This window comes from Cygnus olor, chromosome Z (genome assembly GCF_009769625.2).
Source record: "Cygnus olor isolate bCygOlo1 chromosome Z, bCygOlo1.pri.v2, whole genome shotgun sequence".
NCBI lineage: Eukaryota > Metazoa > Chordata > Aves > Anseriformes > Anatidae > Cygnus > Cygnus olor.
In genome coordinates this window covers 23,527,999-23,638,022 of record NC_049198.1, presented here as the reverse complement: position 1 = coordinate 23,638,022, position 110,024 = coordinate 23,527,999, and the positions used below count along the sequence as shown (strand labels likewise).

The 110,024-nt window shown below is 43.9% G+C and overlaps 1 long non-coding RNA gene across 1 annotated transcript; it reads left to right on the top strand.

Annotated features, from left to right (window-relative positions):
• The first annotated feature begins 9,650 nt into the window (after window positions 1–9,650).
• LOC121062174 lies at window positions 9,651–71,376 on the top strand. Its single transcript, XR_005815450.1, has 4 exons — window positions 9,651–9,683; window positions 27,063–27,096; window positions 49,152–49,518; window positions 70,714–71,376. It is a non-coding gene; the product is annotated as an uncharacterized LOC121062174 (long non-coding RNA).
• The last annotated feature ends 38,648 nt before the right edge of the window (window positions 71,377–110,024 follow it).

The following is a 110,024-nucleotide window of genomic DNA, read 5'->3' as shown; positions in this document are numbered from 1 at the left end:
CTTAAACCAACACCAGGCTGATGTGGCCACGTGCTTCCCAAGACAGGATGGCTCATATTGCACCTGGAAGGCAAAGCAGGCCTGTTCCTCCTTCTGACCAACCACATAGACGTCTAGTGTGCCTGTGGTGACGCCGGTGCAAAACCGTTTTCAGCCTGGTTCCCTGGTGCAGGCGAGGACCCCAGAGGTGCCCAGGCCCACCCCCACTGAGGAGAGGCCCACCCTCAGAGGTCCTACTCTCACCGAGGAGACACCCTGACCCTATACCCTCTGGAGATGCAGCCACCAAGAGAAAACTGCATCTCCAGAGGGGTCAGAGCACTGTCACCAGAGCTGCCAGGAGGGAGGTTTCAGCGCTGATGGCAATCGCATTGCATGGGAGGGTTTCCATAACTGGAGTTTATGTGGGAAAGCAGTGGGTTTAATTTGGTCAATTAACATCTCTTAGGGCTTGATACCCTCTGCAGAACCAAGAAAGTGACATGCGTTCACCTGTTGGTGTTCCTGTCAGGAAGTTTAGCATCAGTACCATAACAGCTAAGACCTATCCTTTTTGCCCCTTTTTCTCCCAAAAGAGAGTGCTGTTTTAGCCATGTGGTGTGCGTCTCTGTCTTTATGTCTGCATGTCTCACCTGAACCTTTGGGCTGATTTGAGCCAAAGATGCAGAAACATTGATTTCAAGTAATTTTTATGAAAATTATGTACAGAGGATAGAGGAGAAATACGATGAAGGACTCCTTTGAAGGAAAGGCAGCTGTCTGCTTTCACTCTTTATTAAACCTCATAGAAAATCGTCATTGGGAAGTGATATTTTGGAACTTCCTCATAAAAGAAAGCTTCACTAGAGGTTGTGCCCTCTTAGAAAGCCCAGGCTTGAGAGACAAAGCAGCAGGAAGCCAGACTTCAAGAAGTGCAGTGACTCCTGGTGCTGTTTCTCCAGCCTTCCCTCCCTCCCTCATTCTCTCCCTCTCTTTTCCATGGGATTGCAGACCTCTGAGCCACCACTCTGAGGCAGGCAGTGCCTTCATGAGCCAGGCTGTGCCACCGTGGACTTGGCCACTACCAAAATCTGCTGAAACCAACAGCATCCTACTCCCATAAAATGTAGCTCACTGAAGGGCATTGTCCCATTTCTCTAAATGTTTTGACACTGTTAGTTATTATCAAGCTTTATTGGTGCTCTTCGGTGTTTCATTGGTTCACAGAGACCAAGCCTTCAGGGCATATGACAGGGGATATGAGCTAGAAAAACAAGCAGCCCCATACTGCTACAAGTCACGTTTCTTTACTGTAAACATGTGGAAATTCTTTGCTAAAAACACAGTATGGGAAAAGCAAACTGATAAAACTAGATCAAGAGATGACTGAGCTAATACAGTTCATATGAAAATCAAAAATAATACTCAAACTGAAGACAGCCAGGAACTCTCTTGGCTGTCTTGCAATGACTGGGAACATTTTAATTGTCATTGCAATTATGGTTTGTGATTTTCTCGAGGTTTGCAAAATTCTAGCTAGCCGTTTTGTTCTCTTTCCTTCCCTCCCCCCCCCCCCCCCCCCCCCCGCCCACCTCTTTATACTTCTTGGTTTTAGACATTAGCAACAGAAGAACTCAAGTGTTATAAGAAAGATTGACAGTATTATATTTCTGGCCAGACTGGAATGAGGAACTTTCAGAATCTTTCCTGGAAGAAAAGGCATGTGATGTTGTCATTTTTCTAAATCAGGTAGTTTTGGACACTTTAAAATTATGCCTCAGGCTACTGGTTGCTCTGCAAATAAAAATGCAGTTGGAATATTGAGTTACCTGTTTTGCTGAACCCTACATTGCACAAGTAACTAACAAGAACTGAATCCCAGACTCAGCTTCCCATCTATGTTATGGTCTTTTTACCATTTTGATAGTTAAAATGGCTACATATGCTGACACACACTCAGCTGCACCCACAGCTACATACGAATGTATACAGGCTTTCATTCCTAAAATACATATATGTTATGTCTATATCTATTTATTTTTTATTTTTTACAAGTGAATCCAGGCAGCAGGAAAGAAAATATTGTTTTACACATGGTGATAGTGGTGATCTCCTCTTGACAACAGTAGATCGGTCATGCAAAGAGTCAAGGGTCAGCCTTTTTGTAGTAGCTGTACTGTTAATACAAACACCCTAGTCTAAATACTGATCATATGGACATCAGTGGCAGTTCTGTTACTGACTTCAGAGCAGCAAGAAGTTGGCCCTAAATTTCAATTTGCACTCCATCCTTGATAGTTTTGTCTCTGCATATATTTAAATTGTTGGAAACTATAAGATAAACATTGGGGGTAAAAGACATAATAAAATGGTTTAATTTATTTCTGGGTCTATCAAACATTTGTGCTGATAGTATTTTTATGTTCTTAGTTTTTCTTTTAAAATAAACAATAACCCTGTGATGGGAGATCTCTAATTTCCTGTTAATAGAGTTTAAATTGAAAAGCATTTTTCAATGGGCATGCTGCCCATTTAAATTATGGATGGCAATTTTGTTCCATTTTTAAGCTCTACTCTTCTGGCTGGAGATCCTTGAGTCATAAGGCATTTATAGCTTCTTTAACAGTACATAACAACAACAGAACTGACACTTCCATATACATCTATAAAGATATTAAAAGTGTATTATGGTTTTAACAGAAAAGGAAAAATCAACAAGTTATGAGAGAAAGTCTGATTCACCCTCATCCCCTCCCCAGCCCTGAAACCCATTTCTGTCTCTTCCCCACGAGTGGTGATGGACTTGTGTCAGTCCATGACTGGATAAATGTTGGGATAAACGTTGAAACGAGATCCCTTGGAGACCTCTGCCCCTCAATGATGGGTCATCCCCATGGCTCTCCCCATGGCCCTGAGCGAGTATCAGACCTCAGGAACTGCAGTCCAAATCCCACCTGCTTTAGAGCAGAGGGGAGGTGAAGCTTCTGGATGAGGAGAATACACCTCTCCAGTCTCCTGTTGCTTTGAAGTGGCCTGGGCTGTGCAGCTGGGTCTCTGGGCAGCCCTGGGGCTGGTGCCATGGCCTAAAACACCTGGGACAGCTGCATGAGCAGACACAGCTGTGGAATCCATACATATTCCAAGTCTCTGGTTTAGGTGAACGTACCTTCCCGCTTCGGAATCAGAGATACGTATGTGTACATCAGTACCCATATCCGTATCGGTGTCTGTTTCCCTGTCCATACACACATACATACACGAGCCATGTGCTCAGTGAAAGGCAGGAATTCATTACAGCTGATGGGGCTTTAGGGATATCTGGTCGGTAGAGGTTTGGCACACGGCGGCCAGCAGTGCAGGGCCGAAGGGGCATCACAGGGCTATGCCAAGCTACAGGCACAGTACACTCAGAGTGTGCGGTCTTGGTCCTGCTGAAGTAAATGGAAAATCTCACACTGGCTCTAGAGCCAACATTTCACCCAGTATGAGCAAGATATTAAAGAGGAACTGATTAGAAAGGAGAAGCCCTGGTAACCAGTGACCATGGAAAGGAAAACAGGAAGAGTACATGACATCTTAATGAGGCTTTAGTTTAGCAACACGTTTTATTCTCTTAGGGACTGATGTAGTGTAAGAGTGATTCCTCAACTCTGAATTTATCTGCTTTATTGGTTTTGTGTCACTGCTGTAATTTTATTGATTTTTTTTTTTTTAAAGTAGTGATACCGTAAGAGGCCTCTAAAGGTAGAAACATACAGCAAGTAAACTCTTCTGCATTTATTTTACTTTGCAAGTCAGGCTCCGAGGCTTAAATCTGGTGTTTCAAGGTGCGCTTGGAGGCTTGTTGTGGCTTTATAAATGGTCATTAAGTGGGAATGGGAATGGGAGAATTTTGTCCTCAAGGCTCATTTTTGATGTCCCTCTGATCTGAGATTATTACCACAGTATGTTGCATCAGTCATGTTGGATATGCAGTAAATGACCTCGACTGTTAGGAAACCATTAATCAACAAATCATCAACAAGATAAAACTCAGTGTCTTTTCTTGTACTTTTGGACATGAAGGACAGTGCCTGGTTATTCCAGAGACACTATAATCGGAAGAAAAATGCTGCCGACTTCCTGGTGAGTTAGTGCTGTTTTGTTTTCGTGGTGCCACATTTTCCTGGTGAAGATGTGAAATCCTGTGAGCTGATATGAGAGAATGTTTTCCTGGCTGCTCACCAGTTGCCAAGGAAATTCAGGGGCTGGAATTTCTTGATTTTATGGATGTGAACAAGTTGTTTGGGAGAGCTTGCCTGGGGCCTCAAATTGAAGGGAAATGCAAGAGCAGCTTTGCTTGGAAAAGTGATTTTTAACTGTGAAAAATTGTCAAGAAACAGTGTAGTATGTGCTTCTGCTGAAGCAGTCAGGGGTTATTGTCTCTCCCATTCTCAAGAAGTGCAAGTGGACAAGGGAAGCATATTTTATCGTCCTGGAATGGGAGAAGGTTAGTATTTGTAGTCCATGCTTACAGTTTTTTGGTACTGCTTGTCTAGAGCAGTGGGTTAAGGTCAGGGGGTGTTTCCGTGTTTCCCTTCTTTATGGCTCCAAGCTCAGTTCAATTTTCCTGTCACATATATTTGTATTCTACCTTTAGTAGAGTTTGATCTCAAATTGCTTATTGGCTTTTGAAATGTTTCTGCTGTTTACAGGAATGCCTTAGCAGATCCGTCTTGTAGGAAAGGTAAAGTATCAGGAAAGCATGATGCGAATAGCCTTGAAATGTAGTGCTCAAGCCTGTAACATGACCCAGTGAGATGTACTCAACCGTGATATATTTTTAAAACACTTAAGAACCAGACTTTCAGCCGATGCAGCTTTTTGAATATCTTTCTTATGTCTGCTGTTCATGTTGTCCATAAAAGTCTGCTCATCCATGCCAAACTGTAGAGAGATCCCTCTAGTTCCTCCTGATATCTTTGGATTTCATTCAATATTGTACATTGCAGAACGGAGACTCAGGACCAGCTTGCCTGTTCTTGGGCGAGCTGGAACTGGCTGACTGATAATCTCTGTGATGAAGGGGGTGCAGGGAACCTGTCCTCTGTTTTCAGCAGGAATATATCGAGGAACTCACCAGATTTTGTTTTCTAAGGACCTATATCTCACTTTCTTTATGTAGTTAAATGATTTGCAGTGAATGATGGGCATATTCTATTTTATTTGCTCTTCTATGATGCCTTGCAAATGAGTTAGCAATTTTTAGGGCAGGGCCTGTTGAATTGTTAGGTGTGCACATAACTGTGTAACAGGATGCTGCATGGTTTCTAAGAGGAAAACACATGTATACGACAGCAGGTATACATCTACACCTGGTAAAGCTGGATCTCAGACTGTAGTATTTCCTAAAGAGATGCAACAGCACATCCATACTGCTGTGCTGGAGACCTGAGAAACAAAAAACACAGCACCACTAGAAGAAACACACCCCCTTTAAGGGCACTACTAAACATGCTGTTTTGCATTATGCACATTTAAAACATGACTTATAGTACCGCTGTTAGACATAAACCCACCCATGTTTATGGATGGTGATGATGAAGAGAGGGACAATGAAGGTTTCTGGTGGTAATAGTGGAGATCAGCTGGTAGTTTGGCTAAGTTACAATTTCTCTAACATGCTCTGTGACTGGTGAGATACAGCTGTAAATCAGTGAATTGCATGTGTCTGTGAGTACACACATTAAAACAATAAAGCTTGAGGCAGTATTATTGAGTTGCCCTACAGGGTGATAAACCTACCTAACTCCGCTGACTGGCACAGGAGCTCAAGGAGATCAGTAGTAGGCAGTAGGCTCTGTTGGTGTTAATGGCACATCTCAAGGGCTTTCTCTAAGTTGATTTTTAAAAGCTTGCAGAACTGTAGGCTAATAGCATCCCAGTATTGGACCATAGGAGAAGAACGAAAAAATGTATCACAAAATGTGCTCTATTAATTCAACAAATGTATTTAAGTTTTAATTATTTATAATATTTCAGAGTATATTAGTAAATGTTCTGTAGTGTATTGATAATTGTAATGATATCTGAGTAATTCAAGACCTAATGACATCACCTTGCTATTTAGTCTTGTTTGAAGTGGAAGAGAAAGCACCAATATGATTTCAAATAACAAAACATGATTCAGCATAAAAATGCTGGTTGGAATGGATTCCCAAAACTGTGTCCTTCAAGGTAAGGTTCTGAGTCTGTTGGTGTATCAGCGTGGCTTGGTTTTCAGGAATATTGAGTATGTCTGCTTGTCTAAATTGACAGGGCTATTTAGGATAGCTTGGACTATTGGTTTAATCACAGTGTATGTAGTGAGAGAAGCATATTGTCCTACAATTTGTATCAGAAGGTATTTAAAGCAATGTGTCAAAGCAGGAGGCTTTTTCAACTTTCGCTGGGTGTAGAAACACACAGGAAAATCTACAGGAACTGATGAGGTCGTGGTCTTACTATTCAAATAGTGATAAAAAGGAGGTTCCATGTTATAAGCATGAGAACCACAGTATGATATAATGCATTTTTATGAAGCTGTTGTTTCATCCTCAGTGTTTCCTCTAAGGTCTGTGTGTACCACTGAGGACTGTAAGCTTGCCCTGCCCAGCCCCATGAGTTACTGTGGCTGACCAGGAGGAGACACCCTTGTTGGAGACCCCACGGTGTCTGGTGGATGCTCCCTGTCTCTGTATTTATGGGAGATGTGTCATGGTCTTGCATGGAGGCTGGCACAGCTGAACAGAGCACTGTGAACTGCCACGGCAGGTGTAGCAGCCAGTGCTGGCACCAGCTGGGATTTGGCAGGGAATGCCGCTGTTTGGGGGGTCTGAAGTCTTTCCCACCAAGCCAGCTGGGGCAGTGAAAGTGGCCACCATGGCTCTGGGTGCTGACAGGCAGGTGCACACAGGACATCTTTCCGTGGTTGTCTTGTGTCACCTGCTTTGCGGTGCTGCCCCTTGCTTCCACCTTAGCACTCTCATGGAGAGATCACCAACACGTACCAATTATATAAGGATCGATATACCATAAAGGATGATCATTAGAAAGATAAGACCTCCCTAGCTCATTGGCAATTATTTTATGATATTTCTGATTAATGATTCCATTTTAGCCATTTCAGTGCTCAGCAGTCTTCATTTGTTAGTGTTGATTATGGGAGCCCATGCCTTGCCTGAATCTGAGTAATTTTGACCAACAAATGTGAATTAAAATCAATAGAAATGTCATTAGCAGCCCAGTGCCATGAAAGATAATACGACCATTTCTCATGCATTCAGTTTATTAAAATTTGCTAAAGTGTGAAATATGTATGACAAGTAATGATGTTTTAATCTTTCGCCAAGGTAACAATTGAAAGCTGATTGATTCCATTCAGTAATTATAAAATCAAAATGATGGAAGATTGTAATCAAGAAGGATTCTGTCTCATACTTTGTCACGCCTCCATGCAAGATAAAATTCTCATTTGTAACATCTCTTTTATCTGAAAAGAAATCAAACTCCTATTTGCCCCAGTTTAAATCTCATGGCTAGTTAGATAATAACCTTTTTTTTTTTTTTTTGGAATTCTGATGAGAAAAGAAAAGCAGCCTGCACCCGCTGAGGGGTTGTATCCTTGTGTATGCCACGCTTCCTTAAAAGCTCTTTATTCATCTCTGCGTATCCTCACACAGAACCAGGTTGAGAAGATGGCTGTGTTGCATGCATATTCGCTTTTTGCACCATGTCCCTCCTCCCCAACTCAGGTGTCACCCCATGGACCTTGCCCAGCTCAGCCTCCACCTGCACCACTGGACACGAGAAGGGATGAGTCCCATTTGGTCCATCTTCACCGTCCTCAGGGGCTGGTGAGCGGGGCTGCAGGCTCCCCATTCCCCTGCCAGAAACGTGCCCTCTGACCAGCTGAGGGATGTCTCACCCGCTGCTGAGGCACCAGCTGCTGAGCTCCTGGAGATGCACGCTGGTCAAGAGGCCAAACCTCCAAAACTACCCCTCAGTATTTTGAGTGAAGTTACTCTGAGGAGATGAAGCTCTGCTCTCAGGTGGCATTTAACCATAATAGCAAGGGCCTTGGGAGACCTGATTTTGTTCCTGGCCCTGCCATTTATCTTCTGCACAGCCTTGGGCAAGTCCTTTCCCTTCTCCATGCCTGCCCTTCCCCAAACATCCCTCTTCTGAGTTAATGGTGGTAGAGATGACTTATGGCAATGATGGGGTTGGTTGGGTCTACATTTTGTGAGTACATAAACAGCAACTGCAGAAGGGCTTGACTTTTGTTTTAAAGATTCTGCTTGGCCAGATCTAGTGTTAACTAGAGATGGAAATGTGTGCTATGTTGAGGTTTCTCCACTTCTACTCTCTCCTTACCTTTGCTGGAAAATTGAGTCTCATCAGCTGGGGAACAGAAACAAGAGGACATGGCAAGTCCCAACCTGCCAATGCAACTAGAGCATTAGTTAAAAATGTTCGGAAACCCATGCAGAGAGTCAAAATAAACTCCAGCTTATCTCTCTGCTTGCTTTAGACAGTAAGAATATGTTGTGGACCAGACATCTACTCAGAGATGTCCTGGAGCAGAGAGCAATGCTTCCTTTCTGGACAGCTGGACAGCTTACTTCTGACATCCACATTTGGGAAACACTCAGCTATATGTAAGTGCAGAAGCATGTCTCTGCGAAACATTGACATTTTCGGGTAGGCTGAGTACTCTGCAATGAAATCCAAGATACCGTGCAGTCAGTGGGTGGCCTCTGACAAATTTTAATGGGCTTTGGATTAGGGCCCAAGCATATCACAAAGAACGGGAGAAGGAGGCTTTGGTTTAGCCAAATCTCTGAGCATGTGCTTAACCATTGAAATTAATGAGAATTAAGCATATAATTGAGTCTTCTGCTGACCGTTTCCTTAACCACTAAGTAAAAAATACTGTCCTGCAGACACTCTGCTTAAAAGGGGGATATGCCTTTTATATGCCAAAGGGGGACATGCCATTTAAAACAGCAGATTCATTTGATTTTCTAGTGACATAGAAAAAGCAGAATTTGGCACCACGTCCTTTGGAACAAGGAAACTTCAAATTATTAGTAGATGCCTCTTCTCACTGCATCATTTTGCATGATGCAGGTTAATGGCTGCCTGCTAGGAAAGATACCTTCCCTGCTTCAGTCATCTAACAGGATTCTTGGCATTCAGCTCATCAGAGGGGTTATTTTCTTTAACCATATTTCTGTAGGAATGCATCTTTTAAGTATCCTGCTGCATTATTTTGATGCAACCTTCATATCTTTTCAGCTTACTGTTTCTGCAATTCCTTTTCTCTGTATATCAAGCGATGTTGCTGGGTGTGCTTTTTCTAACAAATCTTCAAGGAAGATTAGGAAAAAAAAAAAGCTAATATATCTTATGGCTTGAAAATTTCAGGGTCAAAACAGATTTTAAGTGTTGATCTTCTTGCACTCGCTGATGAATCTTTTTGACCAAGCAGCTGGTGTATCAGATCTAGCTGGCAGCACACAGAGCACATTAGGAAAACAAAGAGAATGTGAGATTAAGCTGAAAAGAGGCAAGAGAGGCATTTTCTCACTGTTCTGCATGAAGGCAGAAGATGCTTCGAGAGGATACAGCCTCGATTTTCTTATTGGAACTATGGCCTCTTCCCCCCATCAGATTATTCAAAGGTAAATTTGCTTTTCACTTTCTCAAACAGACCATTTCCCCCTCACTGGTATACTTATTTATTAGTAACATTATTTGTAAAATGCTAACTTCATTGCCTGCACTGTTATGATGTTATCTCTATGTGCTTCTGTGAGAATGTAACAATGTCATGAAGAAAAATGATGTAAAAATGATGTGGGTACATAAAATGGGATTGACAAAATGTAATAAATCACTGCTGGGCTGAAGAACAGAGCTGCATGTGTAATGAAATACTTTGGCATTACATCATCGTTTATGTAACATCTGGCAGAGCCTTGTATTTCAGTGCTGCTTTGAATCAGGATCATTTTTTCTCTCCGGGAAAAGAGAAAAACAAGCCATTAGGTTTTGCACATAGAAGACTTGAAAAAAAAGGGGAAAAAAAAGGAAACCCATGAAATGTCTGCGTGAGGCTCCCCAGAGAAGTTCTGCCACCTCCAACTCGATGCAAAGAACATAATGTGAACTACAAAACAGTTCACTTTCAACCAGGATTTTCTTCAGTTGTATAAGAGAAACACATCTTTAATGTGAAGGGGATATTTTTGAGGTTGCATAGTTCATTTTTCCATAAGAGAATTTTTCTATTTTTCATCATTATACATACCCTGTGGCCAGGCTTCCAGCAAAAAAGAACAGGTGTGAATTATATGCATTTGAGTGTTTTCCACAGGGATTTTTTTCCAAAAGAGAGTTGAATTACCTTTCTGCCATTGTCAGCTCCCGGTCTGCTCTCAGGCAGCCGTGCAGGTGCTCCTTCAGCATTGACTCCACCACTCCTGACCACCAGCAGAGTCTTCCTCATCCCTGGGGTGAATCATCACGCCCAGGTTCACCTGGTGAGCAGCGTGCCAGGAGGAGCAGGATGAGCTCCTCCAAAAAATGAGAGGTCTTTGCTAAGACTGTGCCCTGACCTGACTGAATTCAGCAGAAGCTTTGCTATTACTTTCAAGGGGACTTGGATTTTGCCTTGCACCTCTAGCTGCTGAGGTCCCCTGGGAGGTACCGGTGTGGTGGCCGTGGTGCTGTGCGTGGTGGCTGTGGGGCTGGAGGGGGCCAGTGAGGCATCCAGCAGCGTGGATGCTCTCCTTCCCCAAACTTTCATCGGGTGGCAGCTGTCTGGGATGCAGGAACAGGTCATTGCCAAGAACTCACTGCTTCTAAAAATAGGCTTTTTGCTTTCTTTTTTAAACATTCCACCATTCAAGGAGGAAATAGGACAGGTTGCCAAACAGAAATCACTGTTTGTTTAGCTCCTTATCTGTTAATCAAATATCATGCAGATAAGCCACTCTTACCGTAATCGCTCTTCTCCCAGGGATTTTCATACAGTATATTTATCCAGCAGTATAGGTCTGGCGGATACATAAATAGAGCTGGTAGTTATAGCTATTATACTCCCCCTCCTACTTTCTCCAGGCTGGTACAGGATGGTAGATTTTGACATTCTCTTGTGTAAAACATGATTTAAGAGTTTGGTTTTTCATAGTGGAAGCAGCACTGGGAAGCAGAGCAGGCTGGATACAACACACTCACTGCCCTAGAAACCCAGCGTGGTGTTGGTGTCTGGAGTGCTTTCGTCCTTCCTGAGTGATTGTCAGAGTTACCGAAAAGTTCATTTGCTTTGGTTTTTAAATCAGTGTTGACTTCTATTGATTTTCGTTTTGGAGGAGAGTGGTGCTGTGGAGCATGAATGTCGCTGCAAGCAGGACAGTATAAAATTGGCAAAGGCAAGAGGGAGGCAGTGGCCATATGATTAAAGTGCAAGATTTGGAGTCAGGATGTTTTGTTCCTATTTTTGGTTTTCCTGCAGGTGACCTTGGGAAAAGAAATTACTACCAGGGCTGAAAGCTGGCCATGTGCAGGGCCACAATGTCTCTTGCCAGCAGTAAAGGCAGCAACAGGACATTTTAGGATGAAAACCCCTCTCTCTAGTAACTGAGGCTTCTGGATGAATGTACTTTTCCCTTTCCTCCAGGAGAATGATGGCAGTGTACAGCTGACCTAGGGATTTCCAAGCAGGAGGAGAAACTTACTTACATCTCAGGGATATGCCCCTGACACTTTTGATCCTGCAGGGACACGAGCTGGACTTTTCAAGGTATAACTTGGCCCATAGAAGTTCCTCTATGGTCAGTGCTTTAAGATTCCTTCTGCTATTGCCTTTTCTCCCCGTTGGCATGTAAACTGCCTTAGTCCCCCCATTAAATGCTGTGAGGTGCACATCCCCCTGTTCTCCAGTGTTCTTGTATGATGACTTCTCAACCAGCTCCATCCCCTGTGATTAAAAATGAATTGCCACGGCCTGAGTGACGGGCCTTTGCAGTGAGGTAGCAGTAGCTGATGTCTCTCCACAGGGATTTCTGCAAGGCACCAAGTGAGACCTCCAGCGCACTTAGCTGCTGCTTTGCATTTACAGTTTGTACCTGTGCTCCTTGTGCCACAGTTTAGGAAGGTTAATAGAAGTCTAAATTATCTCATGCTAATATGGTTCTTCCAGTCCCCTGGAAAGGATCACAAAAATATGAGCTGGCAATGTAAGAATATCTGTGAGCACTAGAGAGAACTGTCTCTCAAGGAGAAAAGAAGACTTTTTACTTAATAAAATATTGCCCTAATGGCACGTGAGATTTCTATAATCTCTGTCTGTTTCACCGCTGTCACGAAAGTGACTGGGAATGTTGCACTAACATGGAGGAAAGCAGACACAAATCTTTGTAGATTTACAAAGTTTTACTAAAGTTCAGTCACGATGATGTGACCCCTCCTCCACTAGGGAAATGAGAGGGAGGGAGAGCCCTCATTAAAAACTGTAGCAGCTTATGTGCAATTCCCATCAAAACACTGTGCAAAGCAGCCCGTTGCTATCAGTGCATGAGCCCTAAGCCCACAATCTCCCCCCTTCCCACGCACACGGGACAGGTGCAGCCCTGGGCTGGCTCCAGCCCTGTTTGTGTCTCCCGCAGACCTTGCTCTCCTCCATGGCCGAAGTTTTCTCAAAACAGGACTTTGGGTGTTTTTGTCACATAATCAGCTTGTTGTCCTCGTCCTTTCTGGGAAAGTGCTCAGGGTGGTGTTTACAGCTCTGGGCACAGACAAAGCTGTGGGTGCAGGCGTCCAGCAGAGCAGCTGGCGCTTCCCTTGCAGAGCAGGGCCGAGTGGCTGGCCCTTTCCTCACACCGCACGTAGCCCTGGCTGTGAGGAAACCTGGTTCTCCTGAGCTGAGAGGCTGTAGTCACACGGAATTTAGAAATGTCCTGGGAAGGGCACACAGCTTTTCCTTCCTGAGCACAAACCCATTCCACTGAAGGTCTGGTGGCCAGGAATGCTGGCCTGTAACTTTGCCTGCGTCATCACAGGACCAGAGCCCTCTCATCAGGGCACACTTCCTTGTCAAAGACTGAGCTGTATGCCAGTTAAAGAGAACGGAAAGAGCCTCCTGGTGGCTTCTCTTTATTCTGCTAAAAAGACGATAGCATTCCCAGAGAGGTGCCGGAGGTCACTTGTAGGGAGGAGACAGCTGGAGGAGGCCGAGGACCTGCGGTTGCTGGGTGAGCAGAGGTGCTGCAGCCATTTTGCGCCCGTGGCCGGCCCAGGGCAAGTCCCCATCCCCGGCCATCACCAAGGGCCTGTGGCTGTGCAGCAAGGGCAAGATGCCCTTGTGATTTCACTCCACACAGGAGGAGATAAAGCACGGGTTTTTCCGTTTCTATCAGCCTGTGTCCATAATAAACTTTGCAACTGTGCCGCCTGTTGGGGTTTACATTACTCACATTTGCTCGCACGATGACTTGGCTTGAAGTAAGGGTGAGCTGAGGCTGAATCCAGGCACCACCAGGCTGGCAACCCTCAGAACAGACACTGCTCCCCAAAACCAGTGCACAGAGCAAGGCATGAGGTCCTCTGGGGACACCTGCACCTGCTCGTGAGCCATCACCATCACCACTGCCATCACCATCATCACCACCTTCAGCACTGCTGGCTGAGCCTGCCTGGACAGGGGGCTGCAGGTCTGTGAGGGGGAAGAGGGACAATACCCAACAGGCCTTGGGCCATTGTTCAGCGATCAAAGCTCTGAATAATGTTAATGAGTTAATTCACCACCTAGGAAATGGTTCCCTGCTGGTGTAGCAGATGAAGGAACAGGGATGGCTACGGGGAAATAATTTTATATGGAGATGTGTAACAGTGTCATTTCAGCTTTGTTCCTTTTTACTTCTTGACAGCTGTTAGCATTACACAGACATATGTATCGATAATTTTCCCCCTCATTTCTACAGCATGGAGCTGCTTATTTCCCAGATCTTCTATTTAATTCAGCAAAAGCACTATTCAATTACCTGTTTAAGCAGAAGGCTGGGGACAAACAAGTCTGGGCTGGAGGAAGAGCCAATTGGTAAAATCACAGCTGGCTCCTAAACTCTCTGTGGAAAGCTTCCTCCAGTGGGCACAGCACCCTGATGCTCTTTCCCCCATTTTGGGTAGCGGAAGGGAGGCAAATCCCTCACCTCCTACCCTGGTCTCCATCTCCCTCAGGGCTGATATTGTGTGGCAGGGCTCTTCTGGCAAAAGAAATATTAAAGCGAATAGCCATCATTTTCAGATGGTAGGCTGGAGATTGCCACAGGTGCACCATGTTAAGTCCGTGCAAAATACTTGAAGAATTTCTGCTGCCTAATGTTTCCCCTGCCTTGCTTCTTGCCCATGCTGGTTGTTCATGGTGAGTCTTGCTGAAGCTGTTGGGTCTGTTCCTGATTTCTCTTCCATTGTGTTTTGTTTGCCCAGAGCTGCTGATGTTCAGCTGACACATGCTAAATTATTCCTGATTTATGCCAGATGAGGTCAGAATCAGAACCATTATTTGAAAACAATAAGCTTGGGATGTATAGTTTGGGTATATTTTTCCTTTGTTCTGCTATTTGATGGTTTGCTTCCAATGTTCCTTCCCACTGACTTCCAACAGAGGTTTCTTGCTGTATAAACAACTGGATTGATTTCCAATATGGACTTTTACTTCCTTGAAAAAAGATCTCCTCAGGGGAAATCGGCGGTTCTCTCTGTATATATTTTCTTATTTGCATTTACTCTGAGGGGTTTGGAACCCAGAGACAAGATTTACGTCAACAAATCCCTCTCCCTCTTATCCAATTTAGTTGTTTTAACATAATACAATCATTTTCTAAATCAAACTGATGGAGCGGTTCCTAAAGGCATTACACCAACTGTATATCTGGAATCATATTCGCCTTCTTTTATTGCATTAGCACCAGGCTTGAACTTTTCAAATTTGCATTGTGCTTTGCAGAAGTTCTCAGGATATTTGAAGCAGTTTATAGCTTGAATCTGGTGTGTCTTAAACCAGAGACCAGAGAGTGAATTATAGAGCAAAGCTCATGTAGAGATGAGCTTACAGTTTCACAGAACGAGCAGAAAGCAGAATAAGAAAGCAGGAGGAATGCTGCATCCGCTGGGTGGCTTTGGGGACACTGCAAAGTGAGTGCTGTGTTACAGCCCTGATTCTGTCTGTCTCACCAGGCTCACTAAGAGGTTTGATTTCTTCTCATTGAAGAGGCTGCTGAGTAAGGGTCTGACATAAAGCAAAGGTGCATGAGTAGGGAGCACCTGGGGAAAGGTGCCTAACATGTGGGGCATGATCCAGTGATGTTCCTGCACTGGGTTTTGGCAAATAGGTTTCCTGTTATTTGAACATCAACTTTCTTTTGCTGGACGGGCTGTCACTATCAGGCTTTTTTCTTAAGATAAGCTTTTAACATCAAAGAGAGAATTATCAAAGACACAAATGAGAATTTTGCTCTTATCTGAGCTTTTGCTTTTATGTCCCTAGTCTTGGAAGTGTCCCTGCCCAGGGCAGGAGCATTGGAATTAGATGATCTTTAAGGTCCCTTCCAGCCCCAACCATTTTGTGATTCTATGATTCTATGAACTTCTTCCTTGCTTTGGTGTGGTTATTTCAATGATAATTCTTGGTCATCCAGAGTAGTGGGGAGTTTGGAACAAACTGACTAAAGCAAGCCAACAAATAATACATTGCACACAGAAGATAAGCCCAAGGATATGCAGTGAAGGTGTGAGAGGAAAAACAAAGCACAGGTGGCATCAGCTGAGGCAAGGCTCTGAGCTCCCTGAGCCGAGGAGGACATGAGGACAGCACCACCACGCTCCTGGTCCCAACAGAGTCTGTGCAAAATTCCTGAGTCCGGCCCACTTGTAAAGCCCTGTGTTCATTTCTAAGCCCTCCATCCTCCCACATGTCACAACCCACCATTGGACAATAGCTTAGCATCTAAAAAACTGATATCAGGATTGTGAATAATGGAGTAAGGCAGCTGACAGCTGGAGAGCATTCTCAGTTTTAAGTGCAAATCATACATTTTTGATAAAATAATAAAGTCCATTTTGAGGTCTGTACCCAATTATTGGAAAAAGATACTGACCTAGTACTAAAAAAATATAATAATAAAATCCGCTACTTGCAAATAGTACTTAGATGAACTTCAGGCTCCCAGTATAGATGTCTGAAAGAAGATCTTGATGTTTTTCCTACAGGGCAGATCCAGCCAGGTGTATCAGGCATTCCCAGGAGATATGAAATAGCCTTGTGCTGACCTGAAGGGTCAAAGAAACCAGTGTGCTGGCCTGTGGCTGGGGCTTTTGGTGGCCAGGGAAAAATTTGTGATGGTTTGGTGACTGTATCACAAATCCACCAGAGGGGAGCATGTGCTCAGCATAGTATGGCACAGAGAGGTACCCAGCCTGGGTCCTGCTGGCAAGAAATGTTTGTACCAGGGGTAGATTGGGCTGCAATGAGGCATTTGCTCCTTTTGACCTGCTCTCTCTCTACAGCGGGGCCCAGCTCTTCTCTTTGGAGTAAAGACTGAGCATCTTGAACACTTTCTGCAACAAGAAGTTATTTCACACTTGTTTAGTTCATACTCTGCTTGGTTCATACCCAGTACACCACATTTTTCCAAAAACTGAGGAGCCTGTGGCGTTGCAGAGGTGCACAGTCTGAGGGAAGTGGTTCCCGCTGACAGCGCGCTAACCCTGACCACTCTGACAGCTGCAACGTGATGCCTGGAGATGTTAATTGTTATTAAAACATCCTTTCAGTGCTCACCATTGACTGCCCACATGAGCAATTTTACTTACAGCCCATTTTTTCCTTTACTATCGATTATATTAGGAAAGAGATGAAAAATATGAAACCAGTGTTGCAGAGAATAGGTCAGTTTATTAAGGCTCCCTCTCCAAATTGGCTGTTTTAAAATTCAATAGATGAACATAAAAAGCGGGTCTTAGTGAGAAAAAAGCATCCAGGCAGTTTGTTCCAAAGGTAGCATCCCTCTGCTTTTTGCTGTCAGGCTTTTCAGAGGAACCACGAAGCCCAAGTACACTCGACCTCTTGCCAAGTGGTTCGCAGTGTATTTTTGCCTCAGATAATCACATTCAAACTGCAGCAAGACATCACTTTATTGTCTGTATATTTCCCGATGTCACGTGTCATCCAATGTAGTGTTTCTCCGTATTTTTATTTATTTACCCTGCACCCTCTTGGTGGCAGGATGGGACAGGTGGGTGGGCAGGGAGATGAGGGCTTTGTGCCAGTCCTTCTGGCCCCCAAGAGCCTGGACCTCATACCAGAGGGTATCTCTGGGATTGTGCCTGATGGTTAGCAGAATGGGTAATGATGGCAAAATCCCAGGGAGGGCTGTGTTAAAGCTATGTAGGTAAAGAAGGATGGCTTTCCAGGCCTGGGATATGATATCTACCTGTTTGCAAAGGGAAACAGCACTGATGGCTTCCCAGCCACTCGCCACTGCCACCCTACACCTACCCCACTATCTGCTCCCCCAAGGCTTATTTCAACCCTAAATGCATTTTAAAAGGTAATAATACCGTACTAACAGAATCAATGCAATCATCTGTCATGGTACGGCTGAAATGCAGAAATTAGGGTTAGCAACGTTCATACCCTCTTGAATGGCAGGGCAGGTTGGTGCCTTGGGTAAGGACTTGATATTCATCACATATGCAGCACACCCAGGTGATCGGTGTGTGCAAACAGGGCATGGGGAGCCTCTCCTCTCTCCTCTTCTCCCAGCCTGGCATCCTGCCGAGTCTTCGTTTCATGCAGTGGGCAGCGTCCTATGCTGGCTTGCGTTGTAGTGTCACCTCTAACGTCAGGGGGATTTAACTCGATAGTTAAATCTGCCCCAGGACATCAGCAGTGAACTGTCCTAACTCAATTTCCCTAACACGGGGACTTTGTTCACCATCGTCTTCCCAGCACATGGATTTTCAGATGTCCTTGTTCCTTTAATGCAGTTATGAAATGATGCTATTTTCTGTAACCTTATAGATCTGCTGACAAGGTAGAAGAGAAACCCAGCACAAGCTAAATTTTGTCATTTCTTCTCCAGTCAGAAATTAATTTACCAGCAGAGGGCTCTCTTACGATTACGTTTTTTTCTTTACTTCTTTTTTTTTTTTTCCTTTGCCAAGGTTACCACGAGGTTTAAAAAAAGGGATACAGAAGGCAGGCAGCTGTTCCCATCCCAGTGCCTGGGGTGGCGGTGGGGTCCGGGGTGGGCTCTGGCTCTCTCAGCATGGTGTGTGGGGTCCACCTGGGGAAGCACAGGGCAGCACCCGGCCCTGGGACCTGTGGTCAACACACCAGGGATGAGGCAGCTCATAGAGAGTTTAAGTAAAATCAAGATCAAAAGTATGCTTTGCATAGATCATAATGTTTATTCTTTTCATATTCATAGTATCGACAGGCTTCTGGTTCTTTCCTCTTTATCCTTTGGGTGTGTGTAAGTCTTTATTCTGAGTAGGCCCAAACTACAGGAATTTAATTTATCAAGTAAATTCATACTTCAGCAAAAAAAAAATCCAGCTTTATAATTTTTATTTACGAAATGTGAGAAGCAATGAAATGCACTGTATTTTTTTTTTAATGACATTATAACTTGCTCTAGTAATCTCAGAGCCTGTCTTATAACCTTGGCTGTATAAGGCCATATAAAAGCTCTGGTGGGATCCAACCAGGCCTGAAAGCTCTGAACTTTTGGGAGTGGAAGTCAGTCCTGGGGACTGGTTGCTGGCTGAATGGGGAGAGTGGGAGCCCTGGAAGCTTCCCTGGTCTTTTCCACTGGTGTAGGTGAGAGCACCACAATCAGTAGGTTATTCCACTCTCCTGACATCCTTGTGAGATATTGGCTCTGTTTTTATAGACAGAGAATGAGTCACCAAACAGACCGAGCAATTTATCTCCAGGAAGTTTGTGGCTGGGCTGAACTCACGTCTCTACTATCCCAAGACAGAGTTTGAGACACCAGGCTGTCCCTAATATCTAAGTGGTGCCAAAAACATGGTAATTAAAAGCCTACAAAACTGTATAGTCACCACTGTTGTTTGAAAACACTGCACTGCCACGGACTATATGACCAAAATAAAGTCCTATTGTCCTAAAGCCTTCCACCACTGCTTGACACATTGGGCACACGCTGCACCAGAAGCAGCTCACTCCCACCATGTCGAGGCACTTCCCTCACATGAGGAAAGGGATCTGCGAGGTGGTGGGTCTCTACAGAAACTTGGACATCACCTTTGCCATGGCACGACCAGGTCTACTTTGTCAGGAAGACCACAACTCATTTAGGGATAATTTTCTGCTGTTGGTGTGTTGAAAAGAAGTGGCCCTGAGCCCTCCTTGAGCAGATGGATGTTGTGGTGCACAGTGCAGTCCAGCTAGGGCAGAAAAACACTGATACCAGCTCTCAGCATGCGTCCTGTGTGTTTGTTTGCTGAATGACAAACTCTGCCTCTTATCGCAACACCAGTCATCGGAAAGCATTTCCTGGTGGTTTGTTTGGGTGGTGGACAGTGGTGTTTCTATACAGAGCCTGTCACCCTGTCTGCTGGGGATGTTTCACACTCTTTGCTCTTCCTACAAAACAGAGATCTGGGTGTTTCCCTCTCCCTTAGTCTAAAACAAGATTTTCTATGAAGAGTTCAGATCTGATTTTCTTCCCTTAGACTGGAAACTGTAATTCAAGAATAAGAAATCATTCATGAGAATGGTCTTTAACAAATATAAATAATAGTTTCCTTTAGCTAACCGATAGCAAGTCCTACATATATTATATATATGTGTGTGTATATGTAATACTTACATGTAGCATACTATTTGAAAAGGATACTCTTCCACTTAATGGGCCTTTGTCAAAGTTTAAATCCTCCCATTCAGGTAACCTGAATTATCCAGAGCTTCTCTGGGCTGTTGGTTCTGGACCTGGTGTCTTTGGCTGCCCTGCCCCATGGTGCCCAGGAGCATGGAGAACACTGTTGTGCCACATGCGTGGGGCCTGCATCACGTGCTGTGATGGCACTGGCTTTTTTGGATAACCTTGGCTTTGGAAAGATGTGAAACATCAAGCAGAGGGAAGATGAGACCTCCCCAGCCCTTCATTACCCTGCAGGGGATGGAGGGCACTCAGAAAATGTCTGTCTTTGCTGGGGTGCCCCTGTTCTGTGGCTCTCCCAGGTGCAGCCCACTGTATGCACCTATCTTTAGAAGCACAAGCTGTGGGGGCAGATGACCATGGGGTGAAATTTGTTCCTGAATGCAGTGGTATATCACTCCCCAGCTGCTGCATGCACACCAGGCAGGCTGCAGAGCAAAGACCACAGGGAGTGAGATAACTTAAAGGGCATGGGAAGTTTAGAGTGAAGTGATTAATTACTGTGGCTTCTTAATGGCTAAATGTTATGGTGATTATTAAATAATGTTTGAAATTGGGCCCTTCTGATTCATCTGCCAGATCCTCAGCTTGCCTGAGCCGGTGTAGTGGTACATAACCTGGGAGGGCATTCTAATTTTATACCAGCCCTGGGTCATCCAGGGAATCAAACAATCAAACGTTGTATGGAAAATAAGGGGAAGAGACATCATGTTTGTGTGGACACACGGTTTAAGGAATGACTGAAAGTTGTCAGGCTGAGAGGCCGATCTTGGAGATGACAATGCCAACACACAATCCCCCAAAACAGAATTTGGGATTAGTGCATATAAGCAGATAGAGTTGGCATCTTTGAATGAATGAAGTGTAGACATCAGCCTAGTGTACCTCAGCCACATCCACTTCATCTTCTGCAGTGGTTTTAAAAATGGCTGTATGCTTTTGTAGGTACTGCTACCACTGAAGGAGAAAGAACAAACCCATCCAAGTGACGCTCACCTTAACCAGTGATAAATGAAGACAAAGTCAAAGTATGCACATCATTTTAAGACAGGTCACTGGGCAGAGGTTGACCCCGGTCAGAATGTCTCCACAGACCTATCCCTGACAGCAGCCCCACTTTGGTGGTCTTGTTGGAGAACAGGACAGGTGCTTTGGATGTTTCATCCAGCTAATATGGATCTTTGTTGTGACATTTACAATGTCTTAAAGGCGAATTCCAATGATTATTCAAAATTCTAACCAGTTATTGAAAGCAGCTTTTAGGAAAAAAAAAAAAAAAGAAATGAAGAAAAAGAATGTTGTATTTATAAGACCTATCATCAATCAGACAGAGAAAGAAAGAACAAAACCCAACCACCCTGGAAAGCAAATGGTGATAAAGATCCCAGATAAAGTCACTCTTCTCAGCGGGCAGCAAGTCTGATGAACTGAAATGGAAAGTCCTTCTCATTGATTTCAGTGGAAAAAGTAATTGACTTTGAACTCTTTGAATAAGTTGCAATCTGTATTTAATTTCTTGTCCAGGGAAGAGAATGTCATTTTGTTTTTCTTGTGGCTCCTATTAGCTTTAATATCTGTTGCACAGCTGATTCCCTTGCATCAAGCTCCAAATTTACCCCTGATGTCAGTGTGCTTAGGACTGAAACAAAAATCAGACTTTTATCTCTCAGTTGCTTAAAGGATCATGCCGTAATACCACATTTATTAATTCAAAATCTCTCTCGTCCATACACGCACAAATGGAGCTGAGTATTCAGAGGAAAGTGTAAAGACTGTAATTTAACTTTTCGACATTAATGCAGCCTATTAACTGGAAATGTTCTTACGGTCCTAGCAAACTTATGCGTTTTTGCCCTTGAACTGCCTGAACAGAGAGATTCAGCACATCAGGCTGTCAAGGTCACAGATCCAAGCTGCTGACTTTCTTGCAGGGCCAAATTACCTTTTGAATAACATGTATACAGTGTTGGATTTGTCATCATCAGTTCAGATGTGGACAGGGGACCCAAAACCAGATGGCCCCTGTGGATGTCCAGAAGAGCCACTGTAGAGTTTTGTCATGGGGATCAATATGGGTGAGATGCCCTTAGTCCCATATAGGAATAATCATCTGAAGACAAAGGAAGGGTGCTTTGATTTGTGCCTGTTGTAGTATGAAGGACGTGGTCTGATCCTGTAGGGCCTCCTGAAGTAAAAGCCTCATAAGTGCACTGCTCTCCACACTGTGTGGGTATGTACAAGCTGTCTACAAACTCTGTCGTCTTCCTCTGTTCTCAGATTGACTTGTTTAGCCAAAGATTGCTAAGAAGAGAAAACAGTTTTGATAATTAAACTCTACTGATTTACACTGTCATTTTGGGGACATTGCATTTTCAATCACAAACAAAAACAAGATCAGAACACTCATCTAGAAAGACATCTTTATGGAGAAATAATGAGTCTTATTGAGCCAGCAATCCTGGTAGCAGTGTATGCTGGAAAAGCAGTGAAAGTTAAACATGAACCCCCTTGAAAGACTCATTACAATTCCAGAAAAGTCTACCCAGGCCATAATGTGAGTGAGGATTGGGACTCATTTGTTTACATTTATCAGCCTTTGTTCTGAAAACCTCTTTGAGGTTTCATCAGGAGTCATGATAAGAAGTAAGTTCTGTAGCCAACAGTTCCCCATGCACCATGACCTGTGTGTAGCAGGCTACAGGTACCAGGGAGAATCTAGCACAGATTTCTAGTGCAAGATCTTGTCTGAAGCTTTTTGTACTGTTGACTGAGAACTGTTGCTTTAATGACAAGTGGATGAATGCTAGTGAGCCATGGCTTTAGTCCTTCACAGCAGAAAAGGAGAAAGCTGTAAAGTCTGATTTTACACTGCCAGAGTGACATATGCTGTTCCTTGAAGTCTAACCTGTTTTCTGTCTTCAGTGTATTCGTGAGACATTTCCTTTTTATGACACATACATTATCACGGTATCTCAGCACTTCAGTGTTTGAGCTGTGTTTATCCTCACAACCTGCCATGAAGAGGGAAGCATTTTCATCCTTGTGTTTTTTAAAGAAAGAAGAATTGCCAGGAAGGTATTAAGCGACTTGCTGAAGATCACAGAGCTATCGCAGGCCAGGAAATCCTAAATCCCAAACTCATATGGTAACAATTATACCATCCTTCCTCCAAGACCATGTAAAGAGACACTTTCTAGCGGTGAGGGAGAGCCTTACCAACAGGCTGATAACACATGAATGCATTTCCCTTATGGGCCTGAGGCGACCTGGCAGAGCTCTTGGGCAGCGCTTCCAGCTGGAAGCGTGTGAGTGCTTTTGTCTTTGGGAACTCTGCTTTTGAACAGAGCCCTTCTATGGAAGGAAATCTGCATTTTCTCCATGCTTCTCCCAAGGTAATGTGGCTGGAGGCAGCAAACAGCTACAAGAGCTTTATTGCACTTTGACCAGAGCTTTTGCAGGCAGAGGTGTGAGATATTTTCTGTACATTGAGTCGTATTTGCTGACAGAACTTCCATTATCTCCTGGTGACCTTGAACAGAGATGCAGTTTTCACCCCTCTCTTAACAGGAAGCAATTGAAATAGTCACTGATCTGAGTGGTCGCAATCATCTGATTCCCAGAGGTGGCTTCAGGAAATGTAGATTACCAAGATTTTCTGGGACACTCCTTAGATGAGAGGACACGTTTGCCTGTGAGGCCCAGCTGTGAAGATGTGATGCATGTGGATGGTTGACCTCATACTTCACGAAAGTCTTCTAATCTCCCATACACCCCCATCCCCTTTTTCCCTTTTTAAAAAAAAATATTGGAAAGCTCATGGACTGAGTAATGGGATGACAGGTCTGGAAGAAGGGTTGGCTGTCAACACTGTTATTGGTAATCTTTTTTCCAAAGGAAAAATAGTTTCTAATCAAAACTTTGTGCCACCGCAAGGATTGGTGGAGTGGTAATTACTGCTGAGAACATTACACTCAGATAAAGTGCACTAATTTTAATCAAATACGTTTCAGAGTAGAAAAAGTAAGTTATACACCAAAGAAAGAGAGCTGCAGGCCCTTTTTTACCAAATGGAGCACTGTGATCACTGGTTTTGGCCTTGGCTGAGTTAAAGAAGGTGACTCCTACCTGAGGTGCTTCCCAAAAGAGGGTTGGAGAGAAGCTGCCTGCACCAGGCTCACCTCATTTTAATGCCCACAGAACGACAGATCAAAGTATTTGCTGTATTTGTTATCTATCAGAGAAGTGATTTACTTGCAATGTGAGTTACAACTGAGAACAGTAGCTATTAAGAGAGTCATTAATGTAGTGGGGAAAAGAGTAAGTGGCTGGAGCCGTAGCACAGGGTAAGGGGCACTTTTGGAATAAACCATGGATTTTGAGTAAACTGTGATTTTTGTTTCCTGATGTTTTCCTATTATGACTGGCTGTCCAGACAGGCCAAAATGTATGAGCTGGACCAAACCCAACTGTTCTTTGGTCGGATGCAATTGTGGGGCTCTTTGGGGCTGCGACATGAAGCATAATGGAGCTGAGGGTCTTGCCTTGAGGGTCTCAGGGAGTCAGCAGATAATGAAATGGTGTTAGACTTCGTGACCTTAAGGGTCTTTTTGAAACGAAATGATTCTAGGACTCCATGAAATGAAGCCTGCCCAGCATCTTCTCTAGAACCTGTGGCCCATGATACACTGGGGCAATGCTTTGTATGACCTGAGTTGTCCCTGGTCCTACATCAGAGACATCCTCTGAAGGATGCGGGCTCTGCTGGCACCTCACCAGCTGCTCTGACAGATGTGGCAGCCAGAGGCAGCTGTGCTGTCCCCCCGCTGGCTGTCCCGCAGAGACCCGTCCCTGCTGGTGGCAGACCATCGTGCTGGTCTGCTGCGCTCCCTCTGGCTCTGAGGGAAGCCTTCTTTAGAAATAACATTGGGATCTTTATCAACTAAACTTGTTATATCTGTGATTTAATTAAGTCCTTCTTGAGATTGATATATATTAGGTTACTCATTCTCTTTGATCTTTTATTTCTCAGAAACATACCCATTAGTAACATCAAGTAAGAGATTTCTTTTACACCTGTTCTTACACACAAATAGGTAGAAAACACTAGAGTTTAGAAATAAACATCCTCAAATAGACATTGCACAAAAACTGTGCACTATGGACAACAATCCAGTCACCAAAAGGGCTGTTTTAAATGTTCCACTGCCCAGCAATGAGGGAAGATTAATAAGGATGCAGCAGGTGCCCAGCTATCAGTAAGACCCTCTAGACACCCTCCTAGAAACTAAACACTGGAATGGATTCCCTGGCCAGAGGCAAGCAAAGGTGATGGCTGCAGGCAAAGGGGGCAGTGGGGAGCTTCTCTCTCTTTATGTCTCTGCAATCCTGTCCCATCCTCATGCCAAGATGCATCTGTCTGTGTCAGTTACTGACTGCCGTCCACTTAATATTTCCCCCATTTCTCCTGACAGGTGTTGTAAATGGGCACTGAGGAGATCTCCAGGCAAATGAAATGGGCTAGGACAATTTGTTTTTTCCTGCCCTCCCTCTGGGCTTGCAAAGCTCACAGGCAAGAGCTTGTATGTACTAGAGAAAGCACGCATGGAGTGACTTACTCAGGCATTTCTGGTAACAGGGGAGACAAAGCTGCAGAGCTGCGAAACCTGCGACCAACAGCTGCCCTCTCACTCCAACACCCTTGTGCCTCCTACCTCCAGCTGGGTGGAAGGACCTGGGGGGGTCATAAATGCCTTCTGTCCTGGTGGGCAGATGAATAACCTGCCTTGCGCTGGGGAGATGCTGGGTCTGAATTTTGGGGTGCATGCTGCAGCTCGTGCCCAGGCCCCCAGCAAAACAGTGCAGCAGGCTCGCTGCCTATGCGGGCTGCCCTGGGGTCGCATGGAGAGGCTGAGGGTCAGCAACTGAGCTAGTGTGGGTGCAGGATGGCATCCTGAAGGCTGCCTTGGGAATAAGGATTATCAATCACTTCGTGATGGATTTTCCCATCTGCACAAAGCAGGGAGTGATATTTATTCTCTTTTACTGACGCCTTTAACTTTTAAATAGAATGGAGCAAAATTTGGTTTTATATAGCTCCTCTCGCACTTCCCTATTTCAAAGCACTTTTACAAAGCAGTTAAGTTAGGATATAGTGCTCGAAATGCAGTGACTGTAGGCAAATGTGGCAATCTGAACTACACCATATATCATCTCACACACCTCCGCTGGGTTTGGTGTGCACGCTGCTTGATATTTTTTAACAGCTACTCCATACCTGCCCTTGATTCTGACCGACTAAATCTGAGCTATTAAATCTGTGCCTCGGTACTTTTTTTAACACCTGTTTTAAAGGGAATTTAGCACTTGTAGAAGTTGCCAGATTATGGTAGGTTTATGGAATATGCACTTCTTTTCCTAATAACGACCCTGAGGCATTCAAAGCTTAAAAGGGTTCATAAGAAGCATTGAATCAGCAGCCCAACTTTTCTGAGCCTTGTCTGTCAGTAGCACTTTTCTGGGAAGGCTGTCCCCATGTGATACTCTTTTCATGTAAACAGTACTATTCCCAGTGACAGAGAAACTATCACCATCAACATCCCAGATGCCAGGTGCCTGGTGTCGCCTCTCTTTCCTCCCATGGCTGGGATGTTGACGCTGACAGCAGGGAAGGACTGGGCAGCTCTCTATTATCTGAGCTGCCTCCACCAGCCCCCCTCAGCACAAGTAAACACCCTTTTACCCAGCGTCTGAACCTCTTCGGTGCTTCTGGTTAGCAGGTGGTATCCTTAAACATGAGCCAAGGCTGCAGTAGCAGATAAAGCTTTGTGAAATTCATATAGAAATACCAGTATGTGAGAGCATTAGTGGTCATATACTCCCAAACGCACTGTTCCATATTGGGTCGTGGCTCTTGTAATTACTCATTTCTAGTCCTTCCATCCTTGCCTTTACAGTGAAATTATAAAACATTATTTCTGTACCTCAGAACCTTCCCATTAGCCTTCATTAATGATTATTTTTGTCACTCTCAAGCTGGTTCTGTAAAAATCATACATATATAATTGACCAAATTCCTCTCTCATTTCCTCTCAGGCAACATCACTGAAGTCAATGAATACCTCTAAGTGTGAGTAAATGCTGTATTTCACTCAAAGGCTACATTGTACTAAGAGCTTTTCTGCCCCATTATAGGTTGTAACAAATATTTTTGCTAGGAGAAATCATGAGCTCATTAAACAAGGTATGAAAAAAAACTCTGAAAAACCATCAAGAGAACATACAACAGCTACAGCTGAAAAAAAACAGGGCTTTTTTTGAACAAAAAGTAATCCTTAGGGCTGCTATAAAATGGTAAGCATTCTGTACTCCTGTGCAGACCACTAATGGTTAAATTTTCTCAGTTGGACTCACATAAATCAGTGTAGCCCCACTGACTTTAATAGAGTTATGCTGAAATTGCACTGGTGTAGCAGCTCATTTTGGCCCTACAAACTTGGCATTTGTCATTGTAGATTTGATCCAAACCTCATGAAACCCCTTGGGAATCTTTGTATTTAGATAATGGGATTTGAATCGGACTGTGTAAGTTTAACATGAATCATAATTAGCTCAATTTGGTGTTTGTATGGCTCATAATATGCAAGAGAGCCACTAGAGCCAACTGGATCGTTGGTCTAGTTGCTTAGGAATGCAAGTGAAACTATGAAGTCTTTCACTTAGTCCACCTAATTACAATCAGATGGTAACTACTTTAAGTAATTACCAGACCAGAGGCAGCTTGGAGCACTGACCTAACATGATGGGCTCTGTCTTCTGGTGCCAGATCTCCAGAGAAATGATTCTCCTCTTTTGCTTCTCTTAAGTACTGACCATTCATAACACTCGTCTTGTTGATGTTGTTAATTGTCTTTAATATTCTGTATGCTGTGGGGATAGCATTATCTTGCTTACCACACTTACTTAGTTCATAATGCTGTGTGCTTGTAGTGGGCAGAGGATGCAGAGGTCATGAAGCCCAGTTCTGACCTCGTTTACATTGGAGTTGCACCAATAGAATTTGATGAACTTTATATGAAAATGTTCTTGATTTATAGCAATGTGGGATAAATACAAGGCAGAGATCTGCTCTAATTCTGTTGTTCTACTAGAATGACATTGCTCATTGATGATGGGCTATGTGTGTGTGTGTGACTGATGAATATATATATTTATGTATAGTCACATCAGGATTTTTTAAAATGGCTGATCATATTCAAATGGACAAATTATATCTGAGTTTGTTAGGAATTTTCTGGAGATATTTTACTGGTGTCAATGGCAGTAAAAATCAGCCTGTGTATTCCACGTCATGAAACGAAACTGCAGAGAACCAATACACATCCCTTCTCCAAAACCTTGCTGTAGAAAATGTCTGTCACTTTCAGTCCTTATGAAAGGAAAGGAAAACAGCTAATTGCCAATTTATATAAGGAGAAGAAGACTTTCTTCTAGTCTTCATCTCAGAAACAAGCGGATGAAGGCAAAGGATGCTATTGTATCAATATCACATAAAGGGTAATGAAATTGGAAATAGATTCATGATTTATTGTCCCTCCAGCAGCACACTTAAGTATACGGGAAAATTGGCTTTCGGTATATCCAGTAGCTGCTTACATAGCATGACTAAAGAAAGACCCTGTGAATATGAAAGGTCCCAGATGAATGAGGCCTGAAATGGAAAAACCTCTATTGCTATAGCAGACGGGACGGTGTGGCTTTCATGAGCATTGTCAGTAATTTGCCAACATTTACATTTGATCTTTGGCTAGCAGAAACATTGATTTAGTGGGCTGTAAAGGCCCCTTTCCACACCTGCTATCTAACCTGATAAAAATCATTATGCTGCAACAGTCCCTTTTTCTAGGTGTCAAGCAGGAAAGCCATTATCCAGGGAATGCAGAGAAGCTGTGGTGTAAATCCCCTGCAAGGTTCCACATCGCTTCCTACGCCTGAGAAAATATACGGCACCTCTCCCAGCTGCTGGAGCAAGGTTTCACCATGGGGAAGAGGAGGGTGCTCTAAATCGCTCTAGGAGTGCAAGACTGTTGGCTAGCAGAGGAGACAGCATGGTCATGTTAGGGAGAGGGCAGTCCCACTTCTGTCCTTGCTGCAACACATCATCCTTCCTCTGCTGAGAATGGTGCCCGGAGCCTGCATCTGATGCCGAACCCCATAATGCCATTCTTTGCTGTTTGGGAATGCAGTCATCAAAAATGACCTGCTCGCTGACTGAAACTTCAGGTGCTGAGGGTATTTTCTGGCTGTGAAGTCAAATGTCTGGTCTCCAGAGAAGGAGGGAAGGGCAGCAGAGGGAGAGGCAGAAGGGCCGGCCTACAGTCATGGCCCAGTCCGGGGCAGCAGGCCCCGGTGTGGCAGGGTGCAGGACAGCTGCTGCTGGGTCTGAGCCAGACAGGTGGAGCTGGCTTAAAACTAGCTCCCCTCTTTCAACTAAATAACCCCAGATTTTGGTCATGCTTCTCCAGCCCTCTCTTTTTGTTGGGGGGGGGGGGGGGGGGGGGGGGCAGCAGCCAGCGCTGCAAGACCTCGCTGCCAGTGATTCAGAGCAGAAACGCAGCTGATGTCTCTCCAAGAGCTGCATGAGACTGCTTTCAGCCCAACGTGAGACAGCACCGGCTTCTGTGAGCCGTGGTCTCTCTCTGCCTGCCTGGGTGATAGAGGAACAAAGGGCTGTGGGACACAGAGCCCCTCGTGAGCCCCAGCTTGCAGCCAGGTGTGCGCTGCGATTTCTTTTCCATGTTAATATTCCTGGGGCTGGCCCTGGAACTGTATCTGTTTCTTAGATCTCTCCAGTTAATGAAATGGCCAAATACAATTGTCTGGCAATAGAATTGCACTTCAGCAATACAAACAAAAAGACCCTAATTTACATTTGTGCCAATACCATTAATGTAAATTGGTTATTAGCTATTTATGCTAAAAAGCTGTAATACAAAGCATAAAGGTAGTTTTATTAACTACATTTTGCCCTGTGAAATCTATGCTAGAAGGCATACTTTGCAATCAGTGATTTTCTTTTCTCAGGCAATATGGCATTTGCTCTATCTAATTAACATATTTATAAACAAATTACTACCCCCTTTTCTGCACTTTGCATTTTATAACACATCACTGCTATGAAGTTAATAGGACAGCCGTGTGCAATGCTTTTGTAATTCAATTGCAATGTTGGATTGTTCTTTTTTCTCATTCTCATGTATATGTAGGAAGGGGTAATTAAAGAAAAAATGGCATTTACAAACAATTATAATGCAGGAATAACAAGGAGGGAAATGGGTTTCAATCATTGCTTTTTAATAGAGGTGTAGGGAGGATTGGGGGTAGAAAGAAAACAGAACTGCACCTGTCCTCCGTCCTTCTGTTTTTAGTCTGTTCGTGAGTCTGTGGGAAGATTTTCGGGGGTGCATGGGCCAGATTGTCCCTTTTGCAGAGCTGTGATGCCCATGCTGAAGGAAGGGAGAGTTGGACTGGGACTGAGAGTTACCTTCAGGCGGAAAATGTGGCCTTCTTGGTTTCAAGCACAGCTATTTCAGGGCCATCCGGCATCACCTGGTTCCCCTCCAGAGCCTCTCAGCAGCGCTTAATCAGGTGCCAGGTCCCTGCCCCAGCAGCTAGCCACTCAGATAGTGATGTGAGGGGACAGGGATGCTGGGGGGCAGGAGAGAGGGGAGATGGGAAATGGCACACTCTTTGGAAAGAAGTCCCTAGGTCCTTGCTCACCGTAACCCCTGATGGCTGAAATCATTCTGGAGAAGGCAGGAACAAAAGAGGTGAAGGACGCTTTCTTGTCTTTTACCCAGAAATGCAAAAAGTTTTTAATTCAAATGAAACTGTAATATCCCAAATAGCAAATGAGAATTTGGAGGTCATTTATACTACTTCTTAATTCTGTAAGGAACACATTCTGAAGGATGGAAATAACTTTGGTTTAATGAATTCACATATTCCAGTGGAATTTCAATCTTTCGCTTTGGTATTAAAAGTTAGCGTTAAATTATATTCTTAAATTATAGTGTCATCTAACCCAGTTATGTCTGATCTCTTACAGGCTGATGTTAGTTATTTTAAGGCAAATTAGCTAGTTTGGAAAAGACAGAGGTAAATATATTTTCTGTGCAAAGAGATTTATAAAGATGTGGCTAAATAATACTTAGCAGCTAGCTTCTGTGCATAGAAACATTTTCAACCCTGAGAACACTGAGTTTTCCATGCTACCAGATGCAAGAACGCTTAGGATAATCTGAGTGTAAATACTCCGTGACAGAAAATAGTCCTGTGCTCCAGTTATTCTCACAGGAAAGAGCACTACATTATATTCTGTTGTGGGTCGACATGAGAGGTTATCTGCACTCTGTGTCCGCGCACTAGGTTGTTCTTAGAGGGTTGTTGTTGGTAGCCTTGAAGGGAGTGCCATGCTGCCCTCCCATCAGCTGGTTGGGAGTCATAACACTGGTGGCTCTGGCTGCAGGGCAGAGCGTGAAAAACAAGTTAATAATTGACCTATGCGCCTTGTTTTCATTCTTAGGTCTACAGACATAGAACTGATAACATCTGTTTTTTTTTGTTTTTTTTTTTTTTTTAATAAAAAAAAATTTACAATAAATAGAATATTTTTTACATCTCATGTGAAAAACAACAACAGAAATGGCGGGTCAAGAAGTGGGTTATTTACTGTTTATTTTTTTCCCTTTAAAGCAGCAGAGATCAGATACTGCTAGGGAGATCGTGCAGCATTCAGAAAACTTTGTGAATCACCCGCGATAGGCTGCGGCTGCCATTCTTTGTATGACTTTCCAAGTTCATGAAAAGGTTACATGGCTATGAAGATGAAAAGCAGTCTCATCTGTTTTTTTCTACCACAGCCTTTTTCCATTACTAAAAATGAGGATTGTGATGAATCATGTCTTCAGCTGAACATCAAACACAAGACTGTAGTCTTCAGTGAGCATTAAATGTAGACGTGAATATAAATAGAGAAGAGTAGGTTATTATGTCGGAAAGAGGAGTATAATAGCAAGGCACAAGTTAGCTATTTAACATATGCTTTCTGCTCCCCTTGGTATCATACATGCTTTTATCTTGGGAGAAGAGGGCAATGGGTTAGCATGACCCTGTCTATAGACTCTCATCAGAAAATTGGTGATGAATAGTTACTATCGTCTTTGAAGCAACCACGATTCTGCTTCCATCTCTGCAAATGTCTGAATGGGGGTTTCACCCAGCTTTGTTTTCACTTGGCTTCCTCCAGCAGTATTTTGTCCCGTTACCATCACTCATGGCACAGAGGAACCCCTGATTTTAAACCTGCCTCTTTCTTAAGGGAACTAGTTGCAGAGAGTCTGCAGGCAAGCCTGGTGTTCTTGCCAGTGCCGGACAATTGCCCCTAAGAGCTCTCTCTCCTCAGGGCTCTGCTCTTCCCTCCCAGCTCTGTGCAAGCAGCTACAGACAGTGCTCTTCTCTCCCTCTTTTGAGCAGGTCCTGTCTTGCAGTGTAGGCTTGTTTAGGTGCATCTCTTTAATATGCTACCATTACAGTCTTCAATGCTGCAGTATTTCATTTGCCTGGCTGTGTTGTCTTCAGAGTCTGTGACTCCAGTGCTCAGTTCATGTGCTGGTGCTAGGTTTCAAGCCTACCACCACAAACAAATTCTGGGACTTCTGTCTTTGTCTGCATCTTCTGAATATAAATGCTGAGGCCAAGCCTTGTCTGCCCCAGCTATCTGCCTTTTCGCACATCCCGGTGAAGGCAACAGGCTGTGAAGACTGTCTTGGAGTTTAGATCAACTCCATCATCACTCTCCATGTCCCTTGTGGTTGTTGTACAGCAAAGGATGCAGCACCCTCACTGTGCCCTCTCCCCTCCGTGCTGCCACAAGGACCTCCTTTGCTTCGGAGGACTCCAGGTGGGCAGGGCATTCGATCCATGGGAAGAACGCCACAGGCTGAAAACAGGACTGGCTGCTGTTTGCCTAGGGGACAGGACCTGTGAGGTGTGTTAAATAAAGTAAATGAAGACTTGCATTTCCACCAGACTGAGGTCAAACTTATCACTGGCTAGCTTCCAGCTGGTGAGGATGTGCTTGTCACCCATCCTTTCCGAGAGTCAGGTGGGTTTTATAGTGTTTAAAATCTGTAATGAATTGCTGTTATCAGACCAGTGATACATTTCAGTCACCCTTCTCTTCTTCCTCTACTGAATAAATACCAAATGCCCTTGTTTGTTAAATCGTCCTTGCTAGTCTGCTCACTTGACAGATTACCCAGCTTTTATTGTACTGAAATAACAGTACACTTGTCCCCTTGTGGGATGGAGTTGGGAGAGTCTTCCTTGTGACTTTGTGGAGTTCCTTTGATACCAAATTTTAAAGATCTGGTACATCTGGTTGTTCAAAATTAGAAACTTAACAGTAAGGTATAATACATCAGCCCTCAAATTTGTAGTCTTCAATGATTATAAGTACTATGTAACTAAGTTAAAGAAAATAAACTTTTTTTTTTTTAATTTAACACTTAGGAATGAGAACCGAAAGTCATAATTTAGATACAACCCCTTTAATTAATTCCTTTAAAGATGAAAAAGGTTCTCTAAAAAGTCTATGAGGATATTGCTAGCAGAAAAGTCATATCTACTCTATGTACACATGTCTTCAGTGTATGTCTTCAATGAGCAGAAGAGCCCTTAATGATTGGGCGTAATTGTTACTCATCAACACCACTGCACCATCTGTCCTGAAGTGGTAATTTTCTGTGATAGCTATATAATACCACAGCATCAGGGCTCTTCAAATATCAGGATACTGAATTAATCATGAAGGGGTTTTCATTAGCACTGGAAAAAAACCTGTGTCAATTAAAAAGACTTTCTTTAAAACATATCTGGTCAAAGATCACTTCAACCTTTCAAGGAAACCGAAATGCATGTGACAAATTCAGCAGGGTTGCTGTGCCCTGTGCTGGCTGTGGCCTCTCCAGGAATTTCTGCAGCACTGTCTCTGGTCTGTCGCTGGAAAACCCTTCTTGCTTTAAACTTTTTATTTACTCCCTTATTTAAGTCTTGTGGTAGGACACAGTATTCCCTCCAGACTCCTTACTTGGCCCCAGTTGCTTATAGAGTCAAATCTTAATTTTGTATTGCCACAAAATGAGTTCTGGGCATGTACTTTGCCAAAACGTGCCACTTGATCTATGTTAATAGTGACAATTTTTGACCATCTTTGTCTTCTCATGAAAAAGTGATACTAGCAGGGATGTGAGATCTCTCCAATAAGTTGGAGGGGAGTACAGAGTCCAGACCAATGGTATCACCGATGGTCTGGTATCACTGATGCCAGTCAAAGGTGTGAAGCTGCTTGCACTGGGGGTCCAAGCTAGGTGGATGTCCAAGCCTGTGTGAATGCAGAAGAGCACAGAGGGAGAGACCTAGAGCAAAGGGACTAGGGAAAAGAAGAGCATTTCAGCAAACAGCAAGAAGCTTGCTAGGAGGTAGAGGGACAGCACGGTCCTTCCGTGTGTGCAGCCATTTGAGATAGGCTGAAATCAAGCCCTAGCATTCTGGGAAAGTTATCTGGCTTCAGAAAGGAGTGTGTAAGTATTAATGTTATGACACTAATATCTGTATGGTCTTGCTGCTTGAAACATGTAAAGCCCTTCAAGTCTGGAAAGACCCTCAAGAGCTCACCAAGTTCATTTCCTTGCCCTGTGGTGAGATGGGTTATATCTGTTACCATCCCTCAGTATGGGGCTCTCTGGTGCCTCTGCAGGTGAGCTGTTCCAGGGCTGTGCTATCCTCACTCCTGGAGCGATATCCAGCTCACATCCAGCTAGCTTGCTGCACTACACCCACTCTGTCTGGTCTGTTCCACTGTTGACGTGGGGACAGCCAGTTTTTCTCCTCTTTACTGTAATCTTTTATGTATTTGAAGTTGAATCCCCCACAGATGCATTCTTGATCAGAGCTTTGGAGATAACATTGTGCACAAGTTTGGTGCTTCAGGACTTTCAGAAAGGCAGTGGAAAGCAACAGCTGTCTAAACTCTTCCAGACACTGCTAGTAAACTTCCCACTCTCTGCCCTGAGCTGTCTGATGGCACATGCAGTGAAATGTCAAATATGGAAAGCCACTTTGGCACAGAGCCCATCTTTTTCTTGGGTGGGTGAGAATGACCGACTGTGAATCTGTCTGGAATGCTGTAATGATGCTAAGCGTGGCTCTGCTCAGTGCCACTGCACAAACAGCAGTGCACGTGAGCCTCTGAATTTCCTCTTACACAGCACCCGAACACGCCGCTGTTAATCATGACCAAAATGGCTATTTATGTTCTAACTCCTCGTTGGACTTTACTATTGAGGGTCACTTAACAGCATTTTTGATCCCAGTTTGCCCAGGAATTGCAATGCAGACTCTTCTCTTGTGTTATCTTTTCCTGCACGCGGTATGAGGCATAACTGTGTGACCCACAGGAGAAATCAGCACTGTTACAGAGTGTGTTAAAAGCACTGTCAGCCCACACTGGGAGCAGTTACAAGCACCAGGATGAAGTCTGAGCGTCTTCAGCACACAAAACTACCTTCTTAGAGTGATTCCTTATTTGAAGTCTTCATTTTTAAATTCTCTTTTGCTCTGTAGTTGAAATTGCTTACATTAACAGCAAGAGATAATTGCTTCTGCCTTATTCATGAGACTGGGAGATGAACCCAGGAATAACTCTACATGGAGTGGAATCGACTGCCTGGTGACAGACTCCATAACAACTTCTGTGTTATAGAGGAGGAAAGTCCTGGCATAAAAGGTATGTCTGGCTGCATCCAGTACCTAACTCGCAAAGTCACTGGGAGCACAGAGTGGCTTCATTCTTCTGCTAGCACTGTTCAGCATACCTTCCCAGGGAAAGTCCAAGAAAAGAGAGCTTGAGCTCTTATGGCCTCTAATAACTATTCTGGAGTCTGAAGGTGACATCCAGGCACCATGAGAGTCTGTGTGACTTCAGCAGGCTGAGGAATTTCGCTGGGAGGGTTTTCTAAGGCTTGTGTGTATCAACTTTGGAATAACGGAGCCTGTTTTTTTTGGAGTGTGCCCTCATCATTCCTGCAAGCACAACAGTGTAGTCAGCATGGCATTCTTAGCACAGGCATTGCACTTTCTCATGTTTTCTTATTTGGCACTGGGTTTATTTACAGGCAATTTTCTTTCTCTGAATATCTCTTCTTTTTACCTTAAATCTCTCCCAATATCAATAGGAGTGACTTTTCTGCAGGAACAGAGAGGGAAAGTGTACGCACCTAGACTCTCTTATTTGACTGTGTTTGGTGTTAATGAACCAATTAATTTTATACAAGATACTGGCACATCGACTGTTTCACTTTGCTGTGTAAACTGTGTAACTAGTAACACTCAGTTGCTCTCTGCACCTTCCGATTAGGCCTAAAAATTGTTAAGCAAAACCCCATGAAACCCTGAAGTATTACATCCTTAAGTAGCAAAGTCTCTCACTAGCAAAAACCAAGAACAGTTCATCGCATAAATTCACCCCTTCCTTCTCCCTCCCCTTCCAGCCTTTGTGTTATTGCACTGTTAAAAATGAGATTTAAAGCCACACAAAACCAGGGCCTACAGAATTATAGTGTCAGTGACATTTGAAAATAGTGGGGTTTCACATATAACCTCATTTATTTCAGGAAGTAATGCTACACGTAAGGGCTTAGCCTATAGAGTTTTCTCTTTAACATGCTTTTTCTCTTTAACATGCTCAGTTTCCAGTTGCTGGTGAAGCTACAGCACATCAGTGGTTGAGACTGGGTTAGGGTGGGAAATCCTTTTGGCATGAATACGTAACTCCCTCCTGGCCTGCAGGAGACCTTGTTCCCCACAACTCACTTAACATACTTACCAAGGGGAATGATCCAGCATTGCATGTTGGAGTCTTGTTCCTGCAGTGTCACCAGTGGTGGGGAGTCCTGGGGTGAGGGCACAACTCACCCACCTCTGATCTGGGTTATATAGGGTTTCCTGCCTCTGGAGCACCCAGTGAGAGGTCTTCCCCCAGGCTGATTTCCTGCTCTGCTGCTGGGAGCAGGGCTGCATGGGTGCACGGTGGCGTGTCACCTCCCTTTGATACAGCTCCTGCTTCACCTGTGATGGGTGCTGATACTACAATGTGGAAGATGTTAGAAGAAGTCAGTTTGTCTCATGTACTACTGGTCCATGAAATTCCACATAGACTGACAGTGCTGCATACAGGGGAACAAGCAATCTTCTTCCTCATTAGTGGGACTTTCTTGTTATTCCTTTGTATCACCAGGAAATGTCTCTGGAGATGGGATCTGGGGAAACAAGCAGCTCGTGCCTTGCTTTGAGAAATTGTGACAGGGCAAGAGAATACAGAAAACATGATCCTTTCCAGAGTCCCTGCCTATGTGCCTTGTGTCAGTCATTAAGAGCACAAGTTGATTCATTACTGATGGAGGTCAGAAAGAGGGAACGAGAATGAAAAAATGGAAATGGAAAGAAAAATACCTGGAGAGTACCCTCTTTCTGTCTTCTCTTTTTATCCATACTAATACACATCAACTGCTGTTGGAACTGTTGCTCTCTATAACAGATGCATGTCAGTTCAACACCGTTGCCAGCACTTCTCAGCCTAGAGGTGAACACCCAAGGTTATGTGGAGCATGGAAAAAGGGGGAGAAGGTATGCTGACCAGATGGCCTCGTTAGCAGAGAGCAGAGAGGTAGGAAGGCAGAGGACCAAGGACAATGCTGAAGGTGCTGGTGTGAGCCACACCCAGGGCTGATGTGTGGGTACAACTGGTGATAACTCTTGATGGAGAATCTACACATATGCATAGCTACCAGTGGCCACTCAGCTGTAGCCATCGCTGCCTCTGTTCTCTTCTGATGTTTTTTCAGCTGTGGTCGATTTTATTTTGGTGGACCCAAGAGAATACTTCATTTTGCCTGGCTGATATCACTACTGGGATAGACTGTGAATATTTAAAGCACCACCCTGTACCGCAAGGATCAGATTGTTCTTTATCTCGACTGCTGTTGTGCTCTTGATCTCATAATATCTATTCTTTATGAGTGTCAATGAAGAATGGGCCTGATGCCCAATTAGATGAAACTGACTCTATGTTGCCGGTCTGACTGATAATACGATGCACCGAGGTGTCATTTTCATCTTTTGAAGTCTATCTCATTTTTGCTAGAGATGTAATAGCAAGACCATCCCAACATGATGTCATTTCTAAAGCTTGCCTTAAAAGTTCCAGTTAACTGAGGCTCTTGTAAAAATTTGTTTTCATTTCGGTTTGTGCCACATCACGTATGCAGTCTTAAAGTCTGAATTCTAAGAATCCCCAAATTAAAGAACATTTTAACATTTTGGTCTGGTGTTCAACTAGTCTGTAAAAGAGCCTCCAGTGGGAACTCCTCTGTCTGACCTCAGACTCACTTACAACCCAACTCAACTTGAAAAGGTTGTCAGGCTTTGTTAATTTGTCAGGGAGCTGGGATAAGATTTGTGTTTGTAATCACATTTGAGGAGCCATGGTAATCTATCCTGCAAGTGCTCAGGTGTGAGCTTAAATTTAGCCATTGTTTTCAGTGCAGCTACTTGTGTATTTAAAGTTCAGCAGGAGCTGATGTTTTTTTCTAGATCTAAGTTCTAATTAGCTTCTGAATTTGGTACAGCTCAAGTAATTTCAGAAATAATATGCCAAAAGCAACTGTGTATATCATAATCTAAATGAGAATATACCTTTCAGTTTTCCTCTGTCTGGCAGGACCCTGTGATAGAAAACAGTCACATCTGTCTATTTACTACCTTTCTCCCTGACATCTTAATGAGAATTAAGAGATGCATATTTTCTGTGCCAGCATCACCCTGGCATTTATTAACTGACTGGGCTAAAATCTAACCTTAGACAGAAATAATGAAAACATGAATCCAATGTGACTTCATATTCTCTATAGTTAATGGTCTCATTAGTGATGCCACTGTTTTAAATGATGGTAGAATAACTCAATATGCACATTAATGTAAGACATTGATAGATTATTAATTATCCAAATGCTGAACTAAATTAATCCCTTATATAATTCTAGGGAAGCCAAATCATGCCAGAAATAAAATTGATCCATGTTATTCTAGGTTTGATTGTTATGACTAAATTAATACTGAGTTACTATCTAAACATCTGATAAAAGCCCAGACAGACTTTCTATAGAATCAGAAAACCATGAAGTGGGTATCAGGGGCTTTTTTAGTGTTATAGAATTGTAGGGCCTCAAGAGATTGTGTAGCCCATTTCTTGGCTGGAGCACAGTAGCAATGATGCCCAGTTTTTTCCTGGCAGTTTTTTGTCTAATCTGCTCTTAAGAAATCTTGAAATATGTAGATTCCACAGCCTTTCACAGCAATCCATTCCTACGCTTGACATCCATAGTGCACGTGAATCACAGGACATGCAGGGATGCTGAAAGGCAGCTAGATGTCTGCCTGTTGAAACACTCAAAAGATGTTAGGTACGTGATAATTTGGGTCTTTGTGACCCTGAGTTTTGTTTGTTACACATTTGCAGGTCTATTTACTAGTCAGATACATTGAGCTAAAGCCAAAATCACATTATCTAGCATTACCCACTGGATAATGATGTTAGGATGTTAATATACGATAAGCCCAACCAGAGAGTAGGTCTGTATCCTAACATGTTAGGCAGGTATGTGCTGAGGCTTACATGGGTGCCTCTTGCCCAAATCTGATGAAATTGCTGAAGAGTTCTCACCTAGGGAAAAACAAAGCAAAATAAAACAACAACAACAACAAAACTAACAAAAACCCACGCCTTTATCCAGCTAAGATGAAGATTCAGAAGTCTGGTTTTACCAGAATTCCATAGCTGGAATAAATTAATTTTCTCAATATCCATTAGGGAACTAGTATTGTGGTGCTTTAATGATATCTCTGCATGAATCAATGTTTTACACAGAATTGCTTTGACTTTCACAAATATCGAGAGAGTGCCTAATTGATTGTCAGACTCCTTAAGTAGCATTGATTTTACTGCTGCAATATTCAGATGATGAGGTAATTGCATCTTATCAGCTTATTGAAAAAGTCTTGTTAAAGCAGTCAATGGTCATGGACTTCTCCAGCTTCCTAATTTCTCTTTCGTTGCTGTTCTGATTTTTCTTTTCTGTTTTCTTTGTATTTTGATCCACTGGGTCTGAGTTCTGCAAGGTGGAGTGGAGGTCATTACATTGATATGTAATGGGTATTATGTGGATATCACAGGGTTACCACAGTTATTTCCTGTTCTTGGCAAAGACAGCAAACTGTGTTATGGTGCTTACAAATTCAGGCCTGCAATGATGCTCACTGTGTCACGCAGAGGAAGACAACAAGAGTTTGGCTCAAAAAAGAGCTTGTACACACAGATAAGTGTTAGGTTGCCCATATGATGGTGGTACAGTACCTATAGTGCATATCCAAAAACGGGCAACAAAGCTGGTGGAGGGTCTAGAGAACAAGTCTTATGAGGAGTGGCTGGGCGATCTGGGGTTGTTTAGCCTCTAGAAAAGAAGGCTCAGGAGAGACATTATTGTATTTTACAGTTACCTCAAAGGAATCTATAGCAAGGTGGGGACTGGGCTCTTCTCCCAAGCACTAAGTGATAAGATGAGGGGAAATGACCTCAAGTTGCACTAGGGGAGGTTTATGTTGGATAATACTAGAAATTTCTTTACTGAAAGGGTTGTGTGGCATTGGAACAGGCTGCCCTATATAGGTCAAGTTACCATCCCTGGACGTTTTCAAGAAATATGTAGATGTAGAACTTAGTAGCATGATTTAGTGGTGTACTTGTCACACCTAGGTTAAAGGTTGGACTATGTGATCTTACAGGTCTTCTACAGCCTGAGGGATTCTATGATACTATTCTGTGATTCTATCTACATGTGATATTTATGCCAATGGGCTTTGCAATAAAAAGGGGAGTTCTGGGAATTACCACCAGAATGAAAGCAGCTTGTTTGATGCTGTGAAACTGCACTCTTTTTGGTGCTTGCATTGACAGGAATGCTATTAAATGCCAGATTGCCCATGCTAATTCAGGGTGCTTACAGGCATATGATGATATCCACAACTCTGCATACAGTCTGCTAGACCCTCGCCCCAATCTGAGCCATGCTGTATCTTCACGAGGACCTTCTGTATTTCTGGGTTACTCCAGCAATCACCTATTGATCACCAGCCGCCAGAAACTTTAATCTGATTACAGGCAATAAAATTGGTTTCTATCTCTGGCGCCTGACTCAGGTTTCAGAGCAAGGGAAAAAGTATGACATCACCCCTGCTTGCATCTGTGTTGGGTAGCTAATGAAATTACACGAAGGGTTTGAAGACCATTAAAGTCAATGTTGATCCTTATTATTATTAAGAGCACTTTCAAATTTAGTGCACCACAGGGCAGGCTTGAAAGCATCATTTTTCAAAGGTGTGTGCATTGCATTGGATAACAGTGAAGAGCCCTGCTGGCTGTAGAGGATGCCAGCAGCAGAGGGAATCAATTCTGAAATTAATTGGCTAAAAGTCCGCTTAGCTCCTTTCCTGTACAACCCCACATCCCATTATTTGGTGATAATGGGCACAGTAGTGACCTTGGGACAAGAAAGCCCCAGGTGGTCTCTTGTGTATGAAAAGGAGACGGTTGGTTGCAGAGGTGTCCTCCTGCAGACTGTTGTGGCTCTGGGGTTGCATGGGGTCTTCTCTCCCTTGTCGGCACTGCTGAGCTCTGTGCAGGTGCACAAATACCCCTTGTTCTGCCATTATCTGCTCCAGCAGAATGATTTATTTATTTTTTTCCAAAAGTTGGTATTGCCATTTTGAGGTTCAGACCAAGAGCACTTAATGCTTGATGCCCACATATGTTAAATGCAGAAATACAGGACCACAGAGTGGTTAAGGTTGGAAGGGACCTCTGGAGGCCATCTGGTCCAATGCCCTTGCTTGAAGCAGGGGCACCCAGAGCAGGTTGCCCAGGACCGTGTCCCGACACCTTCTGAAGATCTCCAAAGAGGGAGACTGCACAACTTCTCTGGGCAAAATGTGCCAGTGCTTTGTCACCTGCACAGTGAAGATGTGTTTCCTGATGTTTAGATGGAACCTCCTTTGTTCCAGTTTGTGCCCATTGCCTCTTGTCCTGGCACTGGACACCACTGAAAAGAACAAGACTCTGTCCTCCTTGCACCCTCCCTTCAGGTATTTATACCCCCTGAGCATTCTCTTCTCCAGGCTGAGCAGGTCTAGCTCTCTCAGCCTCTCCTCATAGGGAGGTGCTTTAGTCCCTTCACCATCTTGGTGGCCATCCTTTGGACTCCTGTACAAGTGTCTTTTGTACTGGGGGGCCAGAAGTGGACACAATGTGGCATCACCAGTGCTGAGTAGAGGGTAAGGATCACCTCTCTTGACCTGCTGATGATATTTTGCCTGATGCAGCCAAGAATACCATTAGACTGTTTGGTAGCCAGGGCATATTGCTGTCTCATGTTCAGCTTGGTGTCAACTTGGACTTGTAGGTCCTTTCCAGCAGAGCTGCTTTTCCGTCTAGCTGGACCCCAGCATGTCCTGGTGCCTTCGGTTGTTCCTCCCCATGTGAAGGACTTCTTGTTGAACTTCCTGAGATTCTTGTCAGCCCACCTCTCTGGCCTACCAAGGTCCCTATGGATGGCTGCACAGCCCTCTGGTGAGACAGACACTCCTCTCAGTTCTGTGTCATCTGCGAATTTACTGAGGGTGCACCCTACCACATTGTCCACACTGCTACTGAAGATGGTAAACAGGACTGGACCCAGTGTTGACCCCTGTGGTCCTCCACTCATTTACTGGCCTCCAACTAGACTTTGCACCACTAATCACTACCCTCTGGGTCTGGCCATTCAGTGAGTTTTGATACACCGCACTGTCTGCTCATCCAGCCCATACTTTAACATCTTCCCTATGAGGATCTTATGGGGAAAAGCGTCAAAAGCCTTACTGAAGTCCAGGAAGACAATATCCATGGCTCCCTCCTCCTCCATCAGGCTGGTGATTTCATTATAGAAGCTCATCAGGTTGTCCAGGCATGACTTCCCCTTGGTGAATCCATGCTGACTACTCCTGATTATTTCCTTCTCCTCCATGTGCCTGGAAATGGTTTCCAGGACAAGCTGTTCTACCATCTTCCCAGAGATCAAGGTGAGGCTGACCTGTCTGTAGTTCACTGGGTCCTCCTTCTTGCCATTCATGAAGATAGGAGTGACACTTTCCTCCAGTCTGCGGGTGCTTTTCCCTTTTGCCATAATTGAGCAAAGATTATAGAGAGTGGCCTTGCAATCACATCTGCCATCTCCCTCAGCACTCATGGGTGCATCTCACCAGGGCCCATGGACTTACGTAAGTCCAATTTGCTCAAATATTTCCTGACCTGATCCTCTTCCACCAAAGATACATCTTTCTTGCTCCAGCCATTCAGCCTGGCCTCTGGGACCTGGAGTTCCTGATGGCCTTTACTTGCGTGTAAAGACTGAGGCAAAGAAGGCACTCAGTACCTTGGCCTTTTCACTGCCTTGAGTAACCAGGTCTCCTGTTTCCTTCAGGAGGGGGCCCACATTTTCCCTAGTCTTCCAGTCCTCCATCACTGAGGTACCTGTAAGAGCCTTTCTTGTTGCCTTTGATGTGCTTGGCCAGATTCAATTCTATCCGGGTTTTAGCTTTCCTAACTTGATCCCTGGCTACTCAGACAACATCTCTCTATTCCTTCCAGGTTACCTGTCCTTGCCTCCAACCACGAAAACCATTTTTGCCCGACTTCCTCTTTGTTGTGATACATCACTCCTCAGCTTGGAGAAAGTGATCCTTGAATATTAGTCAACATTGTTGAGCCTTTCTTCCCTCCAGGGCTTTGTCCCATGGTACTCTACCAAACACATCCTTGAAAAGGCCAAAGTCTGCTCTCTTGGAGTCCAGGACTGTGAGCTTGCTGTGCACCCTCCTCACTGTCCAAAATATCTTGAACTCCACATTTTCATGGTCACTGCAGCCAAAATTGCCTTTGACCTTCACATTCCCAACAAACCATTCCCTTGGATATTTTGATATGTGGATAAAGGAGAATTGTATTCCAAGTGCTGTAGATTTTTCACTAGATTTTTCGAAGGGTAAAGCTGGTTTATGGATTTTAGAACTAAAGAAAAAAAAAAAGATGTGGAAGAAAGAGCTTTATGTTTTGATATTGGTATGAGCAGGGTGAGCTTCTAGGGATCCCCGGATTATGCTGGAGAAGGTGTCCCTGATCAAGGTCAAGTTATACATAAGGATTTTACAGTAAATGAAAAAACTAAAATCTGCTTATGTCACATGTGATCTTTCAAATCCAGCCGAGAAAGGTGGCTTAAAAGCTGACCTAACTAGGCTCACAAGGGTTTCCTTGACACGAAAACCTTCTGGCTGATAGAGGCTGGGAAGGATGTGGATGTCTTCTCTGTAGGAGTTTTTGGGTTGAGCCTGCACAGCATTTTGGCAGGGTTTCATGGCTCAGACTTCCTGCTGCAGTGGGAAGACTGGCTCCTCTGGTAAGTTTACTACATGGCAAAGTGTGTCCCCAGCATAGAGGAGCAACAGTGACTAGGCTGGAGAGTTGTCCACTGTACCCTGTCTTGTTGCTTCATCTCCTCAGCAGCTGTTGTTCGTCAGCACAAGGCAGGGCAAAGTCAAGCTTATTCTGTCTATTGAGCATGTTGATTTAATTGAGGTGATGGCAGCTCCCAAATTCAGAGTGAGGGCAACTGGCAGGAGGGTCTTGGAGATGCTGTCTGGCAAACCACCTGCTCCTCAAACCAACAGTGCACACTTCTCCTGGAGGCTGGCAGTAGCTGTGTAGCTCTGCTAGACATCTTCTGGGTAGGAATCACCCCTGGTCTTGTGAATTATGCTCATAAATAGCAGATGTGCAGCAGCAAGTCTGAGGTAAGCACTTGGAAGCACTGGGACTTGAAAGACTTTGAGGGAAATGTTGCATTTTGCAAATCCTTCAGTTTTCTGGTGGAGCTGAAACCCCTGCCTATGCAATCTTCTATCTGCATCCTGATGCATTGATGAGGAGAGGGGAGACACATCCATGGGAATCCTCAGAAACAGTTATTTCTCTTTTTCAGTTCTGCATTGCCTTGTCCCAGCAGGCTCATAAAACCTTTGTAATAGAGCTGCACTGTGTAAGAAGTGGCTGAGGGAATGGTGTGCTTCCTAGAGTGGATAATGTTGCCCAGTTTTCCAAAGGGAGGCCATTTACAATGGTGAAAATGGTATAATCAGAATGAGTGTGTCATTTGAAACCATTCTAAATGTCCCTGTATTGAATTTTAATTTTATTTGAGAGACGTACAGCACCAGCCCCAGCACAACAGAGCAGCATCAATTAATACTGGCTAGATAAGGAACTGTATAAAGAGAAAGCACAGGCAGAGATGGCCTTAAATAAAGAGTGAGTTTCAATCAACGGGCTAGTCTGAGGAGCTACCAAGAGGTCTGTCTCTCATAAACAAAAGTTTCCTTCCTGCAGGCATCTTAAATCACTTCACAGTTGTTAAATACAAACAGAGGAAAGGACAGAGGCAAAATCTGAAAATAACACATGCTGTCCCTCAACAGCATTTTTGCTATCCGTATCAGCATTTCCAAGCATGAATTTGCAAGGGCTCTTGCTTATAATAGATTTTCTTAGCAGGTACTTGCCATCTTCAGCATCTAGAAACTTTGTCACTGGCAGAGCTAAGTATAGGTCCTAAAACAGTCAGCCCAGTCAAAAGCGGTGAGGCACACTTTCCTGGCTAGCAGTCATAGATTTTCTTTTTCTAATATTGGAATTCCACTACAGGGACATTAAACACTATGACTGCAGTAATATTGGAACCAATGTCCTGAAAATCAGAAATTCCAGTGAAATGATGTACTATACAAGACATTTTCCAGTCCTCTGCACCACCACTGAAGCCTCGCATATATTTTGCTCCTTCATTTTCATATATATTATATTGCCCATCAATGTGCTGCTGCACGTTGCAGACCAGTGAGAGTTGGTGACACAGTGCTTGGAGGTAGAGATCAGACCATGAGCATTTATTCTCCACTCAGAGCTTATAGCTTTGGAATAGAGTTGCCCCCTTTGGAAACTGCAAGATTACTATTCACATTATAGGTAAATATCCATACAGCTACAGCTCAATCTGTTCATTCACTAGAGCTCCAGTGGTGCCTGCAAATTTGGAGGAAAATCAGCTACTCATCTATGAAATTAAAAAATGTCTATTTAGTAACTCCGTCTATTCCTTCTTTTAACACAAAATATAGTAAAATATCCTGCAAGGTGCTCAGACTAGAAAAGGTACATGTCACTGCAATGAAATCAAGAATATAGCTCCAAAGCCGGATCACATAGCGATCTGGACTCTTGAGGCATATTTCAGACAAGCCTGATTAAAAACCCAAGAAGCAAGAGCACTAGAAGAAGGTTATTAGAAGAACCTAGGTGTTAGCTTAAAGCTCATCAGGGAACAGCCTGAAAGCTAGGTCTTTTTAGCTTTCAAGTTGTAGGGAACCCTTGGATGCCACCATAGTCTCAGGGCAGGTTCTTGGCTAACCTTTCATGTGGAAGAGACTTTCCTGGGCAATGCAGGAATGTGAGGGTGTGAGCATGCTGTTTTGGTGATTTCACCACTTACCTTCTCTAACTATGGAAGAATACAAAAATTTAATCCTCACTGGGCAGCCTCTTCGCATGAGTGGCCAAGACTTCTTGCCTTGCCCTTACCAAAGCACTGCATTTGGGAAGAACAAAAATCTTTGATCAAAGATCAAAACTGCGAGCTGAAGTAGAGTAAAGCATCTCAAAGATCATGGATAGTGCCATCTTTCTCCTTCTATCCTAGTCTCTGTGTCAAGTGAAGATAGATAGATCAGATAGCCCAACAAAAACTAAGGAAGAGCAGCTGCTCTGAAGATAGCTGTCATTGTGAATATGTTGAAAAGATGGTGATTAAACCTTATGGCCTAAGATTTAGTTCAATACAAGGCTTCTGAAACGGGTGTGTGTGGGATATGTGGCATATACAAACTTGTATAGATTTGAGCCTGTAGTGGTTACTGGATATACTGACTGCTGTTCTTTATAGTGGCAACTGTTGATAGTGGTACCTCACAGAAACATTTAGGAAATTGCTCTAAAGTTGCATCAACAACAGGAGAGAACAGCCATCTAAAAGCAAGACTGGAGTTAGCAAAGGGAGCTGATGAGTATTCTCTGTAGTAGCCCTAGTTAGCAACCTACATTATGGAGTTTGCAGACTTCACTGCCAGCAGACTGAGATATCAATGTAGGTTTGTACAGAAGCCACTGAGAAGCTATCTGTTTGTTTATGGTTTGAGTAGAAAGGTGCAACCTGTAGTCCACCTGCTTTTGCTAGTTAGTCAGTGGTTTGGTCTTAGCTAGGAACTTCTTCTTAGCAGTTAGCTAAGAACTTCTTCTTCTGGGCCTGAAACACAAGTACTATGAGGAGCGGCTGAGGGCACTGGGGTTGTTTAGTCTGGAGAAGAGGAGGCTCAGGGGAGACCTCATTGCTCTCTACAGCTACGTGAAAGGAGGGTGTGGGGAGCTGGGGGTCGGCCTCTTCTCACAGGTAACTAGTGATAGGACTAGAGGGAATGGCCTCAATGGTGCCAGGGGAGGTTCAGGTTGGGAATTAGGAGACATTTCTCCTCAGAAAGAGCAGTCAGGCATTGGAACGGGTTGCCCAGGGAAGTGGTGGAGTCACCGTCCCTGGGAGTGTTTAAGGCAAGGTTGGATGTGGTGCTTAGGGACATGGTTTAGTGGGTGACATTGGTGGTAGAGGGATGGTTGGACCAGATGATCTTGGAGGTCTTTTCCAACCCTAATGATTCTGTGGTTCTTACCTCACTCTTTCCTCATATGCGTATTCATCTACTTGTTATATCACTGATCATAAGCTCCATACCCACACCCTGCTAGCTGGCAAGATAGTGCTGGTGCAGGTTTGTTTTAAAGGGCATGTTCAATAAGGCTGTGTCAGGAAATGTGACCCCTTTTAAAAATGCAAGAGGTTTTCACTCCTATGTTATTGTTATAGTAGTTGAGTGGAAAAAATAAAGAAAAAAAAAGAAAGAAAGAAAGAAAAAAAAGAAAAAATATAAATAGCATTGCGTCGAAGGGTAGATTTATAGAAGTATGTGGGTGTACTGGAAGACACAATTCCTTCCCCACAGAGGCTGTTTGCATTTCAAGATTTTGGAGTCAGGTTCCTCCTTCATGTCAATCAGCCTGTGGGCTGAAGAACCATACTTCGATCACAGTCCAGCAAAAAGTAAATTTTGTCATAGGTTACATTAAAGAGCTTCAATTAATTTACAGGCTGAACCATGATAAATGTCACTAGCCTTCCACATATCAACATTTGCTTCAGAATAATTTACTGCCTATACATTGGGTGTTCTATCTATACAAAACCATATTGCAGCCTGTTAACTTAAGAAAGATAGGAGAGTGAGAAAGCATTCTAATTTCTCATCAGTGTAAGAAAAGATAAGAAAAAATATTAACACATTGGATAATAGCTTTCTGAATAGAGCTGGATGAGTTTGCAAGAGAAGAGTCCCAGGCACTGATCCTGGTCTTTGTTAGATCTGGAATAAATTCACCAGAGTCAGTGTAACACAGGTGGTAGTTCAAAATGGGCTGCTGACTTTGGAAATTATACATTTTTTAAGACGCAATTTATACAGGCAAGATACTGCTTTGATCTTCATGACCGTAAATCTGGTAAAATGTCATTAAAGTTAGTGGTGTCTCTCTGGGTTTGTGTTGGGTGTCAATGAATCAGAGTCATGGGGTAGGAAGCAACTACAATCTGGTTTTATATTTCACAGTCACATTAAAAATGATGGCTGGGGACCTACTGAAAAGCAACATATGGTTGATACAGAAAGCTTCAGAAAAAATCTTCTTCAAAATCAATCTTAAGTTTTCACATGGAATTTAAATTTCATTTTATTTTAGTGACAAGATTTTTTGATGCATTCCAGCTCCTTCTGTCCAGCTCCCTGCTCCTGACAGCATCCAGCACCCACACAAGGCAGCCTGTTGAAGCCATCCTCTGTCTCTGATCTGGGACAGTCTGTGGGTATGATGGTGACCAAGACTTCCTTAACATGTTCCTGCGGTGCCAAGGTCACCATCAGAAACTCTACCACTGGAGAAAGCAAATAGCCAGGATGAAGCATTTCTCTTGGGAAGACACACTGAAAATGCTTCTGCCATTAATTTCTGCGTTGCCTGGAGATTAGCCATAGCTGGGCTACAAAGCGGATGGGAACTCTGGTTTGGAAGGTGGGATCTGAACACACTGGTCCTGCGGAGGAACAGGAACTGAGGCAACTTAAAAGTGAGGAGGTATGTGACCATTGGCTACAATATCCATTTATTATAAATGCTGAAATATGGAGTAACAAACAACTCAATTATTTGGGAACGGACCATTGTCATGCTTGGCCATGGCTGTGGATAAACCTGACTTCAGGGATGTTATCTTGATAGGAAATCAAGCTGCCATGGGAAGAGTAGTATTTTCTCCATTATCAGAGAGGAATTCCTACAATCCACAGAAGTACTCATTGTGGGTAAAGTGGACTTTGGGAACCTCACTTGATTCAGCCCATTCATTCCAGGAGTGCATTGCAGGACAGGTAGCGCCAAATTTCTGGTAGTGCCCCAGATATTTTCCAATACAAAGACCAGAAAGTTGTCACAGTGGTGGCTTTCACCTTATACCTTAGCTGATACAATCGCAAGGAATGAGCCTCATCTCTTGCTATGTTAGTTGTGATGGGATATTCCCCATACTGAAGAAATCAGGCTGCTGAGAGCAGCTGTGTCTAGGAAGGCCAGAGGATGCTCCTGGGCTCAGAGGAGTTTCTTCAGCACCTTGAGAATCTCCTCTGGGGCCTCTCGGTGTGCTGACATTGATTTGACAGGTGGCACACAAGGAAATCTTCTCAAGGCAGGGAGGATTAATCAGTGACTCTTTAACTGGGTTCACAATTTGCTGTAGTAGAACAAGGAGATTACGGCAATTATAAATTGGCTAATTTCGATACTACTAACAGCAAGACCATGGTAACGTGCAGGTTAATGAGGACTAATTGGTACCTCAGAGTCTAGTTTGCTTCATGTCTGTTGCTGTTAAATTGTTTATCTCCTATGGGTATACACCAACCCAGCACCACGGCAGCCTGGCCAATGTGGGCTCAGTTTAGAGAACACAACAGTAACCAAGTGATGACAGTGATGGTATAAATGTGTGTGCATGGTGGGGAGTGGGGGAAGCTGCATGAGCAAGTCTAAGGAGAGGGACTGAGTTTCTGCAAGGGACAATTGTTTTCTCAATTATCCAGAGTTTCAAGTACATTGGAAGGTAATATACTGTTTTATTGCCGTAAACCTTCTGCAGGAGAGAGACTATTATCCCTATTTCACAGAGATGCTGGAGGATGGATTTACCAAGACTATCATTTTCAAATATTGGAAAATATATTTATTCTGTAAATGTCTTGAACTTTTCATTTCAGAGAGGTGACAGAGGTCACAAAGGAAGTCAGCTGGAATTACTCTGAGTCACTTCTTTTGTTTAGTCAACCATTTTATTTTTTTTTTTTGAAGGATAAGGCTGTTTGTCCTTTATATTTCTTGGCCAATTAAACTCTGTGAAAAGCCCTTGCAGAAGAGCAGGTGGACATCTGCCTACCTTTGCAGTTGCTGGGAGAGTTTGGAAATTCTTGCAGCCAGACCAGAATTTCTTCAATCACACTGCTCTGTCCCACTGCAGCCAAGGCAGGCACCAATGCAGTGGAAAGATGTCTTATGGAAAAGGCTAGCACAGTGCCTTGTGCACAATGCCTTCTGCACAGACATTGCTTCATAACACTTGTCAGGTGGCAAAGGCTCTCTCAGTATCTGAATGACAGACTGGAATACAACAGGTGATAATGTAAGTCTAGATGAAAAACCATCCTTGTACCTTCAGAAGATACTTTTTTTTTTTAAAAAAAAAAAAGGGAAAAAATCTCTTTTTATTTATTTATTTTTTACTCTTATATACCTAAGTACTTTCCACTCAGTGCTCTTCAAGCATTTCAAATCTCTGACACTTTTCATCTCTGAATTCAAAGAACCTTTGTCTGAAGTAGTAAAATCACCAGCTAGCTAAGCCCGTTATCTAGTGCAAGAGGATTAGTTTTCTTTTGATTAAGGAAATGACCTTACGGAGAGCATTTGGAAGGGGCACATTTTGCCTGCCATCAGCCATGTTTTCAAAGTGCAACCACTGCTTTATCTGCTTAACCAGAAGATGAGATTTTATGTACTTGTTTTCTCAGAAGATATATGAAAAGGATTTTAGGACTTGGCTCTCCTTGGTTTTGTATTAAAATCTCCTATGGAAATTCAGAGGATTAGACTGAAACATCTTTTTTGTTTAGACTGGATAAGCAGGAGGACAGAAAGAGGCAGTTTACCAGTAGGGAAGGGAAAATGGTGGTTTCCTATTGCAGTGCGTTGCGCCCGCTGAGTTTGTTTCTGACCTCACCCACTCCAGATTAAACTCCCCAGGGTTTTAGGGGAGTTCCTTTGAATTCCTACCTGTCCAGAGGAGTTTTTGGCCCCCATTTTATGCAATATGAATTATCTTTCTAACTCAGTCTCTCCTAAATAGAGCAGAGGGAACTGGCAGCTTCTCAGCTGTCTATGGTTTCCCAAAGTTTGACATCCCAAGCAGATGTCTTTGCCTGTGTGGCTTATGTGGGGCTCCAGCATAGCCAGGGGAGGCGAGAGGGCATCCCATCTGGAAGCAGAAGCATAAATTAGCTCTGATGAATAGCAACATGACTGTCTGCAGATACTAAGCTGGGCACCTCAGGTGTCTGCTCCAAGTGGTACCTCAGGCCCCTGAGGACACTTGCAGTCCTGATGTCTCTGGGGACCTGGTCCTGGGGCCTCCTGTCACCCTGCCCATGCCCAAAACGCCATTTCAGTCCATCCCTGTGAGAAACTGTGTCACTGTTTCTGGGATGACACAACGTAGATTCTGCAGAAAACCCATAAATACGAATAACCATAGGATGCCAATATCCACAGAGGTAAGATAGGCGACTAAGTCTGTCCTGAATCTTTTGGCTGCATCTCCAGTGCCCCTCTCTTTCTGTGAGCTGTGGTATAACCCACTACTTCTTCCCCAATATCACACTGCACACAGCACTCTCATACCTTGAACATAAAAGATGCTATAAAAACCTAATTGTATTCTGTATCTGATGTTAGTATAATATTCCCTCAACTAATGGAGGACTTTGCAGTGCCCATTTAATTTCTCTAATGTTAACTTTCTAGACAAATTTAGCTATGGTACAAAGGTTTTATGTAGAGCAGGATTTTTCCTTTTAATTTCCTTCCTGTTCTTGCTTTTCAGCTGAAGGTCTGATTCCATGGAGCACGTTGTTCTCCTTGCTAGGGTGAATTCAGCAAAAATGGAAAGAAGCTGAAAGATCATTAGAGCTGCCTCTGTTTGAAACTTTCACTTTGACCCTTCATGCAAGTTTGCATTTTTCCTAAGCTGGAATATTTGCACCCTGGGTTACGGATGGCTGTGAACAAAGAAATAACAATTTTCCTCAGTGGCCCAGTGTGATGGAGAAATTATGAGTTTATTTAAACTGCACTGCTTGAAATGCTTTTAGCTAGCTGTTGAGCTCTGCCTTTAAGTTCACTTAAAGAATTAGGAAGAGTTTACCTACTCCATCTTGACCGTCTGAGGGCAGTGTCACCTAATACTTGCTAAAAGTGATGATGTCTGGTCACTGCATACTATCTGCGCTGCACCCACCCTCTAAGGATGTCATCCTAAACTCACAGATGTCAAAGAGACTTTCTTCAGATCTTAACTGCATCTTGGACTTGAATATATTGCGCTCACTCTCCTGGGCCACAGTGTTTTACTGATGTAAACTTTTAACTACACAGAATCCAGTTTGGGACATAGGCCTGAAACTAGATGGGACTAAGACTGACCTTCAGGTCAGACCTCTTATGCATGTCCAGTGCAGATTTCTACAAAGTGAATTTTGCATGAAGCTGTTTATGTACGTCTAGAGCATGACTTTGGGAACACTATCCAGTCATGTTCTAACAATCTCAGGTGATAAAGAATCTACAGTGCTCTGGTAAATTATTCCATAGGCAATCAAGCTCCCTGTCAAGAACATCCATCTTATCCTAGATTAAGTACATTAAGCACATGTTTCACCAGATATTCAGTTATTCAGAATAAGTTGTCCTTCACTTAATTTTGTCTTTGTTGTTAATGGCAATCATATGTTTTGGAGCACAGCAAACCATGAATCCTTCTTGTGGGTGCTTATATGAATTACATGCTTGCAGGCACTATCTCCTGTCTTTCCATCTCATCCTGAAACAATGTCTTCTGTTTGTGGTCAAAACGTGTTTTAGGTAGGAGGAGATGGGAAATCCTATGGAAGGGACATCAGAAGAAAAGGAAATATGGGTCTTCTGGAATGGGTAGACCCTTAGGTTTTCTCCTCTGGACTTGAGGTGCATAGTGTGGGGATGATGTGAAAAGGGGGATGGCACCAGAGTGATGATGATTTGTATCAGCTAAGAACCTGACATCATATTTATGGTTTAAGTAGGCTAGCTGTGGGCAACTGAATAGCATCGTATGTGTTTGAGCTTATGTACATACGACGTCACATAGGATGTACCTCAAACCTAATCCTTCCTGTTTTGCTCAGACGACTTAGTATGATTACCACACACTTTTAAGTTCCTCTTTAAACTGTAACATAAACTATTGCAACGTGATTTCTTCTGGTGGGAAATGTCAAAACAAGTTGATGTTGAGGAGACAAAAAAAGAGAGAAATGATTCAGTACCTCTCAGCCCTTCTCTAGCAACAAAACTATTTGACTGCAAAGGTCTAGTCTATGTCAAATAATTAGGAAAGGGGAAAATAATAATTTTGAAAGAGACACGTAAGAAACCCAAAGGCAGTGGTGATCAGCACAGTAATCCCTTTGTGTTAGAGTTGATCACTCTGAACCTGTTTCCTACATAAAGCATTAAATGTAAGAGGTTCTTTCATATTTTCCAGATGATTAGTGCTGAGAAATCACACTGACTGCAGAAATACAGTGATAGATACAGATGGGTACTAACATTGAGGTACACGTGTTTAATTAAACACCAGTCTATCAGATGAGTTTTAGTGGTTGTTTAGGCACTAATACCCAGCTCTGGGCACTCAGGTCAATTCTAAACGCACTGGAGAACAATTATGGAAATAGCAAAATCTTACTGGAAAATTGATGTCTGGTGGGTGGGAAGTTGGCTCAACCCTTTCTCTTCTTTCATGCATTTTTAAAGACCTGATATCATGTGAAAACACTTGCAATATTGAACTGGAATCAGAAACATCTGGTTTAGGGTAGTACAGGCAGTGGTGAGGGAGTTGTGTCACTTTGTCCAGACCAATTACTAAATTACAGCTTGCCCCTCAAGTCCCCATTAAGATTCACTGGAGCTCCCCACGGCTGCGGCTTCCCCTCTGGGGAGCCTTCCAGCAGCCGCTGCTTTTAGCAGGCTGTTCTTCCTTCTGCTCCTTGCCTTGCCTAGGAGTGGGCTCAGAAGTCCTTGCCTTCATGGTGAGGGTCAGTCTTCATCCATTCCCCTGCCCAGGCTCCCTCCCTGGCTGGTGTCTCAGAACCACCACAGCTGTGGGTCAGGGAAGAGAAGAAGGGCTGAGTTTCCAATGCTTAGTCTTTTTTCTCTCTTCCCCAAGGCTCCTGTAAAGGCCAGCCGCTCGGCCCTGCTCTGCGAGGGAAGCGCCAGCTGCTCTGCCGGACGCCTGCACCCACAGCTTTGTCTGTGCCCAGAGCTGTAAACACCACCCTGAGCACTTTCCCAGGAAGGACGAGGACAACAAGCTGATTATGTGACAAAAACACCCAAAGTCCTGTTTTGAGAAAACTTCGGCCCCGGAGGAGAGCAAGGTCTGCGGGAGACACAAACAGGGCTGGAGCCAGCCCAGGGCTGCACCTGTCCCGTGTGCGTGGGAAGGGGGGAGATTGTGGGCTTAGGGCTCATGCACTGATAGCAACGGGCTGCTTTGCACAGTGTTTTGATGGGAATTGTACAGAGAGTGCCGCAGTTCTTAATGAGGGGTCTCTCTCCCCCTCATTTCCCTAGTGGAGGAGGGGTCACATCATCGTGACTGAACTTTAGGAAAACTTTGTAAATCTACAAAGATTTGTGTCTGCTTTCCTCCATGTTTGTGCAACATTCCCAGTCACTTTTGTGTCACTCAGGTTGTATAGCTGTACATGGCTGCTTTTTTGGTTGCTTCTGTCTGCTTTAAAAAATGCTGTTATAAAGAGCCAGCTGGGATCCCACCTCTGACTTTTGTTTCACACCTCTAGTCACATCACTAAGTAGAACCCCCCAAGTTGTGTCTCTCCTAGTTATTTCTTTTATAATGTTTTTTTTTTTTCCTACCTTACCTCTTCTTGGTTTTCCCACCACAGTGCTGCTGCACTTAGCATCTGGCCTAAACTCTGGAAGATAAGAAGTCAGATGTGGTATCGGCTCACAAACTGAAGAGTTTTTAACCTCATTACCTTGAGTAACGATCCACACCAGTCACAAAAAGGAGAAAGCTGAAGAAAACCACAGGTGATGGTATTCTTAAAGCAGATGATTTTATTTTCTGAAGGGAAAAAAAAAATAGTGGTGAAATATTTTCCTGAAAAACACATTGGAACGCCTTGTGCAGCATATTACCTGTACACAAAATAGGATGCTCATACTAAGGTGAACCACTGTGCTCTTAGGGCTCCATACCATTTTGCTTGCTGATCTTCATATTGCCTGGGAGAAAAAGAGAAGAAGGTGGGAGGAGGTGATGTGCAGAAGCCTTTGGCACCAGAGGGAGCAGGCTAAGATCTGGTGCTGGAGCAGGACAGGAGCACAACTTTTCTTCTGTGTCAGTCACAGAGAGTTTCAAACTTGAAATTGTGTTATGAAGCCGTGAGCTGGCCAGATGGAAATAAGTCTCCATACAATGGTACATGGAAAAACGAGTTCATCATGTTCTGTCTTCACTTTGAGGCATTCTTGGCAAATTTAGCTACATCCTGGAAAGAGTGGAGGGGAGGAAGAGCAGAGGGGAGCCAGTAGGCAAATGGGGCTATGGGGTTTGGTTGTACAATGCTTAGGGAAGCTGTTCAGCTTCAAAGGAAAATATCTGATTGCTGAGACAGAGTGTACTAGATAATTATGCTTATTTTTTGAACCTCAGCACCACTTTTCAGTATTTCTTTTACCACTGTTTTTGTTTTTGTTTTTCTGCAGAATACAGTGGCAAGAATCCTTCCCAGACAATGGGGTGTAATGGTTGCAGCTAGATCTGTCGCCTACTTATGTGGCAGGTGGGGCTAACTAAACAGTTAGGAAATAGCACTGCTTTCATGATTGGTGTCAGAAGGTAAAACACAATAAACTCTATTTTTGATATTACAGGTTTTTGGTTTTATTGTTGTTTATACATATAGTTACACCAAAAATAGCTTTGGTTCATTTGTCATTTCCTTTTTTGGTTGACATACGGTATTTAGCTATTCAGTTCTCTGATGTTCCAGCAAATAGTCAGACAATTTTTAAAATAAATATTCCCTTAGAGTTTGCATATTTTTCCTTCTGTTCATTTCTAGGTCTGGGAAATAGAAAGAGACTTCAGAAGCAGCCCAAGTTTATTTTAGAAGCTGAGCTATGTTTGCCTTTTTTTTTTTTTTTTTCCCTTTAACCATGGTATTGTTTTCTCCATTTTATTGTCTCAGAGTTGATGTCAGATATGATTTTTTCAGGGTACACTTTGGATTTTCAGGATATCTAAAAACTTTTCTTTTTTTTTTTCTGGATCAAAGAAGTCAGAATCCCTTTACTGCCAGATGATTAATGTTCACCCGTGTTATTGAGCTGGATGGTCACTAGACTTTTTGCATAAATTTGATCCATAATGTTCTAGCACAACCATCCTCCTCCCTCTCTCTTTGTCTCATTTCTCTGTTGTTTACCCTGCTTTCCTGGGGAGATGGTGCTTATACAGCCTCAGCCTCCGTCTGTCACTTTGGTGACTTTTGAACTATGTCAATTTAAATCAAATTTGCGAGAGGTCAAGAGGGAGGTTCCTGCACATTTCATGGAAGTAGGTCTGTTAACAGATGGCTGCACTAACAGTATTGGCCAAACTCCCGAGTCCTCCTGCACATCCTGTGCAGATTCAGGCATGAGGAATGGATGCTCTGCTCGGAGCTGGATCCCAGGGTGATTCAGGGCTGGCGGAGATGCAGTACTGATGTCCATGTGCTTTGTCCTGTGCTGTCAGTGCAGTCACCTTCTCTTGCCTCGGGCTGTGGCCACTGCAGATTAGAAGCACTGTGCAGAAGGAGAGGAACTTTTGGGAAGAAACGGCAGAAGTCCATCGGCTGGCATCGTGAGTGGTCACTGTCCATTGTGAGTGGTCACTGTCCACCGTGTCTGTGCCAGCTTTCCAGCCACCGACAGACATAGCAGAGCCTCCCTCTTGGAGCAGTTGGTTGCCCCTGGAGGAACTGCAAGGATCATCTGACATTACAAGGAGGTTTTTTAGAAAGAGCATGTCAAGAATGTCTACCTAGAAAGCTCCTCAGCATATATATATATCAGAGAAATCTTAGAGCCAGTATGAATCAGAACATGACACTGTGCATGCCTTCGCTGTACCATCACTAATACACTAATACACCTTCATGTGAGGCTCAGATGGCTGGAGTTTACATGCTTGTGGTGATGCTATGCTCCTCAGTCCTTGGGAGGCAGTCCTGAATGGGCTCTGAACCCTCCCAAAACTCCCCGATGCCTTGAAAGCAACATACCCTGTTCTGCACCCAGTAGTGCTTGAAAAAGCCATGCTGAGCTCTACTGAGCACAGGTATTTACGTTCAGAGAGTGCTGTGTTAGGCACCTGAATATCACGGGCCAGCAGGTTGGGTGTTTTGGATCCTGCACTGTTAGCTCAAATATATTTTTGCAGGATGGCAGTTAATAAATACTGCTGCAAGCACATGTTTGCACTGTGCTCGTGTGCTGCTGCAGGCAGAGGGATGCCTTGCTGCACAGATACAAAAACACTGCTGAAGGCATTACTGCAGGTTTGGGTGAAATGTGCATTGTCAGTGCAGGCAGTTTTCCTTTCACCGCTCTCAGATCTATGTCTTTGCTGGGATTTAAGGAAGCCTTCAACATCCTGACTCATCTCCTCATCCCAAAGTTTATTTAATAAAAGGAGGGCAGCATACACTTGCATGGCTCCAGGTACAGCCGGCAGGTTGCTAGCAGCCTACAAGGTTTTATTTGTTTCTAAGGAGTAGGAATAAGCTGAAACATTTCTATCCAACTGATTTTCTTATGTTAGACATCATCACACCAATAAAAACAAGAGGGGCTGAAGAAGCAGTGAGATGTGATTATTTCTGATGCTCTCGCTGAAGTTTTATGGTGCATTTTTCAGTCTTGATTATATACCTCGAGGCACAAAACTGGTTAAAGCAGATCTTATATCAGTTTACATTATTTCCTTGGCCTTATTGCTATTTTTTTCATAGAAAATTAAAGAGGAAAAAAATGACTTTTAGGGCCTATCATTTTAGCAGATAGCCTTTCTTGCTAAAATGGTCTTATCTGCTGTAGTTTTTGAATGTTTGGCATTCATTGCTAGAAATGCTACCATTTATTTCTTACTCTGAATCCATCTTGATACAAAATTCAAAGCACATCCTATTTATAGTCCAATTTTGAAAAGACATAAACATGGATTCCTGGATTCACAGCTTCAAGTATGAAGCTAAATATCTACTTAAGTTTTTGAGGAATGCCCTTTTGTGAATCACAACAGTTAATTTAATGCTGCATTTTTCTATGTGCCTTAGGTACTGCAATTTGATAAATCCATAATGAACTGAGTCACCAGCAGAACTTTTTCTTCTGTTTCCTGTTACCTCACGACCAAAGAGCAAAAATATGCCAGAGAAGTTTTAGCCAATATGTGTTTGGGGTTGGTGGAATTGTTGAAAATCATTAGTTACTGAAAACCTGAAACCATAAACTGCTGCTCAGTTTAGTCCTCAGAAAAAGTCAAATATCAAGAGAAAAAGGAAAATAAAAAAGAAATTCATCTCACAGGTACACCAGTTAGACTAATTAGTAAACAACTGAAAAAAAAAAAAGCTTTAAAATAGAGAAGCATGAATCATTCAGTGGTTATTAGTTATAACAAAATTTATTTTTTAATTTTAAAAATATCTTAATGCGGTCAGTAGAAAAGTAAGGCAAAACAAGAAGTAGACCAGAATGCAGAATTAAATTTACAGAAACTGTAGACCAATGAAATGAGAAAAATATAAGCAATGGACCAGAGAAACATGGGCAGAAGCAGACCTCACTTATGGAAAGCATTGATCAGGAAAGCCAGAGTGTGAGGATGCTCTGACCAATGTAGTGTTTTTACTGGATTTACAGATTAATATCTTCCTGGGGTGGGGGGACCTCCCTGTATTCTACATTTCTTACTCCATGTTCAGGACATTAAAGAATTTAGTAATTCCAGTGTGTCAGCTTTTGAGTTTTACCTGAACTCCAGTTATCAGTTAGCAAGTAGTAAATACAAGAAGGATATAGGATGTGATATACTGCCTGTTTGTTGCTTCTCCTTATAATGACTTATGCATGACAGTGGCTGATAGCTCTGTGGCCAATTTCTTTAGATAGAAAAAAATTTCTAAAGTGGAACCTGCTCTGTAGAGAGAAATACCTTCCATTTTCATCCTCAAATCCATCCATTTACACTGAAAAGAAAACCCATGGAAAAACAATTCCTAGATAAATAATAAAACGAACAGAGGTTGTTGCTCTTTTCTTGGTTCTTCATGCTGTTGCTATCTTCAATTGCACAGCAAAGAGCAACACTCTGGAAACAGTAAATGGCTCTGGCTGCCTGATAGTAACCTGGGGCTCCATCCTGCAGAACAAAAATGAAATCTAAGGGCAAAAGTAATGCAGGGTACAGCGCAGGAGAAAACTACTTAGTAAATGTTTGTAATTGGGACATTTCTGGAGCATGCATAAGCATGCTAGAAAACTGATAAAGCCCCTGGGACCCCTCCCTGTCTTTTCAGATGAGAACTTGAAAACTCAGTTTTTGCTCAAATGCCCTTACTACAAGTGTATCTTCAGATATGAGAAAAGAGTTGGAAGGGTACAGAGTAACAGATGACAAGTATGTGATAGTGATAAATGGGGAAAAAAAAAGGAGCAATACAAAGATTGTACTTAAAACCCACACAGTTAATTGGAATCCAGTCAGTGCTTTCTTTCTTGGAAAAAGAATAATAATTTGTCTTCAGCTTTGGCAGAAGAACAGTATGCATAAGAGCAAATAATATTTGAAAGTAGAACAAGCCGACATGGCACCAAGTGAGATAAATGCTTATCTCATAATCATTAACTCCTGGCCTAGCTACTGCTTTGCATTGCCAAAAATTCCGGGGTTGGAGAGGAGTTATACAGGCTAAAAATAATAGTTCCAAGGAGCAGCATCAGGAAATACTTGCAACTGAATTTTTCTGTGATCATTGAAGTACTATAAAAACAAATAAACAAAGAACATCTCCTCTTGGTGGTCCTAAATCACAGATTTGGTGTGATGGCTTCTAATTTTTGCTGCAGAAATAGCTAATGCCCGTGTTATTCATAAACCAAGTGCCTGCTTTTGTTGGACAATCTTTTCCATCATTACCTGCCTGAACAAAAAATCCCTGCTGTTCCTAGAAGGGAGGGAAAGTGGTCACAGCAGCTTCTAGACAGCAGATCAAAAGTGTTCTGCACTCCTGTCTCAGCACGAGGCCGATCTACTGTGTTAAGCCATCTATTTAGCAAGATAACCATCTGTCCAGAGTAGGCTTGGTGAGGTAATGGTTTTATTAATTTCTTATATTAAGTAAGATGAGCAGATGAGGCTGCCTGTGGCATTCCGATATGAGAATTTGACCTTTACAAAATTATCTGCTTTCGTTTCTTGTGCAAAACATGATGATTTTCAGTGTGTCAGAGGCGTTACTGGATGATTTTTCCCAGGGCTTTGCAGTGAGCATAAGATATCAGGGTGGTAGTTCTGAATTTGTTTTCACATCTGCAGAATAGACACTTTATAATCACCAAAGCTAAAGCAGGAGAAAACAATTTCCTCCAGACTTTTGTATTTCCTCTGTGCTGAAGGACATTGATTACAATTCACATGTTCTAACTTTGCTAGACAAAACTAAACTTTCTTTAAAGTCACATGCTTTTGGTTAGTAGAAGCTGTCACTTTCCTTGGTAGTTTGTTCAAAAGCTGCCATGCATCCTGTTTAAAAATGGCTACCTGTTCCTTAGTTGCATTTCCTTCTTAAATTTCCACCTGCTAGTTTTGCCAGAGCATTTCTCCTTGAACTTAAAAGGGCCTCTAGGACTCAGCATTTTCACTGCCTAAAGAAACCACATGAATGTTGCTTTGCTAAACTGTGCAAATCAAACTTCTGAAGTCTTTCCCTGTACCTCTCTTCCAGCCCTGAAATCATTTATACAGCCCTTATCTTCAGTATCTTGACACTGTCAGCATCTTTTTAGCAATGTGCTAAAGTTGCACAGAATTGCACTTTGAGCAATGACTTCTATATTCATGGAAAAACAACAAAACAAAAAATTATATTTTGGAATGAATTTTAAAGTAAATTCAGTCTCCAGAATAATGAACAGCTAGGTAACACAAGCTAAGAAAAAAGAGTTTGTGTTTTATTTTTAATTTATTGTATGTAAATTGTGGAGAATGTTGAAAATGCTGCTACCAAATACACTAAAATATTTCATAGGTATCCCTTTTATTTGCAAAAAGAAATGCTAATAACATTGCTCATTGTCTCCTGGGATTACTCAATGGACATGTCTGCAGGTGCCTGCAGTCCCCTGTGCAGAATGGCTGATACAGACATGCCTGGTAACATGTACCTTTTGTGCGCGTCTGTGTGTGTGTTCACTTGACTGCAATTGCTTCACCACCCTGAGCTTCTTGTTGTTGTTGTTGTTGTTTCTAATGGCAAATTAAATGCTTAATTTGCCATTTCACTTTACTTCTGTTGTCTTCCACTGGATTTCAGTGCACTAGCAAATATTTGGGAGGCAAGTTAACTGGTGTCTGTTCCATTGTTTACTAAATATTCCCTGGCTGCCATCAGCCCTTGAACATCCTGATCATTAAGTGATTTCCACCACCTTAGCTGAATAAAAAAGCAAAAGCAGACAGTATACAAACTGCCACCTGTATGCTCTAGCTCATGATGCTCCCCCAATTCCTTTACTCTCTCCATCAGAGATGTATGCCATGCGCTGTGCTGGGAAGCACCAAACCCAACTGCAGCTGCCCCATGTGAGGAGTGGGCACTGACATACACTGAACTTGAGGGAGAGGAATGTCTGCTCAGCCTTCAAAAAGCTCAGCAGGTTGTTCCTGACAGTTGAGCACAGTTTTTGGCTATTTCTCAGGGCAGTATCTGTGAAGCTGTGGGTGCCCTAGGTCATATTTCTTCGCCTTTGCCACCCTAAGCTAAGCAAGGCCTGATGCTGTTACTTTGTACATGGTAGGTGGGTAAGCCTTGCTAGTGGGTCTGCAACACCTTCCTGCATGGCCTCTGCATCTGCATGGGGATCTCCTTAGCCCATGGGACAGCCCAGTTTGGGCAGAAGGTGCAGGGCCCCGTGGCTGAGCTATGGCTGGAGTCAACGTGTCCCAGTGAAACACTGGGAACAAGAGCTATGCACAACGCGTGGTATGTGCTGCACACAGTCCTTGCCTGCCCAGGAACACTGCGGTGGTGGCCAGGAAGAAAGACACAATCAGCTTCAAGGCTTGGAGGAATTCAAACCAACTTAGGGCATGCTGTAGCGGATACAGTGAGGAAAGGGACATTCCCACAGGGACAGGTTTTCCCCAAATTTACCTAAATTTGTTCTGAGCATATGGCTCATGTCTTACTCATTCGTTAAGTTTAGAGCTGCTGAAACACGATGCTTCCAGAAATGTCATCTCGTCAGCACTGTGGGGAAGCATTTCAGATTGAATGGGGAAAAGAACCAGGCGGCCATTTAACTTAAATGACACATTGCAGAAATAGCTGTGAGAAAGCCATAGCCTGTTGGCTATTCCCTTTCCCCTTTGCTGGCATTTGTTACCAAGGTTCACATGTCCTGAACTGCAAGGGCAACCCCATCAGTTGACAGCAGATGATGCCCTTGAAGTGCTGTTGAACAACCCCAACTCTGGCTGCTGTGGGTGGTGCATGTTGCCTTCAAGTAGACCTTGCAGCTGAGGGAGCACAACACAGATATGCTTTTGCTTTACAAACCTCTTCCCAGAGAATCCAAGCTAGAACCAGCCCAAACATTAATGATAGTAGAGAGAATAGACACAACTGGGAAAAGCTATTTAAAGGACTACCTCAGGAAACTGGTGTTTGTTAGTATGTTTTGAACAAGCTGATACAGAAAGATAGCTTAAAGGCAATAACAGCTGTCAGGTCAAAATCCAGAATATCTGTATGGCCCTGGTGAGCTATGACTATATCTGTGGAGCAGGAAGTTGAAGATGTGAAATTCACTGCTTCAGGATGGGTACACCCTGGGGCAATGCAAGCTGCTGGGTGCATTCCTGGTCTCTGGGGTCCACACAAGGCTGTGGGATTTCCCCTGCACCTCAGCTCGTTGCATGTGAAGATGCCATTCTGCACAGGGAGCTGCTTGCTCTTCTTCTGGTGAAATGAGGGTGCTTGGTAAAGAGAAGCTGTGCTGCCATGAGGGTATCCCCTCTTTTTGGCACTACAGTACACTTCCAGCCACTTACCTTTTCTGTAAGATGCTGCTTATGTAGAGGCTATGTTTTCTTCTCAGCTGTGGTGTGTCCCTGTGTGCAGAGTGAAGGTAAGGATCACTTTTATGAGCCTGTCACATGGGCTCCTCTGGGTTGAGAGATGAGCCTGCTACAGAACAAATGGTTTACAAGCCCCTGGTCCTCAGAAGGCCAAATTCCTGAATAGCTGTGTCCTGCCCCCGTGTGTCCTTCCTGGCTCAGGGAGAGTGGATGGTCTCCTTCCTTCCCTCCACCCTGAGCTGATGCTTCTGTGCCTGACCTTGCACATCCCTCTGGAAAAAGGTGACTTTTCTCATAAATAAATAAGCCCACTGTGCCCATACACTGCTCTTTGCAGCCAAGTGAAGAGATTTAGGCTTTCTGCTAACAGTTTTCGTTCATGGAAGGGTGTTATTTGCTTTAATATTATACCTGTGTTACACCTACCTTAGTGCCAATGCTGAGGAGAGGCACAGCACACAGTGAACGATTCCCAGATCCAAGGGTTAAAATCATATGACCTTGTAAATGAAAATCCTCATTCTCCAGTTCATGGCTATTAACAGTACCAGCATCCTGCTTGGAGGTGGCTGAACCATGCTCTGAGAGGAGGCCCCAGCCAAACTGGGCCCCTTAGGGTGTGCCGGGAGCTGCCAGGCCAGGGCTCAAAAAGGGCCCTGGTGTACTGAGGCTTTCTGTAGTGGTTTGGTGGGGCTGCTTGCTTCTTGAGGGGTCACCAGACTTTGAATTTCACCCTCTGTGCGCCCACAGCCCCCCTGGCTTTGTCCCTTTTGTGCTTGAAGGAGAAGCTGCCCCTCAGTGGAGGCTGCACCAATTGCCCCAAAGGGACCAGGGTGGGTTTCCACCTGGCATTAAGCACACCAGGGAGGGGATGGTGGAGAATATTATCAGCTTCTTTAGGCACCTAAATTCAGCCGTGAAACCTCCATTTGCCCTCACTGTCTCCTGCCACAAAGGTGACACGGCCTGGACGTGGAGGTGGGTGCTGGACCCTCATGACCACCAGGGCAGCGGGGCACGAGTGCTCGGCAGAGCCATCACGCGTGCCCCGTGTGCACCCTGGTCTGGGCACAGCCTTGTCCCCGTGTCTGGGTGCCCTCGGATGCCTGGGGGCTCTGAGCTGGGCCAGGCGGGCTTGCAGCCCGGGCTGTCGGATACCCGATCATGTATCTCGCGTTTCTCTGCTGGAGCCATGCTGGCTCATGCATTTTAGGTCTCTTACGTGCTGCCTGACAGGCGATGGCAGAGGAGAGCTGTGCTGTAGGTACAGACATGAGCACAGATGCCGCTGGTCTCTAGGTCCCAACTCTCATCAAAACCACATAGAGCTTTCTGCAGCAGCCCGAAGGACATTTTTTTTTTTTTTTAAAGAAAAAAAAAAAGAAAAAAGAAAAAAGGCACGGTTCCTGTAACTAGCATGCAGTTCTTACTAAAGAAAATCTTGTGAATTAATGGTAGAAATCATGCACATTTTATAAAGTTGAAACAGTTTTAAAATGGAGAGATAAGTTCTCAGGGACATGATTATAAATGGATCATCAAAACTGCAAGGGAGAACACAGAGAAACACAGAAAAAGGGACTTTTCTCTGATTTTTTTTTCTCTTCTGTAGATGTTTCTAAAGAATGCTTCTTTTCTTTTAAAGATTGCCAGACCTCTTCTTTAGTCTCTTACTGTTCTTGATTTTTATACAGAAACAGCTAACTTACAAATGCTGAATTTTACAGACTTTGAAAGACAGAAACTGATGGTTTAGTTTCTGGAGTGACATAGGTATGTTTTTGCAGATGACAAAATGTATCTAATTACATTATCACATTTGTGATATGAGTCCTCCACTGACAATTTTACCTGTCCGGTGTAATTATTACTTGCTGTCTAACTTCATTAGAAGTTATCCTCTTTAAAATTGTTACAATATTTAGGAGCCAGAAGATTTAATGTGAAGGCTATTTCATTAAAGCTCACTACAGTCTGGCATATTTCAGAAGATTTTTACAGGCTGCTCTCTATAAAACTGTATGTCTATAGCCAGAATATGTGCAAGGCAGAAGTTTATCTGTTCGCTGGATCACTGCTGATTTTTTTTGCATGACAAAAGAGCATATGGTTACTAGCTTACCCAAATAGGAGGAGATAAAGTCATTCTTCTTAAAGAAAAAAAAAAGATATATGCTTTTCAAAATGCATTTAAAATATACAAGTAAAATGTTAATGTGAATAATGCTAAGTCAGCTTGCTCCAACTGGGAATCTGCCCCATGTAGTCATAATCAGAGGGATAGGCATTAATCTGTTTATTCAACTGCACAAAGTTCAGCAGAATAACTGTTCTCACTAATTGCTAATGGGTGAAATTGCTGGTGCTTATAGGGAGACATTCTGGTAACAGATAATTAAGCGACTAAGTATTTGAAAATGTCAGGAGAGAAAAATGATCTTTTCACCTCACTGAGTTCATTTCTAATACTGTGTCAGCTGAGCTCACTCTGCTCCCATACAGTTAGCCTGCAGCTCTGCTGGGAGAGCAAAGAAAAGGAGGGAAATTGGGGAAAGCCCCTTATTCTGTCCTCCCTTTGACAGCTGCTGCCTGTGCTCGAGGAGAAGAGCTCCAGACGTCAGCTGCATTCCCAGCAATGATTTGCAAACTGTTACAGGTGGCTCTCACTTACACCGACTTTTATAGATGGGTCTTGATCCTCGTTTGTTTCATGGCTGAAAGAAGTTGCTCCTTCCCAAGAGCAATGTCTCTGTGCTGCTGCACCCAGGAGACTTCCCTGTGGCTGAGACATGCTCCTGGTGCCTCTCCTTTTAAAGTGCTAGAGTGAGGGTGAGCAGGTTTTCAGCTCTACAGAAAGGAAGAATGCAGAGGGGCCCCTCTCAGACTTTGCAAGGTGGCTTGGAAGGAGAAGACAACCCAGCCAGCAAGAGGACAAGAGCCCTAATGTGGTATTTTGGCCCCTCCACCACTTTTGAAATTCACTTCTGTACATGCAATAGAGATCTGAGTATGGCTGGCCAGTGCACGGGAGCACTGCCCAGCCCCTTGGGCCTCAGGGCAGTGCAGCAAGTGCCTGACCTCCTGGCATTTCAGTAGCCTCTGGGGCAGCAGTATGAGCCCTGGGTACAAGGGCAAGGCCGCTGCAGGCAGAGCTTCAAAAGCTGATGTGTCACCCAAGGTCCCAGCACCTGCTTCAAATCTAGCACTCTTGGCTGAGGATGTGGGACATGCTCCTTCTGCTCACGCTCTGCTGCAGCCCCAGGAGGACTGTGCATATGAAGCGCTGGCTGGCTGTTGAGGTCATGGATTTCCTGGCAGCAGCAGAGTTCAGATATTTCTGGTAGTTATTTCCACACATCATTAGAATGCCCCCAACTCTCTGGTCTCTCAGGTGTGAGCCTGTCCTTTCTGGCACCTATTTGCAGTACAATCCAACATGTCCTTGCAATTCTCTGTAACACAGGCAGGGAAAGGGGAGAGTATTTCCCACATTTTGCCACTGAGCATAAATGGGTGTTTCTCGTTATATCTTGGTGATGGTGAATTTGTGATGAAAAGCAAGGTTTCCACCGTAGAGACATTGCATTGCTAATTTCCAAGTGTTGTCACTCCAGGTATCACCCAAATTCACCACCTCCTGCAGCCCTGCCTACCCACCCCTTGATGGTGGCATGCTGATGCAACATGGAGCACTTGTCTAGTGAAGGGTAACTGTTACAGTGAAATATAATATTGCAGAAACTCCTGCCTCCAGAAATACCAGCACATCCTTGTCCAGTTGCTCCAGTTGCACTGAGCAGAGAGCAGAGCCTTGTACCAGGGTCTGAGAGCTCACTCTGGATGCTGGACTGCGTTAGTGTTCAGCTGAACTGAATTTTTCTCAATAGTCTGAAAGTTAAAAGCCTTTAAGTTACAAGGCTGTAAAAAGAGTGACAGATGTAGTCCATTACAGGTACACTTTGAAAAAAAAGTCTACTTTGCTCACACACACTCTCAGCCCACTCTAAAATCTCCCATCTCCAGTAACACTGCAGCGAGCAGATGAAAGCCTACTCTTCAAGATCAGCCTCATGCAAAGCTGGCCGAGGACAACAGAACAGCTACTATGGGCTTTTATCAGACCCATGTTGTTTGTCATGTGAATAAAATGCAAGGCAGATGTTCTCTATAAATGATCTCCAGTGATGGGGGATGAACAAAAACACTGGTTCCTTGCAGCTGAGGGCATGGCTGGAGGGCTGTGTGTGAAGCCAACAGCTGGGGGCACTCCACAAATGGTTTTTTGTGCCAGTGGTCTGATAATGTATGATGCTCTGGGATGAAGGGCAGGTTCAGGTGCTCACTGTAAGGGCTTGGGCTTTTATCGTGTCCCACCATTTTCAGTCTGGCTTGCCCACGACATAATAGCATAATAGCTGACATAACTGCAGAATAGCTGGGTGAAAAACAGGCTTTGTGATTGTGTGGACAGTCGAAAACAAATATGGTGGGAAAGCCACCAAATAAGCAATAAGAAAGCTTGAAGAATTTTACTGAATTAATGCCAAAATGCTGGCTGACCTTTTAAAGCTATTTCAGTTTCATTTTGGCTTTAGTTAATGTTCTCCAAACCCTTTTTCCCTTTTTAGGGGGGCACTTGGATCAGCTTTAAAGTGGAGAACGGTGTTTCAAAATAAGGAGTAGAGAAGTTCAACATCGAATGAAAATGGTACAGCATTGTAAAACAAATCTCTGCATGTCAAAGCCACAAAAATTATGAGCTTTGATATACTTTTGCCATTTTTTTTCCTTGGAAACTTATCAAGTTTGACCATGTTCTTTAAAATATTGCTATTTAACAGATCCACTCATTGACAGAAAGACTCCTTCCTTACCTAATCCAGAGTCAAAGCTGTGAGCTGCAGTCCTGTGAGTTAAGGTGTTTGCACTGGGGCTGCAGCAGGCTCATGTCTTCCTCTGACATAAATTCACCAGTGAGACTTGCAGCTCCGGGAAGAGTAAAATCAGTTGAGCTACATAGTTGTAAAACCAGAGCTACTCAGTGGGGAATCAGGAATACGCTTCTAATTTTACACCATAGGGGCAAAGAAAAAGGAGTTTAAAGTTAATTAAAATCAAAAGAATCCCTTTGTAAATTATGTCTCAGGATGTCGGAAGGGAAAGGACAGAGGCAAATGAATATTTAAGAAGTGAAATTTAACTAATTCTGGTAGGAGCTGGTATTGCTCACCTTTGGCCTCACCGTTTTTCTTACAGCTGAGAGGTGTTGCTTATTCAGGGTCTGCTTCCAGGATGCTTGAGGGGCGTGGAGCCCACCGCCCTCTGACAATGAGAAGTCAGAGGTTGGACTAGATGATCTTGTAGGTCCTTTCCAACCTTGTGTTTCTATGATTAAGTCAGAGGAGCTGCACCCACCCTGAAGGGACCAGGAGGGACCTGCTGTCTGCAGGGAAGCTGTGGCTTAGAGCATCCCTACTTTCATCTCCCTGGACAAGGGGAGCTATAATCCTGCCCAGGAGATGCCATTTGGCACCAGCCATCATCCAGCACCTTCTGCTAGTAGGAGGCCTCCTTGCATGGCCTGGAGGATGTCGTCTCCAGCACAAAACCTGCACGGGTCCCCCTGAAAGAGCTCAGTCTGATATAAATCCATCGCTGGGTGCTATTGGCCAAATTATGCTGTCACCTGCATAAACCTGCATAAACCCAAAGTAGCTCTGCTACTTTGTCTGAGGAAATAATCCAGATTTATGCCACACTGATTAGCAGCAGAGTTTGTTCCTGTGATTTTTTAATGCCGTGACTGCAGGTTTACTAGTCCTCAGGGTCTGGAGCAAAAGTATTTGTATTTATTTGCTCTGAATTTAAAGCGCATTTTGCTGTGGTCCTTTAACTAAAGCATCTTTCGGAAGTGTGGATCTCTCAGATCAATATATCCTCTTCTGCCAGTGAGTTGTGGCTGAACGTCCAGAGCCATACAGGACCCATAAAGTACCAGTCTGTAGTAGAATTTCACCTTGGTGAATCTAGCATCTCCCAGCCTGTTATATCTGCTGTTAGTCCCCGACCTCTCAGAGGGCTCAGCAACCAGCAATCCCACCCATCTGCAGGCTGCTTTGTTGCTGCTTCAGGTGGTGGGTAACCCACTGTCCTCCCTTGGGTGGGTTATTACAGCAAATCATCACCCTTTGCCAGTGAAATGAATCTATACCAAAAATCCCATGAGTGCATTTTTGGTGAAAATATCTGGAAACACATTTTTCCACCTCTCGTGACCAGCTTTTTAACAAAACAGTCTGGATTTTCCTGCCTGTCGGTTGAAGTCCAGCAGGATGGGGACTTGCCACATGCACCTCTCTGGGAATATTAACTACTAACAGCACGTGGCTCCCAAACCGTAAAACCTCTGCCTGTGGAGGGTGGCTTCTAGGGCCAGAAAGTCACTTTGCAAACATGGAGTCTGGGATAGGGACAGCAGGCATCAAGTAAACACGAGGACTTATTCCCATCTTTAATGCTGTTTTACTCAGGTGCTGCGATCTGAAAGGAAAGGCAAAGCTCTGAGTCCAACTGGGAAAGCGATCCCTGGCAGGACTGAATGATGTCCTGTCTCCCGAGTTCTGGTTGTGCCACTCATCATCCCTTTATGATGGAAAGAGTCGCTGCTGCAATATTTCTAGAAAACACACTTCGGCTGCAGCAGAGGGCCTTAAAGCAACAAAATGTGACAACTCACCGAAACACACAATTTAAATAAAAAATGGAGCAGACAAATAAAGGCCTCCAATGAATAGCGTTAGTTTATAATAAGAAAGGGAATTGTAATTTAGTCATGGTTGAATGTTTCCCATTTCCCCTTACTGCTCATAGCCCCTCTTTATAATTGTGCTTTTGTGGAGAGAGGGGTGTTGGTATTCTCAGGGGCTTTGGGAATATCCTTGCTTTATCCTGTAAGTACCTGTCTGTTCCCTCCATGGCACAGACTCTAATCCTGCCCTGGATGCATTGAGACAAAATGAGTTGCTAATTTCACGGTTGAAGTCAGAAGAGATAATATCTGCTCAATTCCCTGCATAAAAGCTGCTCTCCAGCATAAGCCTCCTGGAATTCTGCTTTTGTGCCCTCAAAAGGATCGGGATACGAGGATCTGGTCAGGTGGGCATGACCTCTGGGTGTACTAAAAAATAGAATGTCCGGGTTGCTTGATACTAAATAAAAATTTTAATAAGAATTGAGTCACAGAAAGCTTTTTGTTGCCTTCCCTTTTTATTCTCAACGTATGCTCTAACCATGCCTGTGGAATACAGCTTGTCCGTGCACGTAGGTACAATCTGATTCATGTTGACACCTTGTAAAGACCAGGGAGGTGTTATTCAGGCAGCTGCAAGGGCACTTCTCGGAGAGTGGGAAGGAACACTGTATTATGCCCCCTCTAATGTGAGCTTTTAAAGGTTACCTTATTTGTACAGCGTGTTCAAAGACATCAAACTCAGGCTCCAGCAGGAAGCAGAGTCAGGAGAGGGTTAAGGAAGGCAGCGATGCCTGATGTTAACATCTTTCCTCTTTTTCAGCTTTGTAAAAGATAAACGCTTCAGATTTCAATCTGTGGTTCCCAGCAGTGCTTTGGGAACACTGCAGTAGGCCCGCAAAAATCGCTAATGCTGGGCCAAGCCGAGATAATGCGTCTCAGCAGGAATGACATAATGCCCTAAAAGAAGACTATGATGTAATGCATATCTCAGAAAATCAGAGCCAATTTCCGTTACCAAGCCTTGAAGTCTAGCGCTAATGCTGCAATATGCAAAACTTTGGGGGGGGGGGGGGGGGGGGGGGGGGGAGATCTTTTCTATTTTTTATTTTTATTTTTTATTTTTGGAAGAATAATTTTGCAAGGCTTACAGCACTTCGTGCACTCCGCATCAGTTGCTAGAGAAGCTTTTCTCTCTCTCTACACACTTTTTGCAGTTCAGGTGCATGCTGAAAGCCATTAAGCATTTCACCTTGGTTGAGGTGCCTGCAATACATTAATACAAATGCAGTAATTTATAGCATTAACATGGCTGTTTATGCAGGTGAGGCATAAAGCGTATATAGCATATTACAGTAAATCCCGCTTAATGAAGGTGTTATGCGGGGATTTATTGGAATCACTAATGTCTCAAGGAAAAGTTAAGCAGTATTTGTGCTAAGCTCAGCTTGGGCATCAGCCAATGTGACTCCTCAGTCCTTGGTGGAGTTGCCCCCCCCGGCGAAGGTGAGCCAGATTTGGGCCCGTGCAGTTTGTAAGCCATCCCGTCAGGTTTTCCTGTCTTGTGTTAATACACACACAGCCAGAGCAGCAAGACGTGCCTGCTGCCCAGTGCTCCTCTGGTACACGATCACGTGGGACTGACGTGTGGGGAACTGCTGCAGGCTTTATTCACAAGCAGGACGTCTCTGAGCAAGCCCCTTGGCTTCCTGCACCTGCCACTGGGTTTTGGCTCCTGACAGTCCCCAACTCCCCTAGGAAGCCGGGTGCTCACCCCAGCCCCTGCCAAAGTGGTGGGATGTCCTGGGTGGTCTCGCTGTCCCGTGGTATGGTTTGCAGCAAGGGGATGGTGGTGATTCCCATGCACAGGGCTGCGTCACGCAGTCTTCATGCTCCCTTTGGGGACGAGGGCTGGAGCCTCTGCCACCCACTGGCTCGGCCCCTCAGAGGCAGGACGGAGCTGTGGGGCTGGATTTGCAACTGAGGAAAAGTCACGGTGGTTCTTGGGGTTGGAGGGGAAGGCAGAGGCCCTCACGGGGCAGAATCTGGCCGTGACCACCCACACGGTAGCGTCACCCTACTGTGATGCTGTGGCAACATGTGCCCTTTGTGTGAAGGCTCTGTCTTTATCTCACCAATGTCATACCTCCAGTCCTCCACAGCCAGACCTGGTCTGGGCTGTGCACAGGACCAGGGACCTCCCAGAGGCCCTGTCCAAGCCTCCTGCAGAAGAAAAACCATATAGAAAACCCTCACATCTGCCCACAGATGTTCCCAAGGGCATATCTTGAGCACCAGCATTGCTTCAAGAGTATTTGCAGTGGAAACCAGAATTTTTAAAAAATACCCATCGGGTCCGTTTCTTTCTACCCTGGGGTCCTGCTCAGCGCCCTGCAGCCCTCTGCTGCAGCCTCCAAGCAGGGCTTTGGCTGTCCTGATCTTCTTGTGACACAGAGCTGGTCTGCTCTAATCAAACCATCTTTGCCCCAGCAGCCAAGGTATTAATGTGTAACCTCAGCTGGCTCTTGTAAATTCGAGGTTTACATTTTTGCTTCTCCTCGTTAAGAAACACTGGGAGTGTCACATATTGGAGGCTTGTGTTTGCTTGCCGACGAGGTACGAGGTCGCTAACTCAGATTCAGCAGCAAGTAAACTTGTGACCTTGTTCTAAAAATTAATAAACCGCCACCAGTACCTCTAACGGAGGGGGAAGCCGGCATCTGCTTGTGTTAGCTCAAGCCTGGACCTGCTTTTTGTTCAGTGTGACCTGACTGCAAATAGAGGCTGCTGTGCTTTATGCTGCAGACTGCCTTCTAGAGGAGACTGACCCGCGACGCATGGCATCATTAAATTGGGAATGATGCTGGACATGCACTGCAACCGCACAAGTGAAAGGTGAGCTGCTGCCTCAAATTGTTTTAAAAACTCATTATCGTTAATAAATACCAAGCTGTGTTACGTGCACCATTTCATTAAAAGAAGATAGCCAGAAGGAGAGCTTAATTATCTTGCTCTAGTAAAATACCCCAGGGCAAGAGGGGAATGTATAATTACAGTGATGATATGGCCTACTGGTCTGCTGGTGGGCCAGAGAGATGGGGACCTGGCTCGCTGATCCTGACCTTGACTCTGACGTGTGTGACTGTTGGGGCAGGTCATTTAACCTCCTTTCCAACACGGGAGCTCTTGGACTGCCAGAAGTAAGTAATCAGCATGCCCTGAAGAGTCATTTTTGTGTAAGGACTGGAGCATTTTGGCTTTCCCCATTTGCCTTTATGCATGCTCAGATGCCTCCTCAACTTGTCCCAGCTGACTTTGGTTCAGCAGCCCGCAGCACGTTGTCAAAGAAGGCATGACATGATGTGTTGCTGTGGCAGCCAGTACCCAGACACTCCAAAATTGCCCCATGCTGACACTGGTTGTCCCAAAACCATGCAGACAACACTGTACCTGCTAGCATCAGATGCATGCGACTAATTTTGATAAAAGCTTAGGAAAGAGAAGCACAGGACAAGGTTTATAATACAAGGTATACAATACAAGGTTTACAACTGCAAGCAGTGCAGTGGCTTGTGCATCTTCAAATCAGCACAGAGGGAGTCAGGGAGCAGCAAAACTGCATTTGTACACTACAAACACATCCACGACGCTTGGGAGCCTGGAGTATCTAGTGGTGCTGCTGACCTCTTCACCAACATCCAAATCTTTGTACTTGCTGCTACTGCTCCGGACAGAAGAATGTTAACACGTGGACCTGACCAGCTGTCTTTTGCCCCAGGACGTCCAGTTTAGTGCTCATACCCTCATAACCTGCTGTGAGCTGTGAGTCCATAGCTTCCAGGGCTCCCTCCATGCTGGTGGTGCACAGATGTCCCATGTCCAGCAGTGCCCAGAGGGTGAGGGGTTCAGTCCTGACACCCCACTCTGCTACCTGAACATTTACCATGGCTGCAGCAATTCTCATTTTTGCATCTTGAAAGCTGCCCATGTGTGAGTTTCACAACCCCTTTTTGAGGGGTAATAAAGCCTAGGAGCCAGCCTGAGTAATCCTAATTTCAAGGTACAGTGAGATCTACTAAGGAAAAAGAATTGTTCTTCTTAGAAATGTCCCATAGGATGAGAAATTGCAAAAGCCATGGCCAGAGGAGTCTTTCTCTACCAGACCAAGGGGCAGGGTTAAAAAGCGTTGGAGTGAGATATTCCGTGCTCTGAAGGGCACAGCGAGAACTCATCAGCTCCTCCCTCCTGACCCCATCCCATGGCATGAGAACAATAGGTCTCTACATCACTACAGACAATAAATTTAGAAGGAATTACAAAGAGTATTGCTTGGCACACTGAGTTGACAGCCTGTGGTCTTCACTAGTACAGACACTCAATGGCAGGCATGTATGGCTGAATTTTTAAAGAGCATTGGCTAATTTGCTACATGTGGTTGTAGTTTGGCTAATTTACTACTGGTTACTACATGTAGCACTAAGGTAATCCAGAGCTGGATTTCACTCTTACCTTGTTGCAACTGATTACTTCTGGGGTATACGTGTACCTGTGTGGAAAAAATTCACAACTGGCTGAGTATATCCAAGTTGTTTTTTTTGTTTGTTTGTTTTTTTTTTTTTCTCTGAATCTTTATTTGTAATATTTCCAAACACATGAGGTTGAAGCAATTGGAATAACATTGGAATGAGAATGTCCAAAGCTAAAAGCCAGACCCAAAGAGGAACCTGGGAGTCAAGCTCTTTCTTGTTTGCGTATCCAACTTGGCACTGCACTCAGTAGGAGTCCATAGACATATAATACCTAGATGTCTTGTTGGATCTGATCCAGTGGGGTAAAGTAGCAGCTGCCATTAGCTGCATATACTCTGCACAACTGAAACAGGAAGGGAAGTGAATCCTGAACACCGTGGAGACCCCCTGGGTTTACCTGCACATATCCAAGCATGGGCCTCGCCTCTCTCATTCCTCTGGGTATTGCAGAGTGACTGACTGGCCCCTGGCCCTGCAGAACAGCCTGTGACAGCAGCTCTGGCGCTGAGTGGAGCACGGCCTGCTGAGAACCCACCTGCTGGGGGAGGCAGGAGTCAGTGACAGGAATGGCTCAGGACACTGTTTGGCACGCCTTTAATTTCACAGAGCAGGCCCTGTTCCCAGTCCCGCAGTGCAGCTCTGTTTTCATTTTGTATTTCTGGTGGGTGCTCCGGAGAGATGAACGTGTTTGAGCTGCAGGATGGTGCAGTGCAAGCAGCTGCCGGTGGAGCAGAAGACACAGCAGCCCTGGCATGAAACAGAGCAGAAACAAGTGTTTCTGAGTCCCTAGCAGGGGCTGGGGCTGCTGAGGGCTCAGCAGCTCTCATCAGCAGTTCCATGACCCAATAAACACACTGGGTGGCTTCAGCTGAGGGATGGCTGTGCTGCTGCAGGCTGGGGAGGTCTGTGGCCACCACGGGTGCAACCGGGGCATCGCCAGGACAGGGGTGCACAGCTCCCTCCCCACCCAGAACCAGCCCAGCCTGCACTCAGCAGGGCATCCTCTGCCTGCCCCATCCCCATCAGGCATCGTGCCACCATCCTGCACAACTCCTGGGAGTGATATATGGCTCCAGGCAGGGCTGAGGGCACCTCCTGTTAAGAGGCCTGCACAATATTTTCCATTTAAGAGGCTGTGTTCAGTTGCTTCTCTTTCTGCCAAGCATATCTGACTCAAGCTGCTGTTTTACTTTAATTTCATCCAAAACAATGTCATTGTTTCTGAAAGTGAGGGCAGTGGAAAAGACATTGTTTTATTCACATACATCTGGGTGCATATATATATATATACATACATAAACGCACAGTATATATAAGCATATGTAAAATCTGGCAATACTTAAGTGCTGTGCACACTGCAAGAGGAGTGCAGAGCATCATCCTGTGGGTACCTAGTGTAAATCTGCCCTAGCTGTCAGCCCATTCATGCAGGCTTGGTGATGACCTGCTGGAGCTGTGTGTAGACCTGGCCTCCCCGTGGCTCCAGCTGCAGTGGGATAGCATGGCTCATGTGTCATGCAGCTTGCAGAAGGGCTTTTGAAACACAGGAGATGAATTTTTCCTACTTTTGGCTGGGCAGCGTGGGAGCAAGCGAGCACTAGAGGCGTTGTGAGAGCATGACTCAGAGAGCAGATGAAGGAGGGAAGAAGTGGGCTCACCTACTTTTAAAAATTGCATGAAGATACTTACTTGTCCCAATGTTCTGAAATAATCCAAGGTTTTGGGTTCACAGAGATAGGTTTTCTTTAAAAAGGATGAGTTCCCTGGATGTAAGTGATGCCTGCACATAAGACAGATGTGGTGTTCCCCGACTCTGTCTGCTGAGGAATTGTCCTACATAAAAAGGTTGGGTGTGTGCAACACCAGCTGCTGAGAGTCACAGAGTCACAGAATCACAAAGTGGTTTGGGTTGGAAGGAACATTAAAGATCATCTAGTTCCAACCCTCTGAGATTGAACTCTGAAATTCAACTAGCAATATTATAAAAATTAATATTTTTATCCAAGGGTACATTTAAATTCCCCCCCTCCTATAAAAATGACATAAGAAACCTCCAAGATTGCAGACCATATATATCTTGTGCCTTTCCAGTGTCTTCCTCTCCCTCATACACGTACATACTCACAAGCCTGAAAGGTCATTAATCTTCTTCTAGTGGCTGAAGTGCAAAGTCAACCTTAAAGGGAAAAAACCCAGGTTCCCAGATTTACCTATACACAATGGGCGTTTACAGAACAGCATCCCATGTTTGTGCAGATTTGGTTGCACTAGCTATGGGAGCATCACACTGTTTGAAGTAAAGGGTTTTGGGAGAAAGAAACTGGACATGCATGTCTCGTTTACTCAAGTTAAACGATGGACCCTGCACACAGAAACCCTTATGTGAGTACTCCCATGACCCACATCGTTGAGAAAATGGAAAAAGAGATGCAGCACACTCTACCTGAGGGAAACTGTGTCACCTGCAGTACTGCTGGCCAGGGCTTGCAGCTCCCTCCCCAGCCTGAGCTGCCCCATTGCTTCTTTCTGGCTCAGGGAAAGAACACACATGCTGGAAGCAGACACATGAGGGAACCTTGCTCAGTAGCAGCTGCTGATGCTTTCTGACCTGCAGTCCCAGCTCCTGCAAGATCTGCTTTACTTCTCTAAACTCTGGAAAACCCACTGGACCTGTCTCTTTCTGCAGGCAAGCTGCAATCTGTCATGCATTTCACCATTTTCTACAGTCTTGCACCTGTACTACTGTGCTCTCTGAGCTGTGGGGTGGGCTGTCTCTCTCTGCTGTTATAACACCTAGGACAAGGAGGTCCAAACCTCCTTATGGGCTTTTGGGTTTCAGAAATATATTTTGTCCCTTCTGCATATTCTTGTGAACTGCAAAGCCTAATACTGACTCCAGTGGAAATGTGCTGCCTAAGGAACACACAACGTGGCCTTACTGGGTTAGACCCAGTAACACTTTGCTTTGGTGAGGAGCTGGCTCTCAGCAGGCAGTGGTAAAACAAAATGCCACAGCTGAACCACTGACAGGAGCACAGTGTCGTGGTACCACTCCCACAGAGATCAATCAGGATGATGTGGTGTGGAACTGGTGCTACGCAGGAAAATGACAGGTACCACAACAGCACCTTTACTTTCCTATCATTATTCTTTGGGACAAAGATGCCCAGAGAGCTGTGCTGCGGTATTTCCTCACTACTGAGTTTGTAACTTCTTAGCAGGACTTTGGTCCTTTGGAGACAGTGCACTTTCTCCTCTAGGTAAATGTTGGTCTGTTTTTCATTTAAATATTAATTTGGCCTGGCACAATATAGTCTGTAATATCACCACTCTCTGTGAGGATTAGAGTGATTAGGAGTCTCAGAATTCACTTTAATCAGCCAGTTCAATACTGCTGAGATTTGCAGTCTACCCTCTCCCACGCAACAGCCAGAGTCTTTCGACATGCTAACAAAATTGAAATGAGTTCCTTCATCTTAGACAAGGATAATTAATCTTCAAACACTGTTTATCTTAGCCCAAAAATCCCCAGAATTCAGAACCAAATTAATTTAAAGTCTAAATCTGCTTTAACTAGTAATTGGTTAATCAACGGGCTCCATGTGTAATTATATTCTTTGTTCACACTCCACACAGGCTTGAAAAGACCATCTAATTCCTATGTTGCTTTCATTCCTATAATTAGACCATGTGACACACAATGCTGTATGTATAGTGAACAAATTCTTTCCTGGAATAATTTCCCTGAGATTGTTTCCTAGAGATGAATTTGGTCTCTCTCTCTCTCTCTCTTTTTTTTTTTTTTTAAACTTAAAAAAGCTTTCATATCATTTTGTGGTTATTTTGGATTTCTGTGACTCATCTAAAGAATGTGCAAAGAGTTTTCAGCTTTGAATCTTTGCTCACTGCCTGTTGCTGAAGAAATCTACCCTGTGTTTTTATTTCCCTCACTTCCACTTGACATAGCTTTGATAGTTAAGGGATCCTTGCTCCCTCTGAATAATGATAGGATGTGGCAAATTCAAGATATTGTCATTCTTATTATCTTTCAGAACAGACCAGCCACAAAACCTATTAGCTGGCATTACTCTTGTGGACAGGAATTATTGTTGCTATTAGGAATAGTAGGTCTGAGAATAAATCAGAGAAGGAAATTGTGGTCTTTTTAATACAGAGTTGTGGGTCTTCTTTACTTAGTGGATATTGTCATAATTCCATTGTGGTCAGTGGTCCGGTCAATGGTTTTCATATTTCTGTTCACAGAATTCCCTATTTCCATCAGCTTCATGATTGCTTATATACCAGTACGTATTTAAATCCTCTCTTCTTCAGTAGTGCCTCCTTCCTGAAGCATATTAAAGCCTGCTGCCTGTTTAACTCCCTGCATACCTACATATATTCCATCTCCCATTCTTGTTAATGCCACATGGATTATAGCTTCATGAAACAGGTCAAAAACCTTCTCCTGGTGAATGAGATGCAGGAGAGGTTGACTGACGTCACCTTACTGATATGAGCTCTTAGAAGAACATCAGGTTTTAAAGTGCTTGGGCCCAAACCTCTCTGGGTCTGTGTGGATCTGTCCTGACATTTTGCAGCACCCTGGGAAGCACAGCACTTGGGTTATATGCACCAAATTTACTGCCTGAGGACCCTTTCTTATAGATGCCTGTCTAGGAACTTCAGCAGCACAAAGAAAGAAAAAACATGGAAAAATGAAAGGGATGGATCAGAGACCTCATCATCCAGCTGCACTGGAAGTGGTGGGGAGGCAACAGGGGAGCCTTATCCCTTACCAGTCTCAGGATGGCTTCAGCTCACATAAGCCCAGCTCTGGTGGGGCAGAGACAGGGTCACCTTTCTCCGGATGAAGCACAAGGTCAGGCTTAACAAAGGCACCTTCAGAAAGAGTCCTTCCCTCCAGGAAGAAGTATCTTTTAAAGCCTTTACCCCTGAAAAGATTTCACAAGAGTATGTCATGGCAACACAAGAGGATGTCATGGATCAAGAAAAAAATCACAGCAAGCATTTAAATTCATACATCTGGAGAGGTTTCACTCCCCTCCCTACCAGCCCCTATGAATCCTTTTCTGACCTTTTGCTGTTGTTTCAGTATTTTTGCTAAATGGACAGGTCTTCCCACCTGCACCCTCTACTCTGTAGTATGTTGCTCCTGAATGTGTCACATTACAGTCCGGGTTTCAGTCATCTTCACTAGGGGCCATAATGGTCAGAGGATTTCTCACCTCCCACCTAGAGAGGTGACACTTCTGCCCAGCACTAATCCTGATTCAAGCCTCATAAAAGGCTTCCCTGGGATTGCAGTGAGCCACTCTAATCTTTCTTCCCAGCCATGCCCCACCTAGGAACTGAGATTTAGGTAGAGAAGAAGCAAGCACTTGCCATAGCTCTCCCTCCTCTGGAGGTCTCCCCTCCAGAAAAAGGTAGAAGCAAGCAACACCCAGCAGCCACACATTACTCCTCACCAGGCATGCAGCTGAGCCCCATCTGCTTCTCAGGCTACCTCTGAAGTATCCTCACACTACAGTGGTGAGGTTACAGGACAGTTAATTGTGGTGGTAATGAGTGTTAGGTGAATGCCAGTACCTACATGTGGTTAAAAAGGTCAGTGTGTAAAATACAGAAAAATACAGCATGGAAAGCAATACAAGGGTTTGTTCAGAAAATGACTGGCACAGCTGTGGCTGCCTCTCAGCTTTGAGAGCCCAAGCCCCAGGGCTGCCTTTGGCAAGGATATCAGGACATGCATGGCCCCTCACATGGGCTGTGAAGTGGAGCCTGACCTAGAGCCCCGTTATGCAAAAACCACCCATCAGCGTCCTCCCCTCCTGTCCCACCAAGCACAGCACTGCTTTGGAATAATGGAGCTTCAAATCTGTATTTCCTTTTATTTAATTGCCAGCTCCTGAGCCTCTATGAGTCATATTTTCAAGCTTTTCTTCATAAACAGGGGGATAAAAAGCATTCTTGAAACGTTCTTAAAAAGGCAAAACAAAGCAAAACCCAAATAACAACGGCAATTCTCCTGTAATTTCCTGCCTTTGGTAGAGAGACTTTATGAACATAAAACATAGGAAGATGTGATAATAGTCTGGAAGATGGGGATTTTGGAGAAATGATGCTTCATCTGGGGTTTGTGAACAGACCCATTCAAGCCATTAAGAAGGTAGAAGAAAGAACTATTTTGAAATTTCTTTCTTTCTTTTCCTTTTTAATTTTTATTTCTGTAAGATGACAGTTGAACAAAACTTGCTGTGAAATTTATATCACTTGGATTTTTTAATAAGATGTATTGACATCTTCGTTAGAAAGGTCATACGCTATGTCAAGTGAAAACCTTTCATTCTGGCACGTAAACAACTTGCCAAGACTTTCAGTAATTATTTTATATTTACACAGAAGAAAAGGGTGACAAATATTTCACTTAATGTTTATAAAGACAAAAAGGTTCCTCTCTCCTTTTTTTGTTTTGAAGCAAAGTGTCTCAGGAGACTTTCTCCCTTGAAAATAGATTTCCAGAGCTCCCTTAACAAGGTACTTCCAGGAAAGCTGTGATTTCATTTCCCAGTTTCTACTCTACTCCTTCACAGACAACTGTAGAGCAACTGAGGAAGAAAGTCGTTTCTTTTACCTAAAGTACAGCATCCAGAAACTGTGGAGCTGCATGTGTTGATTTGTTTCCCATGGTATAAAAGGTGGCCAAAAGGAGAAGAAAGTTAACCTCCAATTGCTTACAAGACAAGAATGTTTGTGTATCCAAAGGAGGCTCCTTGTCATAGAAGAGTACCCTTTGGAGACTTAATCATAACTCCCATCCAATTATTAGAGGATGAGGGCTGACACTGGATTGGTGGAGGAGACTTTGAGCTGCTCAGTAATGGATGTGCAAAGAAGACCTGCCAGTGCAATGCTGCTCTAGCAGATGCCAAGATCCTTTGCTATTCCTTGCCCAGATGCACTCAGTAGTTAAAATATTCCTTGACAATATGGAAGCTTGAGTTACTCGAAGTTTTCCAAAGTCCCGATTCTTCCTTACGAACATGAGGGCATTAATTTAATACTCCCAAGAACAGGCTGCCTTTCCAGGGCTTCCTGCATTGCGTGGGTTTGGGCAGATCTCAGCCTGCTCTGAGGACAACCTTCCTTTCGCCCCTTAATGCTTCTCTTCCCCTGTCCCACTAGACGCAGCTGGGAAGCTACCATCTGGTAACATCACGGTGGCCTTAGGCAGGATTGTGCGTCTCAGGGTGTTGTATAGTTCTCGCTCATCAGAAATCATCCCTCTCTCCCCAAAACTGATGCAGCATCTTCTACTTCAGCCGGTTCCCAGAAGATTCGGTCTGAAATCACCTTGCTTTACACTCCTTCCTGCTACACGGGAGCTCCTTTGAGAGTCTGGGTCTTGCTGTGTGCTCTCAGCATGACTGGTGCAAGCTTCCATGCAGCTCCTGCTTTTGGGAGCACTCTGCTTTACAGCTTCTGTGCTCTGTAAGACTTTGGAGCTGCCCATGGAACCATAGACACTGCAGAGCATGCGCTCCTCCTGCACAGACCCTCTGCAAACTGCTGCTTACAGCAGACAAAAGACCTGCAGGGGAATTTGGACATAAAATAGAAAATTCCATGCTAAAAAAGAATCAGCCCAAATTTCTATTTTAATAGCTGCAGAGTGTCCCTAAGACCATGTTCCTTGGGCATCGTTACATTTCTCGTTTGGCTGAAATCTCTCAGCCTTCAGGCTTTTGTGGGCCTCTGTGCAGAGATCCTCTTCAGAAATGCAGAATCCCTGAGGTGGTGTTTCTGCTTAATTATACAAACATTCTCTGCAAAGTATATTTCTTTTCCTTGCAAGTTCATCCTCACAGTGGGTCTATATTTGCAGATAGAGGAAAGTACATTATCATGGCGATGACTGATAGCTGAAGATTTCTTGGGGTCAGAGTGTTCCCTAATGTAGGCCATTTTTCATCATCTATAGTTGCCTGATAATGATGTCATTTCCATTGCTTGAATGTTGAAGCAGCAGCCACATATCATGGAGTTAAAATGACTGTTTATAGGGCAACTAAATTGTGTTGTTATCAGTTAAGGGCAGTGTTTGCTTTGCTTCTGGGGACAAAACATCAATTGGACTTTCCTAAAACTCATCAAACAGGATGAGAATGCCAAGAATACAAATCTGCACTGTAGTCAAACTGGGGGAAAAAAAGGGAGAGAAGAAAATAGGAGAGCTATTTTTGTGTGAAGATATGATGACCATCAGATAAAAATGACAAAGTTCTACTTGTCAGAAAATAAGTCACATTGCTGATCACCGGATAACTTTGATGTAATATTCCACAATCATTTAACTGAGATTTCAAGGCAAGATTAATGGTGAAGTTTTTAAAACATGCATGAAGAAGAGCTTTCTCCTAATATCCAGCTGTCAGGCAATCCTTATCTGCGGCTTATATTGATTGATTGTGATTGGGATTGAACTAGAACATGACCTCTAAGTAAAAAAGAAAATTATGCAGATTTGAAAGTGAACTATCAAGCTTTAGGGTCTTTTCTAAACATTCAGAAACCTTTCGGGGCCCCATATGGTTATGTATACATATGAACACTATATGCATATGTGTCTGTGCAGACTTAGACCCATTAACATGGGAAAAATCAGCAAGAAAAATAAAAAAAGCCAAACAAACTTCGTCTCTAGTTATCTTCTGTATCACAAAGTAATGTGAAATTAGGTTTAACACATCACTTCCAGAATACAGAGCTCACATTGGAATGAGTTGTTTATGAGATACTGTGTGATCATAAGCAGTGCACAGATTTTGAGTGAAAGCAGAGCAATTTCCTTTAAAAAAAAAAAAAAAGATAGTTTCTAGTATATGACATTGGATGAATTGTTATACATACTTTTGAATGGATGGTGACTGTAAATCTCACTTTGGACACTTCATGAAATATTTGCAGTGTATTTTAAACTAGCTTAGTGGTGCCAATTCCTCTCTACTGCTTGTCGCGTTGCCATTTTTTTTTTTTTTTTTAATTATTATTTTGTGGGGAAAGGAAAGTTTGGGTGGTGCTGTCCAGGCACAGTGCCCACCAGGCTGCAGCCAGCTGGAGACACTCTTTTGCCCAAAAGCCTCCTTTCTGCAGCTACACAATGAAGACAACACCACATCCTCAGCAAGGTGATCAGGTCAAGCAGAAGGTGCAACCCACCGCGTGCATCGCTTTGTGCAGCACAGCCATGGAGCTTTGGCTGAGCTTGGTGCTGCCTGCATGCTGTGAGGCATGCCTGTAAGTCATTTTGTCTGCAACATGGATGGGGCCCACCTTTGGCATGACCCCACCAGCCCTTCATTTCCATTTGTGCATCATCTTCTCTGTGTTTTGTGTTAAAGAGACTCGTTTTACCCTTCTTCATACATTAAAGGGAGTTTGGATATCTCATGCAGCACGCTTGGCTCTGGGATGAACTCCTGCACTGTTACACTTAATTGAGAGTTGTAGCCAGATGCAAAGATGAAACAGGAGAAAAACAGCTGCACCGCCTCTCTGCAGAGTACCCCAAAAAGAGGGAGACAAGGGTGATCTCCTTTACCACAGAATGAGGTTCCAGGCGCCTCCAGGACCCTGGATGAGGTCAGCTGGGACACAGATGGCAGATGCACTTCTAAAGGGTGGCCGTGCCTTATCCATCAGATCTGTGCTTGGAAAAGCCTGCTTGAGCAATGTTGAGAAAAAAAGGGAAAAGCTCAGTCCTCGCATGGATGATCCCCTCCCCCTAAATGGGGATGTGGGGGGGGCAATCAAAGTGGACTCTGACAGCATTCAATACGTGAAATTATTTGTATTTGGTTGTAAAGTAAAACTACTGTGGCAATGTCCCATCAGGTGGTGGGTGATTTATTTCATAAATAAATAAACCCTTGGGAATGGGCGAAACCTGAGACACACTGTGCAATGACACTGCTTCTTCCCCAGCTTGCTTCACGCACCTGGGCTGAACTTTGTGCCATATGGAGAACATCTTATAAGCAAAAGTCTATCTGAAACAAAGAGACTTTGTTCTCCTGTGAAGTTCCACTCTCTGCTCCTCACCTTTTTGCAGTGGCCAGATATGGAAAGAGGACAAATGGAGAAGCAACAGAAATATTTCCCTGCTCTTCCCCATGGAAAAAGGGCAGGACTAATGAAATCAGATTTCCCAAATCCTTTTAAAAAATTTGTTTCTCTTCTCAGGTACTGGGGTGTTTGTGGGTGCATGTTTTCTGTCCTTCCCATAACAAAGCCTGAAATTCTTTAAAGGTGACATTTAAAAAAAGATTTGTCAGCCCAACAAAATCCTTAAGGAAAGATTTTCAAAACAGATGAAAATGTATTAACTGTCTCTTTGTTCTCCTGGACCTAATTCAGGCTTCCTGTTTGCATCTTGATATTACTTGGGCTAACTGTAAAAGTGGGTGTAATGATGGGCTTTAACTTTTGTATTTTGGGATTGGTAGTTCAATGAGGAACATGCAGGTGGGAGATGCTACCAAGAGCTTGATTTTCAAACGGGAGTGTAAAGGGAATGGATGTGGAGCCCTGACAGAGGAAAAGGTGGCACAACTAGATCTGAATGACCAAGCTTTGTAAATTATGAGGTATATAAGAATATTGCTGCCATACATTCTCAATGGTTTAATAAATTACATTTTAGGCTTTTGGGATTGTGTGAAAGAATCTGACATGAAAAATTAAGTAATGTTCAACTATTAAATATAAAAAAGAAGTATTTGTTTGTTTGTTTGTTTGTTTTAGTTAAGACTCAAGAGACCAAAATCATGTGATATCTGCAATCTGGGAAAACATGAAAATAATAGTGAACATAGCTCTTTACAGTGATATTTTCAAGTTATTTTGGAATACTGTATGTGATGTTATAACGAGGGTGTCATGAGTTTTAATGACATAGGGAAGCATGATAGAACAGATTCATATCAAAGTCTATTATAACAGTCTTATAACAAGGGCAGAATGTATTTTTGTCATATTCAAAATGTCATCTCAGAAACAGACCAGACTGATGAGTCTGATTTATCTTTCTTTTCCAGAATGGAGACTTCTGATGATTTCACTGTAGGTTCTGATGTTTAGGACATTAAAACCCAGATTTCCAGCTAGACAAAGCAGACAAGTCTCCATTTGCAACACTTTCCTTTCATTTCTTTACCCAACTGCTGGAAACCAATAAAACTTTGCTAGTAAAACAAAATCTTTGGTCCTGTTTTCTTGTAGTGGAAGTTGAAAAACACCCTTGTCCAAAAACCTACTGCATTTCCTTGCGTAGTTACAGCCTAAATGTAGAAAGAAACCCTCTTTCCCTCAGAGAAGCAGGTTTCTGGGGGCCTCCCCCAGCCCAGCTCCTCCAGCTTTGCATGTCTGTCTTGCATCACCGCAGGCAGCCTACACCACTGCCGATGCCTTTAATGTTGATGCTCTCTTCCTGGGGAATATAAGACGCTTTCGAGAAGAGACTTTAGATGTGCTGTTCTGCTGTCAGCACTCACTACACTCACCAAGACAGTTCAAAGGTGCCCTAGTCCCACATATTGCCACCTTACTTCATAAAACTTTGGCAACTTTTTGAGGGTATATGCACAAGAAATGTTGAGATTAAGAGAGTTCCTAGAGAGACTTTTTGGATTTTACAGTATGAATTCTTTTATATGACCTTGACTACATCTGCATCAAGTATCCTCATAGTGAAGATATCTGAACCTATCTGGTCCTGACCCAATGCACTCAAATCTATTTTTTAGTGACTGGTAATTTTAGGTAGGTAAAAATATATCAAGCTCCGGTAATTTTATTTTATGCTTTTGCTATTGCTAATGAACTGGTAGCATGGAAAATGCTTGTATCTAGCTCCTGGCCAGCATCTTCCATTTACCTTGCATCCCATGTGCAGCTTCACTAACAGCAGGATATCTGCCAGAGAAAGTGCTGTCCCATAATTCAAAGTACAAGTACACTAACGGAGTTTCGGAGCAATAAAGAAGGGGCTTCAATCCATCACCCATCAATGTCTCTCTGCTGCTCAGAGACTAAACATGCACAGAAACAGTAGGAGGTTGTTATGTTCCCGATAGTGACTACTGTACAGAAAAAGAAAATTCTGATGTGAATTGTGCAGTCTGTCAAACTCAGAAACATGACACAATTCTGACAGCCCTCCTCTGAGCTGAATTCAAACATCTGTGGCCTTGCATTTCAGGAGGTGCAGTGGCAACAGCAGCTCAGCAGACAAAAAGGTATACACGAGAGTCACCACCAACACTGCTGCATGGCACAGATGTTGTGTGTCATAACGTTCCTGCTCTATGGCATCCATGCATCAGGTTAAATCCCTGGTATTTTCAGATCTGAACAGGAACCTTTATGTCTGGTTATATTTTTCTATATATTTTTTTTTTTAATTATGCAGTCCTTGAAGCATTGTGTATCTTTCCTCCTTCAATTTCATTTTTCACATTCCATATCCTTTTCACAACAGCTCCTGTTAATGCACAGATTTGTTGGGATTTCAGAGGGCAAGCCACCCCGGCATGGAGTCTGTTTCTCCCTCCTTTGTGGCCTTTGTGGCACAGCACATCTCACAGAGACTTGCGAAGGCTCAGCAGACTCCAGCCAGCCAGCACAAGCTTGCAGACCTCTAAGTGACGGGGTCAGCAGGTTATTCAAGGCTCTGTGCCTACATGAGTGATTCTGCGCCTGTGCTGGTCGGGGCACTTCAGAGTTCACAGGCCTGGTGCGTATCCATAACCACCTTCTCTTCTCCCCTGCACCCTCAGGGGGAGGCAGGTCCATGGGAAAGGCTATAGTGCTTTCTTTCTTCATCACAGGTAAGCACAATTGAACATATCTGGTATTGCAGTACTGGAAGCTTTTCCTCTCTGCTGCACGTGTTCGTAGAAATGCACAGAGGAATAATACTGAAGAATTTGGGTCTTTTTCCCACATGTGCGTCAGTGAAGAGCAACATTCTTTCTGCATCATCAAATTGAGTTGTTTCTCCTTGAAGTTCTGCAGGGAGTGGAAGAAATCTCATTATAATTTGTGAAAAGTTTTCTAGTACTGCCTTTTTAGCAATAAAAGGTTTAGATATTGGTCGCTAGGGTTTGCTGGGTTTGAGGATTTGAAAAAAAATGTTACTTTTTTTTCTTCTTTTCTTCACTGCAGTTAATTCAAAACCAGTGAGATGTTGAGTCAGTGACTGAATACTTTTGGAAACCTTCCTCTCCTACACCAGAATTAAAAAAAGTTTTTCTTTCAGAAGGTGAACAACAATCGCACTGAATCCATGAAGACATCTATGCCAGGCAGTTAGCATACAAAGAACAGTAATTTCACCTCTACTCTGCATGCACCAGTTGCCTTCTATCAAATCAAGAAAGCCAAGGCTGGTGCTTGTTTTCTCTCATCTGCCACCTCTAGACATTTGTCTCTTAAGCTGGTATTCCTAGGCTACCCCACATGTTCCTGAAAACCACACTACCTTTGAAAGGAAGCTGAAGTTGTGTCAGGCACGTACATCTAGCCACCACTTTGTGATAGCCACAGCAATTGAATAAAGCTGCCCATGTCTTGCTGCACTGAAAAATTTTCTCCTTTGCTTTCATACAGAAGAATGGATTTGATGGATTTGACAGATGGACCACTTGGTGGGTAAGGAATTGGCTGGATGTTTGCACTCCAAGAGCTGAGATCAATGGCTTGATGTCCAAGTGGAGATCAGTAATGAGTGGTGTTCCACAGGGGTCGGTACTGGGACCAGCGCTGTTTAACATCTTTGTCAGTGACAAGGACAGTGGGATCGAGTGCACCCTCAGCAAGTTTGCCGATGACACCAAGCTGTGTGGTGTGGTTGACACACTGGGAGGAAGGGATGCCATCCAGAGGGACCTGGGCAGGTCTGAGAGGCGGGCCTGTGCAAACCTCATGAAGTTCAACAAGGCCAAGTGCAAGGTCCTGCACCTGGGTCAGGGCAATCCCAAGCACAAATATGGGCTGGGAGGAGAATGAATTGAGAGCAGCCCTGAGGAGAAGGACCTGGGGGTGCTGGTTGATGAGAAGCTCGACATGAGCCAGCAATGTGTGCTCACAGCCCAGAAAGCCAGCTGTGTCCTGGGCTGCACCAAAAGCAGTGTGGCCAGCAGGGTGAGGGAGGTGATTCTGCCCCTCTGCTCTGCTCTTGTGAGACCCCACCTGGAGCCCTGTGTTCAGCTCTGGGGCCCCCAGCACAAGAAGGATGTAGGGCTGGTAGAGCAAGTCCAGAGGAGGGTCACAAAAATGATCAAGGGACTGGAGCACCTCTCCTGTGAAGAGAGGCTGGGGGGGTTGGGGTTGTTCAGCCTGGAGAAGAGAAGGCTCTGGGGAGACCTTACAGCGGCCTTCCTGTACCTAAAGGGGCCTACAGGAAAGCTGGGGAGGGACTCTTGGTCAGGGAGTAGAGTGATGGAACAAGGAGGAATGGCTTTGAGCTAAAAGGGAGTAGATTTAGATTAGACATAAGGAAGAAATTCTTCACTCAGAGGGTGGTGAGGCACTGGCACAGGTTGCCCAGAGAAGCTGTGGATGCCCCATCCCTGGAGGTGCTCAAGGCCAGGCTGGATGGGGCTTTGGGCAACCTGGTCTGGTGGGAGGTGTCCCTGCCCATGGCAGGGGGGTTGGAACTGGGTGACCTTTAAGGTCCCTTCCAACTGAAACCATTCTGTGGTTCTATGATAAGAACGCCTATTTCACAATGAGCATAACATTCATGTAATAGCTTTTATTTTAGGAAAATCTTTTAAGAAAGAGGATGTGTAGAGAAATGCGGGTGTGTAGCAAAGTGTATCTTCAGTGTTTATATCAATGCAAAATGTAGAAAAAACTTCAGACATGACTGTTGGCTTAAGAGCAGCAAAGAGCATGACTGTGCTGCAAGCTCAGGAGCTCTGTCACTGATTTTTTTTCTTCCTTCTCTTCTTCTCAATTTCTATTTAAAGTTGCATGTGATTTTTTTAAAAGACGTGCCTAATTTAATTGGCATAAGTTCCGTTGCCCAGTCAAACACCCAAGTGAGACGGTGTATTTTTAAACATCCAGTGCATTTAGATGTTATTTTGAGGACCTGGGCAGCACTTGGGCTATCTTCAGGACACGCAATTTTCTACATTTAGTTTACTGGTTACCAGCCAGCCCAGGTTGACAGACTGACATTTTTGTCTGGTGCCTTGTGACAGCTTATGTAAACACAGCAGCTGATCTTAAGTGGGTATCAGTATCAAAACAGTCAATCAATATTGACAATAAGTGGTGGCTTTACTGCAAATCCTCCAAGCAGGGAGACGAAGACTCAAGGAATACTGACTACTTAGCCCTTATCTTTTTAATGCACTGCATGACTCAAAGGATGGGCCTTGAAGGCAACCTGAGTTTGGTGGCTGATGTCAGCAGCTGCATCCCAGTAACGTGCAACTTTTGGGATGGCCACCAGCCCCTGGTGCTGCTTGTCATCCAGTGACCTTCCCTGCAGCAGGGCAGGACTGAAGCTGTGGCTCTGCTGCCACACTGCAAGTGAGTGAGACCAGCTTCATCAAAAGAGGCTGTGACTTCGGTAAGGAAGAAAAGAAAAAGCAAATTGCATGTACCTGGACAGCCAAAGTGCAGATGGCAGTGACATCTAAGAGAAGATACTTATGAAATACATCTTTCAAAGCCCAATAGTTATTTAAAGATATAGACAGACCAGTCAAAGCAACTAAATCTCAAGACGACTTTAATAATATTTACGTGATTAAAGATACAGCTACTGCTATGCAAGGCACCAGCTAGAGGGAAAAGACATTTTTTGAGACAAGGACTGCTAATGGCAGATGACCTGGGAACAATTTATTAAAAAAAACAATCAGGTAAAATAGTTGGTCTGGACAAAACAAACCCCAAAATCTCATGACTGTAAAAATGAACAGGGAAGACCTCAGGCAAAGGCAGTGGAGGACAATTACTTCAGAGTTAATAGATAGTGTTTGAAACTGTATGTTACGTGCTGGCTAACTGCATTACTTGTTCTAGTTTCAGAGAAATTCAGGATAAAATACAGATGGTTGTAAACGCCCATAATGTTAAAATGAAAAGCTGTAAGTCAGAGAGACTGCTAGGTACTTATAGTCCAAGAAGTACTCTCATTTTCTGACACACACATTGTTTGCAGCTCTCTGGCTTCAGTTCTGAACAGGACTGAAGAAACAGGTCTGAATAATGTGATGCAGGATTTTTAAATGGTTCCTTGAGATAACTAAATGAATGAATGATGCTCTCTGCAGCATGACTTTATCCTACACATCGGGAAAAATATCTGTCTAAAACAACCTGTAAATACTAGAACGCAAGGAGGAAACAAACACATCAAGGTATTTCATAAATCTACCAAATTTGTTTAAATATCTTCCTGAGCATACATATTTTTAACTGTTCAATAGAAGTATCTGCCTTATTACAATAATATCCCAGTCTTGTACAAATTGTACTCATCAGTGCTTGAATTTAGAGGTGATGTGAGTGTGGAGGAGGAGAAGGGAAATTCCAGCATGTGTTACAAAGCATACAGGGAAGCTATTTTGAGGAACAGCCTCATACATCCTTGACACATGGCAAAAAACTTAAAAAGTTATTTAACTTATTATACTTTGAAAACGCTGTGGATTAAGTTTCCAATTTTGCTATCTCCTGTGATTTGTTCAGAGGGAACATATCTCTTCCAGACAACCCTAGCAAGGAAAATGTTCTTGCATCTTCATGGGAAAGTGCAATATTAATTCTGGCTTATTAAACTGTTCCAGAGAAGGGTTTCATAGCATCACAGAGAAGCAAAATGTCAAGCATGTACATACTGTATCCTGTCCTTCTGCTAATGCCTAACTATTCCCAATGCTATGTAGGCTGTGCTGTAACCCGTTCTTATTTGACCCAAGGGACAGGGCTTGCCACAGTATCTACTGAATAGTTTTTCCAATATTCATTCTCCATTTTCTTCTGCTTTATGATCTTGAATATAAACTTGCCTCTCCTGGCTGAACCCCTTTGCCCAACTCACCCCCCTTCTCTGTCATAAGCACTCATCTAGTGTTGAAGTGATAAAGAAATTAGAATTTTTTTTTAATTATTTTTTTTTTTCTGGAACATAAAATGAAAATTCACTTTGTTTATTGAGTGAAAGCATGAGGAAAAGTGTGTGTGCTTTCCATGGGGATGGCAGGGCAGAACTGGTCAGAGTGGAAGCTGCAGCATCATGAACCTTCTCCTGTGGGACAGAAACATGGGTTTGCAGTTCCTGTTGACTTTTAAAAATCCAAATAAGCCACAAAAATGCCTACATGCTCAATATCAAAGTCATTGTTTTGTCCAGGAGAAATCATTCTCTTAGATGTTGATTTCAGTGGAAACAAATATAAATCTACTTTGGGTCAAGCCAGATTCAGTTTCTTTTCTTAATGAATGAACCAAAATCTGTGGTGCTCCTATTTACGCTCTAAGATAGTTAGAGACTTGGCTTATTCCTCAGCGTAGGCTCCCAATCTGTGATCACTCTTTCCTTCATTATTCAATACTCCATTGCTTGTGGCTGAAGAAAGATGAGACAGAAACTGTAGGGACTGGCCCCAAATTCCTACTACTCCAAGTATAAAGCAAACAAGTCTCTCAAGAAATTTCAATTTTGAAAAAAAAGACCTTAAAATTTTGAAGAAAAATTCAATCTAAATTATTGCAATCTGAAAAGGTGTAATTAATGTGTCGATGACTTGGAAGACTTTCTCTGACAGTCTTGACACTGATTGAATAACACACATCTTGGGACAGATAAAACTTATTTCACTAATTAGTAAAAATGGTAATGAAACTGATGGAGTTCAGAGCTTATCAACATGTGCTGTCTTGTCTCAGAAAGTGATACATTTGTAGACTGCGATATGATGAACATTTTTTTACTTTCCTTTTTCTGAAGATCTGACTTCCCTGCAGGCTGACAGTCAGGAGGAACGGGCATGGTTAGCCTGTCCCATCCTGGATTCACATTGGCATTATACAGAGTTCAAAGGTGACAGGCCTCCAACTTGTTCCTGTGTCATTAAAAATAATGAAAATTAAAGCTTTGGGACTACACTAGCAACTTTGTGCTCCCTGTTTGTGGCAACACAGGACCAGGAGGGATGGGATGCTACAAAGGGAGAGAGACATGGCTCCACCTGCTTGGTGGTGGAGCTGCTCCCCTGGGTGGCTAAGTGGGAGGGAGAACATCTCTGCAGTCATTGCGCTGCTTTAGAGACATTACATGTTTCTCCGGATGCTGAACGGCAAGGGAACGATTCTAGCAAAAATTGGTGAATTCTGTGGCCATTATCATTTGTTCTGGAGACTGCTATGAGATCATCAGAAATGCTGTGTTGTGTCTGGAGATCTGGACTGCAGGGGACAAAAAATATCTGATTTTATTGGAAAACTTAATAGACGACTAATATGTGGGTGGGGAAGAGAGGAAAGAGATGAAGAACCTAAGGATGTTATTTTGTCATTTCAATCACTTCTTTATTTTTTTTCTTTTTTAATACCCAGGAGACTTCTTGTCTCAGCTCTGCCCTAGGACATGACATGCCCTACCTGGACATCCGACCCATGGAGGGACAAGAAAAGTGAGAGAACACCAATTTCCACATGCCACATTGCTTTCTAGTCATGGGGACAGGGGCATTGCAGGGAGGGCATCAGTCTCATCAGGGGGACCGTGGGATGCCCAGCGGTCCCCTCTGCAGGGACACGCGCTGGGTGCTGGTTATTTGGGTTATTAATGACAGGGTGACAGGTGATACTGGCTGCTCTGGGGAGATGAGCTGCATATACAAGAGTGGCTTTTAGAAGTATTTCCCTGGCTTTCCAAGCGAAATCCTTCTGCCTTCTTTCCTCTCATTCTCTTGTTCATCATAGGGCGCAAACAGCTGAGGCACCACATTTTGCTGCTTTTCAAGTGGCAGCTTTGAAGTATTGTATCTGGGTTAAGAAATAAAGAATGTGATCCATAAAAATAAGGCTATGAAACACAGTAGCAGAAGGTGATGTATGTGTATCAGCACTGGGCTCACAGGCAGGTCAGTGGTCACTTAAAGAAAAACAATGATTAGATTTCATGAAAAAGGTATACCCCTGCAGAAGGCAAGGGACTTAGAGGTCTTGTTTTCACTTCAAGAAGGTCCTGTGAGCATAGGAGGCAACAGCAGACCTTGCTTTTCATCTTTCTGCCCCGTTTGATATTGGTGGGGGACCCAGCTGTATATGGAGGGGCCGTGGCCCTGGGCTCTCAGCATGCACTGATGTCCTCACACTGCAGGCAGGCTTTGTGCCAGGGCACCGGGAGCAGGGACAGGCAGCCGTGGGCTCTCTGTCCACATCAGGACACCAAGAGTGACAAGATGCAGCCTGGTGAGTGCTCCTGTGCCATCTGAGCCAAAGGACCCCCAGGTGTGATCGGCCTCATTGTAGACCAGAGTGGTATTGGCTTGAAGAGCTTGTCCTTTCGGTCTGTTTTAGGAGAAAGAGCATGTGGAGCTGCTTCCTCCCACATCACAGCCGTCATCACTATTGCTGCACTAAAAATGTCTCCCAGGTAAGGATTCAGCTGAGACACCATGACAGCAAACTCCAGCAACCAAGCTGTGTTGGAAACCCTGCTGCAAGATCCTGCTGTTGCCAGCACGTGGGAGAAGCCATGCGACCAAAGCCAGCATGCTCTTCTTCTTCTCCCACTAACTATCCTCAGGGCACAAGAGCAGTCCCAGAGTGGCAGAGGTGGAGATGTTCTATCACAACATGCTTGACCCAGTACGAGAATTAACAATAAATAAATAAATGTTGCTGGGCATTCAATGTCATGTCAGGAAGCATGAGCCAGTTGGTGTCCCTCTTTCCTGGCACTAATCTGCCTAAGGGGACATCCAGTGCACAACAGCAGGGTGAATGATGCAGCTGAAGTCCCACTGTATTTGTGGGGACAAGCTTGGTACTGAAGAAAAGAAGATGCCATGGGTATTAACCTGCCATGTACTAGGTTTCTGGTTCAGAGGTGGCAGATCCCCACTCTGTCTGTCAGTATGTATAGACTGAGCCTTTCCTCAGGTGGGGCTTGTGCAGCCCCACAGTATCCACCTCCCCATCACTCACACAAATCTTCTCATTTTCGATGTAAAGTAGAGTTTTTAGGCCAAAACAATCTGTTGCTCTGTTTTTGTTTGTTTGTTTGTTTGTTTGGTGGTTGTTATTTTGTTTGTTTGTTTTTTCTACTGTGGTTCTGGGTCCACTGATCTGTGACTCACCCCAAGAAATGAAAGTTAGACAGACATAGGCTGAGATGAAATCAGACCTGACACGACACTTCTGACACCAAGTTTTTGTGCAGATCTTGCAGAGGATGCAATTCCTGGCTGCCCGGGGCTAGGCTGGAGTCCCAACAGCTCTGGCCTTTTCCTTACTAAAGATGCAGGAATGAGGTCATGGCAGTGCCTGGCATTTCTAAGGGCCTCTAACAATACATGAAACCCTTACCTCCTTTTTGCTGCATAATTAAGTGTTGCAGAAAATGTGCTGCTTTCTCTCTTTAAGAGATGCACGCAGATGAGCTGGTGCTCCCTATGAGTGACACCAGAAGAAAACTTCAAAGTATATATCCGCTGCTACCTTTCTCCTGCAGCTGAACAAGTGACCTTTCCTGGTGATTTTCTTCCATGGCAGAGTTGTCCACATTTTCCCCAGATGAGTGCACACCTGGGGTCTGAGCATGGGATAGTGCCAGGCTGCTTTGCTTGTGGCTGACTGCAGCAGATCCCATGTAGATAAAGGGATGTCCATGGATTGCCCACCAGCCACACTTTTTGCCTAACAAAGGCTGAAGTAGCTGTGCTACCACCATAAAATACTAACCTGAAGTAGTGCCCTTGGTGCCACACCTTCTATCAATAACTAGGAATTTCATTTTACGGTCTGGATTAGCAACCTTCCTCCTTCCTTCTCCTGAAGCTCCCGCGGACAAGTAGGTGAAAGATCACAAAACGCCTCCTCTGGACTTTCCACCCACCCCTGCTGCCGGCCAGCAGCTGGCGGGGCTGGGGAGGCCGCGGGCAGCCGGGACACAGAGTCTTGCATGCCTGCCCTCACCCTGCGGTATGCCGCAAGCTGGACCATGTCAACGCTGGCTTGCGGCATGCCGCGGCCGGGAAGCAGGTGCGTGGGATGCCTGTCAGCCCGGCAGAGAGCACGCCACATGCTGTGCCCTGTGCTCCCCGCCTGCAGCAGCGGGTGCCCCTCTGCTGCAGCCCCCCCTTGCACAGAGCCCCCGAAACTCCTTAGTGGCATAAAAGTACACGTAGGTATAAGATTTGTTAATGAGGCACGTGCCGCGTCAACCCCTTTGTGTTATGTTTTCCAAGCTGTGCATGTCTACATTCTGAATTTTAAGATGGTTTAAACCATTGTAGCCATAGTTTTAAACTTTACCATGTTAAGTTATAGCACTGCTTGTTCTTTTTGCTTCTGCTCATGAGAGCAAACTGTAGTCTAACTTGTAGGAAAAATGTTGGGAGATACAAATACTCCAATGCATGTTATCCAGAAGCCAGAAGGGAGTGCAGACAAATCCCAAAGCAACTGTTAGGGAAGGCAAACAGCAAACTGGTGCACACAGGGGAAAACAAGAGAATCAGGCGGAGATTGTGACTTGGAACTGGCCCAAAGCCAGAACCAAAAAATGTGGGGGTCCCTCTGTGGGTAGTGAGAAGGGAAAAAGGAGAGATTAGAAGGTGAAGAAAAGATGCAGTCAAACAAAAGACTGATCATTTCAGTACTGCTTTCCCCTCATTTCTTGAAATATTCAGTAAATAAAGTTTGACTCTGCAGACAATTCAGGGCTCTTCCTTGTGAATGGAAGGTCCTAAACAGACCCTTTTTTCCTGATATGTAACTCTGTGCTATCTCTTTTGAAACGGACTTCCCTAAGCAACATCTTGTCAAAGTTATAGTCAAGGGGACACTTCTCAGTGAATAATTTATCCAGCACATTCTAATTTTCTGCTCCCAGATTGTCCAAAAAGCAATTGTGATTTCTTTGAATATATTGGAGTTTACTCCCAAAAGGTATTAAGGGTATTATTTTTAGACTGGATTCATGACTGAATATGATACTTGTTATTTGATCTCTGTTGGCCAGTTATTATTAGAGGCAGGCAAACTATTCACAGTTGAACTAGACACAACTTATTTTAAAAATGTAGTCTAATTTCTGTGCAAATTGTCTGAAGTCAGGTTTATGTTTCACCTATGAGCCAAGCATGTGAAGAGACGTAACTGGTACGGGTCTTCTAAGAAAGGCAAGTTTGAATATTTGGCATTCACTTCTCATTTAGCTGCAAGGCACTGTGTTGGCTTCCCGATCAGATGGTAAACGTCACATATAGTCTGTTTACATTCGTGCTTTATTATCTGATATTCATAGAAGTTCAATTAATTTACAATTCAAACAATAAACAGACGGGCACTTTTGGTGCAAACATTCATGCAAACATTTACTGAAGGCTCTTCATCAACGCCTTGTGAACATCTCCATGAACATGATTCATTTATTTACATTTTTTCAGCCTTTCTGGTGAAAGGAAGGACAGATACCAAACCAGTGAATCACAAGGTTTTGTGCACAAATGCCTCTGCTCTTCAGTGGGGCATGCCATTAAGATGTGATATATAGCTGAGATAGGCCATTATAACTAATGGGATATTGTTCTTGCTCCCTCGCTAATCCACAATATTGTTATTTGGATTGGGATGTTATTTTGGCTGTGGCAAAAGCTTGGCAAAACCATTGAGGCTGCAAGAGTGAGAACAAGAACAAGTAAATCCCACTGAGGATCTGAAAGACCACTTCCCTCTCAGCTTTTTGAGCCCCATGTGGAGGCTCAAAGGGAGCATCAGGATGACCGCTCTCCTGCAGGTGGGGAGATTGTTGCCGTCATGGGGTGGCCTGCTGACCAAGGAGAGCAGGAATGTGTGCAATTGAACATATATTCACATGTCCTTATGTCTTCTGCAGGCTGCTGTCAGTCAAAGTTCCAGCCCATGCCTCATTTATTAGTGTGATTGTTTGCAAAAAGAGAGAGTTTCACATGAAATCAAAACAGCACTTCACGATGAGCTCGGAAAACATCGATCAGGCTTCCATTTGCCTTTGTTTTCTCCAGGGTGTCCATGCTTTACATGTGTTTTAGCTACTTTGGTAAGTAATAACTTTGTTAATATATTTGGCTCAGGCTTTATTAACGCCATTATCACCCTCGCAGACATGACGTTGTTCACTATCCCTTTTATAAGTTCAGTAGCACTTTTACATATGTCCTAATTCTTTTCCCCTGGTAATTAGTGGCTGAAAATGAGAGAGTTTCACCCTTTTGTCCCCTGTAAAATTCACAAACTTCATGGTAGCTCAGTTTTGCTAACTATATGACACAAGAACATTTCTAATTAACACTGTTATTTGTCAAAGAGAAAAGTTCGTTGTAAAACAAAAAAACCCTTCTGTTAAAAATTACTCCGGAAAATTTAACAGAATGATAAGCTAAATGAAGTTTTGCTAGAAACAGGTGCCCTGCCACAATGGCAAGGCATTTTAATTACTTCTGTTCGATTTCTATTGAAACAATACTTCTCTTGAAGAATTAGGCCTTTTTAAATTAGTAAAAGTACAGTAATTTCTGGGGATAAAGCACACTTAGTGATGACAAGATACCTACTCTAGCCCAGTGCACATCAGCACAACAGCTGCAAACACAAGGTCGAGTGGCAGACCCTTCAAGATGGAAACTGCAGAGAAAGCCCTCTAATGAAAGAACAGGTCCAACTGTTTCGTCCTTTCAAAGATACTCCTGTTTTAATCAAACTGTCATCCTAGTCACCAGAATGCAACTATTCAAATGGCCCAAGCCAGTCACTGTTCACCATCACAGAACTGTGAAATTATTGAAATCAGAGGGAAAGAGCATGAGGAACATGAGAAACATGTGCAACATGAGAAAGAGGGGAATGAGGGTAGGTGTGCTTGTCTTGAAACGTTTGCCAAGGATATTTTACCCTGTCATCCTTGGCACATTAGCTTGGAGGTGGCCTAGATCCGCACTGGCCACCTCCCGTGAGCTGAAGTTCATCCCCCCCAAGATACCTCCTGCATAATTTGCTCTGGAAGCACAAAGGCAGAGGGAGGTAGAAAGGTGGTTGGAGACAGCCTGGGAAAAGCCAGAAAGCAGTAGGTGCCAGGAGACAAGGCAAAATGAGGTGGGTCTTGCTAGCAGCAGGGGCTCCTGGTGAGACGGGATCCAGGGAGAAAGCTCAAGCTTTGCCAAGCAAGCCCAAGCTGTGCCTTGCTGACAGCATCTCCGTGACAGAGAGCAAGGAGCTGAGGTAGTGGGCTGGAGATGGGGTCAGCAGCTGCCTCCCAAACACCGTCTGTCCCTCTGGCTTGTGCATACCATGCTCGTCCCAAACTGCCCCGAGCCACTGCAGTGCCAAAATTGTTCACTGGAAGACTTTGCCTTCAGGGAACTGCAAGCTCTATTTCTTTAATGATTTTAATGGTCAGAATTGTGCCAGGTCAAGCCATTTAATTGTGTATTTAATTAGTCATCTGTATGCATGTAACTTGAAGGCGTTCAGCTGTGCTATTTTATAGGGATTAACTAAGTGGGCAGTAAATCACCTATGCCAGCAATAAAAGTATTTATAGCAGTACTTTTTTTTTTTTTTTAAATATTATTGTTGCATTGTTTGTGCTGGCAAAAGTCTGCAAAAGAATATTTTTGCCCTAAGAGACGGGAGAAACACAGTTTGGGGTTTTGACTGACATCGAGTAGAAACAACAGTGGGCAACACGGAAGGAGATGGAATGTGAGGTTCGCAGCCGGACAGCCCAAAAAGTTATTGCCAGCTGCAGGCTTGCTGTATTAAAGAAAACAAACATGCAAGCAGCTTGGCCCTGTGGAAGCTCGTAATTTAAAGAGGAACAAGAGAAGAAATATGACCTGAACGGGTAGGTGGTAGTTCTCTGGCTTGAATAAATCTTACGAGTATTTGGCTGCTAACAGTTCACAAGTTTGCACTGGCAAAATACTGCCTGGAACAGTTAGCCTCCCTGTCTTGCTTGTCTTGCAAATGGATGAACCATTTTCTATGTAAATGCAATTGAAATGCTATGAAGAATTGTGGGACCATGCTCCTGCATAGACAAAACATGTATTTGAAAGTGGTGAAATTCTTCTGCACCTATATCACATGAGAGTCCCTCCCAGACAGGAGCAAGGTGCTTGTTTTTAGTGTTGCACAAACATTTTCTGGGCTGCCTTTCACAATAAATCTTGGGGGAACAGTGACTGTTTATAACGAGCACTGACCTGTGAAACATAGGAAAATAGATATTGTTAAAAGCCTTGGCTTGCTTGCTGGGAGGTCATGCGGCAAGGCCAGGTAACTTTGGAAGAGGTGCATGGGGAGTTTTTAGAGTGGTACAAACTGCAATAACAACACAGCTGACCCGAGTGTGTAAGCCTCTTTGCACTCCTTGGCATGTTCAGCCCAATAAATAACATCACGAGACACCCATTCCCGTCACCTTGCTATTCCAGCATGACCCAGATGGTCAGCCAAAGGATCCCACGTGTATGGCTTGCTCTTGGAGAAAACGCTCCATGGAGCCAGGTGTCTTTAAACTGCTTCTCTTAGTCACAACCCTGCCACTCTTGGCTGGGGTGGAAGCAAACAGCAGGAGACATTCTTCTTGATCACAACTTTTCAGTTGATTATCAAACTCTAAATTTCTCACTCATATTTCATTCAGGCCTGTCCACCACTTGCTTGCTGCCTTCTCCCTGGTCTTTTTGCTGTTCCTGCTACAGACAGCCAAACTGCGTCTGTGTGCTGGTGTCTGCAAGCATAGCATGTAGCCTGAGGCTGTTCAGCTTCTGCCCAGACGTGACTTGCCACATGCCCTCCTGGGCGTGCTGTCCCCTGGGGAGCAAGGACTGAGGACCAGGTGTAAATCTGCTCTGGGGGGCTGCAAAGAGTTTCTGGCTTCCTCAGATGCAGGGAGCTTAAAAGGACAGCCCAGGTCAGGCAGGAGGATCGGGGCCCTGGGCTTGGTCTCTCATGGTAGATGGCTTCATCCAGAACTTGTGCAAGTTTGTCGAGAAGTTAAAATTGGGCTGCGGTTCCTGCCCTTCAGACACAAACTCTCTCTCTCTCTCAAAGGTAGAACAAAACACTTGACAAATTGAGGTCTTGTATGACAAATACATCCATCCAAACAGATAATTCTGAGTAGGGAAAGAGGATTTTTGAAAGCATCTATTATTTTTTTTCCCTTTACTGAGAAAATGGAAACAGGCCTTAAGGAATACCTTTTCCCAATCTGAGCCAAAAAGATACTTGGATGACCAATCCATTTTCCTTGTCCTGAAGTAAATGAAGTGTTTCGCTGCAGGTAGGGCATGAGCAGCTGCTGGTCACCCCCCGAGGATCATCTCGGAAGGGTCCTTACAGAACAGCTCCTGCCCTCAGCTAATGCCTTTCTCCTGCTTCTCCACTCTCCAGCTCCCTGTCTAGTTCCATTTGCACCAATATGTCCTCCCTTCTCCCCAGCTGAACCCTTCTTTCACTGCGTTTGCCCAGTAAATAAAGGACTGAGTGCTCCCACTGCTCTGCCTGAGAGGGGGTGCCTTCTCCCTCACCAGTGGTGCAGGGCTGCCCCATGCCACCTTCCTTGCCTGTGCCCAACCAGAATGGGACGTGAGTGCTCTTGGACAGATCCACTGACCTGCTGCTCCACTGGTGGTCCCGAATGTAGATTCAGGCACCTGCTTTACACCTCAGCCCCTGCCCAAACAGCTGGTCTTTTGGAAACATAGGATGACTACTTCTGACCAACACTGAGTGAGCTCTTTTTGTCCTCCTGAACAACTGCACAGGATTGAACCAGAAAGGATAAGAGTTTTCCCTTTCCCCTAGCCCCCTTGGAAGCCCTTGCAGGCTCTCTGTGCCCGCAGCCAGCCGCTGCAGGAGCTCTGTTTGCTCCTCCCGCGGCTGCAATTGCCAGCGCTTGCTCCTCTTGGCAGTGCTCCTGCCCTGGTACATTCCTTTTTGTTATGCTAATAGACTTATAACCAGCTCCAGCTCCTGAGACTGTAACACACCCCTTCTGATTCTCTAATCTGCTTCTCTCTGTGCATTATGGAAGCGCATGGTTTGCCAAGGGCCCGGCACAATGTGTTGAGCTGACTGATGCTAGCTGTTCCCATTAGGCCCTGGCGTGCTTCTGAGATTTGTCACTTCCACACAAATCACACTCCTAATCCTAGGGTTTAGCGAAGTTTGGATGGATTTGGATTCTACTACATCTTCTCTCAGGGAGATGATAATGCTCTCCGATGAAAGATTTCTGGATGAAAAGCATCGGTGCTAAGTATGAGCATGAGACCATCCTTTCTGTCCAGCATTCCCTCTTTTTTTAGTCTGAGGATGGGTGCCCATGTTGAGATGGCAGCGTGAGCTGCGGCGAGGCTCTGAATTCGCACTCGATACCTTGGGGGTGAGGACATGATTTACGGTTGCCGTAGAGGCCTGTACAAACATGGACATAACTCAGATCCTGGATTCCAAAGTGTGCCCCTCATGGAGCTGGCTGGTCACTCAGATTACATTCACAGGGAGACGTGCTTCCTGGTGGAAATCCTTTGAAGTGCTCAAGCCTTACGGTACCATCTTTCCATAGAACAAAACACGAAACATTTTCCAAAGTCTTGAACCTCTACTACACTTTAAAGGGCTGTGCGATTAAAAAAGGATTTGGCCTAATTTTATAGCCATTGACAAGATGGTTGGCATCTGGAGCACCAGTCTTTAACATTTGTACCTCAACACCATTTCATTAGAACTTTTTTTTTTTTTTTTTTTTTTTTTCTCCACTGATGCAGGAGGAAGATTTATGGCATTGATGCACTTGGATTTATGGTGTTGTGTCCAAAGGTCACATAACAGCCAGCTCACTGTATGGAGATCAGACTGCAGTGTTGTGTGAGGGATAATATGTGCTTCCACCACTAAACAAAGCACACATACTGCAATAAACACCTATACAAGAGTGGGGAAGTGTAGCCCAGCATGCAAGACAGTCAGGGGATTCTGGTGTGAGACACAGTGAGAGCACTTCCATGGGCAAACACAGAGGGGTCATGTTATTATATTTTGGTGTTATTACATTTTTCTTCTGAAGTAAAGTCCTCACCCTTCCTTACACGAAGACTGCTGATGGAGGTTTGCGCCTCACAGAGAAACTGCTGCCATGTGTGTGTATGGGGAGAAGCTGTAGGAGAAAGTTTCTGGTGAGCTACCTAACTTCATAGGCAGGGAAATCAAAGAAAATTCGTATGCACTTACTTTTCACATGTCAGATGTTGAGCACCAGGTCTGTGGTGGTTGATTTAAACAGCTGGGCACCAGGATGTCCCATAAGAACATATGGGAGGGAGGTGGGATGGTTTTTAGTAGCATGATCGGGGGCAAAAATTATGGCTGGCATGGGATTTCTTCTGGACAAGGGACTACTGCTGTTTCTGCATAGATTACTGGGTTTTCCCTGGGGTTTAGTTTATTTGTTTAACCTCTTTCAGATGGTAAATACAACTTGGAGGAGCTTCAAGTTCCTGGAAAACACGAGGTATGACTTGGTACAAAAGTGGGACACCTTTAAATTGTGTTAGTAGTAGAGCAGAAAACCATACAGAGCTGAAGAGCCTGTCCACAAAGCAGGTCTTCCCAGATACCCCTCTGGATGTGAGTGCTGGTGCTGAGCTTATTTGATTTTCAGGGGGCATGAATATTTTTTTTTTTGCTTGTTGGAAATTTTTTCTTTATCTCTGTCTAAAAAAAAAAAAATGTGGGCAGTGTTGCCCTCTAAAATCTGCATCTGCATGGCCCCAGGCAGAGAAGGCATAGCACTCACAGCATCAGCCTCCTGCTGCCTTCTTGGGAGGCAAGAAGATTTTTTCCCTGCCTCCCTACTCTCTCCATAGCTCTCCAGTAAAATTTCCAAGGATTAGATTTAGCATGCTTGATATCTTATAGGGAAAACTGTTATTGAAAGGGAATTAAAAAAACAAAACAAAACAAACAAACAAACAAAAACAATGAATGAACAAACAAATAAAAACTCGCAGGGTTTTCCAGCATTGCAAGGATGAAACTTGAGGAACACAAGGAGGAATGAGGCCCCTGCCTCCCCCTGCCCTGCCCCACAGCCCATGGCCCTCCACAGCATTGCCTTGTTTTTGCCGATGATGCAAAATCTCCATGGTGATCATCCACCTGATTTGGGTGTGCAGTCCAGCACTTCATGTGGCCAGAAGGAGGTATGCATGTACGTGTGGGGTGTATAATCACCGTGCTGATTTGTGCACCGATTGCAGCTGGTTTTCAGCTGTTGGTTGCATCGTGCCTGGTATTTTTATTTAGACAACATGAAAGTTGGGTTATGTTGCAGCTACAGTTTATGTTTGTTAGCAGCCCTCTATTTTCAAAAATAAAAACGTTAACTATCCCCAAACTGTAAAAGGTGATAATTGCACCACAGAGGGGAATCTAGCAGAGAATATCCAGAAAACAAACAGCAACAAGGAAACACAAGCCATGCTTTAAACTGATCGTCTGAGGAGCCCGAACCCCTCTTGGCCTAATGTAAAGCAGCTTTGATGGATGTGTGCTGCCTGGATAGTCCCAGCTGAACTCTTTCCAGCACAAGGGAGAAGTGATCAGAGCAGTAGGATTCAGCAGAGCCCCCTTCTGTAATTTGTTTTTCATAATACTGTGGGGGGCACCAGAAACCCAATAACACAATAGTGCAAGGACTAAGGGAATAGAGGTTAATTTTATTTCTCTATCATTCAAACGCTGTTAGTAGAGGAAAAATGCACAGTCATAATCACAAAAAATTCTGCTCATTAGCCACTTCTCTTTTACAATAAAGATCTCTTCAAGGAAGACAAAAATGGAGAATATAGCATAAGCCATGATGACCTCATAAGCTATTACAGCTAAGGAATACACTTAATTCCTTTCTGTGATAAATTGGAATTGATTTTCTATCTATGTCTTCTTAACAGCAGCAGCATGGCTGCAGGTTCAAGATTATGAAACAAATGCTGTATGGGTGGTAATTTTATTACTGTTGTTGGGTTTAATTCAGTGGGTAGCCTGATGTCCCTCTCCATTTCTCCCCACCTAGATCCTAGCTGTGCCTTGGGTTTCAGGGCAAGTTACAACCACATCTTGCCTGGTGGAGCTGCATGTCACCCCCTGGCAATTGCACATGAAGGTGGCACAAGGTGGCATCTGAGCCCTTCAAGGAGAGAGGGGCACAAGCTCACAGGTCAGGGTCAGGATTTCAGATGTGGCAGTGGACATTCAGAGGTCCTGCGCATGGACATCCCAGATTTTCCTCTTGGATGCAGGGCACTGCAGGCATGGATGCTACACGAGAACCCTGACTTGAGGCATGGAACAGGCGTATGCGCTATTTCGATGGGTGACAAAAATTTAACAGACAGGAACCTGCATAAAAGTGCCGAGCTAAAGACAAAGCTCAACGTTTATCCTGTGCTTTAGAAATACGTGATACATGGGCAATGTTATAAATCATGTGGGAGGACCCAGGTACACTAGAATTATAATGCTGGAGCAAAATTTTGGCATTGCTGCAGACAAATAGTGCAATGACCGTGCTGAAACTGGGCTTTTTCTGCATGCTCTCTAAGGAACAAATGGGACAAATGCAATTTTGCCAGCTTTTCCTCAGACTGACATGAGTCATTTACAGATTCCAGTGGCTCCTCTGAAGCACGCTGAGTTGGAGCTCAGACAAATAAAATGCTGATGTAGCCAATTAATGAAATACGGCCTTAATTTTACTTGTGGGTTGAAATCAGTGCAATCATTAACCTGTTTGAAGTACTTTGCTGAGTTAGGAACCGAGACTTTGTAAGAAGATGAATGCAGATTGAACTCCAATAGTATTTTGCATAAACCTGATAAAGCTTGGAAAAACAGCTTTGCTGGTTGACAGAAGTGTAAAACACAAGCCCGTGGAACAGCAGCGTCCCTTGGAATATCCACGTAAGTCACTCGTGAGGGTTGGTAAGGCACGTTTTAGAGCACTTTCTCTCAATAAATGCAGCCACTTCCGAGGTGGAATCTAGGAAAGAGCTAAACAGCGCACAGCAACTGAAGCCACTAATTCAGGAGAGAAAATAAAGATGACAAACTGCAGGGAGCTCTAAGCATCTTCTGAATATAATAGCCAAGGTATGGATTTTGTTCTGGACACCTTGATTAATACCTCCTCCTCTCGCATAAGGTGCCATGGGACCTTTCAAAGAGCACTTTCTTCTACAGAGCCTCTAACAGCATAGCTCTTCCTAATCATCTGCTGTAGCAGGATTTCAGTATTGACTTGGAAGAATACTGTATACTAAATCACCAAAACTGTTTTCTGGAACAACTTGCTTTTATTTTGGTGAGCTTCTATCCAAGTAATAGCACAGGCCAACATTTTATGACAATGGCCTGATTTCTTTTCTCTACTCAGTTTTGTTCTTAATATGCTTGTAGTTTTGCCATCAAAGCAGATTAATTTTCACTCTCGGTTCACTGGCAGAGGCATCCCATTACACCACACATAAAACTCTGTTTGTGCGTGTCTGTGGGAGAGCACACACAAGGGTGTGCACAGCCTAGCTATTAAGAAGTTGGCCCACTTGCCTATTTTTTTGATTTTAACAAAAATAACCTTCTCTAACTTGCTTTTGATTTCTCCCTCGAGCTGTTGTGCAAGCTAAGATAACAGCTGCTTTTTGGACTGAAAGCCTTCTGTGCCCATTTTCAAACTCTTTCTGTGGATGCCAGCCTGGTGCTGATGATGCCTCTCTTTGGATAGCAGCCTCTGTGCCGTAAGGAGCTGTGTAAGATGAGGCAGAAGCATGGGGATGCTGCCAAACCCAGAAATCTTCAGCAGAATAGGATATATCCAATGCTGGTGGATGGGATAAGCTGTCTATGCAGCTACCACCTTACAAAAGGATACCCTAACAGGCTGGACTGGAGAGGTGCCACCCCTTTGTAATAATTCTCCTTTTCACTAAGTGATTAGAGCATTAAGATCAGTGGAAGACAGCAACAAAATCACTCCATATACCTTCCATCCAAAATAGGCCATATACGGCTTCAGATTTTAATTCTGTGTCTTCTATTCTCTGATCTGATTGGATAGAAGAAATCTGATTTCTCCTTTTCCTGATTCTGGATACTTAAATACTGTTGTTTTTTTTTCCTTTTTTTTTTTTTTTTTCCTAGTGGATTAACCCCGTTCTCCATCTGGAAGTCTGGGATTGCACCATATTTTCTTTGCTTTTACAGTCAGCTGGAAAATCTCCAGCCCCAACTGGGGCTGTACGCCCTTGGCTTTGGCATTCAATTTCTAGTCCCTGCTAGTAATCAGGGTTAATTCCTTTGCCTGACGTGATGATTTGTGGGCTTTGAATTGCCCTAATTTATACAATGCTTCTGTCACTGCACGAGCTCCCATATCCTACAACTGGCACTCCAGTAGCATCCTGCTCCGTGTTGGGAATATGAGAAGCACATCCTAAAATAGGAATCCTTCTGCTTTGCTTTTCTCTCCCATGGGAAGGACAAGTGCGTGCAGTGTGTGGGTACACCAGCTACCTGTTTTTTGTCTCCTTGTCCTTCAGAGCTCGGCCTCTGTTATGTCTCTCATCAAATTGGATCTCAACTTTTCCCATGAAAACCAGGGAGACATATTGGCCCCATCTTTCATTATGTATGTAGCTTTCTTTGTACAAACTGGGCAGTAGAAAAAAAAATAAAATTTGCATGACGAAGCAGAAAACCAAGGATCTGTTAAGGCTTGAACCTCCCTCTCCCCCAGTACTCTCATTCATATGTAAAAAGAAACACCCATCCAAGCATAACAAGTACCTTGGAATGGAGCTGACATTGCCACATTAGGCATAAAGATGAAACCAAAAGGTTAAATGATAGGAGTGTTAGAGAGCCAAAGATATTAGGGTAAATAATAGCTACAAATTACTCTAGTCTCTCAGGAGCAAAAGGCAGTATGTGTCGCTCTGGTTCCTGCCAAGAAGACCATTTAAGAAGAGTAGAAAAGGGAGAAGGAAGCTGTATCATGGTGAACTGAGGAAGATGATATGGAAAATCATCTTTCGGGACTCTTTTACAGGAGATCAGATGACTGATACCAGCTGATGTATCACAGAGCTACTCGAAAAATGCAGTGGGTGGTAGATCCTCTAGATCCCCTCCAGAGGCTTCCACTGGGACAAGGCATTACTCATTCACCAACCCTAAAATAAATGAAATAGATGATACACCGAAAGTCAGAAATATAAATTCTCATATTCACTGGTCCTAGTTTGTCTCTGTAACAGGACCCTGTAAGGGCTGTAAATTATTTTTAAATCCTTTTATTCTGGCAGCACCCTGCCAAGCTACATTGTTGTAAATGAGGATCAGGTGCGCGTCTTTCCACTCAGGCAGGAGCAGCAGGGCACGGTAGGCAGTCTGTGTCAGAGGCATTACCAGTTGCTCAGCTTCTCAGCCAGCTTTTGATAAGAACCCCAATATGGGATACATGAAAGCAAATAACTAACCAGGGTGTGAAGGTGAAAGTCCATTTAATTCCTGGATAAGCCATGGGAAAAGACAAGATCCCAGGGATTTGGTTCTGTTTGTAGTGAAATACTTCAATTGAGTGATGACAAAGGGTGCCATGGATATTTGGGGCTTATAACATTTAACATACTTATGCTGAAAAGGGGGGACCTTCACTATGTCTTATACCAGTGAGAAATCCTATATGTCATGGAATCTGATAGATACCTTACCTAAGGATTAAATGAGAGAACAGTTCAATGCCACACGGCTAAATGGCAGTCCATCTGATAGGTGTTACCAACAAAATTGAAGTGGTATTAAACAAAGGAAAAGGCCAAGGGACAGTAAGTTTTTCAAGCAGTTTTGGCCGGCAAGAAGCTTAGAGGGGTGAGCAGGAAAGCACCCTACTGCACTGCAGGAAGCAGGGCATTTGTCAGTGCTTTGTAAGAAAAATCAGACAGTGCTAGAGAAAGTCTTGACTAAAACGTTAATTTCCCCTCCCAGGAGAAGCAATCTGTAACACCCAGAATTGAGGTTAAGCATTTGGGCTAATCGCTTCACCAAATCCTACTGAGCTGGGAGAATTAAAAATGGTGACCTGGGGAAGCTTGCTGGGACACTGGATTGCTTTAAGCAATAACAACACTATTCTACAATATTCTTTTTTTCTTTTTTTTTTTCTTTCCCCCTGATTTCCAGCTTT